This window comes from Spinacia oleracea, chromosome 3 (assembly GCF_020520425.1).
Source record: "Spinacia oleracea cultivar Varoflay chromosome 3, BTI_SOV_V1, whole genome shotgun sequence".
Taxonomy (NCBI): domain Eukaryota; kingdom Viridiplantae; phylum Streptophyta; class Magnoliopsida; order Caryophyllales; family Amaranthaceae; genus Spinacia; species Spinacia oleracea.
In genome coordinates, this window is record NC_079489.1 from 135,078,822 (window position 1) to 135,223,000 (window position 144,179).

General features: G+C 36.6%; 3 protein-coding genes, 2 long non-coding RNA genes, 1 other non-coding gene and 1 pseudogene across 11 annotated transcripts; 5 read left to right on the forward strand and 2 right to left on the reverse strand.

The window, feature by feature from the left end:
* Positions 1-5,659: 5,659 nt before the first annotated feature.
* Positions 5,660-6,663, reverse strand: LOC130469416 (uncharacterized). Its single transcript, XR_008929950.1, has 2 exons — positions 6,094-6,663; positions 5,660-5,994 (listed from the first exon to the last, which is right to left on the reverse strand). It is a non-coding gene; the product is annotated as an uncharacterized lncRNA (long non-coding RNA).
* Positions 6,664-27,974: 21,311 nt separating this feature from the next.
* On the forward strand, positions 27,975-30,042 carry LOC110800089 (transcription factor MYB53). Its single transcript, XM_022005378.2, has 3 exons — positions 27,975-28,145; positions 28,297-28,426; positions 29,055-30,042. The coding sequence occupies exons 1-3, from the start codon at positions 28,013-28,015 to the stop codon at positions 29,764-29,766; spliced, it is 975 nt and encodes a 324-aa protein (XP_021861070.2). The 5' UTR covers positions 27,975-28,012; the 3' UTR covers positions 29,767-30,042.
* Positions 30,043-32,697: 2,655 nt separating this feature from the next.
* LOC110800090 (uridine 5'-monophosphate synthase) lies at positions 32,698-39,541 on the forward strand. 4 transcript variants are annotated; one of them, XR_008931119.1, is made up of 8 exons: positions 32,698-33,415; positions 35,183-35,522; positions 35,680-35,763; positions 36,068-36,150; positions 36,239-36,326; positions 36,414-36,668; positions 36,884-37,110; positions 37,303-39,541. XR_008931119.1 is itself a non-coding variant. In XM_022005379.2 (8 exons), the coding sequence occupies exons 1-7, from the start codon at positions 32,946-32,948 to the stop codon at positions 37,010-37,012; spliced, it is 1,449 nt and encodes a 482-aa protein (XP_021861071.1). In that variant the 5' UTR covers positions 32,698-32,945; the 3' UTR covers positions 37,013-37,032; positions 37,303-39,541. The 4 variants fall into 4 exon arrangements, 2 of the variants coding, with proteins under 2 accessions (XP_021861071.1, XP_021861072.1); XR_002536540.2 differs by having other exon boundaries at positions 37,351-39,541; XM_022005379.2 differs by having other exon boundaries at positions 36,884-37,032.
* On the forward strand, positions 38,439-39,335 carry LOC110800087 (protein SENSITIVE TO PROTON RHIZOTOXICITY 2). Its single transcript, XM_022005376.2, has one exon. The coding sequence runs from the start codon at positions 38,439-38,441 to the stop codon at positions 39,333-39,335; it is 897 nt and encodes a 298-aa protein (XP_021861068.1).
* A 20,065-nt stretch (positions 39,542-59,606) lies between the features above and the next one.
* On the forward strand, positions 59,607-102,791 carry LOC110800091 (probable carbohydrate esterase At4g34215; annotated as a pseudogene).
* Positions 102,792-114,246: 11,455 nt separating this feature from the next.
* Positions 114,247-118,016, forward strand: LOC110800086 (uncharacterized). Of its 3 annotated transcripts, none has more exons than XR_008929952.1 (5): positions 114,247-114,578; positions 115,438-115,588; positions 116,412-116,516; positions 116,613-116,783; positions 117,720-118,016. It is a non-coding gene; the product is annotated as an uncharacterized lncRNA (long non-coding RNA). The 3 variants fall into 3 exon arrangements; XR_008929951.1 differs by having other exon boundaries at positions 116,613-116,778; XR_008929953.1 differs by lacking the exon at positions 116,412-116,516 and having other exon boundaries at positions 114,251-114,578; positions 116,613-116,778; positions 117,720-118,014.
* A 16,150-nt stretch (positions 118,017-134,166) lies between these two features.
* LOC130471093 (small nucleolar RNA R71) lies at positions 134,167-134,272 on the reverse strand. The gene has a single exon (XR_008931772.1). It is a non-coding gene; the product is annotated as a small nucleolar RNA R71 (small nucleolar RNA).
* Positions 134,273-144,179: the final 9,907 nt, after the last annotated feature.

Genomic DNA, 144,179 nt, shown 5'->3' on the forward strand with positions numbered 1-144,179 from the left:
ACCTATTGCTAGTAATCTCCAAATTACTCTTGGTTAATAAATTAATGCCATAATTTATCCCATTGCCACAACTTAATGCCATTGTTGTTTGAGTTGTAACCACAATCAACGTGCTCCTTTAGGACGCCTTACCACCTAAGTCAACTAAAATAGCACCTCGCTTTAGCGTAAACCTACTACCTTAGATCCCTAGATTTTTGTAAGTGTTGATTTGGAAGGCAATTTTTAAACTCAATATTACTTGGACCTAGTTGTTTCTATGTTGGTTCGATTATTTAGTGAACTTAGAACTAATCGATTCATAGGAAACAACCTGTTCATGCAAAGCATACATACATTCATACATTCACGCATACGATATATATTAAATTGCATAAATAAATGGTGATCTAGTATGGCCCAAAACATCTTGTCTTGAAGCATCCAATCTTCATCACCTCCTTGTTAGCTTGGCATCGTCTTGAATCTTCGTTCAAATGCTAACTTAAAGTTCTAAACTTAGAAATACTTGAAAATAATAAATTACATCAAAATTTCCATGGTACGCAGACCATATTTAAAACTTTACATTCAAAGATAGAACGGTACGCAGACCGTATTTAACTATCCTAAATTGGCCATACTAGTCACTTGGAGTACCTGCATTACATAAAATATATATTCTATGCATTCACCCATTCGTATGCTAAAACGAATGGCCCATATTAATATGCAAGTATTTACGTGAATTAATTAAAATTCACGTTCACATAAACGCGTCCTAAAAGATTAATCAATTTCTAAATTATTAATCCTTAGACTTTATTCTAATTAAAATCGAATTTAATTAAAATAATGCGACCTACGAAAATAATTAAAAATAATTATTTCATTTTAATTTCATTTAGTGGCTCCCACTCAAACCAATAATTATTCCGGATAATTAATTATGAAATATTAAATTAAAACTCGCGGCCCGGCCCAAGCAAATAAAATATTAAATTAAATATCCCGTTAGCCCAAATTAATGCAAATAAGTCAAGCCCAACAAAAAAAAAAATTGTCATGTGCTTACTTGGGCTAGGCTTGCGCCCAGCCCATTAGCATTGCGTGGCCTACGAGGCACACGAGCATAGCCCGCAACCATCGCAGCCGTCGCATGGCCTACGAGGCATGCGAGCATAGCCCGCACCCATCGCATGCCAATGCACGCGTACCGGCAGCATCGCTGCTGCCCTACGTGCCTTGCTCGACTCGTCGTAGCGCATCGCTGCACCATCGCAAGGGCTTGCGCCCTGCAATGCGCGCAACACACGCCCTTGACCTCTAGCCCAGCGTGCGCGGCACGCAGCGTGCATGCTGCTGCCCGCGTCGCTGCGACTCGATTGCGCACGGTAGCTCGCATGGCTCGTCGAGCCACAAGCCCACCACACACATGTGTTCGTGCCTTTGGTTCGTGATACGGACCAACTTAATTAAAATTAAATTTAATTTCACGAACTTGCATTAATTTTATTTTTCAAAAAGTTACGATTTTTATTTTCGAAAAACAACGATTTTTAACGATTCAATAAACTTTAACGACATTCCAATTTCGTAAATTATTAAATCAAGGGCTAACAATATTCAAACTTTTAAGAACGAACGAATCAAAATTTAAAGTTTGAACTTTTAATTAATAAAATCCGAAGCTTTAAATCGTTCATAAACAATTAAATTTCAGATTTTAATAATTTGGTTTAAGTGCGATTAAAATTAACGAAACCATTCAAAATTTTAATCCAATAATTTTTAAAATTAGCCACTGACCCATGATATTATATCCCCTTTCCCAATTAACCGAATTATTAAACCAAAATTAATTAAAATTCAATTAGGGTTTCAAATTTTACGAATTGGGGAAAGGAAAAATTAGGGGTTATACTTATCGATTTACCATATATCAAGAATGTACCCAGAAACATTGTGTAAAAATTTCAAGCAATTCCGAGTAGTTTAGGACGACCTTTTAATTGAATTACTGTCCGACACTTTTAATTTTTAATGAAAAATTAACAAAAACGCCCAAAAAACGATACTTCGAGGCCTGTTTTCGCAATTCTATTCCCATGAGTTGATTTTAGAAAATCGTTTTCCATCAGATTAAGGTTTTAAAACTCGAAAAAACGAACATTTTTTATTTCGGACCTGATTATTACGCAATTCATCCAATAATTCGTAAAAATTCCGAAAAATCAACAAAAATTCCAAATTTTTCGACAGATGCAAAACCAATAATAATCATGCTAATTCATGCTTTGAATACATAAGGCTCATGATACCACTGTAGGGGAATACAGTTAAACATAATAACATGTGCGGAATAATCCCCAAAGCCAGGAAACATGTATAAAGCACAGATTAAGCAAACTTACATTCGAAGCGTGTTTTCCACAATAATATGTCAACGAACACGAACAAAGAACTCCACTTGTCGTTCCTCTACTTGGTTCACCGACACGTTCAGATCCGTCTTGATTATCGTAGCTTAGACAATTGATCAAGATACTTTGCCTTTTGGGATGAACACACTATGGAGGCACAGAGAGAATTAGGGTTTTCTGTTTTCTCCTAGGGTTGTGTGTAATCTGAATTGTGATTGTGTTAAGTTGGGAATTAGGTTGTAAGGTTATTTACATAACCTTACTAACCGACCAAGCCAAGAGGCAAGGCCGGCTAGCAAGCTTGCACGCTAAGTCACACGAACACGCACAACGAAGGGTCGTGGGCCGCGCTGCTGCTTGTGTCGTGGTCTCGGCCCGCTTGCACGCGCACAGCCCTCGCCTCTTGGGCCTCGCTGCTGCCGCGCTTTGCTTGCTCGCCTATGCGCGCGCCCATGGGCCTCGAGTGCTTCGTGCACTCGGCTCGTGGGCCGCTCCTCGTATTCACGATTAAATATATTTCAGATATATTTATTTATCGTTTCGTATACGACGAATCACCGTCGTACGATACGATTTATTCGTCTCGCCTAGCTTACGAATATTCGCGATACCATATACGATTCCGATGCAAGGTCGTATCGTATAATACGTTTCCAACTTAAATCCCGAAAAGCTATTAAATGAATTTCCGATTCATTTAATCCGGTGATCTGTTACGTGTCATTGGTGTGACCTTGTAGGTTCAGTCAAGAGTAAGTTGTGAGTTCAATATCCATTAGAACTCACTGATCGGAAGCATTGCTCCAGCTAGCTGTTCCGATCAATTGATCTCACTGAATTAATTGTTCGCAATTAATTTGAACCTTGATATTAGACTTAATGCACCTTAGGTGAAGGACATATTTCCTTCATGTTTATGTGTTTTAAAACGCATTATACGTACACCGTCTTTAGATTTGACTTTGCACTTAAAATGGTTGGTAACAACGTAACACACGAAAATTTGATATACTCCGTATATATACACGGACGTTGGAATGCATGTACTGACCTTAATTAAAGATCCATCGTATTAAGCTCTAGGTACATCATTAGTCGATTTATAGCCAACACACGACCCTGTGCATTTGTCTTTCGTGCGTTTTGTCGTGCGTGTGGGCAAGGGTATAAGACATACTAACTTCGTTTCACAAACATTTTTACAATTATTATTTACACAAATATTACGGAGTAAGATATAATTGAAAAAATTGGTTTAATATAATAAAATATGAAAAGTAAAAGAAACAATAAAAAAGTGGGTGAGAGTAAAAAAAATGATTAAAATAAGAGAAAGTGAGTAGATAATTGTAAATATTCTAGGTAAGAAGGGTAAGCTAGTAAAGTTTCATGTCCAAATATAGAACAAAGCAAAGTGTAAAAGAATATTATGAAAAGAACTAAAACCTAAAGTGTAAATACCATTTTGAAAAATGGAGGTGGTACATTGTAGTCTTTCTATCTCAAGGCCGGATTTATTACGTACTAGTCATTAGGCCGGACTCAAATAAATGATACATCTTGTACAAGACTACAAGCGGATCAGATCTAGAGAAGGAAGTCATCTATTACATTATAATAAAACAGACACCAGGAATGACACATGTCACTTCCCGGTAAAAAAAAATCCTACCTAAAACCCCTTCCTAAAAGAACATTTTGGTCAAATAAACTATTTACTTTATTGTGATCGACTTTTTCTCTTTTTGTATGAACTACTTACGTATGAAAAATAAATACACGATTATGGGATATGATACTATTAAACGATTTTGGTAACATCTTAGTCAAATTGTTGTATTAATAACAGAAATATACTTACTCAATATTTTGGTCAAATTAATTAACATATTAAACATATCAAATATTTTGGTCAAATAATCAAATTGAACCTATAAAATATAATGTGGAGTGGGGAGCTAGGAAATTGCATATTACTACGTATGATAAAATGAGTATATTCAAAATTTCTTAATTACGCATAAAATTTAAAGGATAAAAATTTCAATTAATATTTTATAAAATACAGTCAGATAATAATTTCGAATATCCGTAAATGTACGAGACCTAATCTCTAGTTGAAATTAAGTTGAGGTGTGTATATAATTGGAGGATGATAGATTAGATGTAGGTAGTGACGTGGTATCAGGTAGAAACCCAAAGGAGCAAGCCAGTCAGTTGTTAAGCTGACTCTTAACAATCACAATGAACTTTCTAATTAATTATAATTACATTTATTTAGAATAAAATAGCAACCCATCTTTTTTGGAAGTGAGGCCGGGCAGGTCCATCCGACAAAGAACCTCACTTGAACAAGTCATCTCCGACTACTTATTCCTCTGTCTGTCTATCTCATCATATCTCACTTGTCTTAATATGGAATTTAATTTGTTCGACTACTAGGTTAGTGCCCGTGCAATGCACGATTTTTAAGTTTTTAAAGATATTCGTAACTATTCGATTCTTTAAATGAAGAAGAAAATTATATTGCAACAAATTGACAATGCATAATACACTTTACAATTATTTACAAAAGTGGGGCAATCCCATTAGATTTGCTATTTTATACAACTTGAAGCCAAACTTACTACCAGTTAAAACATCAACCCAGCTTTGATAAAATCTCACAATTATGGACTTGAATTGAATAAGGACCTCAACCCCGTGCATATGTCCAAATGTCCAATAGCACTATAAAAACATATTCCTTCCCTAGTTTTGCTCCACACAATAAGTTAGGTTATTCGTCAAAGTATCAATAAATATAGTAGAGTACTCAAAAATCTTCTCATTACTAAGCAAGAACTTGTTTACCCGTAGACATCAGACTATTAGTATGATGTTCTTCAAATGCTTACCTTAGAAAAAATAGGAAACACAATGGGATCAAAATTTTGATATACATATAGGCCAATATTCTCCAAAGAAGAGTAAACAAATATATCAAAGGGAGTAGAATATAGCTCCAGTGCATTTTATGGTGGTTAGGATCTAATCTAGAATATCTGACTACCATAGGAAAATTACAAACAAAAAGGGGTACTTAAACCATTGAAGGAGATAAAAGGACTCTGAAATCCAACAAATTAAAATTATGGAGGGGAGACAAATGAGACATAGAAGAATTACCCAAGAGAAGGAAGTCAAGAAAATCTCCATACATCTGAAGACGACAACCATAAATCTGGAGAAGTATAGAAAACAAATACTCCAGCCTATCTTCATTAAGCATAGATGTATTAAATAATTAAATGGAACGACATAAGTGTATAATAATCTCAAGTTTCATACATCTTCAAAACAAAATATTAAATATGTATTCCGTCCAAACCCACTTCAAACTATATTGATAAATCCAATCAAAATTCCTCCAATTACTGCAAACTACTGAGTATATTGATAAATCCAATCAAAACTCAAATTTATTCCGGAAACACCGTTACAGACGACATGGACACACCTTGCTACCGCCGACTTAGCCGCCCTCGTCGTTATTCCTATTCAGAACGTCGTCCTCATATCTTTGCCAGAATCTTCTGCTATTCATCTTCACCTACAATGTTTTCAATCAAAAAAATTCAGATCGAAGGAATATTACAAAAATTAAAATTAAAATTGCTTATAATTTAAGATTACCAATTAAAAAACTTACCCATGTCAAAATAGAAAGAACTTTTATCCCATCCTCCAATTCACTCTCAAAAACAAAAAAGATTTCAAATGAAAAAAAAGTTAAAACATAAATCAGAATTCAAATAGATTCAAAATAGTACAGTTTCCATAGTGGTAGAACGTGATTACCCACATTCGAGAAATAAACTTGGAGTTCTAATTACCCAAAGCTGCCATTGGAGTTGTTCAAGAGCTGCAACAATCCGAAGTTTAAGCTACCCGAAAATCAAAAATACATAATCAATCATAGCAATTTGTTCGAGAAACAGGAAAAACTAATAAGAATTTGAGCAAAAAAATTACAAGTATTGGAGTAAATTGAATCAGTAACTTCTCGGTTTCCTTCCATGGTTTTTCCATAAAAAACTTTTAAAGCAAGGGAAATTGAAACAGTAGATCTAAAAATCCTAGGAAATAGCAATGGTCACAGCCATAAATTGGTAACTGGCCAGCGTGATTTTAAAAAAATATTGGAAAGCGTAAACGAAGAATAGAAATGACGCAAAAGAGAAGTGAGGGATGTAGGCAGTTTGGGCGGGAAAATATTGGAGGAGAGAGTGACATGTGTATAGTTTGGAGGAAAAGATGATGTCAGCGGTATTTCTTTTAGTAATAGTTATAGATACTTTTTATTTAGGAAAATTTGGTAATATTAATCCAACCTTTTGCCGATTTTTTTTTATTAAGCCCACTTACGACATATTTTTTAATAATCCCACCTTTACCACCCAACGTCTTTTATTGGGCCCAACACGTCATAAACCTATTTTTATTTATTTGTATAAATATTCTAATCTAAGATTCTATGGATGTTAGTGAATTGAAGGTGCTTATTAGTTTCCCTCTTTTTATATATAATATATATTTTTATTCATTAAGTGGTATAACAAGACTCTTACCACTTGTGCATGTAGACGATTGTAGATTGAGTAGTATTACCTCCGTCTCAAAATGATACGGAGTACGAAGTATATCTTTAAACATTCTGTTATAGTTTGTTTCCTAATATATATATATATATATATATATATATATATATATATATATATATATATATATATATATATATATATATATATATATATATATATTGTGTTTTATACTCCCTCCGTATTTATTTAAGAGATACACTTGGTTGGGCACGAGTATTAAGAAAAAGAATTGAATGAAATAAAGTAATAAAACAAGTGGGGTTGGGTAGATATTTTAATAAGTAAAACAAGTGGAGACCATGTCATTTTAGGAGATGGGGGGTGGGGAATGGGGTGTAGATAGATTATTTAATTAGATGGTGGAGTTGATAAGTTACTAAAAATGGCAAGTGTATCTCTTAAATAAATACGGCCGGAAAAGGAAAGTGCATCCCTTAAATATATACAGAGAGAGTATAAAATATATTTCAAGGCAAATCTAACAAGATATATAATAATTTTTTATAGATATAATAAAATGAGAATTTATGATCAAAGTTTTGACTATTGGACATATTTTTCAAAGCGTAAAGAATTTAATGAAATCGAGGTATTGGTACATACTATGTTTTTTTTGGTGCAAATGAGCAACAAGACTGAGGATGAAAATCGATCACAGGATCATCTGAAATCGGGATGGAAGTTCTACCCAATTGAGCTATTCATCACTATCACTGCTCTATAATATAAGAGCGCTTGCAATGATGTATTGCGCCCGAAATACGGATTGTTATATTTCAATTAATTAATTAATTAATTCAGTTCCTTCTTTTTTTTGTCAAATCAAGAATTGTTTCGGTATATGTTTTCACAATTTTATCAAACAACCTTTTACGCAAATAAACTATTGCGGTCGTTAGTATAATACGGTAAGTAATTGATCAAATTTTAAGTACGAAGGGTTAAAGAATTCATCATCATTGAATTAATTTGTTATATTTCACTAGCTTGTTCTTTGACTTTCAGTGACTTAATTATTTATGGCCAATAAACAATGACCTCGTTCTTGTTCCTTTGACTTTCAGAGACTTACTGTTGTAACTTGTAAGGTAAGTTAGCCATGATCTTAATTAGGTTAGAAAATAAGTAGTAGAAAAAGCATGTATCTTACAGAAATAGATACTAGACAACAAGTTTCTTGCTTTAATTGTATTAAATATAAGTATATTGACAATTTGACATCACTTGTCATGTTTTTCTTTTGGTTATAAGACTAAAAATGTCACAAGTACTTACTCCCTCCGTCCCTTAATACTCGCACCGCTTTCCTTTTCGGGTCGTCCCTTAATACTTGCACCGTTTCTATAAATGAAATTTTTTATTAATATTATATTATTTCTCACACTTACCTACTACCCCACCTATATCCCTATTATTTATAAGAAAATATTTAAAAATTCACATCCTCCACTCACCACTCCCCACCTCTTACACATTTTCCACTAACAATATTTAAAAAATACCCCACTATCGACTAACACTATTAAATTAATAAGTCAATTCAAATGTCTTAAACTCCGCACCGGTCAAACCGGTGCGAGTATTAAGGGACAGAGGGAGTAATTACTTATTGTCCTCGCCTAGTTTCAAAGATCTTTGGATATTTTTTTTTTAATCTCTATTCAATCACATTTCTTCAGTTTACAGAGGTAAGATTAGGATAATTTAGGTACTTAAATATATTGTTTGATAAAAGTATGTTGAACAAATTAACACTACAAGTATTTGTATCTTTAATGACAACTTAATAACGACGGGTCAAAAATTTCGTTGCAAAAGTCTTTTGCGACGGGGCTAACAACCAAACAAAGACGGGAACACACATTGCAAATGTCTTTTACGACGGGTTAACGACGAAATTTTTCATTAATGACAGCCCCCTTTTATGACGGATTTTCCGTCATTAATCAACAATTATTGGCCTTTAACGACAATATTTCCCGCCGTTAATGGTACAAATTTATTTCTTGTAGTGTGATTAATTGATAAATAGGAAATTGTCAAATTAAGCATAACATTTTGGGACACCAAAATGGACAACATACACTATATTATGGAGGGAAAGAATATTAAACTGTACTTTAGCTAGATTTAGGAGGGGGTGAAATCTGATGCAATCTTGGATCTTTATTCCCATGAAGATCAAGACAAAGGAGACGATGACAAGCTAAGGCCGTTGACGAATTAGCAATTGTTATAGTCTTTACTCTTTAGGTGAAAATAACAACGGCCTTACAACCACACGTGGACTAGCTTAACTAGCTTTTAATTAAAACAAGCTAAATAAAAATGAAATTTAGTTAAATTATAGGAGCGATTTTCTTCAATATTGTTTAAAGAACGTCAAATTTTCAAAATGCGCCACTTTTTAATTTAATTCCCACCATATCGTCCACGTCAGCATTAAAACCGGTCTCTTTTTTCTTTAACGAAGCGGCATTAAACCGCTATCTCAGGTAGCGGTTGACTTAATAGCGGTTTATAATCACTATTTATAAATGGTAAAAAAAAAAATATAACTGCATCAGGTAGGGGTCGAACCCACGACCTTTTGCTTAGGAAATAAACACTCTATCCATTGAGCTACAGACACTAATGTTGATAAGTTAAATTTGGAAATGTTTATAATTAATATTAAGAAATGGTTAAAAAGAAATAAACACATCAGGTAGGGTTCGAACCCACGACCTCCTGCTTAGAAAGCACACACACTCTATCCACTGAGCTACAGATGCAATTGAGATCAAAAGAGGTTACTTCTAAATTATATTTCTATTTAAACTGTAATTCATGTTAAAAATAATTTACAATTTAGTAAACCGCCATCTGAGATAGCGGTTTTGTTTTGATGCAAACCGCTATCTGAGATAGCGGTTTATAACATTGAACCGCCATCTGAGATGGCGGTTTTCTTTAAAACGAAACCGCTATCTCATATGGCGGTTCAATGCTGAACCGGAAAAAAAAAATTACTTCTCTTTCTTCTTTGCTTACGTGGACGGTATGGTGGGAAATAACTTAGAAAGTAACGTATTTAGGGAATTATTGGATCTTTATGCAATATTGAAGGAAATCGCTCAATTATCGCTTGGTATTAGCCAATTATTTAGTTTGCCTTTATTAGGTGGAATACAACATTATAGGTGCAATTGTTAAATTAATGCAACAAATCTTAATTAGCAAAAAATATACTCCTATCAGTCTGGAACATCATCAACATCATCATGCATGTTCATTTAATTTGCTTCTTTCGTTCAATTGATTGCATGAATTCCTCCTTTAATTTGACGCCTCACCTAAGTTCTTGGGATGTAGCTTTTGGATTAAACCTAGATTTCCTAGTTTAATCCCCACTAGTTTGGATGATTAATTAGTTGTTCATAATATTTTTAATTTTAAAGAGGATTTAATACACTGATACGTATCAAATGATGCCGCCTGTCAACTTTCTAGCTTTAGTTGGTTCTTAAATAATGTGTATCGCTATTCGACGTCCTCATTCGCCAAAAAACGCCCGCGTATTTCATGTGGAAGTACGGTTGTGTTCTTATAAAACTATACCACAAATAAATACTTCAGAATCATTTCAACATTTTCAACAACAATTACAAAATAATTTCAATTATTTAATTGAAACAGAAAAACTAATTTTCATAATTATATATATATATATATATATATATATATATATATATATATATATATATATATATATATATATATATATATATATATGAAAATTCACAAAATACAAATTAACTCGTAATTTTAAAAAAGAAACAAATATCACAAAATCAATAAGATCTAATTTCCATGATTTTTATAAACCTTTTCAAAAATAATACGAAATTTCACAAAATTTTAAATATTTAAGTTATAGAAAATTCTCAAAATTCCCAAATTATTTTACGAATTAACGAAATAATTGTTTTTTAATAACAAATCTCAAGAATGGCATGCAGTTGCAAATTTTTAAATTTCAATTTCAATTTTTTTTTAAATGAGGGTGCCGCCCAAAATTTGCGTCCCTGACCCGGGTTGGGCCGCCCAGTAAAAGCGGCGGCGACCATGGTTCAGCCGCCCAAGATCTGCGGTTGGACCATGGTCGCCGCCGCTTTTACTGGGCGGCACAAACAAGGTCAGGGCCGCCAATTCTAGGCGGGACCCCTGCGCAACCATAATAAATAAATAAAAAATGAAATAACCTTACGCAGGGGCACCACAGGTGGCCACGGTGGATATCTTCGGCGACTTCTCCTCTCTGTTTTTCTGGCGTCGCATCAGGTACTCTTCTCCTCCTCTTGCATATTTGTTATCCGGTGGTATGCTACTCCTCTTGCGTCCTCTCCTCCTCCTCTGCTCTGCTACACCGAATCGGCGGGGGTTTCTGGGACAATCAGGTAGTGCGGCGGGCCTTTTGAGCAGCGATGGAGCTGGGCCGGGACACGGCAGCGCGACGGGTTGTGGGTTTTCTGAGCAGCGATTGGGTTGGGCCCGGGACACAACGGCGATGGTAAAGCTTAGCAGGAGGGAGCAGGGAGTGGTTTATGGAAGGGTGAAGGGGAGAGGGGTAATGGGGGTAGTGAAAGAAATAATTCCCTTGGTCCAAGTTTGCATTAAATGTTAAGTCTAATATATGCGGTTCAGTGTTAATTAACAAGTTAATAAATTCAGTGAGATCAAATGAACTGAATGCCTAGCTAGAGGCCGCTTCAGTTCAAGTGGAATTAATAATATTATTCCACAACTTGCTCTTGATTGAACCCGTAGGGTCACACAAATAGTACGTGAACGGATCAAGTATTTAAGTGAATATATTATTCATTAAGTACTCCATTTATGAATATTCAGAAATGACGGATCTCGGTTCTTGTGGGAGCTGAAATCGTCAAAAGGCAAAATAAAGAATACTCCGGAAATGATGATATTGCCAGAAACAGAAATATGGTTCATAACGGAAATATAAATGTTATCCAAGTTGTAGATGTTTCCGAAAACGGAAACATGGTTCATCGGAAATATAAATATTGCCGGAATCGGAAATATTGCCGGAAACGGAAATATTACCGGAATAGGAAATATTACCGGAAACGGAAATATTACCGGAATAGGAAATATTACCGGAATCGGAAATATTGTCGGAAAAGGAAATTATTTTCAGAATCGGAAATATTAACGGAAACGTAAATATTTGTTCGAAACGGAAATGAATTCCGGAATCGGAAAACGAATCGGAAGCTCGACGAGCGACAAGCCGACAAGCGAGCCGGCCATCGCTCGACAAGCAAGGCAGCACCATGGGTCGCGCCCTGCGAGCAAGGCAGCAGCGCCATGGGTCGCGCCAAGCTGCAAGCAAGGAAGCAGCCCATGGGCCGCGCCAAGCTGCGAGCAAGGCAGCAGCCATGGGCCGCGCCAAGCCTACGGCAAGGCAGCAACTCATGGGCCGCGCCCAGCCAGCAAGCACGACTGCAGGCCTGTCGAGGCGAGGGCCACAGCGCACTGGGCCGAGGCAGCACGCACACCAACATGGCCCGTTGTGGCTGCGTTGGGTTGTTTCGTCTTGGGCTCCAAGAAAGGTCTGATTGCTTAATTCCCAAGTAACCTTGGATTAAGTATTCCTAGTCCTACTGGAATTCAATTAATTAAGAGTTTAATTAATGTTGCAATTCTAATTGAATAAGAATTTAAATCCTAGTAGGGTTGGTAATTCTATTCCTAATTAGACTCAAATTCCTTATCCCTATAAATATGAGGCTAGGCCCTCATAATCATACACATCAATTAAATTGAAATCATATTCTTTATTCCCATTGTGTTCAAGGGAGAACATAATACAAGCCTAGCTGAATACATAAAACCTTAAGTAAAATCCTAGTTGGTTAAGCTAGGGAAGGCACGCATCACATTATATGTCACCTAATTATGCTAATTGATCATGTGACAATTAATTTGGATTCTGGCTTTATGGTTTTTCCGCATGAATTATATTGTTGTATTATTCATACCTAACATGTAAGGGGTTTTTTTTTTAAAAAGGGCAATATCGTCTTTTCAATATAAATACGCGGGCGTTTTTAGCGAACGAGGACGTCGAATAAAAACCCCCTAAATAATCCATTGTAAAATTGAGTATTGTACTACACTATAAAAAATACGGGCTATTTAGTACTCCCTCCCTCCCAAAATACTCGAAACGCTTTCCTTATAAGGTCGTCCCGGATTACTTGCAATGTTTTTAAAAATGGAAACTTTTGTTAATATTATATCAATTTCTCATTTACCCAATGACCCACCTACATCCCTACTCCCTAAAAAAAACATTAAAAAGTTCCATTACCTCCACTCCCACCCCCTACCCCTTTAAAAGTTTGACACACATCCCACTATATTAAATAAATACCCACCGCCAACTACCATCTAATTAAATAATAAGACAGTTACAATGCATTAAACTCTGTGCCGGTCAAACCGTTTCGAGTATTCTGGGACAAAGGGAGTAGTAACTACTGAAATTTACCACCATTGATATTTACCACCAGTATACCTATTGACTATTACCGACTATTTTTCGATGATCACCGACCATTTATATTTTGTTTAGTAGGTAAAAAACGTCATTTCTTGTTGTGCTACATACTACTGCGTGCCACGTACGTACTTCACATTACCTTGATCCCTTTCTAAATGATCATTACGATTTTCGTTTTAGTCCGTTTCATAATCCTATTACATCGTGCTTTATACTATTTTTTACATGATAATATAGGTTTCCTTATCTCCCACAACGTACATATATTTACAAATTTCCACTTAATTTCTACGTAGTATTACTTAATTCATTTTTTTTTTCTTACACCTACCCACTTTTTATTACAACTTTTTTTTACTTCATCCATATTTTATTATATTCAACCACCTTTTACACAATCTTTGTCTTTTGCCTTAATATTTGTGCAAATAATAACTGTAAGTTTGTAAAAATTATTCTGAAACGGATGCAATATTAGACATTTTAGGTAATGTTAAAGCGGAAATACTTTGACATTTTATAACACCAAACAACACGTAAACTTTTGTGGTGGGTGTGTATCATGAAGGAAATAATGCCCTTGGTCCAAGTATGCATTCAATGTTAAGTCTAATAAATGCGGTTCAATATTAATTAACAAGTTAATAATTCAGTGAGATCAAGTGAGCTGAATGCCTAGCTAGAGGCCGCTTCAGTTCAAGTGGAATTAATGATATTAATCCACAGCTTACTCTTGACTGAACCCGTAGGGTCACACAAATAGTACGTAAACGGATCAAGTATTTAATGGCATTAAATACTCCATCTATGGATATTCGGAATCGACGGATCTTGGTTTCAGTGGGAGCTGAGATCGTCACAGGCAAGAAATGAATACTCCGGAAACGATGATATTGCCGGAAACGGAAATATGGATCGTATCGGAAATATAAATATTATCCAAGTCGTAGATGTTGCCGGAAACGGAAACATGGTACGTATCGGAAAATATTATCGGAAATGGAAATATTGCCGGAATCGGAAATATTGCCGGAAACGGAAATATTGTCAGAATCGGAAATATTATCGGAATCGGAAAATAATTCCGGAAACGGAAATATTAAATATTTGTTCGAAACGGAAATTAATTCCGGAATCGGAAATATTAAATATTGTTCGTATCGGAAATGAATTCCGGAATCGAGAATTTAATCGGAAGCGTATCGTACGAATTAGCATCGGACGAGGCCTGCCAGACGAAGGCCCAGCACGAAGCCGGGCCATCGCCCAGCAAGCCAAGCGCAACAACCACACGCCAAGCATGCGACCAGGCCCAGCGCAAAAGCCAGGCCCAGCAGAAGCTTGGGCGCGAGCGCGGGGCTGCGATGAGTGGGTTGGCGCTGTGCGTGGGCCGCAAGGCCTGCGTGCGGTGCTAGCGTATTACTCGTGTGGGCTACTCGAATCCCAAGGCTACCGGGATTCGTAATATGATTAAATCTAATCCTAATTGATAAAGTTTATTTAATTAGAGTCCTAGTAGGATTATATTTAAATAAATTAGTATCCTAATAGGATTCCAAATCCTTTTCCATAACTCTATAAATAGGTGCCTAGGGTCACATATTTACAACGAGTTTTCAAGTATTCAAAGTGAGTTTTTGAGAGAAAAATTCAGTCACACATTTGCCTAGAAGTGCCGAAAATAATAGTACCTTAAGGGCGATTCTAGTTGGTCAATCTTAAGGCGGATCCGGACGTGCTGTGGACTATCTACGGAGGGACGACACTTGGAGTCCTAAAGACTTGTTCTTGCTCGGTTCGGGCGCAGCTAGGGAAGGCACGCAACAAAGAGTATGCATCTAAACTATGCTAAATGATTATGTGTAAATAATATGTATTCCTGGCTTTATGGTGTTTCCGCATGATTTATGAATTGTCATATGTATCATAACCTAACAGTGGTATCACGAGCCTCTTATTATTTTCATAATCTAAATTGCATGAACATGGTTAAATATTACAAATTTGCAAGAATTAAAAGGGGTGATTAATTTTCGTAATTGTTAATTAATTGCAAATTGCGTTTATTTAATTATACGTACGCAGTTTTTCGGCAGTTTCTTCGTTACTCAACCAAATCGAGTGATTTTTGTGTCAATTCTGCATGTAAAAGGCATTCTAAAATTTTGACAAATTCGAACCCAGAATTCTCAAATTCGAAGCCTAACTATGACTTTTCGGAGGTTTTAGTTTTTCGAATGCAAAATTTCGTAAATTTAAGATGTTAAATTAAATATTTGCGATTCTTGTTGATAAATCTTGAATTTTTGATTGACCTACTGTATATGTTTAACAAGTTTGAATGCGTAGCCTTTTTAATTATGCAATCTAATTTGTAATTATGATTAATTTGTTGAAAATTAGAATAATTTAGAATTAATTTGATTTTCATAATTAATTATAATTTAATTAGATACCTATGATTAAAAACCACCATAAAAATTGTAAATTTATGATAAATTTTAAATTTTTATGACCTAGGCTTGAATCCATGTTAATCGGAAATCAATTGAATAATAAATTTTCGATTTTTCGCCCTAAAATTATGAAATTAATATTATTTATTAATTTGTCATTAATTTTAAATATAAAATTTTTAAATTTTATGCGATTCGCTCATATAACTTGCACGCACAAAGCAATGGACGCTACGTGTTACCCTTAAGGGGTGTTGTATAGTGCGGGCATGTGACGACGAGCAAGGGAGCTCGTCGCCCATGCGGCACGAATGCAATGAGCAAGGCCATGGTGCACGAGCACAAGGCAGCAATGGACGAATGGGCATGGGCGAAGGCAAGGCACGGCAGTCGCGTGTGGGCAGCAAGCGAGCTGCGCCACAGCGCGCACTGCCTCGCGCAAAGCGTGCGTAGCCTCGCGCGCAGCAAGCGCAAGCTCGCGTGCCACGAGTGCTCCGCCCAGCGTCGATGCCTCGCATAGCGAGCGATGGCTCGCAGCATCGAGCGCTGGCAAGCGCGCGCAGCAAGCGCTGGCGAGCGCGCACAGCGAGCGTTGGCTCGCATGCAGCGAGCGCGCACATCGAGCGCTTGGATATCCTTTACATCAATCTAGTAATAGTTTTCGCTCAGCGAGGTGTTACTTATTGGTCCTAAAGGGGCAAGGTACACAAATAATTGTGAGTACATGTTAGTTTTGGTGAAACTCAACGATATAAGTAAGGAGTCCTTTTATGTCGTGGCAAAATCGATAGGTTTACCTAATAAGTTCTTAGACGTACCTATCAACCAAGAATAGTTTCTAGACTATTAGCAAAAGGCTTTTGCTTACCTAAGATGTTTTAGGATTAAGTCGACAAACTGTGCTTAGTTCTTCAATGATTTTAGGGTCTTGGAATCATTTTATTCACACTTGCCGGAACACATAATTCGAATAAAATGCTAATGACTTGTTTAAATTGCATGATTGCTTTAATTTTCAAGTTATTATTCATGATAAATGTTTAGACTTTGCATGCTTCAATGTATGTTTTAATTATTGTTTATAATTGAATATCTTGCACTGCAATAAATCCTTTTAGAAAGGTAGCAGTAAATTTCCTCGATTGGTAGTGAATCCAAGAACGATTCACGGAAATGAGAGAAAGTGAGCAATTTAAAATGTACGTTTCTTATAGCGACTTTTATGGTTGTTTTCGAACATCAAAGTCGAATGGCAAACCAATTGGTGCTTGTGAATTCAAAATACAATGTAGTTTTGAGATCATAAAGCATTGAGTTTAAACACTCAGCTTTACCAATGGTTAACAACCTAATATCTTTGTCCATTTAATTCTCGAATGAGTCTAGTCCCTAGACATTCGAATAGATTGATGCTTAGAGAACTTTAGAAGCTTCTGGTAAGATCATCTAGTTGAAACAGAATATTCAACATAAATAAAATGGTAAGAACTCTGTTGGAATGACATCGGACATGTCTAACAAAGTATAAAAGTCAACACTATAGAATTCAATTCTTAAGACTATAAGAAAGGGTACAAGAAATAGGAAAACAAGGAACAAATGAAAGGAATTTACGATTCCGTTTCTACCTATAAGTTTATGTTTAAAGAGAAGTGACCTAGCAATCAAACTTCCTTGGTATCATATACCGCTTGAGGTTCTTACTTCGGTAATAAATCAAACAATGGAAGCTAGGCTACACTAATGACCTACAAGTGGGAAATGAATCATGGCAATGCTACATTAGTTGTAGGGTCATCTAGTTTGTTTTAAGTCCTTTCAAGTCTGGAACTTAATGGCTATTTTGTTCCATAATCAGCATACCTAAATTTCTGCTTCAAACACAGAAAGACTCACATTCAGAAGAACAAAAACAATGCTTGTTTGTTTGTTTATTTGAATAAAATGGTCATTTACGGGTTGAGTCAATATGCTTGATTAAAACAAACAACTCTTTAAAGAACTTTACTAGGTTCAAATCAACCCCTTGATTTGAGTTCCACTAATCTTTGGCACTGTTGCTTAGACCATATCAACAAGTTAACATTCATAAGCTCTATTTTGATGGACTTTTGAAAGTTGATTGATTTCTAGATCATTTTAAGACAACTAGTCTTACTTGTTGAAAGTAACAAAAGATATGAACTATTGTTAGAACGCCTAGACAATAGAGTTCAAAGCTAAAGAAAGATTTTATGACTTTATTATTTCACATGGATTTGAGTGAATATAGGTTTATTTACTCAAATATGATATAAGTTGAATCTGTTTGGCTAGTTCAAAGATTCAGAAGTATAAAATCCACTTGGCAAGAAATCATAAAGATCTAGGTTAGATCATGTTGATGATTACTTGAGACCAAATATGATCATCAATGATTGTGTGTTGTAATTTCACAATCTAGGTCCATAAGATATGGCATATCTTAGTTGGAATAATCGAAGTCAATTAGTACTTGATTCGATCAATGATGGATCATAAAGACTTTTCCTATAATTTCTAAAACAAAATGCTCAACTACCACCAAACTAAACCAAATTCGTCAAAGCTATTGAAAAGTAATTTCAGAATAACTTTTCATAAAATATATCTAGAGAGTTGCAAAACTCAGTAGGAGCTTAGTGTTTGTCATTCGACAAACTAAGGCTCAAGTATAGATATATGTTTCATTGTGATTATTCAAATGAGACACAAGGGTATTGTTTCTACCACGAATTTTTGAGAACATAATGTTTGTTTGCTCGAAATGATGTCCTTTTGGAGATTCGTTTCCAAAATGACAAGTGGGAGAAAATAGACCTCGAAAGTCTTCGAGGCGAACAACAAACATAGACCGACATTCCGGAGGATTTTCGAAGTTCTTTAGAAAATCCGAACACGTATTCTTTAAGGACTTTAGAAGTGGATTTAAAGAATAGACATCTCTTAGAAGACTTTACAAGTGCTTCAAGGAGAACAGAATATTCAAAGGACTTTCAAGTGGCTATTGATATTCTATTGTTTGATGTTCTATACCCAAGTAGGCATAGAGTTCAGGTCACTGAATCTATGCGATTCTTCTATTAGATAGTGAAGAAACCTACAACTTGCAGTCAAACTATTATCATGTAGATTAATGAGTTTGTGACTTGTAAGAAAGCTATGACGAAACCTAGATTCCCTAAAATGGTTAGAGGCCATATATAGACTCAAATGTTTTAAATGGTTAGAGGCCATAAAACATACTCAATGTTTGATGACAAAATTGAAATTTTGTTGATTTGCAAGAATAGTTTCACACCTATTGGTTGCAAAGTTTGTTTTAAGGATAAAAATCATCAAACATGAAATTGTGTTCACACACAAAGCTAGATTAGTTGCTAAAGGTTACAAGCAAATTCACGATGTGGATTGTGTTGAAACCTCATGCAAAATCGTAATGCTTAAGTCTATAATTCAAGCAATGATTGCATATTGGTACATATGGCAATTGGATGACAAAACATCTTCCTCAGTCAAATGTTGGAAGAAACTATGTACATGGTATGTCATAGGATTTGTGGATCCAAATAAATGCTTGAAAAGAAAAGCTAGTTTATAAAATCTAAGTACAGATTTAAGCAAGCAATTGGGAATTAGAAATGTATTTTAGTGAAGCTAATAAGTATTTTAGTTTCATAAAATATACATGATTCTTATAGATATATAAGAAGTTTAGTGGGAGTACATAAAAACTTAATTGGTCCTATGTGTATCACACACATATCTCTCTATTGTAAAATAACATTCAAATGCTAATGACTTAGATTTGAGATTATTCATCAATGATGGACCATGGCAAAACTTAGTACATACTGGGTATTAAGATCTATTTACAAAGATCTTATGATATTGTTTTGGATTAAGTAATGGCATTTACTAAATCAAACACGAAAGTCTCCATTGGAGATATTCGACCCATGTGAATAAATCTAAGTAAAAGAATGTTTGAACTATGTATAAGCATTTGCTAAGTTAAAACATCAAAGGATCTAAGTGAGATTCTTAACCTATATTATATGTCAAAGAATTTAGCTGGATTCAGTATCTACTGAAATTGAATGAGCTAAAGTTACATGAATAGAATTCAATTGGGAATTATTCTGCAAAAGAATTTATCATGTATGATATAATATGAGGATCGCCAAAAATGTATCGTATGCCTTTAGGCATGACGAACATATACCAATCTCTATTGATCTAAGTGAAGATCAACTAGATTGAGAACAAGAACACTTATGGTACTTGAAAAGGTACATAGGAATAGTTCTTGATTCAAGGAAATAAAGATATGCTAAATATTGATGCTACACGCATAAACACTGGCAAAGGATCAAGCAAGACCCTTTGGAGTTAACCATTGACAAGGACGAGCTAAAGAGCATCGTGTTTTGAAATGGCAACATGGATTGGAGACCATGAGTTGTTGCGTGGGAAATTAAAATATTAATTTCTATGTTCTAAGATACAGCTGGAAAGTCTTCCACATATCTGTGAACTACTTGGATAAGTAAATCCAATCAAAGCATCACTAGCAACCTATACAATTGAAGTAAAAGTACTTATTGCCTAAGAAGCAATTAAACAGGGTTGTTTATGTTAAAGAGTTCTTCATTGAACTTGGGTAGATCACATGTCTGTTGACTTAATAGTTCTTCATTGCAAAATGCGTAGAACCACTATTGTAGCAAGAAAGACTAGATCACAAAATAAACAAACTCAAAAGATCTTATCATCTATCTCGAACAACATTCGATGAAAAGGATATTAAGATTGGCAAAGCATGATAACTAAACCTATGCAACAAGTGAGAAACAACACTCACATTGTGGCACCGGAAATCAAGCATAGCTTTGAATTCCATGAATTGTTTTAAAGATGGGTTTGAGCCCCATGGTTGTAAAACAATGGGGTTGAACATTTATCATATATGAAATGTATTTTCATATTCCATTTAATCTTGGTTTAGTATTAAATGATGAGTCCCTTCAATTTGACGATATATTCAAGATAGACTGTCAGGACCAGTCCTGTGACTAAGAAATTTCTATCAAGTGAACTTGAATGTCAAAGGTTGAAAATGGTCCCTAGTCGGAGTTTTCTATAAAATTGGACGAATAGAAAACGTTAGACGACTAGAATGCAAGATGACTAGTAGTTCTGTTTTTTGAACTATGAGGACATGGCAATGTCATAATCATTTGCATAGATACTTACTTTGGGAAGACTAGTATCGGACAAGACCTATGAAACTTTACTGTAAGAGATGAAAATCTGTCATAAGTAAATTTCATTAAAATTATTAGACACTAAATCCTCAATACCTGAGTGATTTGAGATTACTTGTTTGAGAACTGGTTGCTTTGACGTTGACCAACCGTCGCACCGTAAAAGGAGGCTATAAAGGCAACGCTCAGGTAATCACCTATCAAACGAAGTCTAATCTCAAGATCGCAAGATTGGGATTGTCCTCCCATAAATCGGGATGAGATGCTTAAAAGTTGTACAAGGCCACTCGGAGAGCTAGAAACTGTGAAATGCATGGCCATGCTCGGATGAATCATAGGCTATGATTATCTGTTTATTTGATCAGTTGAACTCTGAAACCGAGGAACACCTCTGGACATAATAAGGATGACAAATCTTACCTTATGTTCAAGAGCAAGCATCGAGCGACAAAGGAATTAGGAAATGCACACTTGTCCCTAAGGACAAGTGGGAGACTGAAGGAAATAATGCCCTTGGTCCAAGTATGCATTCAATGTTAAGTCTAATAAATGCGGTTCAGTATTAATTAACAAGTTAATAATTCAGTGAGATCAAGTGAGCTGAATGCCTAGCTAGAGGCCGCTTCAGTTCAAGTGGAATTAATGATATTAATCCACAGCTTACTCTTGACTGAACCCGTAGGGTCACACAAATAGTACGTAAACGGATCAAGTATTTAATGGCATTAAATACTCCATCTATGGATATTCGGAATCGACGGATCTTGGTTTCAGTGGGAGCTGAGATCGTCACAGGCAAGAAATGAATACTCCGGAAACGATGATATTGCCGGAAACGGAAATATGGATCGTATCGGAAATATAAATATTATCCAAGTCGTAGATGTTGCCGGAAACGGAAACATGGTACGTATCGAAAAATATTATCGGAAATGGAAATATTGCCGGAATCGGAAATATTGCCGGAAACGGAAATATTGTCAGAATCGGAAATATTATCAGAATCGGAAAATAATTCCGGAAACGGAAATATTAAATATTTGTTCGAAACGGAAATTAATTCCGGAATCGGAAATATTAAATATTGTTCGTATCGGAAATGAATTCCGGAATCGAGAATTTAATCGGAAGCGTATCGTACGAATTAGCATCGGACGAGGCCTGCCAGACGAAGGCCCAGCACGAAGTCGAGCCATCGCCCAGCAAGCCAAGCGCAACAACCACACGCCAAGCATGCGACCAGGCCCAGCGCAAAAGCCAGGCCCAGCCGAAGCTTGGGCGCGCGCGCGGGGCTGCGATGAGTGGGCTGGCGCTGTGCGTGGGCCGCAAGGCCTGCGTGCGGTGCTAGCGTATTACTCGTGTGTGCTACTCGAATCCTAAGGCTACCGGGATTCGTAATATGATTAAATCTAATCCTAATTGATAAAGTTTATTTAATTAGAGTCCTAGTAGGATTATAATTAAATAAATTAGTATCCTAATAGGATTCCAAATCCTTTTCCATAACTCTATAAATAGGTGCCTAGGGTCACATATTTACAACGAGTTTTCAAGTATTCAAAGTGAGTTTTTGAGAGAAAAATTCAGTCACACATTTGCCTAAAAGTGCCGAAAATAATAGTACCTTAAGGGCGATTCTAGTTGGTCAATCTTAAGGCGGATCCGGACGTGCTGTGGACTATCTACGGAGGGACGACACTTGGAGTCCTAAAGACTTGTTCTTGCTCGGTTCGGGCGCAGCTAGGGAAGGCACGCAACAAAGAGTATGCATCTAAACTATGCTAAATGATTATGTGTAAATAATATGTATTCCTGGCTTTATGGTTTTTCCGCATGATTTATGAATTGTCATATGTATCATAACCTAACATATCACGCGCCACAATAATAAACAACCTTAAGAAGAGCTTTCGTCTCATTTGCCATCTTTGTCTGTCTTCAAAAAATTGCCCTGTTACTAAAGATAAACACATGATCACAATTTAACTCTTACATAAAACATATTTGACCCACCATTTTTATCTATTTTAATTTCACTCAAGTACTCAACTAGTCAATTAATTTTTTAATAAAACACTTATAACGTATGGGGCAAACTATAAGGGATGAGGTTTTTCATGGTAATTTTTGACCATATTTTCTAGTTTTCTACACAAGATCCTTACTTAAACTCAAAAATTTATTGACAACCTTTTTACTAAAACATAGAAATATACTTTGTGTATAATAATTAGAGAAAACACATGAGATTTATAATAATAATAATAATAAAAAATCATATCTTGTATTTCGTAGTAATTTAGATTATATAATATAATCTATCAAACATATTATACATTGGTTCAAATCTAAACTCAAAAATATATACGAAATACAACAATGATGAATTTATATAGAATTCAATGTATAACACAAGTTCTAATTTAGACCCAACTTATATTTTAATACAACATAAGTTCTAATTAAAGATACACCAATTTACCTAACTCGGTCTCAAAATTTAAATATCTAAGAAAAGACTAGAAGTTTAGAAAAAAAAAACATAACCTCTAAATTTTAGGGGAATTAGGTAGCTCTTATGTTTCTTAAGTTTAACTTACTTCAAACATAATTTTTCTTCAATTTTCACCGAAAAGAGTTAAAATATGTTGAAAACAATTAAATCTAGATTTTTATTGTACGTAAATAGTATAACATAATGCTTAATTGACCACATTGAACAAAATGTGTTTTACACAAATTCAAAATCACAATACGTTGTTATTTTTAATTTGTATCTTATATTTTTTCAATAACACATAACAAATCTAAATAAATTTTATTTTATTACAAATATTTTATTTTTTTTATAAATAATTAATTTTTTCAATCACACATAACAGATACAAATAAATTTATTTTAATAAAAATATTTTCTATTTATAAATAATTGTTTACGAGTAATTAATAATACCCGTAAATAAATATCTTCAAGATTATTTTGATAGGGACAATGATCTTGTCATGAATGAAACCCATAGTTGTTAATCCGACATCCATCACAGTTTTTGCAAACTAAACACAACTCTGTAAAACCTGATCAAATATATTACCCGAATAACAACAAATTTTCAAAATGAAAATCAAAAATCAAACTTACGCACTATAACTTCTCAAAATCAAATCATTTTCAGAAGGAGTTGGATAATCACCGAACTAATCAATAGCAACAATAGATGACTTCTTATTCTTCAATATTATTTTTATACGGGGTATGTAATATGATTTTCTCATATAGAGAAAGTGCATGATAAGATGAGAGTGAGAGTAAGAGTGAGGGTGGGGTGAGGGTCATTGAGATGAACTTCTGTATTTATGTAACAAACTTTGACTCGTTTAACTTTTTCACCTTCTAAATACTTCGTATTACTTCGTATTACTTCGAATTTTTTTAACCTTTTTTACATTTTTCAAGTACTTCGTATTACTTACTTGTCTTAACCCTGTACAAAATCGTTTTCACTTTTGTTTTTTCTTTTTTTTTTCTTTTGTAATTGGTTGAATATTCTTTTGCGGTCGAGTTTATAAGAAATCTATTTTAAACCTAGGCTATTATCACTTTGATATTTAATTATACTTTCTTTGTTTAAATATATTTCCTTCATTTTGTAATTCTTGCAACTTTTGAACTTTTAACACTTTCACATATTTTACTTAATTTGACTTTTATTGGTGATCTATATTATATAGTGAAGAGCTAAGGGCAATAACGTAATCTCACTTTTGGTGTCTCCTTTCTAAAATATTAAAATACCCTTACTAACTCACATTAATACTTATTTCAAAATACAATAAAAAAAGTAAAATCAATCAATTACGTTAACTAACTAATAAAAAGTAAAAATGTAAATGATTCTGTTGGTTATAGCTAACTAATTACGTTAAATGTGTTAATTAATTATGCATATTTTGACTAATATACAATAAATTATAATCATGAGAATAATTATAATCAAGAGAATATATTAACATATATTCTAACAATATTATCCTTAAATTATGACAAAAATAACCGCTAGAAAAAAGTCCAAGATACAAAAAGGAATAATAATTAAAATATAAGATGAGCAATAAAATCGTAAATTTACTTACTCCAATTCAAAAACTTAAATTTTGCTATTAGATGGGAAATAAAATCGTAAATTTTCTTCCACCATTATTGTCGGTCACGCTTTCCCTACCTTCTCTTTTCACTTCACTTCAATTCTTATTAAATTGTGAATTCATTTCTCTTTTTAGCACCAACACCAGTACGTCCATCTCCATAATAAAACCCCAATATACTTCATATTAAGCATACCCTATTGCACATAGGCTCATCGGAAGGAAAACAAACAATATCTCCATTAAATTTCCCCCGCAAGAGAAAAAATTATTGATACATTAAGAATTTAGGATAACAACGTTATACAAAACACCACAAATTCACACTTCAAAATGACGTAATAGAACGAACCCATTAAATGTTAACAAACAGGGATGAGAGATCGAGAGATAGGTGGTGATTATGGTTGCCAATTTTGCGATATTCCCTTCAATGATGTTGGTGTACATTATCGTTGTTATCGACAAAAGATGAGAGATAGTCGAAGAACTGAGAGAAAGAGAGAAGAGTGTGGAATGTGGACGTGTTAGAATATTTAGTTTGAAAATATATTCTCTTATGCTAGTTATTTACTTTGACTTACGTATAGTTCGTACACATATATTCTCTTATGTTATTTACTTTGACTAACGTATTGTAATATTTTATAACTAAGAGAATATATTCTAAAAGAATAATTGTTTTTAAAGGTAACAAGATAATTTTTTGATAAGAGCGTCAATGATCTTTTAGTGCTCTTCGAAACTTAGGTACCTTAAATTAGTTTTGGGTCTTGACTAAAGAGAGTTGTCGAATCAGATAACGTGGGTACGATCATATCATATTTTAGAATAGATACTTTTAGTAAGGAAATTTTGGTTATGTAATTTCATGAAATAATATTAGTTATAATAATATCAATTTTTTTTAAATAATATGATTGATACAAAAATATGTGTAGCTTTATATTTTGAAATGGACGAAAATAATGTTAATTATGTTCTACAAATCCATTGGACAGAGGAGTACACGCATGTTGTTACGCAAATATTGTGAGCAGAATAAAAAGTAAAACACACTGTTTTATATGTTCATTTTCTTCATCATGTAAGACCATGAGTCCATCCTTTCACTATTTAGATGTTTTAAATAGAGACGGTGTATTAATTTTCTTTAAATTAACTTTGTGAACAACTTTTCTCGCCTTTTATTTGTTGTAATGAGTTGTGATAACGCAGTTTTTAGTTTTTATAGAAATGCACGCATCGCGTGCATATAAGATTAGTTTATATGTAAGATAAGACGCAGTCATGTGGATTTGGTTAGATTCGTCTCATTGTTTATTTTCAAAATATAAAATTTTTATAAGTCTTTTTAAAGATAATTAAAGAACATTAATGATCAAAGTTGTGAATTGACATTAGTGAAAGTGACCAACCTTGCGAGTAACAACGAACGAAGGAAGTATATACTCATCTTTCGATTACCCCATGTTTTCCAAAGGTGCATCTTTGCACAAGAATTATATTATCTCCGTATTTAATTAAAAGATACACTTTATATAATCGGCCGTATTTAATTAAACGATACACTCTCCTTTTTTGGCATGTCACGATCCCCACTTCCAATTATATTAATATTTTTCTCCTTCTTGTGAACTTATCGCTTAATCATTTTTACTACAATAAATAATTCACCCACAATCCCACTTTCATCTTATATTTTAATAAATTCAACGCACTCTCCTAAAACTACGTGTCGACCAAAGTGTATATTTTAATTAAATACAGAGGGAGTACTAGCTTATTTTACCTATTCTAACTTACGGGGTATTATTGAAACTTACTGTAGTTATAAATTGAGCATATTTTCTTTTGAAAAGAACGAATGATGCATTTTCCTCTCTAATCTCTCGCTTATTGGTGATTTATATGTAAGATAAAACATAATCATGTGGATCTTGCTAGATTCATCTCAATGTATATTTTCGAAATATTAACTTTTTATAATTTTTATTTGAAGAGAATTAAAGAATATTAATAATCAAAGTTGTGCATTGACATTTGTGAAAGTGACCGACGTTGTAAGTAAAAACGAACGTAGGAATTGGTTCAACGCTTAACTAATTGGTTTGGTTGCATAACTAATTGGTTTCGTTGCTTAACTAATTGAATTTCAGACTTAAGTAATTGATTTCAGTGGTTAACTAATTAGTTAAAGTGAATAAGTAATTGGTTCCAGTGCAAAGGTAGTCTAACCGTTAGGCAATCTTTCCTTAAAGATTGTATATAAAATAAAATAAATAATAAAAAAAAAAACTAGTGAGAGGAGTGTCTTGTATCAGCAATGAGTATGTGTTGTGTTACTTTACTTGTGTATATAAACAGTGAAGCATAGTTGTTGGTAGGACTCCAAAGAGGCAGGCAGGCAGGCAGCCAAATCCTTTAAAATTATAGGAGAACCAATTAAGACTAATTATTATTCACAAATTAACTATATCAATTAATTACTATTAATAATAATCATATTATTATTATGGGAAGATCTCCATGTTGTGATGAAATTGGGCTGAAGAAAGGGCCATGGACCCCAGAAGAAGATCAGAAGCTTATCAATTACATCCACAAACATGGCCATGGCAGTTGGAGAGCTCTTCCTAAACTTGCAGGTAACTATCCCTTAATTATCTTTAGCCGGATACTTAATTATCCCTTAATTATCTTAGCCGGATACTTAACTACGATCCCTTAATCTTTTGGATAATTAACTATCCCTTGAGTGTTCGATCATATTGTTAAATTTTGTTTGGAACATTTCAGGTTTGAACAGATGTGGGAAAAGCTGTAGGTTAAGGTGGACAAATTATCTAAGGCCGGATATCAAAAGAGGCAAATTTACGCCCGAGGAAGAACAAACAATTCTTAACCTCCATGCTATCCTTGGTAACAAGTAAGCATACTCTTTATCTTGATTTACATAACGATACTAAAGCTTTGAAAAATGTGTCTGAAATTTGAAAACTTTGACGGTAAAATTCCGTTATTCATATATTAAAATATATCATGTGAGATCTTGCTAGAGTCGTATTAATATGGCCTGGTTTGGCAATTAGCGGTTAGGTGTAACATATCGGATTAATAGTTTTGTCTAACTGATTGAATTAGCAGTTTTGACTAGCTGATGAAAGTGTTTGGTAAATACGGAGGGTCTGTTAGGTGTTTGAGCATGTAAATGACAAATAAGCGAGATGAATTGAAATATTATACTGCTTAATTTTAAATTACTAATTATTAAAATGATAGATATATATTTAATTTGTTCCCATCCTCTAATTTCTTCCCAATCCTGAACAACCAAATGCGCACAGACTATGTATTTCAAGATATTAACATTTTTTTTAATTTTTTCTCATACGAAACTAGAATATTAACGTGTAAAAAACTTAATAAAACGTACTGTAGGTAGTATACTTTATAAATGAATTATAGGGAGTCTGATCCTAGCTATTCTTTTTTTAAATTTTTTTTTCTTTGCCTATCCATTAATTAATTACTAATTAACATAATAATATGAGCAGGTGGTCAGCAATTGCAAACCATCTACCAGGAAGAACAGACAATGAAATCAAGAATTTCTGGAACACACACTTGAAGAAGAAGCTAATTCAAATGGGTTTTGACCCGATGACCCACCGCCCTCGAACCGACATATTTTCAAGCTTGCCTCACCTCATAGCCTTAGCAAACCTCAAGGATTTAGTGGACAACAACAACAACTCTTGCTGGGAAGAACAACAATCAATTAGACTTCAAACTGAGGTTGCTAAACTTCAATACTTACAATATCTTCTTCAACCACCTAATAATTATCCCATGCCTAACCTAGACATGGACACCCTTAATCTTTTGAACTCCCTCCCCTCTGCATTTTCCACCAAGGATTATGGTGATTTGGATAGTCCAAACCCGTTCGATGGTATCCGTGATCACTTGCCGGGTCTAAAAACCCTAGAAACACCAGCTAATAATTTCGTAACAAGTGATAATCAAGTTCAAGATCAAGTTTGTGAATATACAGTTTTAAGCCATGGGGAGAATTCATCAACTTCTCCTTGGCTTCCTTCTTCTCCGTCACCACCGCCACCTCCGGTTACCACCATCGCTACCGCCACCGCCACCTCGGCCCAACAACTAGTAGATTGTTGCACCACCCCTACTACTACTTGTACTAGTGGCTTCTGGCCTGATCATCTCCTCCTTGACGACTCCTTGTTTAACGATATTCCATAGTACGTAATTATTATTTAATTTGGTAAATTTTATAGAGTATTTATTTTTCATACATATATATGCTGAGTACTGTGAAAAATTAAGGGTTTGTACTATATTTGCACCGTACCCTTATACGTACACTTTTGAACTATTATGATCACCATATTGATGATGTCATCATGCTACCGTATACATGCTTGGTAATATGGATTATGGAAATACTTCTGTTTTATTTTTATCGTTTAATGGATTATGGTGTAACGTCGTAGTACGTATTACTTACAGTTTAGAGTCAAATTTAGCACATGATAAATTATTAGTTATAATAAGAACTCCCTAGTCGGCTGGTCCGTAACGTATATGATATCGTTTTCGTTAGATATGGACCTGATTAGCATTCTCCAATCTCCATACATTGATACTAGTAGGATGGGAAATTGGGAACAGTACGTTACGTTAGTGAAAATTTCCTGATTTGGTTCCGAAAATTAGTTACCAACCCAAGATGTTTCTTCATTTGCTTACCTGCCGGATTGCTGGTAAGACCAAAAGCCTGCAAATATGCATCGCTTTCTCCAATTCTGATGACGGTTAATACGCAATGAATTTTAGGCACTTTTTCTTCTACGTACTCACTGGAAAAAATAACATCATCAATATTTAGCCATACGATATCTACGTAGATAAAATAGATATATAAATCACAATTTTAAAGAAAAGTGATGTAAAAGGATCCTCTAATGATGAGCAGATGAGTATAGGTATCAGAACCTGTTGAAGCACCCAATATATCCTCCGTGAACCCATGGAGTGTGTAGGAGACTGGCCAAACCAACCCCAAAAGGTACAAATTTGCCAAAATACACCACTTTATTTGATGCTAACAAATGGGTTTTTATGATTGCAAACTTCTTTATATGACCATAGAAAACATTACCCAAAATTTTAGTAGCTTTCGAGACCGCCACCGGAACCTACAAGTTCGATCGGTAAAAAACGGTGCACGTGTTTAGCCTTTAATTTTGGAAAATTTAGACATGTTTAAAACCCAAAAAGGTTTGGGGTCCGGATGCTTCCTACATACCCCATTGGTCTCCATGGGACATATTGGGTGCTTAGAACCATCAACTTGGACTCTAGCCAATTTTCGTAAAAACACATGTTGTCGAATCAAGTCCATCTTGGGGCTTTTTCAAATTTCATTAGAGCATCTCCAACGGTAAGCTAATTTATAAATTAGTTTGTCATGTCACATAATATTTCAAGCTACTTCCCTTTCTAGCTAGTTAGTACTTTAGTGGTTATCTACTAGCTTGATATTTATTGTAGTCATATTTGTCAATCAATATTTAAATTAAATTAAATTTAATATTATTTCATTGGCGAAGTTTTTTCAAGCAAATTAGCTTAGATAAGCTAATTTGCATGGCTTTGCTTGACCAATTTAATTTGCTCGGCCAAGCTAATTTATATATATCATTTAAGCTCTAATGGTAAAGCAAGTATCTTAAAATTACTAAAAGTTGCAAGCAAGTCCCTAGTATTGGAGATGGTCTCCGTTTCGAAATAATGTGGATAGTTACATTTTCACGATTGCCAATGTAAATCTTTGGACATTAATATATCAAATTTTGTATTCGTAAAAATAATAAAAAGTTGTTATTGCGAAAGTACGTATTGAGAAGAATCAAACAAGACTTCACATGACCATATTTTTCCTTAATTACCTATAACTTACAAATGATAGTCGATCAAATAGAAATTTGTGAATAGTGTCAAAAGTCAAAGTGTCCCTATTATTTCGAATCGGAAGAAGTATGACCATAGGAAACATTCCCAAAATTTTATAAGATTCCGAGTCCATGCACCGCAACCTCCAAATTTGGTTAAAAACGATATAGCTTTCAATCTTGGAAAATCTGGACATTTTAGAAACCCGAAAAGGTTAGAGATACGGACGCACCCACATACCAATAGGTCCTCGATGGCATATTGGGTGCTTAAAACCATCTAATTGGCTTCTTAAATGACATTTGGCCGATTTACTCAAAAACACGTGTTGTCATATATATCAAGGTTATTCTGAGGCTTTAAATGACAAACACGTGGGTTTTTATGATTCTAAATTTACTTATATGACCATTGCAAAAAAATTCCAGAATTTTACTTGCATTTTGCAAGAATGGGCCCGGGAACCATCAAATTCTGTAAAAAAAAATGGTGTATTATATGGACGTTTTTGGAATCCGGAAAGGTTAGAGGTTCAGACAGTTCTCACATATCCCATGGATCCTAGGTCTTAGAACCATCTTCTTGGTTTCTTAAATGATATTTTAGGCGATTTTCTTAAAAACACATGTTGTCGAATCAAGGCCATTACGAGGCTTGACCAAGTGAGTTTTTATGATTCCAAACTTTATTATAAGACTATAGAAAACATTTCCCAAAATTTTAGAACTTTTCAGAGTTTCCGAGCCCGAGCCTCGAAAACCACAAATTTGGTCAAAACGTTGTATTATTGTAGCTTTCAATTTTGGCAAATTTGAACATTTTTGGAACCCAAAAAGGTTAGAGGACCGGACGTTTCACGCATACCCATGGTCATATTGGGTGCTTAGAACCATCTCCTCCGCTTCTTAAATGACATTTTAGCCGATTTTCTTAAGAACGCATGTTTTCAAATCATGACCATTCCAGAGTTTCAAGTTACCAAAAAGTGGATTCTTACAGTTCCAAACTATATGCCCCCTTGCCCATTGTGATTCTTTCTGTTGCCGTTTGACTTTGCAATTTGGATTATACAGCTGGGTGCACAATGAATATTATGTACCCTAATAATTCAACGAGCATCTAATGAATATGTAAATTGATTTTATTATATATGTACAAGCGGCATATTTAAAATATGAAGTATGCTATTTGGATTTGAACTATACGCTCATTTACCATTTGTTCTTTGTTGTTGAATTATATTTTCATTTAAAAATAGGGCCATATTTTGGTTTGACTTGCTACTTGCTACTGTACATCAAAGTTTTGTAGATTGCCGATTCGTAGAATCGTAGCCCATATCCAAGTTTCAAATCCTAAGGCCCAAACATACACATCAGAAGAAAAGGAAACGTAGCAGATCAACCGGATCCGATAAACACTGTGAATTGTGGCCGTCAATTTCCCCGGCGCCACCGTTATCAACAATGGCGGCCACCTCCTCATCATTGGAGTCCTTAATCCTTCAACTCCACGACATTTCTGCCGTTAAATTCGGCAATTTCAAGCTGAAATCCGGCATAGCTTCCCCAGTGTACATAGACCTCCGCCTCATCGTATCCTACCCTAAACTCCTCTCTCAAATCTCCCAAACCCTAATTTCCGCCGTTGACTCCGCCTCTCCTCCCGCCACTTACGACGTCATCTGCGGAGTCCCTTACACCGCCCTTCCCATCGCCACCGGAGTCTCAGTGGCGAACAACATTCCGATGCTGATGCGCCGTAAAGAGGTTAAGTCGTACGGAACTGGTAAAGCTATTGAAGGTGTTTATCAACCTTCCCAAACTTGCCTAATTATTGAAGACCTTGTTACTAGTGGCGCCTCTGTTCTTGAGACGGCTGGTCCTTTGAGAGATTTTGGCCTTAAGGTTAATGACGCTGTTGTTTTGATTGACAGGTCAGCTCTTTTTTATGAAATGGCATTTTGTCTTTTTGTTTTTTTTTTTGGGGTTGATCCGGATTCGTTTTTTCGCATATCTGATATGTTTGGAAACACACATATTAACTAAAAAAACAAATAGCTAAAAGACAAAAAAGGAAGTACCTACGATTCTGTAAAATGAAAAGTACCATTTGTGTTCAGAAAAGTACCATTTAATTATTATTTTTGTCCTTTTTCCTATTTTGTCTTATGTTCTAATATATATTTCCCCATACATATCTGATATGTATTTGTACTTCCTCGGTTGATCCGTAGTCCGTACTATTATTTATTTGACCGAATTTTGATGCAGAAAATAAAATATAGGTACGTGACATTTTTAATATTTGAAAATATGAATTTTTATTATTTATTCTTTTACTTAATTAAAGGTACTAGTCTGTTCTCGTGCTACTGCACGAAAGTTCTATAAAATTAAAAAGCTAATAAAACCGATGGTTAGATTATACGGAGTATAAAAACTATTATGCTTGTTGAGAATAATTAAAGTATAAATTTGGAGTAGCTATAAATTTATAAATCAACTTATATACGTTTAAATTACTGATAATTAACATTTTAAATGATGATAGATAAATAAAATGTTGGTATGTATATTTAGCTTGGTACTCCCTCCGTATTTATTTAAGGGATACACTTGCCTTTTCCGGCCGTATTTATTTAAGAGATACACTTGCCATTTTTAGTAACTTATCAACCCCACCATCTAATTAAATAATACATCTAATATACCCTATCACCCACCATCCTATTAAACAAATAATTTCATAAACCCACTCCACCCTCCACCCACCAAAATGACATGGTACCCACATGTTTAATTATTAAAATATCTATCCAACCCCACTTGCTTTATTATTTTATTTCATTCAATTATTCTTCTTAATACCCGTGCCCGGCCAAGTGTATCTCTTAAAAAAATACGGAGGGAGTATATTTCATTTCAAATCTCACTCGAAATGCACTTATCGGAATTATTATGTTAATTGGTTTTGTATGATTACTCGGGTGTAGTTGATTTATTTTCTATTTCTTTTTTTGTCAATGGTTATTTTCCATTTATTGGTAGTTTGAATTATCCTTAATTTTTTTCTTACTTGATTGGTGCATAATTGAAGTTGTGAATTGATTGTTTTCCTTTTAAATGAGTATGATGTGGCATAGATGAAAAAATAGTATTAGGGGTTTGTTCACCTCTCATTAACCACCACTCTACTTTAATTATATAAATTTTAATGCCTATCGATAAAAAAATATTTATGATAATAAACATACATTGACAAACATGACCAAAAAATGTGTCAACTTAAGAAGGCGAACGGAGGAAGTATTATTTTAAGGATATTTTGGGATTATGAGTGCTTCTATTTGTGTATCTTTATTCATTGTGGGTTTCTCATGAAGATTCTATTGTGTTTGTAAAGTGTTAACTACAAATGTGATGTCTTTGGCAGGACAAGTTTCATTTTTAATGGGAGGTTCAGTTGAAAATCATTTGGCATTGTGTTACATGAATTTCATTTTCCTCTTGTAGGAGAAATTTCACCTTAAAGATTAAAATGTTTTCAGTTAGGACTTTTTGCATGGTTTTTTTCCTAGTTAATTTCATCTCTTTAATCAGCAATAGCATTGTAGCCATTGTTGTCAACAAATAAGAAACTCTCTGATTAGTTGTGCTAATTTTTTGTTTATGGGTGATGTATATGGATATTGTCATTTTAGGGAACAGGGGGGAAGAGAAAATTTGGCCAAAAACGGGATAAGATTGCATTCCTTGTTGAAGCTGACTGAGATGGTTGAAGTTTTAAGGAGGTTGGGTAAGGTGGAGAAAGAAACAGAGAACATCGTGTTGAAGTTCTTGAAGGAAAGTAAGGTCTCTACTGTGCCAAATGTGGTAAAAGAGAGGGTTGGGAAATCAAATATGGGTTTTGGGGAGAGAGCTAAGTTGGCTAAAAATGAAACTGGGAGGAGATTGTTTGAGATAATGGCCAAAAAGAAGACAAATTTGTGCTTGGCTGCTGATGTTGGTACAGCTGCTGAGTTACTTGACTTGGCTAATAAGGTGACTCTTTCTTGCTTTTACTCTCATGTTAGTTTTCAGCATGTTGATAGTTAAGAATTTGTAATTAGCATTGTCTAAGGCCATGATCATAAGTCATAACCATTTTTCTTTAGCTACATTTTGGTTGATTTTAACATGTTTGCTCATTATGTTGCAGGTTGGACCAGAAATCTGTTTACTGAAAACTCACGTTGATATATTACCTGATTTCACCCCAGAATTTGGTTCAAAACTTCGCTCGGTATGTTATGATCTTATCTTCATCAGCTATCATAGTTCTCTGTCATTTTGTCCCCCAGGTTTGTTGCCATATACCATCGCTCAGTAACCTTTGGTATCACCCAACCACGTGACTGCACCTGTATTAACAACATTTAGTTGGACATCATGAGATGCACAAAGTGCACTTCTGAATTTAGTCCGAACTTATTGAAGCTCAAGAAGATTGTCTTTTGCTGGTTTCGACATTTTGGTGCTTGAATTCTTGTTGTTGCTTTTCTGTTTCTAATGCAACTTCTTTGTCACTTTGATAATGAACTTTACAGATTGCATACAAGCACAATTTCCTTATTTTTGAGGATCGTAAATTTGCTGATATTGGCAATACCGTAAGTATGCAGTATGAAGGGTAAGAGATCATAATTTTCCTGTATTTCAGTTTTAATGTTTTCTTCTTTCACTTGCCTCCTCTGAACTTAACACTTTGCTTGTTTCAGAGGTATTTACCGCATTTTGGATTGGGCTGACATAACCAATGCTCACATTATATCAGGGCCTGGGATTGTGGATGGGCTGAAGATGAAGGTATGATTTCTAGAATATGATCGACTCTCTAAACTGGTGGGATTTTCAGTTTTAATCAGAAATCATTGGTTTCCTTCTGAATTTCAGGGCCTGCCTCGAGGTAGGGGTCTTCTTCTGTTGGCTGAAATGAGTTCTGCTGCTAACCTAGCAACAGGAGATTACACTGCAGCAGCGGTAAAGATAGCTGAGGATCACTCGGATTTTGTCATTGGTTTCATCTCGGTTAATCCAGCATCTTGGAAATGCGGACCCGTCAATCCAGCCCTTATTCATGCTACACCTGGAGTCCAAATGGTAAACGGTGGTGATTCCCTTGGCCAGCAATACAACACACCATACTCTGTATGCTTCTTTCTATTTACACCTTATTTTCTTATACAGACTTCAAAGCAACTGAATTGTTAAGGAGTTTTAGCTTCTAAAACAGAATTAGTAGTACTTCCAAATTCAGATTAGTGAAGCACTGAAGCTGTACTGTTGTGTCAAATGAATTGTTATGCATTATTATCCCATCCGCTTTATTTGTGAGACCACTTAAACTGGTTATATTGATGCAGGTTATCCATGACAGAGGCAGTGACATAATAATTGTTGGTCGTGGAATCATTAAAGCAGCGAATCCTGAAGAGGCTGCTCATGAATACCGGCTTCAAGGGTGGAATGCATATTTGGCCAAATGCAAATGAGTCTGTTTGGAGTTTCTCAGGTTTGCATTATGGTGGGCTGCTTTTTTCCAATAACCTGTAACTATGTTACTTGAACACAGGTGCTCATGTTAGAATAGGTATGTCACGTATGTGTGTTGGACTATAACGATTTTTAACAAAAAAATTATTAATATGATTGTAGAACAAAATGAAGTATTCAATGTCCCAATGAAAAGAATGCGAAAGTATGTAATAACTTACACTCTGCAGTTATATATTTATATGGAGTATGTCTCAACTGATAGGTTGATTTCTGTGATGAATTATAGAGTACGCAACTGGAAAAATCAAGGCGATAATCGCTCCATATTTTGCAGATTGGATGTTATTCTTCTAGCAGTGCCTGTACCATGGAGCTCCTGTTATACAGTTGCAGCAACTCCGTAGTATTTTTGTGCTGCAATCAGTTTAGTTACTGCAACTCGTCGAATTCACGGAGTTGGATGTAAAACTGGATATGTTAAAGGCCTTGATTGATCATTACGTGTATGAACACGAATAATTTGTAAGTGGAGAAAATGTTATATGAAATCAAATTGGATCAGGTGACTCAACATTCTTTTAATGGCTTTTATTTTAAAACAAAATGACAAATAAAGTTTAATGGTCCAATGTCTCCTCAAGAACAGTCAATTTCCCTACCCACTAACACTCTTTAGATTAGCTTTTCCAGTGGACATCCTATCATTACTGTATTTGTACACTACTTGTAAGTGAGAATAAAAGATAGTGATCTAATAGCCTGTGTCCGATATGTTTTAGGTTTGAATTCTCCGTCTCAAAATTTGTATTAGGTTACCTAGCGATCAACTTACACGTATCAATTACTCCACAGTTCTTTGTTAAGATGGTAAGAGCTTACTCAATAGCTAATTGTATAGATTGGGGTAATATATGGGAGGATTATTTAGGAAAATATGAGATATATTACCTAATTTCTTCTTAAAAGGTCAAGGCCCGTTCGGTATCGTTTTTTATTTTTATTTTTATTTTTATAATACTAAAAGCAAAAATATGAAACCACGGGATTTTTTTTTCATAATTTTCATTTATTTTGTTGTCAATTTTCATGATCAATATAATTATTAAACATACGTAGTATTTTAAGTTCATTGACTCTAAATCTGTGGAGTATGACTTTAAAAACATTAAAATCAAAAACTAAAAACTGACCCTAGTACATAAGCAACCCTAGAAATTAGGGGATATGTGGGCTTATTTTTATTAAATATTTTTTGAAAGCAATGTTGGCAAAATTCCATTTGCTACCAAGTCTACCACACATTCGTTCAGTATACGAAATACTCCGTATAAATTTACTTTAATGGAAATAGAGTTTTCACATAAAACAAGTTCTGAAGTTCATGTTATCAATTTTTTTTTACAGCAACTAAACAATTAGAGTATGTCAGATTCCAACAACACTCTTCATCTTCCATTGCCGGAATACTCCACCACCGGTGACCCACTAACCAACCTCTCAGCGATCCAACACCGAGTCGACTCATTGAGTCGCATCCTATCCAACTCGGTCAACCGCAACACCCCTCTGTCAAAGAACGACTCCAACACGATCACCGCCGAGTTAACCTCCGCCATCCACCACGTCGTAATCAACGGCGCAGCCCTCCTTTCCTCGTCTCATGTAGCCCACCACAGCCCACAAATGGACAGTGAGAATCCCGAGATAGTTGAACTAGACGCGATGGAGCTCACAGCTGAATACACCCACACCTGCCAAGTTTGTGGGAAGGGATTCAAACGAGATGCCAACCTACGGATGCATATGCGGGCACACGGAGACAGATTCAAAACCCTCGATTCCCTCATGAAGCCGGGCAATCTTAAAAAATCCGAGGGTTTTGGTCGGGAAACGAGGTTTTCGTGTCCGTATGTCGGTTGCAATAGGAACAAGAAGCACAATGAATTCCGGGCATTGAAATCAGTGGTTTGTGTGAAGAATCATTTTAAAAGGAGCCACTGTCCAAAGAGGTTTCCGTGTAACCGGTGTAAGAAGAAGCGTTTCTCGGTGTTGTCGGATTTGAAGAGTCATATGAAGCACTGTACGGTGGTGGCGGTGGCGGTGGTGGACGAAAATACGTGTTCGTGTTCGTGTGGGAGAATGTTTTCAAACAAGGAAGAATTGTTTGAGCATATGTCATTGTTTGAAGGACATATGCCAGCTAATGTTGTAGTTGAAGAAGTTGAGAAATGCAGGTCGGGATTGGTTGAGGTTGAGGTTGAGGTTGAGGATGATCAAATGGGTTTGTGGTCTTCAATTGAGGAGTTGATTCAATTCTGAATTCTGATCATTCATTGCCTTGTTTGTTTAATATTTACTCTCCATTCTCTGCTTTGTTCTGTTTTTATGGTAATTCAAATTTAATTACTGTAAAATAATTTTGCCTCCTCTTCCCCTCCCCTTGTCTGGTACAGTTGTACCGATCGTACTAACTAGTTGTAATGGGTTGCAAAACAATTCATAATACAACATTTATATTGATGTTCTTTTTTTTTTTTTTTAAATTTTTTTTAAATTTTTACTTAAGAATGAGTGTATAATAAATGTCATGTACTGCTATGTACTAGAAGTGTTATGTACTGGCTAATTAATTAATTGCCATATATAATTACTTAATGGAATTAAAAGTGTTAACCTACACTTTAATATATATATAAAAAAATAAAAAAATAACCTCCTCCTTTTTCTCTCCTTTATCACGTTAATATCTCTTTCCTTCCCCAACCTTTCTCTTCTAGTCTGTCTCTTTTTCTTCATTGTTAATCTCCATATTTAAATTTTAAGTTTGTCCAAATTAATTATTTGAAGATTTCTCTTCATATTATGGCCTAAATTAAATTACTAAGCATTTTTTTCTTCACTGATTTTCTTCTCTTCATTGTTTAAAGAACTTTGTCCATTAGAGCTTGATGATGGAGAACACACAAACAACAGTAGAAGCAACAATGAAAGGAAAAAAATGAAAAGCGAGGACAATGTTGTCCGTGAGAAAAGAAAGAGAAAATATAAGGTTTTATTTCCTTTACAAAAGGGGAGAAAATTTAGGATTTCCTTATTAGTCAACTTTTTTATGAATTAAATAATGTTTAGACTATCATTTTATTACACTAGTTCAGAGCAATCTTGAAGCTCTTCCAGCCTACGTATGCTCCTCTTTCGTCCTTCTGAAAAAAATTTGCAACCATCTAGACGCTACCCATAGGAACTTCTTTTGGAAACAAACAGACAAATCCAACTCAACGCCCCTCATTTCATGGGACACTATCTGCAAACCAAAATCCCAGGGAGGCCTGGGTCTACGTAAACTCAGACCCCTCAACAGAGCATTTTTGGCAAAATTAGGATGGAAAATAATGACAATCCCTCCAACCTTTCGGTTTCTATTATGACTAAAAAGTATCTTAATAACACGACCTTTTTTCAATGCAATCCGAAATAAAAAGACTCACAGATCTGGAAACAGATTCTCTGTCAACGTAAAATTCTCCGAAAAGGAATCCATTGGAAAATCGAAAATGGGACCTCTGTCCTTTTCTGGTTGGATAATTGGATTTCTCAAGAAAATTTGTTATCCCTTACAAACTCAAATCAAGAACCTATTGATAAAGACCTTCGGGTTTCAAATTTCATTCTACCGGGTCAACAATGAAATCTCCCTCTTTTAGCGACTCTCCTACCTGAGCACATAGTTTTGAAAATCAAAGGCCTCCTCCTCTCACTAATCCCAACAGATGACAGGCCAATTTGGGGACCCACCACTTCGGGGGACTTCTCTATCAAATCAACAACTTGGCTCGCCCATAATATACCACAGAACTCTAGCAAATGGGAATTCAACTGGCTCTGGAAATTAGATATTCCACCGAAAATCAAAATTTTTCTATGGGAAATAGGTCATAAAAGCATCGCAGTCCGGCACATTCTTTTCTCCCGTCACATCTTAAACACAGATATTTTCCCTCTGTGCGACACTTACGTCGAAACAATCGATCATCTCTTTCTTCAGTGTTCAATTGTCAAAAATGAAGGAAATAATGCCCTTGGTCCAAGTATGCATTCTATGATAAGTCTAATAAATGCGGTTCAGTATTAATTAACAAGTTAATAATTCAGTGAGATCAAGTGAGCTGAATGCCTAGCTAGAGGCCGCTTCAGTTCAAGTGGAATTAATGATATTAATCCACAGCTTACTCTTGACTGAACCCGTAGGGTCACACAAATAGTACGTAAACGGATCAAGTATTTAATGGCATTAAATACTCCATCTATGGATATTCGGAATCGACGGATCTTGGTTTCAGTGGGAGCTGAGATCGTCACAGGCAAGAAATGAATACTCCGGAAACGATGATATTGCCGGAAACGGAAATATGGATCGTATCGGAAATATAAATATTATCCAAGTCGTAGATGTTGCCGGAAACGAAAACATGGTACGTATTGGAAAATATTATCGGAAATGGAAATATTGCCGGAATCGGAAATATTGCCGAAAACGGAAATATTGTCAGAATCGGAAATATTATCGGAATCGGAAAATAATTCCGGAAACGGAAATATTAAATATTTGTTCGAAACGGAAATTAATTTCGGAATCGGAAATATTAAATGTTGTTCGTATCGGAAATGAATTCCGGAATCAGGAATTTAATCGGAAGCGTATCGTACGAATTAGCATCGGACGAGGCCCGCTAGACGAAGGCCCAGCACGAAGCCAGGCCATCGCCCAGCGAGCCGCACGCAGCAACGCACGCCTCGACCAGGCCCAGCGTAAGGCCAGGCCCAGTAAGGGCGCGCGCGCACGCAGCACCGCACATGGGCTGTGCGCTTGTCGTGGGCCGCAAGCCCTGCGCGGGTGCACGGCTTGTACGATGCGTGTGCGGGAAATCCTAATTCTATTAGGATTCATGCGAAGATTAAAATCCTAATCTTATTAGAATTGCTTTGTTATTTAGAGTCCTAATAAAGTTCTAATTAACAAATCCACATCCCAGTAGGATTACAATTCCTTTTCCATACCTCTATAAATAAGGGCCTAGGGTCATTATTTATATACAAGTTTTCAAGTATTCAAAGCTAGGATTTTTAAGCAGAAAAATCAGCCATAACTCTTGCCCATTTAGCCGAAAATAAGTAGTACCTTAAGGGCGATTCTAGTTGGTCAATCTTAAGGCGGATCCGGACGTGCTGTGGACTATCTACGGAGGGACGACACTTGGAGTCCTAAAGACTTGTTCTTGTTCGGTTCGGGCGCAGCTAGGGAAGGCACGCAACAAAGTATATGCATCTAAACTATGCTAAATGATTATGTGTAAATAATATGCTTTCCTGGCTTTATGGTTTTTTCCGCATGATTTATGAATTGTCATATGTATCATAACCTAACAGTGGTATCAGAAGCCTCTTATTATTTTCATAATCTAAATTGCATGAACATGGTTAAACATTACAAATTTGCAAGAATTAAAAGGGGTGATTAATTTTCGTAATTGTTAATTAATTGCAAATTGCGTTTATTTAATTATACGTACGCAGTTTTTCGGCAGTTTCTTCGTTACTCATCCAAATCGAGTGATTTTTGTGTCAATTCTGCATGTAAAAGGCATTCTAAAATTTTGACAAATATAGTCTTTTTCGGCCGAACCCAGAATTCTCAAATTCGAAGCCTAACTATGACCTTTCGGAGGTTTTAGTTTTTCGAATCCAAAATTTCGTAAATTTAAGATGTTAAATTAAATATTTGCGATTCTTGTTGATAAATCTTGAATTTTTGATTGACCTACTGTATATGTTTAACAAGTTTGAATGCCTAACCTTGTTAATTATGCAATCTAATTTGTAATTATGATTAATTTGTTGAAAATTGGAATAATTTAGAATTAATTTGATTTTCATAATTAGTTATAATTTAATTAGATACCTATGATTAAAAACCAACATAAAAATTGTAAATTTATGTTAAATTTTAAATTTTTATGACCTAGACTTGAATCCATGTTAATCGAAAATCAATTGAATAATAAATTTTCGATTTTTCGCCCTAAAATTATGAAATTAATATTTTTTATTAATTTGTCATTAATTTTGAATATAAATTTTAAATTTTTATGCGATTCGCTCATATAACTTGCACGCACAAAGCAATGGACGCTACGTGTTACCCTTAAGGGGTGTTGTATAGTGCGGGCATGTGACGACGAGCAAGGGAGCTCGTCGCCCATGCGGCACGAATGCAATGAGCAAGGCCATGGTGCACGAGCACAAGGCAGCAGCCCTGCCTTGTGTCGTGGGCTATGTGCGATGAGCTAATGGGCGAGGGCGAGGGCAAGGCACGAGCAGTCGCGTGTGGGCAGCAAGCGAGCTGCGCCACAGCGCGCACTGCCTCGCACAAGCGTGCGGAGCCTCGCGCGCAGCGAGCGCAAGCTCGCGTGCCACGAGTGCTGCGCCAAGCATCGATCGCTCGCGCGCAACGAGCGCTGTTGTGCGTGCAACGAGCGCTGCGCCCAGCGATGGCGTGCGAGTGCTTGTTGCGACATGCGACGAGCGCTGCGCCCAGCGATGGCGTGCCAGTGCTTGTTGTGCGTGCGACGAGCGCTGCGCCCAGAGATGGCGTGCGAGTGCTTGTTGCGACGTGCGACGAGCGCTGCGCCCAGCGATGGCAAGCAGCTCGCTATTGCGACGTGCGACGAGCGCTGCGCCCAGCGATGGGCTGCGGCAGCATGCTCGTGCGTCGAACGCTGGCGCGCGCAGCGAGCATCAGCTCGCGTGATGCCTTGCGATGGTGAGCAGCAGCGATGCGAGGCAGCGCATGGGCTGCGCGCACATGGCCAGCGATGGCAGTGTGCGTGTGGCCCATGGGCGTGCGATGCGTGGAATTGTTGCGTTGTGATTAGATCGTTTTAAAATTTTAATTTGAAATTTTTCAGTTTACGTAATTTTAATTAACTTTAAAATTAATGATTTACATTATTTTCTTGGATTTTAATTTTGAATATTGTAATTATAATAAATTTTATTTATTCTAATTATTTTACTAAAATTAAAATCATGAATTAATTTAAATACGACTGAAATTAAATTAACTTTTTGGATTCAATTATAAATTTATATGAGCTTTAAATTTTAATTAAATTTGTATGTTTCCGGTTAGACTAGAAATACATTTTTATGTTTAAAATTAGTAAAGCATATGAATTTATTGGTTTAAGTGGGAGCCCTTTTTAGTCATAAACTCTTGATTAGGTCTACAAATCCTTAAGGTTAAAACAACTTGATTAGAATTAATAAGGACTGAATAATTTGTAGATTATTGGTGCCCTTGATTAATTGCTGCAATTGTTTACGTGATGCATGATGTGTTTTACTAACCAGCTATGTGGGCCATTCATGATAATGAATGGGTGAATGGTATATATTGTATATGTACTGTTTTGCAGGTTATGAAGTGACTAGTATGGCCCAAATAGGATTGAAAATATGGTCTGCGTACCATTAATTTGAATGTAATTGGTCTAAAGTACCAAAGTCGTTTTTCAATTCAAATATGGTCTGCGTACCATCAAATAGTTGTAATTAGTTTTAATTATAGCTTATCCTATTTGAAGAAAATGGTGCCTCCCACGGAGATTTTCAAGACGGACTTTGAAGTTAAAGCTTCAAGATGAAGTCGGGCCATACTAGATCACATTTATCTTATGCATGTTTTAAGTTATTTATTGCTTTTAAATATGTCTTAAAATGCATGATATCAAAAGCTTGATTATGTTGCATGATTAAGGATTTTAGTTCACTTAAAATCTAACCAACATAGTAAGAGCCTTAAGTTCCAAACTTAAAAATTGAGTTAAAAGGTGCCATGCCAAAATATACACTTGCTTGGATATCCTTTACATCAATCTAGTAATAGTTTTCGCTCAGCGAGGTGTTACTTATTGGTCCTAAAGGGGCAAGGTACACAAATAATTGTGAGTACATGTTAGTTTTGGTGAAACTCAACGATATAAGTAAGGAGTCCTTTTATGTCGTGGCAAAATCGATAGGTTTACCTAATAAGTTCTTAGACGTACCTATCAACCAAGAATAGTTTCTAGACTATTAGCAAAAGGCTTTTGCTTACCTAAGATGTTTAAGGATTAAGTCGACAAACTGTGCTTAGTTCTTCAATGATTTTAGGATCTTGGAATCATTTTATTCACACCTGCAGGAACACATAACTTGAATAAAATGCTTAATGAACATTGAATTATGCATGAATGCTAGAATTTAAGTTTATTAAGAGAAACTGTGAATGGTTATTTATTTGTTTATTCTTTTCAATTGTAGTTTTAAATATGGCAAACAACAATCAAAACATCATCATAGGTTCTGAGCTTATGGTCAAGCTGAACCTGGCAAATTTTCTTGAATGGGAAGCTAAGCTAGTTGAAATAGTCAAACTTAATGGACTTGAGTATGTACTGTCACATCCCATGCCAAGCTACTATGCCAGAGACATGACCCCTGAGAGATTTTACGCCTGGGATGCGGATCTCAAAAAGGTTATGAGTCTCATGCTGAACAATATCCATGATGATTGGGCTAGAAGGTTTGTAGCCTATGAACCTTTTACGCTCATCAAGAATCTGAGGGATATCTGTCGTGGAAGCACGGAGGACAGGGACCTGAACGTCCATGAGTTGATTGAATCAATGTCTGGTCTAAAGGTTAGTTCTCCCAACAGGTGTTATAGGATGGAAGTCCAAGAAACACATGTTCATCTCCTTCGCACTAAACAGAGGGTAGGCGTCCCACTGAGGTTCCATGTGGATCTTATGCGTTCATACTTTGATCGCCTAAGTCTACTAGGAACACCAATAAGCGAAAGGATGGCAGTCTCTATCTTGCTCAATTCACTACACAGTGGGTTTGGTCGCTTCAAGCAACTATACCTAAGTGAACCAAGAGAAGAAACAGTTGCAGAATTTGTTCACCTTGTCAGAAAGGCTGAAATAATACTGGACTGTGAAGCCAAAGATTTACTCAAGGCTAGAAGGAGACCGTTCAAGAAAAGTGGAAAGTCCAAGGGTGATGCTAAATCAAAGCAGGACAAGTCCACATCAAGCTGTCTTTATTGTGATGGAATAGGCCATTACAAAAGAGAATGTCCAAAGCTAAAGGAAGATCAGAAGAACGGAACAGTCGTTCCATCTTCGGGTATTTTCAGTATAGACTGTATACTTGCTAATTCAACTTCTTGGGTATTAGATACAGGTTGTGGCTCACACTTATGTTCCAATCCACAGGGACTAAGAAGAAGTAGAAAGTTAAGCAAGGGTGAAGTCGACCTACGAGTGGGAAATGGAGCACGGATTGCTGCATTAGCTGTAGGAACTTACTATTTGTCGTTGCCCTCCGGGCTAGTTTTGGAACTGGAAGAATGTTTCCATGTTCCAAGTCTTACTAAAAACATCATTTCAGTTTCTTGCTTAGATGCTAAGGGATTTTCCTTTTTAATAAAAGACAATAGTTGTTCGTTTTATTTTAAAGAGATGTTTTATGGATCTGCTAGATTAGTCAATGGACTTTATTTATTAGATCACGACAAACAAGTATATAACATAAATACCAAAAAGGCCAAAAAGGATGATTCAGATCTCACCTATCTGTGGCATTGTCGATTAGGCCATATAAACTTGAAACGCTTAGAAAGACTTCAAAAGGAAGGAATTCTAGAACCATTTGACTTAGAGGATTATGGTAAATGCGAATCATGTTTACTTGGCAAAATGACAAAGCAACCTTTCTCTAAAGTTGGAGAAAGAGCAAATTAACTATTGGGTTTAATCCATACAGATGTATGTGGACCAATGAGTACAAATGCTAGAGGTGGTTTCAGCTACTTTATCACTTTCACTGATGACTTCAGTAGATATGGTTATGTCTACCTAATGAAGCATAAGTCTGAATCCTTTGAAAAATTCAAGGAATTTCAGAGTGAAGTAGAGAATCAATTAGGCAAGAAGATTAAGGCACTGCGGTCTGACAGAGGCGGTGAATATCTGAGCTATGAATTTGATGACCATCTGAAAGAATGTGGAATTCTATCAGAATTGACTCCTCCTGGAACACCACAATGGAACGGTGTGTCGGAACGGAGGAACAGAACCTTGCTAGACATGGTCAGGTCAATGATGGGTCAGGCCAAACTTCCATTAGAATTTTGGGGACATGCACTAAATACAGCTGCACTCACTATAAATAGAGCTCCGTCTAAAGCTGTCGAAAAGACTCCATATGAATTATGGTTTGGAAAGCCTCCAAATGTGTCTTTTCTGAAGATTTGGGGATGTGAAGTATACGTCAAACGACTAATTTCAGACAAACTTCATCCAAAATCTGACAAATGTATCCTTGTGGGCTATCCAAAGGAAACAAAGGGGTATTACTTCTACAATACATCTGAGAACAAGGTGTTTGTTGCTCGAGATGGTGTCTTTTTGGAGAAAGATCACATTTCAAAAATGACAAGTGGGAGAAAAGTATACCTCGAAGAAATTCGAGTCGAACAACAAAATCTAGAGAATGCTCAAGATGACATTCAGGATGAAACTCAGAGATCTTTAGAAGAATCTGGTGAGAATCATGGTCAATCTAGAAATGTTACCCCGCGTAGATCGCAAAGATATAGATCTCAACCGGAAAGGTACTTAGGTATTTTGACGAACGAGAGCTATGACGTTCTATTACTTGAAAGTGATGAACCTGCGACTTACAAACAAGCTATGACGAGCCCTAGCTCCAAGCAATGGCAGGAAGCCATGCAATCTGAATTAGACTCCATGTCTGAAAACCAAGTATGGGATTTGGTCGATTTGCCAGATGGTTACCAAGCCATTGGAAGCAAATGGGTTTTCAAACTGAAAAAGGACAAGGATGGGAAACTTGAAGTTTTCAAAGCTAGATTGGTTGCAAAAGGTTACAGGCAAGTCCACAGTGTGGATTACGATAAAACCTTTTCACCAGTTGCAATGCTAAAGTCTATTCGGATAATGTTAGCAATCGCTGCATATTACGATTACGAAATATGGCAGATGGATGTCAAAACTGCTTTCTTAAACGGCGTTTTAACAGAAACTGTGTTTATGACACAGCCTGAAGGTTTTGAGGATCCAAAGAATGCTAAAAAGGTATGCAAGCTAAAGAAGTCAATCTACGGATTGAAGCAGGCATCCAGGAGCTGGAATATACGTTTTGATGAAGCAGTCAGTGACTTTGGTTTCATCAAGAACGCAGACGAATCTTGTGTATACAAGAAGGTCAGTGGGAGCAAAATTGCTTTCCTAGTATTATATGTCGACGACATATTACTTATCGGAAATGACATTCCTATGTTGAACTCTGTCAAGATTTGGCTTGGGAAATGTTTTTCGATGAAAGATCTAGGAGAAGCACAGTACATATTGGGCATCAAGATTTACAGAGATAGATCTAAAAGGATGATTGGACTTAGTCAAAGCACTTATATCAATAAGGTGCTTGATAGGTTCAAGATGGCGGACTCCAAGCGAGGCTACCTACCCATGTCTCATGGAATAACTCTAAGCAAGAATCAGTGCCCAAAAACACTTGATGAGCGTAGACGAATGAATGGGATTCCATATGCATCATTGATTGGTTCAATAATGTATGCTATGATATGTACACGCCCGGATGTTGCGTACGCACTCAGTGCTACGAGCAGATACCAGTCAGACCCAGGAGAGGCGCATTGGACTTCTGCCAAGAATATTCTGAAGTACCTGAAAAGGCACAAAGATGACTTCCTGGTCTATGGTGGAGATGATGAATTAATTGTTAAAGGCTATACGGACGCAAGTTTCCAAACCGACAAAGATGATTTCAGATCACAGTCTGGGTTTGTCTTCTGCCTCAACGGAGATGCAGTAAGCTGGAAAAGTGCTAAGCAAAGCACCATTGCGGATTCTACAACTGAAGCGGAGTACATTGCTGCACATGAAGCAGCAAAGGAAGCTATATGGCTAAGGAAGTTCATAGGTGAACTTGGTGTAGTCCCCTCCATTAAAGGACCAATAGCCCTATATTGTGATAATAACGGAGCTATTGCACAGGCAAAGGAGCCTAGACACCACCAGAGAGTCAAGCATGTACTTCGTAGATTTCACCTTCTACGAGAGTTCGTTGAAAGAAAAGAAGTCGAGATAAACAAGATTGGAACTGATGACAACATATCAGATCCATTAACTAAACCTCTGCCGCAGGCGAAACACAACTCGCACACTGCAGCTATGGGAATCAAGCATATTGGAGAATGGCTTTGATGTCCCTGTTTAATGTTTTAAAGTTTTAGAGTTTTAATCTTTGTAAAACATTATTGGTTAATCATTCACAACAAATGAAAAGAATTCATTTTTCCATTTAATTAGTGGTTTATTAAATGATGAGTCCCTTCAATTTGACGATATATTCAAGATAGACTGTCAGGACCAGTCCTGTGACTAAGAAATGTCTATCAAGTGAACTTGAATGTCAAAGGTTGAAAATGGTCCCTAGTCGGAGTTTTCTATAAAATTGGACGCATAAAAAACGTTAGACGATTAGAATGCAAGATGACTAGTAGTTCTGTTTCTTGAACTATGTGGACATGGCAATGTCATAATCATTTGCATAGATACTTACTTTGGGAAGACTAGTATCGGACAAGACCTATGAAACTTTACTGTAAGAGATGAAAATCTGTCATAAGTAAATTTCATTAAAATTATTAGACACTAAATCCTCAATACCTGAGTGATTTGAGATTACTTGTTTGAGAACTGGTTGCTTTGACGTTGACCAACCGTCGCACCGTAAAAGAAGGCTATAAAGGCAACGCTCAGGTAATCACCTATCAAACGAAGTCTAATCTCAAGATCGCAAGATTGGGATTGTCCTCCCATAAATCGGGATGAGATTCTTAAAAGTTGTACAAGGCCACTCGGAGAGCTAGAAACTGTGAAATGCATGGCCGTGCTCGGATGAATCATAGGCTATGATTATCTGTTTATTTGATCAGTTGAACTCTGAAACCGAGGAACACCTCTGGACATAATAAGGATGACAACTCTTACCTTATGTTCAAGAGCAAGCATCAAGCGACAAAGGAAATAGGAAATGCACACTTGTCCCTAAGGACAAGTGGGGGACTGAAGGAAATAATGCCCTTGGTCCAAGTATGCATTCTATGTTAAGTCTAATAAATGCGGTTTAGTATTAATTAACAAGTTAATAATTCAGTGAGATCAAGTGAGCTGAATGCCTAGCTAGAGGCCGCTTCAGTTCAAGTGGAATTAATGATATTAATTCACAGATTACTCTTGACTGAACCCGTAGGGTCACACAAATAGTACGTAAACGGATCAAGTATTTAATGGCATTAAATACTCCATCTATGGATATTCAGAATCGACGGATCTTGGTTTCAGTGGGAGCTGAGATCGTCACAGGCAAGAAATGAATACTCCGGAAACGATGATATTGCCGGAAACGGAAATATGGATCGTATCGGAAATATAAATATTATCCAAGTCGTAGATGTTGCCGGAAACGGAAACATGGTACGTATCGGAAATGGAAATATTGCCGGAATCGGAAATATTGCCGGAAACGGAAATATTGTCAGAATCGGAAATATTATCGGAATCGGAAAATAATTCCGGAAACGGAAATATTAAATATTTGTTCGAAACGGAAATTAATTCCGGAATCGGAAATATTAAATGTTGTTCGTATCGGAAATGAATTCCGGAATCAGGAATTTAATCGGAAGCGTATCGTACGAATTAGCATCGGACGAGGCCCGCTAGACGAAGGCCCAGCACGAAGCCAGGCCATCGCCCAGCGAGCCGCACACAGCAACGCACGCCTCGACCAGGCCCAACGCAAGGCCAGGCCCAACGCAAGGCCAGGCCCAGCCAAGGGCGCGCGCGCACGCAGCACCGCACATGGGCTGTGCGCTTGTCGTGTTCCGCAAGGCCTGCGCGGGTGCACGGCTTGTACGATGCGTGTGCGGGAAATCCTAATTCTATTAGGATTCATGCGAAGATTAAAATCCTAATCTTATTAGAATTGCTTTGTTATTTAGAGTCCTAATAAAGTTCTAATTAACAAATCCACATCCTAGTAGGATTACAATTCCTTTTCCATACCTCTATAAATAAGGGCCTAGGGTCATTATTTATATACAAGTTTTCAAGTATTCAAAGCTAGGATTTTTAAGCAGAAAAATCAGCCATAACTCTTGCCCATTTAGCCGAAAATAAGTAGTACCTTAAGGGCGATTCTAGTTGGTCAATCTTAAGGCGGATCCGGACGTGCTGTGGACTATCTACGGAGGGACGACACTTGGAGTCCTAAAGACTTGTTCTTGTTCGGTTCGGGCGCAGCTAGGGAAGGCACGCAACAAAGTGTATGCATCTAAACTATGCTAAATGATTATGTGTAAATAATATGCTTTCCTGGCTTTATGATTTTTTCCGCATGATTTATGAATTGTCATATGTATCATAACCTAACAAAAAACGCCTGGAACTATCCACTTGTAAAAAGGTGGCTTGACTTCTCCTTTCAGTTTCAACCTATTATGGAGCTCCTAAGCTCTCTGCGAAAATTTCCCGAAACTCAAATTAAGGTTGTTTTTCTGAATTGGGCAATCTGGAAAGAAAGAAATAAATGCGTCTTCAAAAATAGATCGTTTAACCCAATCAAAATCTACTTTGCAGCCATTTCTGCTCACTCGGAATGGATTGCCAGAAACAAACTGGACTCTGCCCTTGAAACAGGTCTTCTTTCAGGTTCCTCACTATCTACATCAGCCACCTCCAACAACATTCCTGTCCGCTGGCATCCACCACCTCCAAACCATTTCAAACTCAACTTTGATGGATCACACAAAAACTCCTCTGCTGCAGCAGGCTCCATCATCAGAGACCATATATGCCATCACTTAAGTGCCGCGACTTCCAACATTGGCAACTCTCAAGTCTACATGGCTGAAGCACTCGCCCTCCATAAAGGCATTCAAGAAGCTATTCATCTACAAATCAAGAATTTATGCATAGAAGGAGACAATCTATTAGTCATAAACACCGTGAAGGGAATATGGGCAACACCATGGAAACTTGACACCATCATCACGGATATCAAAAAGCTTCTTTCTCAACACTTTGACTTCGGGGAGATCTCGCACATCTAGAGGGAAGCTAATCAGGCGGCAGATTGTATTGCAAACGTTGGTCATCTGATTCCAAGTACTATGTATGTTGATCCGGGGATTAGCCCTATGTTGTCTTTTATTATCTCAAACGATTACTTAGGAGTTACCCACGTGCGGAGGGCCTCCTAATGTACTTTCTTCTTACCTCAAAAAAAAACTTAAAGATATAAACATTCCAATCATGCAAGGACAACCAGAATATATAGCAACCGATATCCGAAGCTTAATTAATAAACAATCAACACGACTTTTTTTCATTTCTTGTTCATGTCATTTCAGTTCCTGTTAACATGAACAACATAACCATTCCAAGAAAAGTATACCAGTACGTACCTAATCGAACAAACCAACAAAATCACTCCAAATTAAATTAATCTAATTTTCACAATTCAAACTAATTACCAACAAAACTCTAATTACCAACCTTTCTTACACAAAACTAAATTAAATTCAAGAAACAAAAAATAAATTAAAAGAGAGAGAAATTACCTTGCGAACCAAGTGGAGAAGCTCAGCACCAGCTTTTGAATCACAAAAATCTTGTTGTTGGAAAAAATAAAAATAAAAATAAAAAAAGAAACGGAGGGAGTAAAAATTAACTCATTGCTTTTAAAGGTTGTAAAATTTGTGAAATTAATTTTCATGAATTTTCTAAATTTTACATAAATTCAGTAAAATATTTCAAGTATTAAAGAAATGAATTTTCAAATTTCAGGAATTATTTATTAAAATTACAACCAAAAACAAAAAGAAAAAGAAATCATATTTTTGTTGTGGCTGAAAATGGTCAATTTCGGTGGACTGAAGCATTTTCGTACAAAATTACATCAATTAAAGTGTTACCACACCATCAAAATCTGTAAAGTATCTGTAAAATACCTAGGAAACTCAAACAGAAATTGTAGGTAGTAATTATTGCAAGCAAATAAACATTGGATTTGTTTCCTAAGTCTTTTATGAAAACGATTATGATATATTAGGTATTTGTAAGGCCAAAAAGGTGTTAAAAAATTGAGTAGAGAAGATGACGATAAGCATGGTAATGATGATGGTTTTGTTTTTGATTAAAGCGGCAGACAACAATGGTGAGGTGCCTGGGGACATATTTTGAAGGAAATAATGCCCTTGGTCCAAGTATGCATTCTATGTTAAGTCTAATAAATGCGGTTCAGTATTAATTAACAAGTTAATAATTCAATGAGATCAAGTGAGCTGAATGCCTATCTAGAGGCCGCTTCAGTTCAAGTGGAATTAATGATATTAATCCACAGCTTACTCTTGACTGAACCCGTAGGGTCACACAAATAGTACGTAAACGGATCAAGTATTTAATGGCATTAAATACTCCATCTTTGGATATTCGGAATCGACGGATCTTGGTTTCAGTGGGAGCTGAGATCGTCACAGGCAAGAAAAGAATGCTCCGGAAACGATGATATTACCGGAAACGGAAATATGGATCGTATCGGAAATGTAAATATTATCCAAGTCGTAGATGTTGCCGGAAACGGAAACATGGTACGTATCGGAAAATATTATCGGAAATGGAAATATTGCCAGAATCGGAAATATTGTCGGAAACGGAAATATTGTCAGAATCGGAAATATTATCGGAATCGAAAAATAATTCCGGAAACGGAAATATTAAATATTTGTTCGAAACGGAAATCAATTCCGGAATCGGAAATATTAAATATTGTTCATATCGGAAATAAATTCCGGAATCGGGAATTTAATCGGAAGCGCGTCGTACGAATTAGCATCGGACGAGACTGACAAAGGAACATGCAAATAGTTCTTATGCAGGAAAGAGGCGATGCCCGAAGCCACAGGCGACGGGGTCACTCAGGCAGCCCTCAATCGTTGGATTGATGCCAACAAGGATGTGAAATGTCTAATGCTCGCCACCATGAGTGCAGATCTTCAAAAAACGTTCATCAACTCAGATGCTTTCACAATCATCAGTGAGTTGAAGAACATGTTCAAAGATCTGGCTCAAGTCGAAAGATTCGAGACTCATAGGCAAATTCTTGAGACCAAGCTTAAGAAAGGCGAGCCCGTAAGTCCACATGTTCTCAAAATGATTGGACTCATTGAGGATATGAGTCTGCTGGATCAGCAATTTTCTCAGGAAATGGCTATAGACACCATCCTCCATTCTCTTCATAGCGGGTATGATCAGTTCAAACTGAACTACAGTATGAATAGTCTGGACAAAACGCTCACTGAGCTTCACGGTATGCTGAAGACCGCTGAAAAGTCGCTCAAAAGTGATAAGCAGGATGTGCTTATGGTGCGTGGGGGCAAGTTCAAGAAATCTGGAAAGAAGAGGAATGCTAAGAAAGGTGGCAACAAGGCCAACCCAACTAAGCAAACTGGCGCCAAATCTGTAAAGAGGAAGGTCACTCAACCCACTTCTGAATCCGAATGCTTCTATTGCAAGAAGAAGGGGCATTGGAAGAGAGATTGCTTGAAGCTAAAGGAAGATCAGAAGAACGGAACAGTCGTTCCATCTTCAGGTATTTTCGTTATAGACTGTATACTTGCTAATTCAACTTCTTGGGTATTAGATACAGGTTGTGGCTCACACTTATGTTCCAATCCACAGGGACTAAGAAGAAGTAGAAAGTTAAGCAAGGGTGAAGTCGACCTACGAGTGGCAAATGGAGCACGGATTGCTGCATTAGCTGTAGGAACTTATTATTTGTCGTTTCCCTCCGGGCTAGTTTTGGAACTGGAAGAATGTTTCCATGTTCCAAGTCTTACTAAAAACATCATTTCAGTTTCTTGCTTAGATTCTAAGGGATTTTTCTTTTTAATAAAAGACAATAGTTGTTCGTTTTATTTTAAAGAGATGATTTATGGATCTGCTAGATTAGTCAATGGACTTTATTTATTAGATCACGACAAACAAGTATATAACGTAAATACCAAAAAGGCCAAAAAGGATGATTCAGATCTCACCTATCTGTGGCATTGTCGATTAGGCCATATAAACTTGAAACGCTTAGAAAGACTTCAAAAGGAAGGAATTCTAGAACCATTTGACTTAGAGGATTATGGTAAATGCAAATCATGTTTACTTGGCAAAATGACAAAGCAACCTTTCTCTAAAGTTGGAGAAAGAGCAAATGAACTATTGGGTTTAATCCATACAGATGTATGTGGACCAATGAGTATAAATGCTAGAGGTGGTTTCAGCTACTTTATCACTTTCACTGATGACTTCAGTAGATATGGTTATGTCTACCTAATGAAGCATAAGTCTGAATCCTTTGATAAATTCAAGGAATTTCAGAGTGAAGTAGAGAATCAATTAGGCAAGAAGATTAAGGCACTGCGGTCTGATAGAGGCGGTGAATATCTGAGCTATGAATTTGATGACCATCTGAAAGAATGTGGAATTCTATCAGAATTGACTCCTCCTGGAACACCACAATGGAACGGTGTGTCGGAATGGAGGAACAGAACCTTGCTAGACATGGTCAGGTCAATGATGGGTCAGGCCAAACTTCCATTAGAATTTTGGGGACATGCACTAAATACAGCTGCACTCACTATAAATAGAGCTCCGTCTAAAGCTGTCGAAAAGACTCCATATGATTTATGGTTTGGAAAGCCTCCAAATGTGTCTTTTATGAAGATTTGGGGATGTGAAGTATACGTCAAACGATTAATTTCAGACAAACTTCATCCAAAATCTGACAAATGTATCCTTGTGGGCTATCCAAAGGAGACAAAGGGGTATTACTTCTACAATAAATCTGAGAACAAGGTGTTTGTTGCTCGAGATGGTGTCTTTTTGGAGAGAGATCACATTTCCAAAATGACAAGTGGGAGAAAAGTAGACCTCGAAGAAATTCGAGTCGAACAACAAACTCTAGAGAATGCTCAAGATGACATTCAGGATGAAACTCAGAGATCTTTAGAAGAATCTGGTGAGAATCATGGTCAATCTAGAAATGTTACCCCGCGTAGATCGCAAAGATATAGATCTCAACCGGAAAGGTACTTAGGTATTTTGACGAACGAGAGCTATGACGTTCTATTACTTGAAAGTGATGAACCTGCGACTTACAAACAAGCTATGACGAGCCCTAGCTCCAAGCAATGGCAAGAAGCCATGCAATCTGAATTAGACTCCATGTCTGAAAACCAAGTATGGGATTTGGTCGATTTGCCAGATGGCTACCAAGCGATTGGAAGCAAATGGGTTTTCAAACTGAAAAAGGACAAGGATGGGAAACTTGAAGTTTTCAAAGCTAGATTGGTTGCAAAAGGTTACAGGCAAGTCCACGGTGTGGATTACGATGAAACTTTTTCACCAGTTGCAATGCTAAAGTCTATTCGGATAATGTTAGCAATCGCTGCATATTACGATTACGAAATATGGCAGATGGATGTCAAAACTGCTTTCTTAAACGGCGTTTTAACAGAAACTGTGTTTATGACACAGCCTGAAGGTTTTGAGGATCCAAAGAATGCTAAAAAGGTATGCAAGCTAAAGAAGTCAATCTACGGATTGAAGCAGGCATCCAGGAGCTGGAATATACGTTTTGATGAAGCAGTCAGTGACTTTGGTTTCATCAAGAACGCAGACGAATCTTGTGTATACAAGAAGGTCAGTGGGAGCAAGATTGCTTTCCTAGTATTATATGTCGACGACATATTACTTATCGGAAATGACATTCCTATGTTGAACTCTGTCAAGATTTGGCTTGGGAAATGTTTTTCGATGAAAGATCTAGGAGAAGCACAGTACATATTAGGCATCATGATTTACAGAGATAGATCTAAAAGGATGATTGGACTTAGTCAAAGCACTTATATCAATAAGGTGCTTGATAGGTTCAAGATGGCGGACTCCAAGCGAGGCTACCTACCCATGTCTCATGGAATAACTCTAAGCAAGACTCAGTGCCCAAAAACACTTGATGAGCGTAGACGAATGAATGGGATTCCATATGCATCATTGATTGGTTCAATAATGTATGCTATGATATGTACACGCCCGGATGTTGCGTACGCACTCAGTGCTACGAGCAGATACCAGTCAGACCCAGGAGAGGCGCATTGGACTGCTGCCAAGAATATTCTGAAGTACCTGAAAAGGCACAAAGATGACTTCCTGGTCTATGGTGGAGATGATGAATTAATTGTTAAAGGCTATACGGACGCAAGTTTCCAAACCGACAAAGATGATTTCAGATCACAGTCTGGGTTTGTCTTCTGCCTCAACGGAGGTGCAGTAAGCTGGAAAAGTGCTAAGCAAAGCACCATTGCGGATTCTACAACTGAAGCGGAGTACATTGCTGCACATGAAGCAGCAAAGGAAGCTATATGGCTAAGGAAGTTCATAGGTGAACTTGGTGTAGTCCCCTCCATTAAAGGACCAATAGCCCTGTATTGTGATAATAACGGAGCTATTGCACAGGCAAAGGAGCCTAGACACCACCAGAGAGTCAAGCATGTACTTCGTAGATTTCACCTTCTACGAGAGTTCGTTGAAAGAAAAGAAGTCGAGATAAACAAGATTGGAACTGATGACAACATATCAGATCCATTAACTAAACCTCTGCCGCAGGCGAAGCACAACTCGCACACTGCAGCTATGGGAATCAAGCATATTGGAGAATGGCTTTGATATCCCTGTTTAATGTTTTAAAGTTTTAGAGTTTAAATCTTTGTAAAACATTATTGGTTAATCATTCACAATAAATGAAGAGAATTCATTTTTCCATTTAATTTGTGGTTTATTAAATGATGAGTCCCTTCAATTTGACGATGTATTCAAGATAGACTGTCAGGACCAGTCCTGTGACTAAGAAATGTCTATCAAGTGAAATTAAATGTCAAAGGTTGAAAATGGTCCCTAGTCGGAGTTTTCTATAAAATTGGACGCATAGAAAAACGTTAGACGACTAGAATGCAAGATGACTAGTAGTTCTGTTTCTTGAACTATGTGGACATGGCAATGTCATAATCATTTGCATAGATACTTACTTTGGGAAGACTAGTATCGGACAAGACCTATGAAACTTTACTGTAAGAGATGAAAATCTGTCATAAGTAAATTTCATTAAAATTATTAGACACTAAATCCTCAATACCTGAGTGATTTGAGATTACTTGTTTGAGAACTGGTTGCTTTGACGTTGACCAACCGTCGCACCTTAAAAGGAGGCTATAAAGGCAACGCTCAGGTAATCACCTATCAAACGAAGTCTAATCTCAAGATCGCAAGATTGGGATTGTCCTCCCATAAATCGGGATGAGATGCTTAAAAGTTGTACAAGGCCACTCGGAGAGCTAGAAACTGTGAAATGCATGGCCGTGCTCGGATGAATCATAGGCTATGATTATCTGTTTATTTGATCAGTTGAACTCTGAAACCGAGGAACACCTCTGGACATAATAAGGATGACAACTCTTACCTTATGTTCAAGAGCAAGCATCGAGCGACAAAGGAATTAGGAAATGCACACTTGTCCCTAAGGACAAGTGGGAGACTGAAGGAAATAATGCCCTTGGTCCAAGTATGCATTCTATGTTAAGTCTAATAAATGCGGTTCAGTATTAATTAACAAGTTAATAATTCAGTGAGATCAAGTGAGCTGAATGCCTTGATCGGTTAGGATTCGTATAAGATTGATTCCCTAAGTCTACTAGATAAATTAAGTGATTGAATTTTAGATTAATTCAGATTCACTAAATCGTTTCCTAGTAGGATTCTAATATCAGATTCACCTATTTATAGAGCTATAGTAGGATTCTAATAAGCGTATCACTCGAAGTGTGTTACTCGAATCCTAAGGCTACCGGGATTTGTCATATGATTAAATCTAATCCTAAAAGATTTAGTTTGTTTAATTAGAGTCCTAGTAGGATTATAATTAAATAAATTAGTATCCTAATAGGATTCCAAATCCTTTACCATAGCTCTATAAATAGGTGCCTAGGGTCACATATTTACATAGAGTATTCAAGTATTCAAAGTGATTTTTGAGAGCAAAAATTCAGTCATACAATTGCCTAATAAGTGCCGAAAATTCTAAGTACCTTAAGGGCGATCCTAGTTGGTCAAGCTTAAGGCGGATCCGGACGTGCTGTGGACTGGAGGGACGACACTTGGAGTCCTAAAGACTTGTTCTTGTTCGGTTCGGGCGCAGCTAGGGAAGGCACGCAACAAAGAGTATGCATCTAAACTATGCTAAATGATTATGTGTAAATAATATGCTTTCCTGGCTTTATGGTTTTTCCGCATGATTTATGAATTGTCATATGTATCATAACCTAACATATTTGTCCTAGCGGGACAAAGCAACATGGTCGGTAAAGGCGGAGTGATGAACGGAAGATGGGACGGGTTCCAACATCCTTTGGTTTGACGCCCAACAGAGATGGGTGGTTGCTCATGAACCACTACATATCGACATCGATGTGAATAAAACTTGTGGGGTTGCCCCTGGCATGGCCTTTGTCAACAGTCTCCTTTCGTTTGGCAATTTTTCGAAATCTGATGTTGTCGGCTTGGTCCCGTGTGCAGTTGGCGGGACAAAGATTATTCAATGGGGTAAAGGAAGTGACTTGTATAATCGGTTGGTAACACGGGCGAAAGCGGCCGTTCAAGGTGGTGGAAGAATTCGAGGCGTATTGTGGTACCAAGGGGAGAGTGATACAACTAACATTCAGGATGCTAATGCTTATAGAGGAAGGATGGAGACCTTAATTGCCAATTTGCGTTCTGATCTAGGAAAACCTTCTCTATTAATAATACAGGTACATTTGCTTTGCTTTATTCATCAAAATAAATTCATACACTTGAAGGAAATAATGCCCTTGGTCCAAGTATGCATTCAATGTTAAGTCTAATAAATGCGGTTCAGTATTAATTAACAAGTTAATAATTCAGTGAGATCAAGTGAGCTGAATGCCTGACTAGAGGCCGCTTCAGTTCAAGTGGAATTAATTATATTAATCCACAGCTTACTCTTGACTGAACCCGTAGGGTCACACAAATAGTACGTAAACGGATCAAGTATTTAATGGCATTAAATACTCCATCTATGGATATTCGGAATCGACGGATCTTGGTTTCAGTGGGAGCTGAGATCGTCACAGGCAAGAAATGAATACTCCGGAAACGATGATATTACCGGAAACGGAAATATGGATCGTATCGGAAATATAAATATTATCCAAGTCGTAGATGTTGCCGGAAACGGAAACATGGTACGTATCGGAAAATATTATCGGAAATGGAAATATTGCCGGAATCGGAAATATTGCCGGAAACGGAAATATTGTCAGAATCGGAAATATTATCGGAATCAGAAAATAATTCCGGAAACGGAAATATTAGATATTTGTTCGAAACGGAAATTGATTCCGGAATTGGAAATATTAAATATTGTTCGTATCGGAAATGAATTCCGGAACCGGGAATTTAATCGGAAGCGTATCGTACGAATAAACATCGGACGAGCTTGCTAGACGCAAAGCCTAGCACGAAGCTAGGCCCAACGCCTAGCAAAGCCCGCGCGCGACCAAAGCAAGCAAAGCCCAAAGGCGAGAGCAAGGCCAGCAGGCGCGCGCCCCTCGTGGGCTGCGAGCACTTGCTGGGCCTGGGCTCAGCGCGCGCGCGCACGGCGCCCCTCGTGGGCTGCTGCGCCTGCGTGAGTGTTTGTGCTTGCGTACGAAACCTTGATCGGTTAGGATTCGTATAAGATTGATTCCCTAAGTCTACTAGATAAATTAAGTGATTGAATTTTAGATTAATTCAGATTCACTAAATCGTTTCCTAGTAGGATTCTAATATCCGATACCCATGCCCTATAAATAGGTGATCAATGCTCACAATTTATATCGAGTATTCAAGTATTCAAAGTGATTTTTGAGAGCAAAAATTCAGTCATACAATTGCCTATACTAGCCGAAAATTCTAAGTACCTTAAGGGCGATCCTAGTTGGTCAAGCTTAAGGCGGATCCGGACGTGCTGTGGACTATCTACGGAGGGACGACACTTGAAGTCCTAAAGACTTGTTCTTGTTCGGTTCGGGCGCAGCTAGGGAAGGCACGCAACAAAGTGTATGCATCTAAACTATGCTAAATGATTATGTGTAAATAATATGCTTTCCTGCCTTTATGGTTTTTCCGCATGATTTATGAATTGTCATATGTATCATAACCTAACAGTGGTATCACGAGCCTCTTATTATTTTCATAATCTAAATTGCATGAACATGGTTAAATATTACAAATTTGCAAGAATTAAAAGGGGTGATTAATTTTCGTAATTGTTAATTAATTGCAAATTGCGTTTATTTAATTATACGTACGCAGGTTTTCGGCAGTTTCTTCGTTACTCATCCAAATCGAGTGATTTTTGTGTCAATTCCGCATGTAAAAGCCATTCTAAAATTTTGACAAAAATAAAATTTTCGGCCGAACCCAGAATTCTCAAATTCGAAGCCTAACTATGACTTTTCGGAGGTTTTAGTTTTTCGAATGCAAAATTTCGTAAATTTAAGATGTTAAATTAAATATTTGCGATTCTTGTTGATAAATCTTGAATTTTTGATTGACCTACTGTATATGTTTAACAAGTTTGAATGCCTAGCCTTGTTAATTATGCAATCTAATTTGTAATTATGATTAATTTGTTGAAAATTGGAATAATTTAGAATTAATTTGATTTTCATAATTAGTTATAATTTAATTAGATACCTATGATTAAAAACCACCATAAAAATTGTATATTTATGTTAAATTATAAATTTTTATGACCTAGACTTGAATCCATGTTAATCGGAAATCAATTAAATAATAAATTTTCGATTTTTCGCCCTAAAATTATGAAATTAATATTATTTATTAATTTGTCATTAATTTTGAATATAAATTTTTAATTTTTTATGCGATTCGCTCATATAACTTGGACGCACAAAGCAATGGACGCTACGTGTTACCCTTAAGAGGTGTTGTATAGTGCGGGCATGCGACGACGAGCAAGGGAGCTCGTCGCCCATGCGGTACGAATGCAGCGAGCAAGGGCATGGTGCACGAGCACAAGGCAGCAGCCCTGCCTTGTGTCGTGGGCTGTGTGCGATGGGCGAATGGGCGAGGGCGAGAGCAAGGCACGAGCAGTCGCGTGTGGGCAGCAAGCGAGCTGCGCCACAGCGCGCACTACCTCGCGCAAGTGTGCGGAGCCTCGCGCGCAGCGAGCCCAAGCTCGCGTGCCACGAGTGCTACTCCCCAGCATGGATCGCTCGCGCGCAGCGAGCGCTATTGTGCGTGCGACAAGCGCTGCGCCCAGCGATGGCGTGCAGCGTGCTTGTTGCGACGTGCGACGAGCGCTGCGCCCAGCGATGGCAAGCAGCTTGCTTGTTGCGACGTGCGACGAGCGCTGCGCCCAGCGATGGGCTGCGGCAGCATGCTCGTGCGTCGAGCGCTGGCGCGCGCAGCGAGCACTAGCTCGCGTGATGCCTTGCGATGGTGAGCAGCAGCAATGCGACGCAGCGCATGGGCTGCGCGCACATGGCCAGCGATGGCTGTGTGCGTGTGGCCCATGGGCGTGTATTGCGTGGGGTTGTTGCGTTGCGATTAGATCGTTTTTAAATTTAAATTTGAGATTTTCAGTTTACGTAATTTTAATTAATTTTAAAATTGTTAATTTAAATTATTTTCTTGGATTTTAATTTTGAATATTGTAATTATAATAAATTTTATTTATTCTAATTATTTTACTAAAATTAAAATCATGAATTAATTTAAATACGACTGAAATTAAATAAAACTTTTGGATTCAATTATAAATTTATATGAGCTTTAAATTTTAATTAAATTTGTATGTTTCCGGTTAGACTAGAAATACATTTTTATGTTTAAAATTAGTAAAGCATATGAATTTATTGGTTTAAGTGGGAGCCCCTTTTAGTCATAAACTCTTGATTAGGTCTACAAATCCTTAAGGCTAAAACAACTTGATTAGAATTAATAAGGACTGAATAATTTGTAGATTATTGGTGCCCTTGATTAATTGCTGCAAATATTTATGTGATGCATAATGTGTTTTACTAACCAGCTATGTGGGCCATTCATGATAATGAATGGGTGAATGGTATATATAGTATATGTACTGTTTTGCAGGTTATGAAGTGACTAGTATGGCCCAAATAGGATAGAAAATATGGTCTGCGTACCCTTAATTTGAATGTAATTGGTCTAAAGTACCAAAGTTGTTTTTGAATTCAAATATGGTCTGCGTACCATCAAATAGTTGTAATTAGTTTTAATTATAGCTTATCCTATTTGAAGAAAATGGTGCCTCCCACGGAGATTTTCAAGACGGACTTTGAAGTTAAAGTTTCAAGATGAAGTCGGGCCATACTAGATCACATTTATCTTATGCATGTTTTAAGTTATTTATTGCTTTTAAATATGTCTTAAAATGCATGAGATCAAAAGCTTGATTATGTTGCATGATTAAGGATTTTAGTTCACTTAAAATCTAACCAACATAGTAAGAGCCTTAAGTTCCAAACTTAAAAATTGAGTTAAAAGGTGCCATGCCAAAATATACACTTGCTTGGATATCCTTTACATCAATCTAGTAATAGTTTTCGCTCAGCAAGGTGTTACTTATTGGTCCTAAAGGGGCAAGGTACACAAATAATTGTGAGTACATGTTAGTTTTGGTGAAACTCAACGATATAAGTAAGGAGTCCTTTTATGTCGTGGCAAAATCGATAGGTTTACCTAATAAGTTCTTAGACGTGCCTATCAACCAAGAATAGTTTCTAGACTATTAGCAAAAGGTTTTCGCTTACCTAAGATGTTTTAGAATTAAGTCGACAAACTGTGCTTAATTCTTCAATGATTTTAGGATCTTGGAATCATTTTATTCACACCTGCCGGAACACATAATTCGAATAAAATGCTAATGACTTGTTTAAATTGCATGATTGCTTTCATTTTCAAGTTATTATTCATGATAAATGTTTAGACTTTGCATGCTTCAATGAATGTTTTAATTATTGTTTATAATTAAATATCTTGCAATGCGGTTAATCCTTTTAGAAAGGTAACAGTAAATTTCCTCGATTGGTAGTGAATCCAAGAACGATTCACGGAAATGAGAGAAAATGAGCAATTTAAAATGTACGTTTCTTTTCGCGACTTTTATGGTTGTTTTCGAATATCAAAATCGAATGGCAAACCAATTGGTGCTTGTGAATTCAAAATACAATGTAGTTTTGAGATCATAAAGCATTGAGTTTAAACGCTCAGCTTTACCAATGGTTAACAACCTAAAATCTTTTTTCCATTTAATTCTCGAATGAGTCTAGTCCCTAGACATTCGAATAGATCGATGCTTAGAGAACTTTAGAAGCTTCTGGTAAGATCATCTAGTTGAAACAAAATATTCAACATAAATGGTAAAGAACCTTGTTGGTGACATTGGACATGTCCAACAAAGTATAAAAGTCAACACTAAAGAATTCAATTATTAAGACTATAAGAAAGGGTACAAGAAATAGGAAAACAAGGAACAAATGAAAGGAGTTTACGATTCCGTTTCTACCTATAAGTTTATGTTTAAAGAAAAGTGACCTAGCAATCAAACTTCCTTGGTATCATATACCGCTTGAAGTTCTTCTTCGGTAATAACTCAAACAAAGGAAGCTAGGCTACACTAATGACCTACAAGTGGGAAATGAAGCATGGCAATGCTACATTAGTTGCAGGGTCATCTAGTTTGTTTTAAGTCCTTTCAAGGTTGGAACTAAATGGCTATTTTGTTCCATAATCAGCATACCTAAATTTCTGCTTCAAACACAGAAAGACTCACATTCAGAAGAACAAAAACACTGTTTGTTTGTTTGTTTATTTGAATGAAATGATCATTTACGGGATGAGTCAATATGCTTGATTAAAACAAACAACACTTTAACAATAAAAACTTTACTAGGTTCCACTAATCTTTGGCACTGTTGCTTAGACCATATCAACAAGTCAACATTCAAAAGCTCTATTTTAACAGACTTTTGAAAGTTGATTAATTTCTAGATCAATTTAAGACAGCTAGTCTTACTTGTTGAAAGTAACAAAAGATATGAACTATTGTTAGAACGCCTAGACGATAGAGTTCAAAGTTAAAGAAAGGTTTTATGACTTTATTATTTCACACAGATTTGAGTGAATATAGGTTTATTTACTCAATGTGATATAAGTTTGAATCTGTTTGACTAGTTCAAAGATTCAGAAGTATAAATCCCACTTGGCAAGAAATCATAAAGATCTAGGTTAGATCATGTTGATGATTACTTGAGACCAAATATGATCATCAATGATTGTGTGTTGTAATTTCACAATCTAGGTCCATAAGATATGGCATATCTTAGTTGGAATAATCGAGGTCAATTAGTACTTGATTCGATTAATGAAGAATCATAAAGACTTTTCCTATAATTTCTAAAACAAATGCTCAACTACCACCAAACTAAACCAAATTCGTCAAAGCTATTGAAAAGTAATTTCAGAATAACTTTTCATAAAATATATCTGGAGAGTTGCAAAACTCAGTGGGAGCTTAGTGTTTGTCATTCGACAAACTAAGGCCCAAGTATAGATATATGTTTCATTGTGATTTATTCAAATGAGACACAAGGGTATTGTTTCTACCACGAATTTTTGAGAACATAATGTTTGTTTGCTCGAAATAATGTCCTTTTGGAGATTCGTTTCCAAAATGACAAGTGGGAGAAAATAGACCTCGAAAGTTTTCGAGGCGAACAACAAACATAAACGGACATTCCGGAGGCTTTTCGAAGTGCTTCAGAAAAACCGAACTTATTCTTTAAGGACTTTAGAAGTGGCTTTAAAGAATAGACATCTCTTAGAAGACTTTACAAGTGCTTCAAAGAGAACAGAATATTCAAAGGACTTTCAAGTGGCTATTGATATTCTATTGTTTGATGTTCTATACCCAAGTAGGCATAGAATTCAAGTCACTGAAACCATGAGATTCTTCTATTAGATAGTGAAGAAACATAGAGATCAGGTCAATGAAACTATGAGATTCTTCTATTAAATAGTGAAGAAACCTACAACTTGCAGTCAAACTATTATCATATAGATTAATGAGTTTGTGACTTATAAGAAAGCTATGACGAAATATAGATTCCCTAAAATGGTTAGAGGCCATATATAGACTATATGTTTAATTGGTTAAAGGCCATAAAACATACTCAATGTTTTGATGACAAAATTGAAATTTTGTTGATTTGCAAGAATAGTTTCACACCTATTGGTTGCAAGTTTGTTTTAAGGATAAAAACCATCAAACATGGAATTGTGTTCACACACAAAGCTAAATTAGTTGCTAAAGGTTACAAGCAAATTCATGGTATGGATTGTGTTGAAACCTCATGCATAATCGTAATGCTCAAGTCTATAATTCAAGCAATGATTGCATATTGGTACATATGACAACTGGATGACAAAACGTATTCCTCAGTCAAATGTTGGAAGAAACTATGTACATGGTATGTCATAGGATTTGTGGATCCAAATAATGCTTGAAATGAAAGCTAGCTTATGAAATCTAAGTACAGATTTAAGCAAGCAATTGGGAATTGGAACTGTATTTTAGTGAAACTAATAAGTATTTTAGTTTCATAAAACGTACATAATTCTTATAGATATATAAGAAGTTTAGTGGGAGTACGTAAAACTTAATTGGTCCTGTGTGTATCAAACACATATCTCTCTATTGTGAAATAACATTCAAATGCTAATGACTTAGGTTTGAAATTATTCATCAATGATGGACCAAGGCGAAACTTAGTACCTACTGGGTATTAAGATCTATTTACAAAGATTTTATATTATTGTTTTGGATTAAGTAATGGCATTTACTAAAATCAAACACGAAATACTCCATTGGAGATATTCGACCCATGTGAATAAATCTAAGTAAAGAATGTTTGAACTATGTATAAGAATTTACTAAGTTAAACATCAAAGGATCTGAGTAAGATTCATAACCTATATTATATGTCAAAGAATTTAGCTGGATTTAGTATCTACTGAAACTAGATGAGCTAAAGTTACATGAATAGAATTCAATTGGGAATTATTCTGCAAAAGAATTTATCATGTATGATATAATATGAGGATCGCCAAAAACGTATCGTATGACTTTAGGCATGACGAACATATACCAATCTCTATTGATCTAAGTGAAGACCAATTAGATTGAGATCAAGAAAAACTTATGGTACTTGAAAAGGTACATAGGATTACTTCTTGATTCAAGGAAATAAAGATATGCTAAATATTGATGCTACACGCATAAACACTGGTAAGGATCAAGAAAGATCCCTTTGGAGTTAACCATTGGCAAGGACGAGCTATAGAGCATCGTGTTTTAAAATGGCAACATGGATTGGAGACCATGAATTGTTGCGTGGGAAATTAAAATATTAATTTCTATGTTCAAAGATACAGCTGGAAAGTCTTCCACATATCTGTGAACTGCTTGGATAAGTAAATCCAAACAAAGCATCACTAGCAACCTAAACAGTTGAAGTAGAAGTACTTATTGCCTAAGAAGCAATAAAACAGAGTTGTTTGTATTAATGAGTTCTTCATTGAACTTAGGTAGATCACATGTCTGCTGACTTGATGATTCTTCATTGAAAAATGCGTAGAACCACTCTTGTAGCTGGACAGACTAGATCACAAAATACACATACTCAGAAGATCTTATCATCCTATCTCAAAGAACATTCGATGAAAAGGATATTAAGATTGGCAAAGCATGATAACTAAACCTATGCAACAAGTGAGAAGCAACACTCACATTGTAGCACTGGAAATCAAGCATAGCTTTGAATTCCATGAAATGTTTTAAAGATGGGTTAGAGGCCCATGCTTGTAAAACGTTGGGGTTGAACATTTATCATATATGAAATGTATTTTTCATATTCCATTTAATCTTGGTTTTGTATTAAATGATGAGTCCCTTCAATTTGACGATATATTCAAGATAGACTGTCAGGACCAGTCCTGTGACTAAGAAATGTCTATCAAGTGAACTTGAATGTCAAAGGTTAAAAATGGTCCCTAGTCGGAGTTTTCTATAAAATTGGACGCATAGAAAACGTTAGACGACTAGAATGCAAGATGACTAGTAGTTCTGTTTCTTGAACTATGTGGACATGGCAATGTCATAATCATTTGCATAGATACTTACTTTGGGAAGACTAGTATCGGACAAGACCTATGAAACTTTACTGTAAGAGATGAAAATCTGTCATAAGTAAATTTCATTAAAATTATTAGACACTAAATCCTCAATACCTGAGTGATTTGAGATTACTTGTTTGAGAACTGGTTGCTTTGACGTTGACCAACCGTCGCACCGTAAAAGGAGGCTATAAAGGCAACGCTCAGGTAATCACCTATCAAACGAAGTCTAATCTCAAGATCGCAAGATTGGGATTGTCCTCCCATAAATCGGGATGAGATGCTTAAAAGTTGTACAAGGCCACTCAGAGAGCTAGAAACTGTGAAATGCATGGCCGTGCTCGGATGAATCATAGGCTATGATTATCTGTTTATTTGATCAGTTGAACTCTGAAACCGAGGAACACCTCTGGACATAATAAGGATGACAACTCTTACCTTATGTTCAAGAGCAAGCATCGAGCGACAAAGGAATTAGGAAATGCACACTTGTCCCTAAGGACAAGTGGGAGACTGAAGGAAATAATGCCCTTGGTCCAAGTATGCATTCAATTTGAAGTCTAATAAATGCGGTTCAGTATTAATTAACAAGTTAATAATTCAGTGAGATCAAGTGAGCTGAATGCCTGACTAGAGGCCGCTTCAGTTCAAGTGGAATTAATTATATTAATCCACAGCTTACTCTTGACTGAACCCGTAGGGTCACACAAATAGTACGTAAACGGATCAAGTATTTAATGGCATTAAATACTCCATCTATGGATATTCAGAATCGACGGATCTTGGTTTCAGTGGGAGCTGAGATCGTCACAGGCAAGAAATGAATACTCCGGAAACGATGATATTACCGGAAACGGAAATATTGATCGTATCGGAAATATAATATTATCCAAGTCGTAGATGTTGCCGGAAACGGAAACATGGTACGTATCGGAAAATATTATCGGAAATGGAAATATTGCCGGAATCGGAAATATTGCCGGAAACGGAAATATTGTCAGAATCGGAAATATTATCGGAATCAGAAAATAATTCCCGAAACGGAAATATTAGATATTTGTTCGAAACGGAAATTGATTCCGGAATCGGAAATATTAAATATTGTTCGTATCGGAAATGAATTCCGGAACCGGGAATTTAATCGGAAGCGTATCGTACGAATAAACATCGGACGAGCTTGCTAGACGCAAGGCCTAGCACGAAGCTAGGCCCAACGCCTAGCAAAGCCCGCGCGCGACCTAAGCAAGCAAAGCCCAAACGCGAGAGCAAGGCCAGCAGGCGCGCGCCCCTCATGGGCTGCGAGCACTTGCTGGGCTTGGGCTCAGGGCGCGCGCGCGCACGGCGCCCCTCGTGGGCTGCTGCGCCTGCGTGAGTGTTTGTGCTTGCGTACGAAACCTTGATCGGTTAGGATTCGTATAAGATTGATTCCCTAAGTCTACTAGATAAATTAAGTGATTGAATTTTAGATTAATTCAGATTCACTAAATCGTTTCCTAGTAGGATTCTAATATCAGATTCACCTATTTATAGAGCTATAGTAGGATTCTAATAAGCGTATCACTCGAAGTGTGTTACTCGAATCCTAAGGCTACCGGGATTTGTCATATGATTAAATCTAATCCTAAAAGATTTAGTTTGTTTAATTAGAGTCCTAGTAGGATTATAATTAAATAAATTAGTATCCTAATAGGATTCCAAATCCTTTACCATAGCTCTATAAATAGGTGCCTAGGGTCACATATTTACATAGAGTATTCAAGTATTCAAAGTGATTTTTGAAAGCAAAAATTCAGTCATACAATTGCCTAATAAGTGCCGAAAATTCTAAGTACCTTAAGGGCGATCCTAGTTGGTCAAGCTTAAGGCGGATCCGGACGTGCTGTGGACTGGAGGGACGACACTTGGAGTCCTAAAGACTTGTTCTTGTTCGGTTCGGGCGCAGCTAGGGAAGGCACGCAACAAAGAGTATGCATCTAAACTATGCTAAATGATTATGTGTAAATAATATGCTTTCCTGGCTTTATGGTTTTTCCGCATGATTTATGAATTGTCATATGTATCATAACCTAACATATTTGTCCTAGCGGGACAAAGCAACATGGTCGGTAAAGGCGGAGTGATGAACGGAAGATGGGACGGGTTCCAACATCCTTCGGTTTGACGCCCAACAGAGATGGGTGGTTGCTCATGAACCACTACATATCGACATCGATGTGAATAAAACTTGTGGGGTTGCCCCTGGCATGGCCTTTGTCAACAGTCTCCTTTCGTTTGGCAATTTTTCGAAATCTGATGTTGTCGGCTTGGTCCCGTGTGCAGTTGGCGGGACAAAGATTATTCAATGGGGTAAAGGAAGTGACTTGTATAATCGGTTGGTAACACGGGCGAAAGCGGCCGTTCAAGGTGGTGGAAGAATTCGAGGCGTATTGTGGTACCAAGGGGAGAGTGATACAACTAACATTCAGGATGCTAATGCTTATAGAGGAAGGATGGAGACCTTAATTGCCAATTTGCGTTCTGATCTAGGAAAACCTTCTCTATTAATAATACAGGTACATTTGCTTTGCTTTATTCATCAAAATAAATTCATACACTTGAAGGAAATAATGCCCTTGGTCCAAGTATGCATTCAATGTTAAGTCTAATAAATGCGGTTCAGTATTAATTAACAAGTTAATAATTCAGTGAGATCAAGTGAGCTGAATGCCTGACTAGAGGCCGCTTCAGTTCAAGTGGAATTAATTATATTAATCCACAGCTTACTCTTGACTGAACCCGTAGGGTCACACAAATAGTACGTAAACGGATCAAGTATTTAATGGCATTAAATACTCCATCTATGGATATTCGGAATCGACGGATCTTGGTTTCAGTGGGAGCTGAGATCGTCACAGGCAAGAAATGAATACTACGGAAACGATGATATTACCGGAAACGGAAATATGGATCGTATCGGAAATATAAATATTATCCAAGTCGTAGATGTTGCCGGAAACGGAAACATGGTACGTATCGGAAAATATTATCGGAAATGGAAATATTGCCGGAATCGGAAATATTGCCGGAAACGGAAATATTGTCAGAATCGGAAATATTATCGGAATCAGAAAATAATTCCGGAAACGGAAATATTAGATATTTGTTCGAAACGGAAATTGATTCCGGAATTGGAAATATTAAATATTGTTCGTATCGGAAATGAATTCCGGAACCGGGAATTTAATCGGAAGCGTATCGTACGAATAAACATCGGACGAGCTTACTAGACGCAAAGCCTAGCACGAAGCTAGGCCCAACGCCTAGCAAAGCCCGCGCGCGACCAAAGCAAGCAAAGCCCAAAGGCGAGAGCAAGGCCAGCAGGCGCGCGCCCCTCGTGGGCTGCGAGCACTTGCTGGGCCTGGGCTCAGCGCGCGCGCGCACGGCGCCCCTCGTGGGCTGCTGCGCCTGCGTGAGTGTTTGTGCTTGCGTACGAAACCTTGATCGGTTAGGATTCGTATAAGATTGATTCCCTAAGTCTACTAGATAAATTAAGTGATTGAATTTTAGATTAATTCAGATTCACTAAATCGTTTCCTAGTAGGATTCTAATATCCGATACCCATGCCCTATAAATAGGTGATCAATGCTCACAATTTATATCGAGTATTCAAGTATTCAAAGTGATTTTTGAGAGCAAAAATTCAGTCATACAATTGCCTATACTAGCCGAAAATTCTAAGTACCTTAAGGGCGATCCTAGTTGGTCAAGCTTAAGGCGGATCCGGACGTGCTGTGGACTATCTACGGAGGGACGACACTTGAAGTCCTAAAGACTTGTTCTTGTTCGGTTCGGGCGCAGGTAGGGAAGGCACGCAACAAAGTGTATGCATCTAAACTATGCTAAATGATTATGTGTAAATAATATGCTTTCCTGCCTTTATGGTTTTTCCGCATGATTTATGAATTGTCATATGTATCATAACCTAACAGTGGTATCACGAGCCTCTTATTATTTTCATAATCTAAATTGCATGAACATGGTTAAATATTACAAATTTGCAAGAATTAAAAGGGGTGATTAATTTTCGTAATTGTTAATTAATTGCAAATTGCGTTTATTTAATTATACGTACGCAGGTTTTCGGCAGTTTCTTCGTTACTCATCCAAATCGAGTGATTTTTGTGTCAATTCCGCATGTAAAAGCCATTCTAAAATTTTGACAAAAATAAAATTTTCGGCCGAACCCAGAATTCTCAAATTCGAAGCCTAACTATGACTTTTCGGAGGTTTTAGTTTTTCGAATGCAAAATTTCGTAAATTTAAGATGTTAAATTAAATATTTGCGATTCTTGTTGATAAATCTTGAATTTTTGATTGACCTACTGTATATGTTTAACAAGTTTGAATGCCTAGCCTTGTTAATTATGCAATCTAATTTGTAATTATGATTAATTTGTTGAAAATTGGAATAATTTAGAATTAATTTGATTTTCATAATTAGTTATAATTTAATTAGATACCTATGATTAAAAACCACCATAAAAATTGTATATTTATGTTAAATTATAAATTTTTATGACCTAGACTTGAATCCATGTTAATCGGAAATCAATTAAATAATAAATTTTCGATTTTTCGCCCTAAAATTATGAAATTAATATTATTTATTAATTTGTCATTAATTTTGAATATAAATTTTTAATTTTTTATGCGATTCGCTCATATAACTTGGACGCACAAAGCAATGGACGCTACGTGTTACCCTTAAGAGGTGTTGTATAGTGCGGGCATGCGACGACGAGCAAGGGAGCTCGTCGCCCATGCGGTACGAATGCAGCGAGCAAGGGCATGGTGCACGAGCACAAGGCAGCAGCCCTGCCTTGTGTCGTGGGCTGTGTGCGATGGGCGAATGGGCGAGGGCGAGAGCAAGGCACGAGCAGTCGCGTGTGGGCAGCAAGCGAGCTGCGCCACAGCGCGCACTACCTCGCGCAAGTGTGCGGAGCCTCGCGCGCAGCGAGCGCAAGCTCGCGTGCCACGAGTGCTACTCCCCAGCATGGATCGCTCGCGCGCAGCGAGCGCTATTGTGCGTGCGACAAGCGCTGCGCCCAGCGATGGCGTGCAGCGTGCTTGTTGCGACGTGCGACGAGCGCTGCGCCCAGCGATGGCAAGCAGCTTGCTTGTTGCGACGTGCGACGAGCGCTGCGCCCAGCGATGGGCTGCGGCAGCATGCTCGTGCGTCGAGCGCTGGCGCGCGCAGCGAGCACTAGCTCGCGTGATGCCTTGCGATGGTGAGCAGCAGCAATGCGACGCAGCGCATGGGCTGCGCGCACATGGCCAGCGATGGCTGTGTGCGTGTGGCCCATGGGCGTGTATTGCGTGGGGTTGTTGCGTTGCGATTAGATCGTTTTTAAATTTAAATTTGAGATTTTCAGTTTACATAATTTTAATTAATTTTAAAATTGATAATTTAAATTATTTTCTTGGATTTTAATTTTGAATATTGTAATTATAATAAATTTTATTTATTCTAATTATTTTACTAAAATTAAAATCATGAATTAATTTAAATACGACTGAAATTAAATTAAACTTTTGGATTCAATTATAAATTTATATGAGCTTTAAATTTTAATTAAATTTGTATGTTTCCGGTTAGACTAGAAATACATTTTTATGTTTAAAATTAGTAAAGCATATGAATTTATTGGTTTAAGTGGGAGCCCCTTTTAGTCATAAACTCTTGATTAGGTCTACAAATCCTTAAGGCTAAAACAACTTGATTAGAATTAATAAGGACTGAATAATTTGTAGATTATTGGTGCCCTTGATTAATTGCTGCAAATATTTATGTGATGCATAATGTGTTTTACTAACCAGCTATGTGGGCCATTCATGATAATGAATGGGTGAATGGTATATATAGTATATGTACTGTTTTGCAGGTTATGAAGTGACTAGTATGGCCCAAATAGGATAGAAAATATGGTCTGCGTACCATTAATTTGAATGTAATTGGTCTAAAGTACCAAAGTTGTTTTTGAATTCAAATATGGTCTGCGTACCATCAAATAGTTGTAATTAGTTTTAATTATAGCTTATCCTATTTGAAGAAAATGGTGCCTCCCACGGAGATTTTCAAGACGGACTTTGAAGTTAAAGTTTCAAGATGAAGTCGGGCCATACTAGATCACATTTATCTTATGCATGTTTTAAGTTATTTATTGCTTTTAAATATGTCTTAAAATGCATGAGATCAAAAGCTTGATTATGTTGCATGATTAAGGATTTTAGTTCACTTAAAATCTAACCAACATAGTAAGAGCCTTAAGTTCCAAACTTAAAAATTGAGTTAAAAGGTGCCATGCCAAAATATACACTTGCTTGGATATCCTTTACATCAATCTAGTAATAGTTTTCGCTCAGCGAGGTGTTACTTATTGGTCCTAAAGGGGCAAGGTACACAAATAATTGTGAGTACATGTTAGTTTTGGTGAAACTCAACGATATAAGTAAGGAGTCCTTTTATGTCGTGGGAAAATCGATAGGTTTACCTAATAAGTTCTTAGACGTGCCTATCAACCAAGAATAGTTTCTAGACTATTAGCAAAAGGTTTTCGCTTACCTAAGATGTTTTAGAATTAAGTCGACAAACTGTGCTTAATTCTTCAATGATTTTAGGATCTTGGAATCATTTTATTCACACCTGCCGGAACACATAATTCGAATAAAATGCTAATGACTTGTTTAAATTGCATGATTGCTTTCATTTTCAAGTTATTATTCATGATAAATGTTTAGACTTTGCATGCTTCAATGAATGTTTTAATTATTGTTTATAATTAAATATCTTGCAATGCGGTTAATCCTTTTAGAAAGGTAACAGTAAATTTCCTCGATTGGTAGTGAATCCAAGAACGATTCACGGAAATGAGAGAAAATGAGCAATTTAAAATGTACGTTTCTTTTCGCGACTTTTATGGTTGTTTTCGAATATCAAAATCGAATGGCAAACCAATTGGTGCTTGTGAATTCAAAATACAATGTAGTTTTGAGATCATAAAGCATTGAGTTTAAACGCTCATCTTTACCAATGGTTAACAACCTAAAATCTTTTTTCCATTTAATTCTCGAATGAGTCTAGTCCCTAGACATTCGAATAGATCGATGCTTAGAGAACTTTAGAAGCTTCTGGTAAGATCATCTAGTTGAAACAAAATATTCAACATAAATGGTAAAGAACCTTGTTGGTGACATTGGACATGTCCAACAAAGTATAAAAGTCAACACTAAAGAATTCAATTCTTAAGACTATAAGAAAGGGTACAAGAAATAGGAAAACAAGGAACAAATGAAAGGAGTTTACGATTCCGTTTCTACCTATAAGTTTATGTTTAAAGAAAAGTGACCTAGCAATCAAACTTCATTGGTATCATATACCGCTTGAAGTTCTTACTTCGGTAATAACTCAAACAAAGGAAGCTAGGCTACACTAATGACCTACAAGTGGGAAATGAAGCATGGCAATGCTACATTAGTTGTAGGGTCATCTAGTTTGTTTTAAGTCCTTTCAAGGTTGGAACTAAATGGCAATTTTGTTCCATAATCAGCATACCTAAATTTCTGCTTCAAACACAGAAAGACTCACATTCAGAAGAACAAAAACAATGTTTGTTTGTTTGTTTATTTGAATGAAATGATCATTTACGGGATGAGTCAATATGCTTGATTAAAACAAACAACACTTTAACAATAAAAACTTTACTAGGTTCCACTAATCTTTGGCACTGTTGCTTAGACCATATCAACAAGTCAACATTCAAAAGCTCTATTTTAACAGACTTTTGAAAGTTGATTAGTTTCTAGATCAATTTAAGACAGCTAGTCTTACTTGTTGAAAGTAACAAAAGATATGAACTATTGTTAGAACGCCTAGACGATAGAGTTCAAAGCTAAAGAAAGGTTTTATGACTTTATTATTTCACACAGATTTGAGTGAATATAGGTTTGTTTACTCAATGTGATATAAGTTTGAATCTGTTTGACTAGTTCAAAGATTCAGAAGTATAAATCCCACTTGGCAAGAAATCATAAAGATCTAGGTTAGATCATGTTGATGATTACTTGAGACCAAATATGATCATCAATGATTGTGTGTTGTAATTTCACAATCTAGGTCCATAAGATATGGCATATCTTAGTTGGAATAATCGAGGTCAATTAGTACTTGATTCGATTAATGAAGAATCATAAAGACTTTTCCTATAATTTCTAAAACAAATGCTCAACTACCACCAAACTAAACCAAATTCGTCAAAGCTATTGAAAAGTAATTTCAGAATAACTTTTCATAAAATATATCTGGAGAGTTGCAAAACTCAGTGGGAGCTTAGTGTTTGTCATTCGACAAACTAAGGCCCAAGTATAGATATATGTTTCATTGTGATTTATTCAAATGAGACACAAGGGTATTGTTTCTACCACGAATTTTTGAGAACATAATGTTTGTTTGCTCGAAATAATGTCCTTTTGGAGATTCGTTTCCAAAATGACAAGTGGGAGAAAATAGACCTCGAAAGTTTTCGAGGCGAACAACAAACATAAACGGACATTCCGGAGGCTTTTCGAAGTGCTTCAGAAAAACCGAACTTATTCTTTAAGGACTTTAGAAGTGGCTTTAAAGAATAGACATCTCTTAGAAGACTTTACAAGTGCTTCAAAGAGAACAGAATATTCAAAGGACTTTCAAGTGGCTATTGATATTCTATTGTTTGATGTTCTATACCCAAGTAGGCATAGAATTCAAGTCACTGAAACCATGAGATTCTTCTATTAGATAGTGAAGAAACATAGAGATCAGGTCAATGAAACTATGAGATTCTTCTATTAAATAGTGAAGAAACCTACAACTTGCAGTCAAACTATTATCATATAGATTAATGAGTTTGTGACTTATAAGAAAGCTATGACGAAATATAGATTCCCTAAAATGGTTAGAGGCCATATATAGACTATATGTTTAATTGGTTAAAGGCCATAAAACATACTCAATGTTTTGATGACAAAATTGAAATTTTGTTGATTTGCAAGAATAGTTTCACACCTATTGGTTGCAAGTTTATTTTAAGGATAAAAACCATCAAACATGGAATTGTGTTCACACACAAAGCTAAATTAGTTGCTAAAGGTTACAAGCAAATTCATGGTATGGATTGTGTTGAAACCTCATGCATAATCGTAATGCTCAAGTCTATAATTCAAGCAATGATTGCATATTGGTACATATGACAACTGGATGACAAAACGTATTCCTCAGTCAAATGTTGGAAGAAACTATGTACATGGTATGTCATAGGATTTGTGGATCCAAATAATGCTTGAAATGAAAGCTAGCTTATGAAATCTAAGTACAGATTTAAGCAAGCAATTGGGAATTGGAACTGTATTTTAGTGAAACTAATAAGTATTTTAGTTTCATAAAACGTACATAATTCTTATAGATATATAAGAAGTTTAGTGGGAGTACGTAAAACTTAATTGGTCCTGTGTGTATCAAACACATATCTCTCTATTGTGAAATAACATTCAAATGCTAATGACTTAGGTTTGAAATTATTCATCAATGATGGACCAAGGCGAAACTTAGTACCTACTGGGTATTAAGATCTATTTACAAAGATTTTATATTATTGTTTTGGATTAAGTAATGGCATTTACTAAAATCAAACACGAAATACTCCATTGGAGATATTCGACCCATGTGAATAAATCTAAGTAAAGAATGTTTGAACTATGTATAAGAATTTACTAAGTTAAACATCAAAGGATCTGAGTAAGATTCTTAACCTATATTATATGTCAAAGAATTTAGCTGGATTTAGTATCTACTGAAACTAGATGAGCTAAAGTTACATGAATAGAATTCAATTGGGAATTATTCTGCAAAAGAATTTATCATGTATGATATAATATGAGGATCGCCAAAAACGTATCGTATGACTTTAGGCATGACGAACATATACCAATCTCTATTGATCTAAGTGAAGACCAATTAGATTGAGATCAAGAAAAACTTATGGTACTTGAAAAGGTACATAGGATTACTTCTTGATTCAAGGAAATAAAGATATGCTAAATATTGATGCTACACGCATAAACACTAGTAAAGGATCAAGAAAGATCCCTTTGGAGTTAACCATTGGCAAGGACGAGCTATAGAGGCATCGTGTTTTAAAATGGCAACATGGATTGGAGACCATGAATTGTTGCGTGGGAAATTAAAATATTAATTTCTATGTTCAAAGATACAGCTGGAAAGTCTTCCACATATCTGTGAACTGCTTGGATAAGTAAATCCAAACAAAGCATCACTAGCAACCTAAACAGTTGAAGTAGAAGTACTTATTTCCTAAGAAGCAATAAAACAGAGTTGTTTGTATTAATGAGTTCTTCATTGAACTTAGGTAGATCACATGTCTGCTGACTTGATGATTCTTCATTGAAAAATGCGTAGAACCACTCTTGTAGCTGGACAGACTAGATCACAAAATACACATACTCAGAAGATCTTATCATCCTATCTCAAAGAACATTCGATGAAAAGGATATTAAGATTGGCAAAGCATGATAACTAAACCTATGCAACAAGTGAGAAGCAACACTCACATTGTAGCACTGGAAATCAAGCATAGCTTTGAATTCCATGAAATGTTTTAAAGATGGGTTAGAGGCCCATGCTTGTAAAACGTTGGGGTTGAACATTTATCATATATGAAATGTATTTTTCATATTCCATTTAATCTTGGTTTTGTATTAAATGATGAGTCCCTTCAATTTGACGATATATTCAAGATAGACTGTCAGGACCAGTCCTGTGACTAAGAAATGTCTATCAAGTGAACTTGAATGTCAAAGGTTAAAAATGGTCCCTAGTCGGAGTTTTCTATAAAATTGGACGCATAGAAAACGTTAGACGACTAGAATGCAAGATGACTAGTAGTTCTGTTTCTTGAACTATGTGGACATGGCAATGTCATAATCATTTGCATAGATACTTACTTTGGGAAGACTAGTATCGGACAAGACCTATGAAACTTTACTGTAAGAGATGAAAATCTGTCATAAGTAAATTTCATTAAAATTATTAGACACTAAATCCTCAATACCTGAGTGATTTGAGATTACTTGTTTGAGAACTGGTTGCTTTGACGTTGACCAACCGTCGCACCGTAAAAGGAGGCTATAAAGGCAACGCTCAGGTAATCACCTATCAAACGAAGTCTAATCTCAAGATCGCAAGATTGGGATTGTCCTCCCATAAATCGGGATGAGATGCTTAAAAGTTGTACAAGGCCACTCAGAGAGCTAGAAACTGTGAAATGCATGGCCGTGCTCGGATGAATCATAGGCTATGATTATCTGTTTATTTGATCAGTTGAACTCTGAAACCGAGGAACACCTCTGGACATAATAAGGATGACAACTCTTACCTTATGTTCAAGAGCAAGCATCGAGCGACAAAGGAATTAGGAAATGCACACTTGCCCTAAGGACAAGTGGGAGACTGAAGGAAATAATGCCCTTGGTCCAAGTATGCATTCAATTTGAAGTCTAATAAATGCGGTTCAGTATTAATTAACAAGTTAATAATTCAGTGAGATCAAGTGAGCTGAATGCCTGACTAGAGGCCGCTTCAGTTCAAGTGGAATTAATTATATTAATCCACAGCTTACTCTTGACTGAACCCGTAGGGTCACACAAATAGTACGTAAACGGATCAAGTATTTAATGGCATTAAATACTCCATCTATGGATATTCAGAATCGACGGATCTTGGTTTCAGTGGGAGCTGAGATCGTCACAGGCAAGAAATGAATACTCCGGAAACGATGATATTACCGGAAACGGAAATATGGATCGTATCGGAAATATAAATATTATCCAAGTCGTAGATGTTGCCGGAACCGGAAACATGGTACGTATCGGAAAATATTATCGGAAATGGAAATATTGCCGGAATCGGAAATATTGCCGGAAACGGAAATATTGTCAGAATCGGAAATATAATCGGAATCAGAAAATAATTCCCGAAACGGAAATATTAGATATTTGTTCGAAACGGAAATTGATTTCGGAATCGGAAATATTAAATATTGTTCGTATCGGAAATGAATTCCGGAACCGGGAATTTAATCGGAAGCGTATCGTACGAATAAACATCGGACGAGCTTGCTAGACGCAAGGGCTAGCACGAAGCTAGGCCCAACGCCTAGCAAAGCCCGCGCGCGACCTAAGCAAGCAAAGCCCAAACGCGAGAGCAAGGCCAGCAGGCGCGCGCCCCTCGTGGGCTGCGAGCACTTGCTGGGCCTGGGCTCAGGGCGCGCGCGCGCACGGCGCCCCTCGTGGGCTGCTGCGCCTGCGTGAGTGTTTGTGCTTGCGTACGAAACCTTGATCGGTTAGGATTCGTATAAGATTGATTCCCTAAGTCTACTAGATAAATTAAGTGATTGAATTTTAGATTAATTCAGATTCACTAAATCGTTTCCTAGTAGGATTCTAATATCAGATTCACCTATTTATAGAGCTATAGTAGGATTCTAATAAGCGTATCACTCGAAGTGTGTTACTCGAATCCTAAGGCTACCGGGATTTGTCATATGATTAAATCTAATCCTAAAAGATTTAGTTTGTTTAATTAGAGTCCTAGTAGGATTATAATTAAATAAATTAGTATCCTAATAGGATTCCAAATCCTTTACCATAGCTCTATAAATAGGTGCCTAGGGTCATATATTTACATAGAGTATTCAAGTATTCAAAGTGATTTTTGAGAGCAAAAATTCAGTCATACAATTGCCTAATAAGTGCCGAAAATTCTAAGTACCTTAAGGGCGATCCTAGTTGGTCAAGCTTAAGGCGGATCCGGACGTGTTGTGGACTATCTACGGAGGAACGACACTTGGAGTCCTAAAGACTTGTTCTTGTTCGGTTCGGGCGCAGCTAGGGAAGGCACGCAACAAAGTGTATGCATCTAAACTATGCTAAATGATTATGTGTAAATAATATGCTTTCCTGGCTTTATGGTTTTTCCGCATGATTTATGAATTGTCATATGTATCATAATTTAACAGTGGTATCACGAGCCTCTTATTATTTTCATAATCTAAATTGCATGAACATGGTTAAATATTACAAATTTGCAAGAATTAAAAGGGGTGATTAATTTTCGTAATTGTTAATTAATTGCAAATTGCGTTTATTTAATTATACGTACGCAGTTTTTCGGCAGTTTCTTCGTTACTCATCCAAATCGAGTGATTTATGTGTCAATTCCGCATGTAAAAGGCATTCTAAAATTTTGACAAAAATAATAATTTTCGGCCGAACCCAGAATTCTCAAATTCGAAGCCTAACTATGACTTTTCGGAGGTTTTAGTTTTTCGAATGCAAAATTTCGTAAATTTAAGATGTTAAATTAAATATTTGCGATTCTTGTTGATAAATCTTGAATTTTTGATTGACCTACTGTATATGTTTAACAAGTTTGAATGCCTAGCCTTGTTAATTATGCAATCTAATTTGTAATTATGATTAATTTGTTGAAAATTGGAATAATTTAGAATTAATTTGATTTTCATAATTAGTTATAATTTAATTAGATACCTATGATTAAAAACCACCATAAAAATTGTAAATTTATGTTAAATTTTAAATTTTTATGACCTAGACTTGAATCAATGTTAATCGGAAATCAATTGAATAATAAATTTTTGATTTTTCGCCCTAAAATTATGAAATTAATATTATTTATTAATTTGTCATTAATTTTGAATATAAATTTCAAATTTTTATGCGATTCGCTCATATAACTTGGACGCACAAAGCAATGGACGCTACGTGTTACCCTTAAGGGGTGTTGTATAGTGCGGGCATGTGACGACGAGCAAGGGAGCTCGTCGCCCATGCGGTAGTACTACCAATTTTTTCACAGAATAAAATGATTTCATGAGAAAAAAAATACTTTCTACTTAGAATATGTCTTCCACCTATTTAGAATTTGAAAGAACTTTCTAATTTATGCCAATATGTATACTATGTAGCACGGAAACGGGTACGGGGACAAATACCGGGACGGGTACGGAAACGGGAAACGGCAAAATCAAATTTTCAAGAAACGGGTACGGCAAGGATACGGCAAAAAATCCAAAAAGAAAAATTAATACATCCTCATCCGTACATGAACCTTGCCGCAAATGTGTATACACTAGCTATTAAGAGAGAGAGTTTTAGCTACTGAAAACTATTTATCAAGACAAAAGGTAAAATAATTCCTAATTACATTTCAATAATAAGAAAAAGTAAATTAAAAAAAAAACAGCCTTGGACGTTGTAATTAGGATACAGCTGCTGTCTTATTCCCTCAGAAAAAATGATACAGCTATTTCACGTTCCCCTTTCCTTCTTCCTTCTTCCTCATCCTCTTCACCTTTTTCTTTCTTTCTCTGTCCTTCATTTTCACATAGACTGCAGAAATTCACCCTCATCCTTTCCCCCTCCTCTATTTTCACGCAAAAATGCAATTACCTCCCTCTTTTCTTTCCCCCTCTTCAATTTTCACGAACAAGATCACGATTCTAACACCAATAATTGATGGCTTTACCTAAATTTTTTGCATTTTTTGTGCGGGTACTTCTATTTGAGGCCCAAAGCTAGGTATCCGAAACGTACCCAATAATGGTGTTGACCGTACCCATTTAATTTGACCGTACCCAATTTTTGGATACGAATCCGGTACGTATCCATGAGATACCCGTACCGTACCCGTACCCGTACCCGAGAGGTATCCGGTACGGATACCTCACTAAACTGCCGTACCCGTGCTTTCTAGTATGTATATAAAGAAAAATATAATTACGCAGGATCTTGTTTGATTTTTAAGTGCTTTAAATGTATCAAAATTTTATAAATTTTACCAACAGAAAATTATGAATATTAATGTCGAAAACGTACATTTATTTATTATACACCTTCAAAACAAGAAAACAAATAAGAAAAGGCATGGAGTACTAATTGTGCTAGGTTATCTTTCGATTAGTTTGAGAAGATTATACTCCATTATTTTTAGAAACGTGATCAAAACTGGAACCTTTAATGTGCATTATTATAAATTTCTAATCACGCCAGTCTTGATGAATTAAGATATTTTCTACGTATACATCAATATCATTTTTTTTGTTAATGGCGTGGGAAATAGTAGCGGATAACGGTTATTTGGTAAAGTAGTGGATAACTAGTATACGTGTTCGGTAGATTAGCGGTTGATATGGTAAATTACAATAAAAACTATTTATTTCCTCCGTTCTTAAATATTAGTCCGTCTTGAAACTTAAGACAATCCAATATAATTACAATTGTCACATAATTCTAACCCATGTGGATAGGAAAAAGAAAGTTAAAGGGTTTAATGGGGATAAAAGTTTATTTGAGAGAAAACATGTGGATTGTCTAGATGTTTATGATGGTATAATGGAAATAAATGTTGAACAAATAAAGAAAGATTATAAAACGGCCTAATAAAAAAAAAAACCCAATATGGAAAGAAGACTAACATTCAAAGAGGGAGTATATTGTTTAAAACTTTACTACTACTACGTATAAATTTATTAAACGTTTTCCGCTACCCTTAAACGCCATTAATTTTGACGTTTGACAAAAATTACCCGACCATTACCTATACCGCTAACCGTTATCTAAAATGCTACTTTACCAAACATTTACAACTTTTACAAGTAACATCTTAACTAAATCAAAACTGATAAAAATATTATTTGGAAAATACAATGTTGTGTAAGTTGTGTTTTTTGTTCTTCATTATTCGTGGGCATATACCTCTATTTATAATACAAAATAGATCTCCTACTCTTCGTAGGTTTCCTAATTCATATAGACTTCTATCTTATACTGCCTCCGTTTCAAAACGATATATCTTTACACTTACTATTTGCACGGACTCCGGTGCAATGTTTGACCGTTAATATATCTAATTTTGTATGACACAAAATTATAAAAAGTTGATATTCATAAAATACATTTTGAGACAAATCTAACAAGATATCTCATGATAATTTTTAATATATATAATAGTGAGAACTTATAGTCAAAGTTTTGATTGTTGGACACATTTTTCAAAGCGTAAAGAATTTAATGAAACGGAGGTAGTATCATATAACTCAGTTATAACATAGCTCTACTACATACGATTTTATCATATAGGATAACTTAGTTATCCTTAATACCCTCCCGCAATCGAAACGGCAGTTTCACGAACGTTGCGATTTGAGAAATAGAAAAAGAATGTTATATGCCTATCTTGTCGTGTCAAGGACTCTTGTCGTTACTGTCGTTTCGTACAAGAAAAAAATGTTATATGCATGTCTTGTCGTGTCAAGAAGTCCTGTCGTTTCAAAGAGTCATGTCGTTTCGTACAAGAAAAAAATGTTATATGCCTGTCTTGTCGTGTCAAGTAGTCTTGTCGTTACTGTCGTTTCAGGGAGTCCTGTCGTTTCGTACAAGAAAAAAATGTTATATGTCTATTTTGTCGTGTCAAGGAGTCTTGTCGTTTCAAGGAGTCTTGTCGTTCCGTACAAGAAAAAATGTTATATGTATGTCTTGTCGATTCAAGGAGTCAAGTCGTTTCGTACAAGGAAAAAACATTATATGTTTGTCTTGTCGTGTCAAGCAGTCACTACAACTAAAACAACCCCTAGTGGCATTTATTTTAGGCTAAGGCGGCATATATGTAAGCCACTAGAACCTGTAGTGGCATTTAATAAAATATCGTGCAAACCAATGTCGCCCAAAAATATAGCGGCATTTGATGGAAATTCTGGTAAAGAACCAAATAAATGTCGCCTAAAGTCTTTTGGTATATTGAACCCCATTGCTCTACTTTCTAGCATATATAATTTGAAATCCTCATTTATTTACCGATAATTACAACAATTAATAGTGATCCAACGTAAAATAATAATAAAGATTTACATTCAGCCCAAAATATCAAACTTCATTTAAGCTCAATTTACACTGGAGCAATTTAGAACACAACCTTTAATCATTTTCGCCATGACACAAGAAAATCTTGCATTAATCTCTAAACATTCCTTTGCCATTTACCTAGACATGATCATCCCAACCTGCAAAACATTTTAACACTGCCCCCACCAAGACAGGTTCAGAGAACAAAGTCAGGGAATACGAGTACACACTGTCCAACCTTAAATACATTTGATAGGTGGCTCAAATAGTTTTTTTGTTTGTGTTTCATTTTATTTTGGAAAGCACTTCACTTGTTCAAATCAAGTTACTTAGACAACACTGTTTGATAAACGCATCAAAATTCCTTTGAAATTCGGTTCACGATTTCACGAACCTATTACCATTGAAATAATAGTTTAAAATACAAAATGTCCACATATCATATCTCCTCACATAACTTCCAATTTCACAATACATCAAAAGTTAGTCTCATGACTTATGACTCATCTAATGATTTTCATATTCTTGATCATTTCCAATCACACTTCATCTGACACTTACTCATAACGACAACCCATATATTTCTCCAATTGTAACCTTTTTCAAACCATGAAATATACAACAAGTAAAACTCATAATATATATACATTGTTAACTCAACGTAACACTCATTGCCACAACATTGCCAAGTTTCGCTTCGTAATATTCTTACAGACATAATTCAAATACATATCACATATTCATGAGAAATCAATTATTCCATGCGAAAGCCATCGCATCAATATTTCAAGTTCATAAATTTTTCGTTAAGATATTCTCATAAACACAATTCAAAATAAGTATTCTTGATGTTTCAAAGCTATATACATATTCATTTGGGGGAAGAGAACATGGATAGGGCTGGTTACCGTAACCTTGATCCCTATCTTAGCGGGGTCGTCACCCTCTTTCGCAAATATGCTTGCAAGACTTAACCAGGACATGTCCTTATATACAGAGCGCCATGCTCTAAACATACAGAGCACCATGCTCTAATTATACCGAGCGCCATGCTCTCATCATACCGAGCACCATGCTCTAATAATAACACATATATGTTCATCACGGATGTATGTGAGTGTCGTACTCAACGCATACACAACTTCTTTCCCCTTAACTCTGGTAACATAGTTATGATAGTTTATTAAATATTTATTGGCAATTTACCTTAATGTTATTCTAAGACACATTTCATTTAGCCTTCCCATGAATATTGTTTTTACCAATTTCATAAGTACGTCTTGAACCATTAGTTTGACACAAACACATGCGTTGAGGTTTCTCCATACATCATAATTCAACATAGTTCTTTAACCTGATTAATCATCATCCTCAAGACTTTACTGATAACTTGCTTTACAGTACTCCAACCTTATTGATCTAGTGGAGACATAGACACTCTTCCTAAGTATTCCCAGATTAGCTTCTTAGAAGCAATTCACTTACCATTGGTAGCAATATCAACTAGACTCGTGCTATGCTCTCGTTATATTCTCCTCACCTAGAATCACCCTTATTCTCGATTATACTCATAGACCATTGACTAGTAATTGGTCGCAGTGAGTGACATTCATTTAAGAACCTAAAGTTATTAATAGCTTATACTTTCCTTAAATCTGAGTTTATTCTTTTATAACTTAGCGTGCCTGAAATGTATTTTATAAAACATTTAAACAATCCTTAATATTGAAAATAGTCTTTATTTAATAAGGACTAATTATCAGTCTCTATTAGATTTACTAATTTCAAAACACTATAGCTTAGTTGCCAATTCAAACTCATTTTATCATTCCTTGAAAGCACTTTTACCATTCTTCATAAAAATTTCATTTTTGGGAAACTTTATTTGAAGAATTAATTTTCCTTGTAAAAATATCGTTGTCTTTTAGGAAAACATGTTCATAACAAAATATATTTCAATTACGGTAGTACTCATAACAAGTAACTTTAGTTATTGAAAACTAGCTTCATCACAAAATTTACAATTTAATAAAAGAAAACATTCGATTTTAAGAAATTCAAAGGGAATATAACTCAGTAAGATTGAAATATAAACCTTCCTTGAAAATAACTCTTTTAAAATCTACCTCTTATATAATTTATCGTTAGAACTTAATTTCTTAAGAACTCGAGTGAAAATGCTTCTACTGTCAATACGACCTTGCTTAACCATCAATGTACCCACTTTGAGATTAACTCTTGTCCGGGACACTTCTTTATTCTTTTAGATTCATCACATACTTCATAATCAACCATGTCATTGTTTTATTCACAAACTCAAATTGGAGTATTCTCGACGGTTTTTATTCCCATAGCGCACAATTTTATCTCACTCACAACTCACAAGCATTTACAATATCAAAACCGTTTCATTTCATTGACCAAGAATCAAATCAATAAATCATTTCATTTAAACAAACAAACAATCAAATTCATTTGTAAAGCGCAAATTCAATTACCAAAGCACAATTTAACTTGTAATGCACAATTTAAAATCAATATATATACATATACATATTACTTAAAACACAAAATACATTTTCAAACATCGAAGATGGTTGGACAATGTGTACCTTCAATCCGAATGCATAAACTCCAAGCCAAACATTCAATCATTATTCCCCTCCCTTAACTCCATGATACGATTCTCCGTATTTGTTCTCCAATTTATTTTACCTCAGCACATAAGGACATAAATTAATTAAATACTCACTATCATCCTATTGGAAACCTAATCGAACTCTCTAAGAAGTCCTTTTCAATAAACTTATGAAATTTGTTTTAAGATTAGCCATAAAAATTGTTTTGCTTTTAATAAAATCGAATTGAATTTATAAATGTTGTTAGTGACTAAAATGGTAACTATAATCTTTGTTTAATTCATACAATCAATATAAAAATTCTTAATCGTATTCTTATTTAGAAAACCTTTTTAAGAAAAAGGTGTTAACTTGAATTCCTTAATTATGATATAAAATAGCTTAAATTAATAAATTTAAATCTTCATAAATCCCTAAATAATACTAAAATCAATTCCTTGAAATTATTACAGTTGAATAGCTAAACTAAAAATAGGTGAAATAAAATTAGGGGGGTTTGAACGATACCCTTAAGGAAACAATGAAGCAGGAAGGAAATCAATGACAACAAGAATCAACAATAACCATAATAGTAATAGCTCCAACAAAGCTACGGAGCTCCAACGAACAAAGAGGAAGCAGTGGATGCAGGGGAGGCGGAGGAGAAATAAACAGCAACAACAAGGCAACCACCCGATGGTCATTGGTGATGGTGGCGAGCCAACAGAGGCGGCGACAGCCTCTCGATGGAGGAGAGAGAGAAAATCAAAGAAATAGGAAGTTAGGGTTTGTGATTTTCCAATTCAATGAAATTCAAATCATTTGACAATAGATTAGAGAGATTACCCAATTGAGTGGTGGAAGATCAATGACGGCAAGAAGGGCCACCAATGGTGGCGACAGCGGCGGCGACACAATCACAAGGAGAGAGTGCAAAGGTGGGATGAGAACCGAGCCTCGACATTACCAACGAACCACGAGGGTGTCGAGCTGACGGGGGGAAAGAAAGAGATGGGGACGAAGAACGGCGGCGACGTTGGTGGCACGGCGGAGCAGGACCGAGAGAGAGAAAGAAAGAAAGAGAGAGAGTGTCGGTGAGACAAGAGGGAGAGGGAGAGGAAGTGCCAGAGAGTTCCAGAAATGGAAGAAAAAAAATAAAAGAATTGAGTTATTTTTGCAGTATTTTGACTCTTCACTTCCTTGGTCAACATCTAGAAGAGAAAAGAATTATACAATCAAGAATGCAAATCGATTTATTTTATTTACTTTATTTCATGTATAAATCTATAATTAACTTTAAAATAAATATTTATAAACTAGTTTCTTCTTTTTAGAAATTATTCATTTAATATAATTAATTTGCTAAAATAATTCCTTGCTGCTAATTCATTTAATAAATAAATAAAAATTTGATGAACTTATGTTTTAAAGTTAAATTTTGACTTTACGAATCGTTTAAGTGGAAACTCTTAATTACTACCATGGTAAATTATTAAGGTTTGAAATATACCATTCTAAGATAATTTGATTATATATATCAAAATAATTTTGCTATTTCCTTTAGTAAAATATGAACCGGAAGTTTTAAAGCTTCTACATCAAGGGAAATAATAAAAGAAAAATAATATAAATTTTAGTATAACAAAATATTTAATCTTAAACCTATACTTGAATGGGTTTCAGAAATTTCAGCTCAATGTAATAATTTACGAATTAATCTTCAAGCAAGTTTAATAGTGTAAGGGGGTCGAAAAAGCATGAGGCTAATGCGTGACCTCGTCCCTCGTGGGCGTGACGTTGTCGGATCAAGTGTAATTAGATTTCCTGTGAGTTTACACGCAATCGACTAGTAATATAGGAGTCGCCATTCAGTTTTTAACGACAATGAGAAAAACTGACAAAACCCGGTTATTGTGACATAAAGGGAGTGCAATTATGTTCGACCACGACGACCATAGGTTCCCTTGTGATCCCTGGTGTGGGGATCGCTCAACGTACACCCACAGGGCAGAGATTGAGAGTTCGGGGGACTGTAACTACCGAGAGGAGTGCTCATCGATAACTCCAGAGGCAGGTTATCCTTACTAGCTCAACACAAATAATTGAAGGGACATGCATTAAACTGTTAAACTATTCTGAATTGATTTTAGCAATATGCAACACATAATATTAAATCGATCGTGATTATCTTATTTAGATTGATTTAAGGTACCTAGCATGATAATTCAATTGTCCAAGGTATTATCTTATTAGGCGTGATAGATCAATCAAGTTAATAGTTTGACAATTTTATAAAAGGGTGATGAAAGCGATTAAATCATATGAGGGACACATTACAACGCACCCTTGAGAGGTGCGTAACAGTTCTCAGAAAACTAACCACTTGGCTTTGCTATTTCTCCTTTTATTTAACGAATCTCGGGTTTCTAAGCAGTGTTCCAGTATTTACGCTTAAATCATCAGCTACAAGGGGCAGGACGCGTTCTGTTTGACTTTTGGGTCGATTGCGACAGAACGCCGGATCAATTTCGCAGCGTGAGGCTAGGCTTAAGGCTAGAGTCAATACTCAGGTTATGGAATTGTGTGTTCTCTTCACGTCGGTTTTAAGGCTGTATTGATAGGAAAAGAGTTGTGGAAAGATAGATTTTCAAGATACGGATCCAAAAAGAATCCGGAGACGACACGGCCCCAGGTATTTTCAGCGCCCAGACCCAGGCGTTGAAAATAGGATCTAAGCTGAGCCTTTTGTCAGATTTGGACTCTTAAACACGGAGCTTTTGAGACTTATCCGAGTCTTTTAGTGCGTATTAACTTATGACGGAATGCGTCTGGGCCCGTTACGAACTCTAGGTTTGTTAGGATTTTAATTAATACGTAACTCTTATTTTCGAATTATAGCAGGAATATAATTCCTTTTGCTAATTCTATCTCTTTTAGGACTTATGTTGGAGTGCAACACCTAATTCTGACAGATTTCTATCTTTTATGACTTTGCTACTTTTAACAACTACTTCTTACGACAGTTACTATTCTTAGCAGGTTTCTATAAATAGCAGTTTTGGCTGAAATGAAAAGGTGATTGAGATTCGTTATTTTATAGGAGATGCGTTGCCAAGTGGAGATTTATATTCTCATCATCGAACCTTCCCTTTCGGGAATGGGGACAAAAGTAAGTGCCTACAGTTAGCCCCCACTTTGACTGAGTCTTGGAGTAAGACGATGGTCAAAGTATTAGACGGAGTGCATCATACAAGCCATGGTGTATGTGACCTGTTTTGCGAGGGTCTCACGAACCCCCGAGTGATAACATTTGACTTAAGGGTCATCACTTGAAGTGTTAACACATTCCTCACGTGTTATTGGAATTTGTTAAGTATAGAAACTCCCTCACTTTGTCATTGGAAGTACCTACAGATGTATAGAAACTCCCTCACTTTGTCATTGGAAGTATCTACAGATGTTTTCGAAATCAAAGCTATAAAGTGTAACCAGGCCTGGCCAAGCCCAATCACGAGGTTAAAATGTTTTTAAAGATTCTCATTTTCAGGTTTAGCTAAACGAGAAAACCCCCTTGTTTTTATAGGACGTAAAACGAAGGAAAATCCAGCACATCGTTTTTTTGGGAAAACGGAAAACCAATTTTTTTTTGATTTTCGAAAAAAGAAACTATCCTTTGATTTTTGGAAAAAAGAAACTATCCTTTGATTTTTGGGAAAGGGAAACCATCCTTTTATTTTTGGAAAAGGGAAACCATCCTTTGATTTTTGGAAAAGGGAAACCATCCTTTGATTTTTGGAAAAGGGAAACCATCTTTTGATTTGTGGAAAAAGATAAACCATCTTTTGATTTTTGGAAAAAAGAAACCATCTTTTGATTTTTGGAAAAAGATAAACCATCTTTTGATTTTTGGAAAAAGATAAACCATTTTTTGATTTTGGAAAAAGATAAACCAGGAAAAGTTATCACTGCAGCGGCTAAGGACCTGCGCGGTTAGTGACGCAGACCCCGCCCGCTGAAGGTGGGCGAGCCTGTTTTTTTTTTGTTTTTGAAGAATTTATTTTCTTTCGAGGGATGCCCGGATTTAGTTGCAACCTGAATGTGGGTTGACAACGTACTTAGACGGACCATTGTCTCGTGGTTATCATCTTTCATGGTTTTGAGCTAGTCTTTACGGCTTAATTTTTCCACTACTTGGGTCCTTGATTAGGGGACTATGTATAAGTATCAACGGCGACCTTTGTCTTGAGGTCGTAATCCGATTTTTATCTTTTGAGATTATCCAAACACGGGACTTCGTACAACGTAGTCTGGGAATATTGTTTTAACTTTGCATACTCTCTTTTGAAATATATATTTTCTTTCGAGCCCTCAAGCACTCGTTCTTGACGGTCATTTCTTGTCAAAGAGGTTCCTTGGGGATACGCATTTTTTAATGTCCTTGATCGTGTTTGGAATCGTGCTCGTAAGTGCGAGCGATATTTGTAGTGGTGTGCTACTCTTAACAAAGCCGTGAGGTGCAAAATGAGTTGAGCTGATTTTCAGCGCCCAGAGCTGGGCGTCGGAATATCTGGCGCCTGGTCCTGGGCGTTGAAAGTGCGTCCCAGGCAGGACTTTCTCGTGATGATTTCTCGAGAAGCCGTAGCCGATTGGTGGACTACGGTGTTTGTCGCTTTGGGGCGATTATTTAAAGGAACTGTTGCGCTTAAGGCGTACAATTATTGCAATAGTCGGGCGAGTCTATATGGCCCGAGGAACATACCTTGAGGCGTAAGACTTTGATCGCTCTTGTTGTTATTTTGAACGTATATTTTTTTCTTTTGAACGTGTTCGTGAACGTTCGATACTTAGAATGTATGTGTGAACAAGCGTTCATAGAATGGCCGTTGCGTGCGGTCCATTAATCAGTTCGCTTGAATCAATTTTTTTTTTGAGCAATGACTGATGTTGAATAGTTTGCTTAGAAGCTTGATAGGGTTCATGCCTATTCATGAAGTGGGCTCAAGCATCGTGCCCTTTCGATTGTTCAAACATTTTCTTTGAGATTTTTTTATTTTGCTGCGGTCGTTTCGTAGCTTGGAGCCCCCAAGTATTTATGTTGGGATGCTTCCTTTTGGCGTACGATTTTTGTAGGTTCTTTCGAGAAAGTTGCCTTGGGGTTCCGCTCGTGTAGGTGCGAGCTATCCCTTCCGAGGTAGGTAATGTAAAAGTCGTGTGGCTTGCATTTTGAGTTTGGGCGATAAGTAGTCTTTGCCTCTTTTACACATGCTCTTGGTCGTGCCCGCATTAGTGCAACATGCCTTACTCTCCTTTTTTAGACTTGTACCGTTGGATGGTTGAACTTATGTTGTGACGTAGGCTTGTGTGGCCTAACAGCGTGTCTAATTAGAACATTCCTCCGGGTGTTGGGATATATCATCATTATTTTTTTTTGCCTTGGAGTATTTCATCACGCCTCGTTCAGGTGTTAGAACAAGTGTAGCACCTTCTGCGCGGGTGTGCACGGCTTATTACTTCGTTCGATGCGAGGATTCAATAGATGTTTCTTTCTTGTTTTTATCCTTGATTTTTCTTTCGCTTTTGCTTTGGAACAACGTAGATTGTGTAACGGGCGCTTGTAGGGCGAGCGTTATGTGCAGTAGTTTGATCGGAGTTTTTGGTGACTCGCGATTTTCAGTTACCCTTGTTAGTGGGGTGACTTTATATATTCTAAGTAGTGCTTAGAACTTGGGAGAGGTTGTAGCCATTCTAAGGTTCGTTTTACACGATTAAACCTTAGGATTGTGCCCCTATGACGTGTGTATAGCATTAGCGTCGAGAATTTGCGATAAAATCGTCATTTCGAGCATTTTTAGAGTGTTTTTCTCAAGCCCCAAATTGTAGCTACGGGATTGGCTTGGTGCTATAATGCTTGGCACACGTTTTCATGCATTCATGGTGACATGGATCATGAATAGTTTGAATCAGACTCGTTTAGTGCGAGGTACGTTCGAGTAGTGATTTGCTACTTCTCTTGTAAATGTCGTATTGTGCGACATTGCCATGGTCAAGGTAGTCACATGTTGAAGTGTGCCTTGACCAAAAGCTAGGTGCCTTTCCATGACCATATTTAGAAATCTTTTTGACTCACTTGCAACATCGAGATCAACACATACTTAGCTTAAACCAATGACACTTTATTATGTTTGAAGAAGTCTTTGAAAATTATTTGAAATCCGAGTCCTACTGTATACAATCCGAGGTGTCCTAAGTAAGTTGACTTATAGAAGGGTTCGTACAGGATTACATGAGTGAATCGAAATACTGTTACGATTTTCGGAATGCTGTCTAAGGATTTGCTGGAAGCCAGGGTGCAGGCGTCAAGATATTACTTGTGCCCGTGTGGCACATGCTTTAGGCTTTTAGGGCCATCTTTTCCAGAATTGCGGGAATATAAACCGTTTTCAAATTGACTTAGATTTACTTGGTGTATGTCTGTACAAAAGGTCAAGGTATACTTAGTTCTTTCCCTAGCTCTTTCATTTTAATTTTTAGCCACCAGTTGCTATTATGTCTTCTCATTAATGATGCTTTCATATTTCGATTTTAGATGCCCGTGTCATATGTCTGAGTAGGGCGAGCCTTTGTTAAGTGCCAAGTCCTATTGACAATATCTGATTTTTTTCAAAGGGGATTCGCAAGCATTTGAATTACCATGAACGGGTGCCCTGAGTTCGAAGGAACGATGGGGCGATGCCGTAGAACAATCCTCTTTATTGCAAGCTTACTGCCTTTACTACCTGTTGGCGATTATGACTGTGTCTAGTGGTGAAAGAAGGTCTTTAAGTGAGTTAGTTTGCTTTAGGGAGGGTAAAGTCGACTACTTTAGAGGTCATGGACGTTCGCGCTAGCCCCCATTCAATTGAGGCAAAGCGATCTTTTGAGTATTGGCTAAGTGCCTAGGAGTGTGAGTGCTCCTTCTGGCAAGGGTACGTGCCCTTATTATTTTCGATGTGTGCTTATTTTGGCATCTTGATGACTTGAATTCTTCCTTTGACTTAAATTTTTCTTTCGATTTGGATTGCAAGTAATTAAATTTCAATAAGGGACTCTATTTTTTATTCTTGTTATTCTATAGGCTTTAATATTTTTGCAAATTGGTTGGACGGAATCATGGATTGCCTACGTATCCGCCTTAAATAGGTTTAATTTGGAATCAGGTCTTGCGTAGTTCTTAGCCAGAAAATGGTTTCTTAGAATGCTGATTTTAAACAAGTACGTTCGGGTGGAATCGTAATGTTTGAAATAGGGTGAAATAAGTGTACGAAAATTTTGGAGCGCGCGTATTTTGCGTATTTTATATGATCTTCTACCCCCAAGTGTTCGTTATTCTTCCGCATGTATATAGGGAAATATACGAACACTTTTAGGAATTTGGAGTTTAAAAGTGATAAGCAAGAACGGCGCCCAGGGCTGGGCGTTATTATTTTAGGCGCCCAGGCCTGGGCGTTGAAAACGTGTTCTGGGCTGCCTTTTTGCGCTGCTCCTTTTCGTTTTGTGCCAAATATTTGCGAATCTTTTTTGTGTGCTAAATGCTTCTTTTTCTTTTTAGACGAACTTTAAAGGCATTTTGCAAAGTTTCTTTTTTATTATTTATTTTTACGTTAAGCGTAGAATGTACTTTTCATTTGTCTTTTTTTTTTATTCGTGACTCAAGACGGCTTGAAAGATGGGTTGAATGAGATAGGATAATTTATATAGGTATTAGTCAAGCATGAGGATTGGAAAGGGTAGAAGATCGTAGAACTTTATGTAATTTTTGTGGTATGATTTCCTTTGTTTACTTTGGTAAATTTTGCACTTTGGGCGGTACGGGCTAAGTATTTCATGGCTCGCTCTTTTCGCTCTCCCTTTTCTCTTTCTCTTTTTTCTTTTTGCTTGGGATTTCTCCCCAATTTTATTTGGGCTAAAAGGTAGATGGTTGTGGTCTTTGAGTCACGAGGCGAGACTGAGTGAGCCTCGTTTGGTAGGCCTATAGTGGACCTTTAATTTTAGTAGGCCTAGGGTGGACCCTTAAATTGTCTTACTTTGCAAGCGTATTTATTCATTTCTTAAAATGTGCAAATAGCATAGATTCAAAATATTGTTTTTACTTTATTGAAATTTAACGAAAGAATTACATCGAAAATAATTTTTTTTGCTTCTCTTCAGATTCCAGCTTCTGGGATTTAATTGGAAGTTGTGATTTAGACTCGAACTTTCATTAATTTTTCTGATTATAGCCCGTGTATGAATACAAGGAGGTGGCCTAGACTCAAAATAATGACGTGCCGTAAGCCTATAATACTTGACCAAGCGACTCTCAGACTTAGGCTAATTGGACCATAACTTTTGTTGGTTGACACTTTAGATTTTAACCCTTGGGTGTTCATTTGTCATGCGCCATTTTGCTTAAGGTAGTTGGTTGGGGAGATCGAATTTTCATTTTTGCAAGACTAGAATCATTAGTGCGGCTTCCCTCTTAGTGTGTATTGCTATACCCCAATGGTAGCCTTATGGCATGCCGATTTGGGTATTTTCATGGTTCGTCATGTTGCATTCATGGAAAATCTTTTAGTCCGTACTTAGGAGTACTTCAAGGAGCGAGCGGCTCGAGAGGACTATGATAGTCGTGACCCAATGTGATCATAAGCCTTGAGGCCATTAATTTTTTTTTGCCAATGGTATTGACACCTTAGGCTCACTTTGGGGGTTGTGCGACTACGGAGGGATGATTTTCAGAATGTGACTGTTTCCATTTTGCAAATACTTGAATTACATAATATAATTTTTTTATCGGTGAGAGAGAGTATTGAGGCCGTAGATTCTTAGCAAGGGATGAAAATTACATATGGGTGCTTATTGATTTAAATGTTAGGAAGGGAGACTCAATATGGTTTAACCTTTTAACTTGCAGTACGACACCAAGCATTAGGACCGATTCTATGTATAAGACAACTAAGGCTTAGGATTTAGATTGTACTTTGGCATAGCCTAGTCTAGACTCGGATTTATTTATTTTTTATTCAAAAATTATTTTTCTTTGAAGACTTTATTCGAACATCATTTTTTGAATACTTTTCCCATGTGACATTCAAGGTCATTTAATTAGCAAGCTCGGTTTTGGTGCCGAACATTGTCGTCATAGGAGGCCTAATGACGACACAAGGAGTTGTTTGTTTTATAAGTCGTTCTTAGAATCGAGTGCCTTTTTCATACGTCCTCGTAGCAAATTTGTTACGAATTTTTTATTGCTACGTATATTTTGTGCGCGGGCACCGAGGCTGCTGTGCCTGACCAAAGGCCAGGCAGCAACTTCAGCGCCCAGCAGGGGCGTTGAAATAATTGGCGCCCAGCCAGGGGCGCTGAAAATGCGTCCCTGACTGGTACTCGTATTCTGTTTGTCTGATTTTTTTTCGTACATACGACTTAATTTTGCGTGCTTTCCCAATAACGTCCTTTGCGCGTTATGCAGCGTCGTGGGATCCTTTACAGGCCGTCCTGGGCGTCGCTTATTTTTGTGGCGATCGCCCTGGATTGCGGGACAGGTATTTAGGTATAACTCTTTGGCCAATTGGTGTTGATGAATGTTTGGGCAATTTTTGGGGTCGTTGGTTTTCTAGCGTTATTTGTCACACACAATCACAACACAATCACGTAATTCGCTACACATAACTAACATTACAACATGAAGCAAAAATAATATGTCACGTAGTTTATGATAGGCTTCTATGGGTAATATTTGCGCCGGCTTGGTACCGCTTCTATCGTAGATCCAACACATGCCCCGGTCGAGGTAGTGCATTCAACAGACGAATTTCGTCCCAAGAGGCCAATCACGATGTAAGCCAAGGGGGCATGCACCAATGAGAGGGACCTTAGTGGGCGAGCGATTGGGTTTGGGACGGGTGTACTACTAGGGAAAAGTGCCGAGTGGACAACATTCGAAGCGTATGCACCCCCTGGTTGGCGATGGGTATCCTTAGTCCCAACTCCCGAGATGAAACATGCCAAGGGAGCCAAGATTCGTTATGCGGTTCTGTCCGTTCACATTAATATGCTGATTTTCAGGTCGTCCCAACTTGATAAGGAAATAAACGCGGAGTAGGATCGTTTCACCCTTCGGCTATTTTGATTACCTACGAGCACGAGTATTTCGTTAACGTTCCCCAGCGGAGTCGCCACTGTGAGGGGGTTGAAAAAGCACGAGGCTAATGCGTGACCTAGTCCCTCGTGGGCGTGACGTTGTCAGATCAAGTGTAATTAGATTTCCTGTGAGTTTACACCCAATCGACTAGTAATATAAGAGTCGCCATTCAGTTTTTAACGACAATGAGAAAAACTGACAAAACCCGGTTATTGTGACATAAAGGGAGTGCAATTATGTTCGACCACGACGGCCATAGGTTCCCTTGTGATCCCTGGTGTGGGGATCGCTCAACGTACACCCGTAGGGCAGAGATTGAGAGTTCGGGGGACTTTAACTACCGAGAGGAGTGCTGATCGATAAATCCAGAGGCAGGTTATCCTTACTAGCTCAGCACAAATAATTGAAGGGACATGCGTTAAACTGTTAAACTATTCTGAATTGATTTTAGCAATATGCAACACATAATACTAAATCGATCGTGATTATCTTATTTAGATTAATTTAAGGTACCTAGCATGATAATTCAATTGTCCAAGGTATTATCTTATTAGGCGTGATAGATCAATCAAGTTAATAGTTTGACAATTTTATAAAAGGGTGATGAACGCGATTAAATCATATGAGGGACACATTACAACGCACCCTTGAGAGGTGCGTCACGGTTCTCAGAAAACTAACCACTTGGCTTTGCTATTTCTCCTTTTATTTAACGAATCTCGGGTTTCGAAGCAGTGTTCCAGTATTTAGGCTTAAATCATCAGCTACAAGGGGCAGGACGCGTTCTGTTCGACTTTTGGGTCGATTGCGACAGAACTCCGGATCAATTTCGCAGCGTGAGGCTAGGCTTAAGGCTAGAGTCAATACTCAGGTTATGGAATTGTGTGTTCTCTTCACGTCGGTTTTGAGGCTGTATTTATAGGAAAAGAATTGTGGAAAGAAAGATTTTCAAGATACGGATCCAAAAAGAATCCGGAGACGACACAGCCCCAGGTATTTTCAGCGCCCAGGGCTGGGCGCCGAAGATTTCGGCGCCCAGACCCAGGCGTTGAAAATAGGATCTGAGCCAAGCCTTTTGTCAGATTTGGACTCTTAAACACGGAGTTTTTGAGACTTATCCAAGTCTTTTAGTGCGTATTAACTTATGACGGAATGCGTCTGGGCCCGTTACGAACTCTAGGTTCGTTAGGATTTTAATTAATACGTAACTCTTATTTTCGAATTATAGCAGGAATAGAATTCCTTTTGCCAATTCTATCTCTTTTAGGACTTATGTTGGAGTGAAACACCTAATTCTGACAGATTTCTATCTTTTATGACTTTGCCACTTTTAACAACTACTTCTTACGGCAGTTACTATTCTTAGCAGGTTTCTATAAATAGCAGTTTTGGCTGAAATGAAAAGGTGATTTAGATTCGTTATTTTATAGGAGATGCGTTGCCAGGTGGAGATTTATGTTCTCATCATCGAACCTTCCCTTTCGGGAATGGGGACAAAAGTAGGTGTCTACAAATAGGTAATAATTAACTTAAATCCAATCGTTAGTAAAATCTTAATTTATAGACTCGAATTCGTTTCAAAATAATTTTCAAGAGTGAGAATAAGACAATGCTTATACTTTACCGCAAGCCCCGAGCTGCTAAAAATATGGGCTATTACACTCTCCCTTCCTTAAGAAGTTTCGTCCACGAAACTTCAATTAAACTTTGTTTGAACAAGGTCTAACATTTAAAATTTACAAGGATTAAATCAAGATAAGGCACTCATTCTTTAGATTGGAAGATCCCAAGAACATCTAATCTAAACCAAGAGATGGATTGTTCGAACGACAAAATTTTGGATATTGATATGAATTCTCACTGACAAATAAGAGAGAAGGAAACCTCATAAGACTCATCTAAACTGGAGATACAGAGAGTTGTACGGGTTTTAAATAAGAACTAGACTTGGACTAATCAATGAATAGAATGATCTTATTGATGTCGAAATCGTAGTGACCTTATACGGACATGATAGTTGGAGGTAGACTTATAAAGGACACACAACTACTAGGAATGCCCCGAATGGAAGTGGAATCATTTTAAGAGTGGGATCATGAGAAAAACAAACAAAACTTGAAAAGTACTTATTAAAACGATTTCTAAAGATTAGATACCTTTTATTATCAAAAATTTCGTTCTAAAAGATTCAAATAGAAACCTTGAAGCTATTTTTCAAATAATACAAAGTACAAAATAGTGATTAGGCATACGTATTCATTAACAAATACAACCAACACTACTTCTCATTCTCAATACTCACTTTTATATCTCTAGGATTTTATCATCATAACTCGATTTACTCCTCAATAGTTGACTTTTGATCCTAATAGATAGATAGCTAAACCTAAAACACACCAGCACATAGCAAACAAGTAAGCGAGCAAGAGAATAATCGAATAAGAAATTTTTTACTAAAGTCCTCGACTTATGTCACCTGGCTTATAACAAATAATCCAATTTCAGTCTCAATACTTCCTATCATCATGCCAAATAGGATTATGAAGACTCCCAATTTACAAATTTCACTCCCAAGCTTCGAATTTCAATTAATCAACCACATTGAATTAAAACCATTATTCCAACACTCGTACCCAGGTTCCCAAATCTCTAGTAGCTATACTGAATCTAGAAATCCTCGAGTTCTATAGCCTTAATGGAGTGCCTTTATTTTCGAACAACTAAGACCCTTTAGATTGAGCTCTATGTACAAGGCTCTCCATAATTCAAGAAATCTTCGAACCATATATATATTTCAATTTATTTCTTAAATCTTGGCGCATTATATTTCAGTTTCAATGTTCTCAGCTTGAACTTCCGCTTTTAGTACTTTACAATAACACCTTATTCCGAACTTGATTTATTACATCGAATCACCAAGATAATCATTTCACTCTCACATTCCAAAAAAAATTCAAGACTCCACAATCCTAATTTACAAACTTTAACCTTAATTAACCAATCAAGGAATTTCAAAATTTCCAATATCCTCCACTCACAATTCTTATCACCCATTCCGATTTCCTCAACTACCAGCATAAATTCCCATGTATTGTTTTGTAATACTCCACATTTGTAACTAAATTAAACCAAAGTAGATCGACACTAATTCCTATTACCAAAATTCAAAATCAATTCCTAAGCTTTTTAATTCAAAGCACCAACAACATAACTTCCACAACACATCAAGCTCAAATCAATTCTCACTTCTTCATAAGCAAGCACATGCCCTTAACATTTTCTTACCTCAAAACAACTTGTACTACTTTCTTAAATCACAACTCAAACTTCAAATCTGAACTCGTTATAAAAAGGTTCATAGTCGTGATTCCCTTTTCACATGCCATGATATGAAGATCATGGCGAACCCAAAATAAACCTTAGCTCTGATACCATCAACATATATACATATACATATTACTTAAAATACAAAATACATTTTCAAACATCGAAGATGGTTGGACAATTATAAAACCTGAGCAATTCACATTACTTATAATTTTACCAAAACAATACTCTATTGAATTTCATAAACGTAAGAGTGTTAATTACATCAAATATCCAAAGCTCTTACATATTCCAAAGTTGAACTTGGAAGGTATTTGGAGTACCATATACAAAAGACATTGCAATTCGATCACAATTAAAAGAAATTACATGTATATCCTGGCAACGTTAAACCTTAAAACAACCTAATTAGATAAAGTTCTCAAAATACAACATTAAATAACCCTGGTTATGAAAGACTTGCCATGCTCATTGAAATATATCATCATCATTTGCGTCCGAGTAACATGAGGGGAAAAACATGGACACAATTAAAATTAACAAATAGAAAAACACAAGTTAATTAGTTACCTCCTCTATTTTTTATATGAAACTAAGCGGTAACAAGTGATAAAAATTCTTACTTTTGGATAAAGACTTATAAATCTCGCCAGTGGGTCTAATTTCCCTACCAACTGGTAGGGAAAAACTTTTGTAGATAATCCCAAGATCTCAACTTGCTCTTGATACCATGATAAAAATATTATTTGGAAAACATAATGTTGTGTTGTGGTTTTTGTTTTTCATTATTCGTGGGCATACACCTCTATTTATAATACAAAATAGATCTCCACTATCTTTTAACTCAAAACTACTGCCGAACACGCTTGTATCAAAGGCAATAAACTTATAAATCCAATATTAATTATTTTGGGATATCAGGTAGCATTGGCATCAGGAGAAGGCATGTATGTGGAAACAGTAAGGGAAGCACAGCTTGGGATTCAATTGCCAAATGTAAAATGCGTGGACGCAAAGGGGCTACAATTAAACCCAGATAACTTGCACCTCACAACTATGGCACAAGTCCATCTTGGCCTCATGTTGGCTCTTTCTTTTTTGGATACTAGTGGTTGAACGCGCGCGGTATGCTTAGGAATAATTAATTTGGTATCAACTTTGTTTTAATGCTCTATATATATATTTGTACTATTACTAATGATATGTAGAGTGGCGAGTTGTACCGACTTTGATTTAATTCTTATTGCACAATATATGCTATGACGTTTGTTAGGTTATTAATTTTTTTGGGAGAAAAAAAGGTGTAGAAATTGGATTTGGTTATTTATTTAGTTAAAATAGAACAATGCTAGATTAGTCTTTGTTACAATACAAAGAGTTTACTTTAACATACAATAAAGAATATTTGTATTCCATGGTTTGTGTAGAAAGAACAAATATCAGTTTCAAACTCTTTAACTTGAAAATAAATAAGTAAATAAGCTTTTAAAGCATTTTCTTGTCAAAGGTTGTTTATATACAAATTACGGAATATGTGGATAAAATCGAGAGTTACTTCACAACAATTAATACATTGATTCAACATCACTGAGTAAATAGATTCCCTTTACACCCCTTCAACACAAACCAACACCTATTTTTGAAATCCATATAGAGCTAGATCTATTAATTTCTCTATCTTTCACCATGCCTCTTAAATAGTGAGCAATTGACACTCATTCAATATCGAATCAATAATAAAAACTACCGCTTTATAGGACATTAACAAAGTTGTAACACTTTAATCTTCACCCTCATGACCCAAAATGGGGATATATAACTATATATACTCCTAATTATGACATAAAACAAAGAAATTAAAATGAAAAATAATTAAAACAAAACGAAAAATGAAATAAAAAAGAGGAGAGAATAAAAGGAAAAAGAAAACTAAAACCACTCAATCTCACACCCCGTACTCCATTTTGCTCCTTGTTTTCCTTCGATGCACCCCTCATTGGGTTTCAATCCCGTGCTTTGCATATGCTCCCTCTATCTCCTCCGTTCACCATCAACGATCATCTGCCGTCAATAATCACCAATCCATCATTATCTTAAGAAAATCAAACGCTCAAATTCATCGCGCCACATAATCGTTTATCAAATGAATCGCAACCGCTTGATTTCATTTAATCTGTATAGAAACTCACGCTCAAAGGTTCGACCATACTGCTCTGTTTTTGCTCTGTATTTGGTTGTTCTTGGCTATGGTTTTAGGCGTAAGTTAGGGTCGTTGTCGCGTTGGATGGAGTTATTAGTACCGGTGAAGGAATCGCTGTGTGGTGTACGGTGGCTGGTCCAGGGATGAGGTGTTAGTGTTGTTGTTGTCGTTGGTGAGGCAAGGCAGGGAAGGTATGATGTTGTGGTGATGGACTAATGGGTCATAGAAGACTGAAGAGTACTCACACGTGGGAGATGACACATGCGGCTACTGTTCATAAGCTACAGTATTTTATCTCCCACTTTTATAGGTTAAAGATTCAACGGAGTATCTCGTTTCCCGTCAAAAAAATTATATCTCTTTTGCTGATTAATGAAAATAGTCTTAAACTCTATAAAAGAAATAAAAAACTGAAAATTATATTCAATGAAAAATTAAGCAAACAACAACTCCGTCCGTAATGAGTAAAGAAAGCAGTCATAAACTCTAAAAAAAAAAAAAAAAAAAACTGAAACATCAATGAAAAATGAAACAAATTAAACAACTAGAGAAAAAATAAGAATAATGTTGGGTGTTAGAATTTCATCCTAAAACCTCTAAATAAATTTACAAAGTACAAAATCAACTTGGCTAACCTTCAACATTAATTTAAAAGGTTTTAAAAATCTAATTAAATAATTAATTGAATTTAATTAATAGTGGTACAAAGCGGTACACGTCGTTTATTAAATTAGAGGTAAATATCGGTACATGACGTTTATTGTAGAATTTTCGTTTACTTAAAATTAAAAGAAGTAAACTACGGAAAATTAATAAAAGACAAAAGTAAAGTAGATGTCATCGTCGCCAGCTCGTGCGCATGTTGGAGTCGATTTCAATCCACCTTGTTGTTGCAATACCAGATAAAGGTTTTCCAATCTTCCTAATTTCATCAATTGTCCAAGTGAGTGGAGTGTTTGTAACAACATTTGATCTTAATAATTTGACCAGTTATTGGGAGTATGAAAGAATTGTAATTCTTTCAAACCCAACATGTGACGCCCAATGCAAGCTAGGAAGACAAACCATAACCTTCTGTATGAAAGGCGAAATTCGCAAAACCTGCTTGTGTTCCTTCTAAGATTCTAGGACTGGGAATATGTTGGTTATCCAGAAACCAACCCGTCAAGGTTATCAAAATCATGATTTTACTTTGAATCGGAAGTGACTCTTAGAATCGAATCGTAAGATTCTACGAACAGATATAATCAAGATTTTATTCTCAAATTTCATTTAAAGTGCTTAAATTATAGAAAAAACTTAATAACTAAAATAAATAGTTGTTTAATAGTTATATAAGCAATAATTAACAACATTTTTCTATTAATTACTTTATCTACATGATTCAAATTTAAGAGGTTTTCGCTAGTCGAGAAAAAAGTGTAGAATCGTGTAGAATCGTAAGGCATATTTGAATCGTAGAATCGTAAGATTCTATGATTTGAATCGCGATTTTAATAACCATGCAACCCGTACCCGCATTCATAGTGTTTTTGTGCCAAGATCCATCAATTACATTCGTGATGGCAGGTCCTTGCTCTTCGTCTCCAGCCACGATTACCCTGAAAAACCCACGTGGAAAGACATGATCCATTTCTAGAGGATGGAGAAACCTTAAAAAAGGCATACGTTGTTGTAAAATTCCATGCCGATCAAACCTAGCTTAATGAAAACGTGAACCATAGAAGTAGTAGTAGCCTCATCTCTAAAAATGCGGTTATTTTTAACCAACCAAAGTGTACTTATAAAGTAAATACCTCTCGAGCTGTCTTACCATCCTGACGTTGAAATAGTTGGATATAAAACATAAACCATTCTTTGAAATACATGACCTCTTTATATTCTGAATGGATAGCTTGTTAGGTTATGATACATATAATATAAATCATGCAGAAAAACCATAAAGCCAGGAATCCAAATTAATTGCCACATAACAATTAGCATGCTCGGATCCGCCTTAGATTTAATTAACTAGAATTGCACTTAAGGTTCTATGTAATTTTCGGATTTTATAGCAAATAAAAATCTGAGTTTTAAGCCTAAAACTTATATGAATACTTGAATTAGATCGTCCATAAATTGTGAATATTATCACCTATTTATAGGGTAGGGAAATCGGATTCTAGAATCCTACTAGGAATCAATTTAGCTAATCTGAATTTAACTTAAATTCAATCACCTAATTTCTAGTAGATTTAGGAATTTAATCTAAACAAATCCTAATCGATCAAGGCTTCGTACACAAACACAAACACACACGCACAACCCACGAAGGGCGCTGTGCGCGCGCTGAGCTCGGCCCAGCAGCTGATCGCAGCCCACGAAGGGCGCGCCAGCTTACTGGCCTTACTCGCGGGCCTGGGCTTGCTTCTCGCTTGGCTGGGCTTGCTTGCTTGGTCGCAGCGGGCTGCGTCTATGTGCTTGTGCGCGCGGGCTTCGCTAGGCATTGGGCCTAGCTTCATGCTGGGCCTTGCGTCTAGCAAGCTCGTTCGATGTTTATTTCGTACGTCGCGCTTCCGATTAATTTTCCGATTCCGGAATTCATTTACGATACGAACAATATTTAATATTTCTGATTCCGGAATAAATTTCCGTTTCGAACAAATATTTAATATTTCCGTTTCCGGAATTGTTTTTCGATTCTGATAATATTTCCGATTCCGACAATATTTCCGTTTCTGGCAATATTTCAGATTCTGGCAATATTTCCATTCCCGATAATATTTTCCGATACGTACCATGTTTCCGTTTCCGGCAACATCTACGACTTGGATGATATTTATATTTCCGATACGATCCATATTTCCGTTTCCGACAATATCATCGTTTCCGGAGTATTCATAATTTCCCTTTGACGATCTCAGCTCCCACTGGAACCAAGATCCGTCGATTCCGAATATCCATAGATGGAGTAATTATTTCCATTAAATACTTGATCCGTTCACGTACTATTTGTGTGACCCTACGGGTTCAGTCAAGAGTAAGTTGTGGATTAATATTATTAATTCCACTTGAACTGAAGCGGCCTCCAGCTAGGCATACAGTTCACTTGATCTCACCGAATTATTAACTTGTATAATTAATACTGAACCACATTTATTAGACTTAACATTAAATGCATACTTGGACCAAGGGCATTATTTCCTTCAGTCTTCCACTTGTCCTTAGGGACAAGTGTGCATTTCCTAATTCCTTTGTCGCTTGATGCTTGCTCTTGAACATAAGGTAATAGTTGTCATCCTTATTATATCCAGAGGTGTTTCTCGGTTTCAGGGTTCAACTGATCAAATAAACAGATAATCATAGCCTATAATTCATCTGAGCACGACCATGCATTTTACAGTTTCTAGCTCTCCGAATGGCCTTGTACAACTTTCAGCATCTCATCCCGATTTATGGGAGGACAATCCCAATCTTGCGATCTTGAGATTAGACTTCGTTTGATAGGTGATTACCCGAGCGTTGCCTTTATAGCCTCCTTTTACGGTGCGACGGTTGACAACGTCAAAGTAACCAGTTCTCAAACAAGTAGTCTCAAATCACTCAGGTATTAAGGATTAGTGTCTAATAATTTTAATGAAATTTACTTATGACAGATTTTTATCTCTTACAGTAAAGTTTCATAGGTCTGTCCGATACTAGTCTTCCCAAAGTAAGTATCTATGCAAATGATTGTGACATTGCCATGTCCACATAGTTCAAGAAACAGAACTACTAGTCATCTAACGTTTTCTATGCGCCCATCTTTATGAAAACTCCGACCAGGGACCATTTTCAACTTTTGACATTCAAGTTCACTTGATAGACATTTCTTAGTCACAGGACTGGTCCTGACAGTCTATCTTGAATATATCGTCAAATTGAAGGGACCCATCATTTAATACTAAACCAAGATTAAATGGAGTATGAAAAATACATTTCATATATGATAAATGTTCAACCCTAATGTTTTACAACCATGGGCCTCTAACCCATCTTTAAAAACAGTTCATGGAATTCAAAGATATGCTTGATTTCCATCGCTACAATGTGACTGTTGCTTCTCACTTGTTGCATAGGTTTAGTTATCATGCTTTGCCAATCTTAATATCCTTTTCATCGAATGTTCTTCGAGATAGGATGATAATATCTTTTGAGTATGTTTATTTTGTGATCTAGTCTTTCTTGCTACAATAGTGGTTCTACGCATTTTCCAATGAAAAACCATTAAGCTAGCAGACATGTGATCCACCCAAGTTCAGAGAAGAACTCTTTAACGTAAACAACCCTGTTTTATTGCTTCTTAGGCAATAAGTACTTTTACTTCAACTGTATAGGTTGCTAGTGATGTTTTGTTTAAATTTGCTTATCCAAGCAGTTCATGGATATGTGGAAGACTTTCCAGCTGTATCTTAGAACATAGAAATTAATATTTAATTTCCCACGCAACAACTCATGGTGTTCAATCCATGTTGCCATTTCAAAACACGATGCTCTTTAGCTCGTCTTTGCCAATGGTAAACTCCAAACGGATCTTGCTTGATCCTTTTCCATTGTTTATGCGTATAGCATCAATATTTAGCATATCTTAATTTCCTTGAATCAAGAACTATTTCTATGTATCTTTTCAAGTACCATAAGTTTTTCTTGATCTCAATCTACTTGATCTTTACTTAGATCAATAGAGATTGGTATATGTTCGTTATGCCTTAAGGCATATGATACATTTTTGGCGACCCTCATATTATATCATACATGATAAATTCTTTTGCAGAATAATTCTCAATTGAATTCTATTCATGTAACTTTATCTCATCTAGTTTCAGTAGATACTAAATCCAGCTAAATTCTTTGACATATAATATAGGTTAAGAATCTCACTTAGATCCTTTGATGTTTAACTTAGTAAATGCTTATACAGTTCAAACATTCATTACTTAGATTTATTTATATGGGCCGACTGTCTCCAATGGCGTCTTTCGTGTTTGATTTAGTAAATGCCATTACTTAATCCAAAACAATATTATAAGATCTTTTTAAATAGATCTTAATACCCAGTATGTACTAAGTTTTGCCTTGGTCCATCATTGATGAATAATTTCAAATCTATGTCATTAGCATTTGAATGTTATTTCACAATAGAGAGATATGTGTGTGATACACATAGGACCAATTAAGTTTTACGTACTCCCACTAAACTTCTTATACATTTATAAGAATCATGTACATTTTATGAAACTAAAATACTTATTAGCTTCACTAAAATACAATTCCAATTCCCAATTTCTTGCTTAAATCTGTACTTAGATTTCATAAGCCAACTTTCCTTTTTCAAGCATTTATTTGGATCCACAAATCATATGACATGCCATGTACATAGTTTCTTCCAACATTTGATTGAGGAAGATGTTTTGTCATCCAATTTCCATATGTACCAATATGCAATCATTGCTTGATTTATAGACTTGAGCATTAAGATTATGTATGAGGCTTCAACACAATCCATGCCATGAATTTGCTTGTAACCTTTAGCGACTAATCTAGCTTTGTGTGTGAACACAATTCCATGTTTGATGGTTTTCATCCTTAAAACCAATAGGTGTTTTATGGCCTTTAACCATCCAAAACATTTGAGTCTATATATGGCCTCTAACCATTTTAGGGAATTTGGGTTTCGTCATAGCTTTCTTACAAGTCACCAACTCATTAATCTACGTGATAATAGTTTGACTCCAAGTTGTAGGTTTGTTCACTATCTAATAGAAGAATCTCATAGTTTCATTGACCTGAACTCTATGTTTCTTCACTATCTAATAGAAGAATCTCATAGTTTCAGTGACTTGAACTCTATGCCTACTTGGGTATAGAACATCAAACAATAGAATATCAATAGGCACTTTGAGATTCCTTTGAATATTCTGTTCTCCTTGAAGCACTTGTAAAGTCTTCTAAGAGATGTCTATTATTTAAAGCCACTTCTAAATTCCTTAAAGAATACGTGTTCAGATTTTCTAAAGAACTTCGAAAAGCCTCCGGAATGTCCGTTTATGTTTGTTGTTCGCCTCGAATACTTTCGAGGTCTATTTTCTCCCACTTGTCATTTTGGAAACGAATCTCCAAAAGGACATTATTTCGAGCAAACAAACATTATGTTCTCAAAAATTCGTGGTAGAAACAATACCTTTGTGTCCCATTTGAATAAATCACAATGAAACATATATCTATATTTGGACCTTAGTTTGTCGAATAACAAACACTAAGCTCCCACTGAGTTTAGCAACTCCTTAGATATATATTATAAAAAGATATTTTGAAATTACTTTTCAATAGCTTTGACGAATTTGGTTTAGTTTGGTGGTAGTTGAGCATTTTGTTTTAGAAATTATAGGAAAAGTCTTTATGATTCAACAATGATCAAATCAAGTACTAATTGACTTCGATCATTCCAATGTAGATACGCCATATCTTATGGAGCTAGATCGTGAAATTACAACACACAATCATTGATGATCATTCTTGACTTAAGTAATCATCAACATGATCTAACCTAGATCTTTATGATTTCTTGCCAAGTGGATTTTATTTATACTTTTCTATGAATCTTTGATCTAGCCAAACAGATTCAAACTTATATCACATTTGAGTAAATAAACCTATATTCACTCAAATCCATGTGAAATAATAAAGTCATAAAATCTTTCTTTATCTTTGAACTCTATTGTTTAGGCGTTCTAACAATAGTTCATATCCTTTGTTACTTTCAATAAGTAAGACTAGCTTGTCTTGAATTGATCTAGAAATCAACCAACTTTCAAAAGTCCATAAGAATAGAGCTTTAGAACGTTTACTTGTTGAGCAACAATGCTAAAGGTTACTGGAACTCAAATCAAGGGATTGATTTGAACCTAGTAAAGTTCTTCTTGTTAAAGAGTTGTTTGTTTTAATCAAGCATATTGACTCAACCCGTAAATAAACATTTCATTCAAAAAAACAAAAAAACATTGTTTTTGCTTTTCTTGAATGTGAGTCTTTCTGTGTTTGAAACAGAAATTTAGGTATGCTGATTATGGAACAAAATAGCCATTAAGTTCCAGCCTTGAAAGGACTTAAAACAAACTAGATGACCCGACAATTAATGTAGCATTGCCATGCTTCATTTCCCACTTGTAGGCCATTTGTGTAGCCTAGCTTCCATTGTTTGAGTTATTACCGAAGTAAGAACCTCAAGCGGTATATGATACCAAGGAAGTTTGATTGCTAGGTCACTTTTCTTTAAACATAAAATTTTAGGTAGAAACAGAATTGTAAATTCCTTTCATTTGTTCCTTGTTTTCCTATTTCTTGCACCCTTTCTTTTAGTCTTAAGAATTGACTTCTAGTGTTGACTTTTATACTTTGTTTAGACATGTCCAATGTCACTTAGACAAAGTTCTTACCATTTTATTTATGTTGAATGTTTTTTTTCAACTAGATGATCTTACCAGAAGCTTCTAAAGTTCTCTAAGAATCTATCTATTCGAATGTCTAGGGACTAGACTCATTCGAGAATTAAATGGACAAAGATTTTACGTTGTTAACCATTGGTAAATCCGAGCGTTTAAAATCAATGCTTTATGATCTCAAAACTACATTGTATTTTGAATTCACAAGCACCAATTGGTTTTCCATTCGGCTTTGATACTCGAAAACAACCATAAAAGTCGATATAAGAAACGTACATTTAAATTGCTCATTTTCTCTCATTTCCGTGAATCGTTCTTGGATTCATTACCAATTGAGGAAATTTACTGTTACCTTTCTAAAAGGATTTACTGCAGTGCAAGATATTTAATTATAAACAATAATTAAAACATATATTGAAGCATGCAAAGTCTAAACATTTATCATGAGTAATAACTTGAAAATTAAAGCAATCATGCAAGTTAAACAAGTTATTAGCATTTTATTCGAATTTATTGTTCCGGCAGGTGTAAGTAAAATGATTCCAAGATCCTTAAATCATTGAATAATTAAGCACATAATGTATTTACACTCAATTCTAAAATATTTTAGGTAAGCAATGCCTTTGCTAATAGTCTAGAAACTACTCTTGGTTGATAGGTACATCTAAGAACTTATTAGGTAAACCTATCTCATTTGCCACGACATAAAAGGACTCCTTACTTATATCATTGAGTTTCACCAAAACTAACATGTACTCACAATTATTTGTGTACCTTACCCCTTTAGGATCAATAAGTAACACCTCGCTATGGCGGAAAACTATTACTAAGATCGATGTAAAAGTTATCCAAGTAAGTGTTATTTTGGCATGGCCCTTTTAACTCAATTTTTAAAGTTTGGAACTTAAGGCTCTTACTATGTTGGTTAGATTTTATGTGAACTAAAATCCTTAATCATGCAACATAATCAAGCCATAATCTCATGCATAATTAAGACATATTTAAAGCAATAAATAACTTAAAGCATGCATAAGATATAAATGTGATCTAGTATGGCCCGACTTCATCTTGAAGCTTCAACTTCAAACTCCGTCTTGAAAATGGATTGGAAACTTTGTCTTGAATTTCACCATGGGAGGTGCCATTTTCTTCAAATAGGATAAGCTATAATTTAAACTAAATACAACTATTTGATGGTACGCAGACCATATTTGAATTAAAAACTTTGGTGCATTAGACCAATTTTACATTTAAATTAATGGTACGTAGACCATATTTTCTATCCTATTTGGGCAATACTAGTCGCATTCCATAACCTGCAAAACAGTACATATACAATATATACTATTCACCCATTCATTTATCAATGAATGGCCCACATAGCTGGTTAGTTGAACATATTATGCATCACATAAATATTTGCAGCAATTAATCAAGGCTTCCAATAATCTACCAATTATTAAATCCTTATTAATTCTAATCAAGTTGTTTTAACCTTAAAGGATTGTATACCTAATCAAGAGTTTATGACTAAAAGGCTCCCACTTAAACCAATAAATTTACATGCTTTACTAATTTTAAACATAAAATTGTATTTCCTAGTCTAACCGGAAACATACAAATTTAATTAAAATTTAAAGCTCATATAAATTAATAATTGAATCCTTTAATTTATTTTCAGTTGAATTAAATAAATAAATTTAAATTTATTCAAGGTTTTAATTTCAGTAAAATAATTAGTATAAATTAAAATTTATAATAAATAGATTATTCAAAGTTAAATTCCGAGAAAAAAATATTTAAATTATAAATTTTAAAGTTAATTAAAATCGTTTCCGAACTGAAAATTCAAAATTAAATTTAAAGCGCATCAATCGGATCAAGACGAGGCCATGGGCTTGCGCCCATGCCCCATCGAGTGCACGAGGCATCAGCGCCCCTCGACTGATCGCATAGAAATGCACGAGCAGGACACACGCATACGCAGCCAGCCCAGCCACGCATGCGCGCAACCCGCTTGCTCGACGCGTTCTGGTCTGCTCGCTGGGCGAGGCAGTGCGCGCTGTGGCGCATTATCCATCGCTGCCCACACGCGTCTGCTCGCTCGGCTTGTGCCTTGCCCCCATCGCCCATCGCCCATGCGCGCAGCACACACGCCCAGACATCACTGCCTTGCGCGCGCGCCACGCTCGTTGCTCGCTGCATTCGTACCGCATGGGCGACGGGCTCCCTTGCTCGTCGTCGCATGCCCGCACTATACAATACCCCTTAAGGGTAACACATAGCTTCCATTGCTTTGTGCGTGCAAAATTCATGAGCGAATTATATAAAAAATTAAAACTTTTAATTCAAATTTATTGACAAATTAATAAATTATATTAATTTCATAAATTTATGGCGAAAAATCGAAAATTTATTAATCAATTAATTTCCGATTATCATGGATTCAAATCTAGGTCATAAAAATTTAAAATCTATCAAAACTTAACAATTTTTATGGTGGTTTTTAATCATGGATACCTAATTAAATTGTCAATTAATTATGAAAATGAAATCAAATTCTACATTATTCGAATTTCAACAAATTAATTACAATTACAAATTAGGTTGTATAATTAAAAATCTTAGGCATATGAATTTGTTAAACATATACAGTAGGTCACTACTACAAAAATGGGCAAAGAGACCCTTATGAAAAGACCCACTGTACAAGATAACGGGTCTCTTCAATATAAGAGATCCAATATCAATGATAAGGGGTCTCTAATGTATATTGGAACCCACATATCATAATAGAGGGAGACCCCTTAGATAATCCAACGAGTCTCTACATTGCGTTGGGCCCCGCAAAAAACTTGCTTGAAAAAAGAGAGGAGAGGAAGATAAAGACCCACTAATAAGAATTCGAGTCTCTTTCCCGTATTCATTAAAAAATAAATAAACGTTAATGCTTTTATTCTTCACTGTGCACTATCTCTCCCCTAAAATTACATTTTTGCTTGGCTTGCTCCCCAGTTCCCACCTCACTCTCCTTCACCCTCTATCAACCATGTTGTCGACTACGCCCCCTACTCCGCGGCCGCAGCTCAGACTTCCACCAATTCCGAAGGGTCTGGCGGCTTTAAGTCACCTATGAATCCACCAGAAAAGGCGTAGTTGGAAAGGTCTGGCAGTGGATCGGTGCGGTCGTCGTCTCGTCAATGTTCGATTTGAATATGGTCAATCGTTTTGAACACCGATACTGTAAGAACCTATGATTGTTATTTTTTTTTGATTTCGTCCATTTTTTTTTATGATTCTAATTGATTTTGAATACACGAGTATTTTTAGAGTTTTGTTGATTTGCATTTTACATCTGCTTTTTGTGGATCGTTGGATCTGGATTTTTTGTGCTTTTGATTCTGATTGATTTTTCGGTAGTCCAATTAGAGATTATTCATTTCATTATTGTTTTTCTTATTGTCTCTGGATTTCGCAAAGTTTAGGGTTTTTCTTGGTAATTAATTTACGGTTTTTTTGGTAATTAATTTAGGTTTTTTTTTAATTTATGGTTATGTGTTGTGAGGTTAGGGTTTTGAGGGATCGATCTTCGGTAGAATTTGGGCTAAATTAGAATTTCAGATTGGTTTAAATTTTTTGGGGTGTTAAGGTTATCGAGGAACTAATCGAAAAATGACTGAATTGCGGTTAGTTTGTGTGTTTTGTCTGCAAATTAAGTATTGTGTGAATGCTTGTTGTAATGCGATTAGTCATGCTTGATTTTGTGAGTTTCCTCGTTTGATTTAATTTCATTTGTAGGTTTCATTGTAAAGTTGAATCATTTTCAATGGTTCAAGATGCAGAGTCTACCGAATACCAATTTGATTCAGTAAAATTTTGAGTTAGGAGGTTATACTTGGTGAGTTTCATATAAATTCAGTCGTTCATCTTAGTGTAATTTAGCTAGTACCATTCTCTTTATGTGGCAGTGGTTGATAAACTCAGCTTTGGAAGCTTCGTCAGTGTTTCATTTTTTCATTTATGATCAGACTCGAGAAAACTATTTGACTGTCTTAGGTTTAGATTTTGTCACTTTATCGGTGTGATGTATGTTTATGATCAGGTTCGAGATAACTTTGATTCACTTCACACATAAGGGAGCAGCAGTTTCATGCTTTCAAGAAGCTTTTGGTGCATATGCAATCCAAAGAAGAAAATAATCGAGAAATTGAAGAACCGCAATCGACACCTTCTTTCCACGCTTTTAATCCAAGGTATTCCTCGCCATTCACAAATTGAACTTCAGATATCACTGTAATTTCCCTTTATCTTCAAAGTTTCCTAATTTTTTTGTAGTTCTGTCGTAATTAAAGGTTGTATGGTTTAAATTGGATGGTGATATTTGCCTAAGGTGTAGGTTTTTCAATTAGGGTAACAATTTGTTCAGTGTTTTAGCATATGTAGTGAAATTGTGACTATTGCAGGTATTGTTAGCTATGATGTTATATTTGTTGGTGATAGATTTAGGTTTTATCAATTAATTCATCAATTTAATTGATCTAGTTTTTAGAAATTAGGGTTTCAATTGCGTTCAAATTGAATTGATTTTTTTGGCTCTAGAGACAGTTTTCATTCCATTTTCTGTATCTAGTTTCTAATTGATGTAGTCGTTGTGATAAATTTTAGCATTCTCTTATTAATTGATGTATCGTGTAAAATTATTATGATACCAAATTGGGGGCAAGGATTTGTGTGGCATATTTTCATACCACCAACGATTTAACTACAAAGTCACGGTTTTTAGTCTTTATGTATCACTCTCTCCTTCTCTTGAATTTCTTTTTTCGAACTTATGAATTGCTCAAAGGATTAGAATTTCGATTAAGTTAGGTTTTCTAATTACGACGAATTAGTATTTTTTGTTTATTGTGTAGCGATTTATTGAATGTTGTTAATTTCCCGGATTTTATTGATTGTAGATGAATTTTTTGATTAGTATTGAGTAGTGGAAGTTATATTATTTGAGTTGCACACTAAGTGTTTGATAAAATGCCCGAATGATTTGTTGACTTGTGATTTATTTGTATATACCCTAAGGTTGGTCTCGTTGCTTTCTGCCGACTTCCCTCTTTGCCCCACCAACAACAATCAATCGCTTTCGTTTACCCACAAATCACTCTACAAATATTGGTGTCTCACTCTGTATGTCTCTCCCATGGCTGAAGGGTTTCCGATTGAATTGTTTGAGTTGTTAACTCTATGTTTCTGAATTCAATTTCTCGAATTTTGAATTTTTAGGTATAGGACAGATAAGTTGAAAAGGATTGCGGCAGAAGAACGAGTTGTCCTTAGGATTCAAAGTCGGATTGCTGAACATATTAGAAGTCTTGAGGAATAGGGAATTCTTCAGGTTGAAGAGCTTGTCAGAATGAGAATGGTTTATGAATTGTCGAATTTGCACAAGGTAAGGTAATGATTTAACTCAAGCTTTGTAATTTTATTGAAGGGTTTTACCGGTGTATATACTTGGTTGAGTTAATTAAGATTCACTATTAACTAATTCAGTGAATTTTAGAAACACAACTATTCAGTTTAGTAATTATCTGTAGGAAAATTTGGTAATATTAATCCAACCTTTGGCCGGTTTTCTTTTATTAATCTCACCTACGACATATTTTTTAATAATTCCACCTTTACTACCCAACGACTTTTATTGGGCTTAAGTGACCGATAACCGGTGAAAAAATCATCGAGATGGTGATGAATTGATGATGATGACTGAATATATCGAGAGAGAGTACTTCCACGTAGGGACATATTATCGCCTACAATAGGTTTATGACGTGTTGGGCCCAATAAAAGTCGTTGGGTGGTAAAGGTGGGATTATTAAAAAATATGTCGTAGGTGGGCTTAATAAAAGAAAATCGGCCAAAGGTTGGATTAATATTACCAAATTTTCCTTATCTGTATAGTTGTATCAAATGTCTATTAGCAAGGGATATACAATCAGGGATTATCTAAACCTACTTTTTAGCAGCTTTTATATTTAAAATATATATTATTTTTCATCTCGTCTTTCAGTAGATTCCTTTTCTTATATGATAATATATATAGTTAGTTGTGATTACATAAGTTAAAAGATGTGATAGAGCTATTTAGTCACTCTAAGTGGTCTCTTGACACCTTATAGGCAAGCCTCTCTACCTTTAAATGTTGGGATCAATGTTCTGTTCGTATTGACATCTATATCATTTTGGTTGCAATGGAATTGAAACTATGCAAGCACCAATAATGCATGAAAAGACTCAAAAGAATGGATCTCTTTGTACTCAAATATATGAATTGTTTTTATTAATGAAAAGTACTTGAGTTTCTTTCATGAACTTATTTTAGTTTGTTTACAGAGAGATGCAACGTGAAGTCTTGAGGATACAAAACAAAAGCCAAATTCCATGGGAGTATCATCCTCTGCCATATTTTTCTGTAATTGCGAGGAGAGTTGATCCTAACATTCATAGGAAAAATTTGTAGATACATAATCACTGGTAAGAGCTACATATTTCTTCTTGTCACCTCCAATGTATTTCAGATCATTCATTCGCATTTTCCTCCGTCTATTTATTTTTAATTGATTTCTTCCCTCGTGAAACTTTAAATGCAAATTAAGTTAATGATTCAACTTAAGTTTCGTAATTGATTGAATGGGTTTTACCAGTTTTTATATACTTGGTTGAGTTAATTTATAATTTTAGATACATTTTGAACTAAATTTTGGTGAAATAAATTTATACCAATATTTTAGTAACTATATGCCTTCTATAATTTCGAATAGAGTAGGGAAGAAAGAACTAATTAATCAGGGAAAGAACTCTTATTCGAATTTAGGCTTTTATTTCGGGAAACTTATAAATAGATTTTTCGTTTATTTTTTGATAGTCTAATAGGAACACGCACAAGGGGGGGGGGGGGGGTTGGGTGGGGGTGAATTGTATTTGGAACTTGAGTGAGTTTCTTTCGAACTTTAAAGCAATATATGGAACTGAAAAAGACAGAAACAAATGTTACTCAATTTGAGGAAACTTCTTGACACTAATCAAGAAGAGAAAACCTCAAAACTCTTTTATATTAAAATAATTCCTCAATTACAATAATATAACAACTTGAGTTCCTCTCAAACTCAAGTATCTCACAGTAATCAACTCTGATTACTCTCTCTTCTGTTTCTCTCTTTCTCGACTTTAACTCAAAGCCTTTACAAGATTACTCAATCTCCTCTCACTCAGATTACAATTTGTTTTGAAAACTCTAGATAATAATAAAGCTTTTCTGATATTTGTGGAACTTAGGAACTTGAATATTGCTAGGACACAAATCGTTTTTATAAACTCTTTTGAAAGAGTTTTATAGATAAGAAAGCTTGTGGAATATTTGTGTGTTTTTACCAGAAGAAAACCAACCCTTTTTATAGAGAAGATCCTTAGGGTTAGTTCCCTTCAAATCTCAACTGCCCACACACACCTACACTACTTGGTCTCCACGATCCATAACTTGTGGATCAAGGTAAGACCACTTCCCCTTAAAACTGTTTTCAGAGAAAATCGTGGTTTTGGACTTTGTCAACCACTAAGATTTGTGAAAAATATTTAGTAAAATAAAATCAGATTTTAAGAGAAGTTTTAGGAGCAGTAAAACTGTTTTGGTTTAAAAGATAAAATCAGATTTTATTTAAGGAAATAAAACGACAATGTATTTATGTAATATTTCCTTTAAAACTTGCTGCTAAATAATTTGATAGAATCTTAATAAATATTTAATCAAGCATCCTAGTTCCACAACGTATCTTATAGCTGTTAGTATTTTACACAGAAATCTAAGAGAATTTAACTACCTAGCTTCGTGTTTACTCTTTTACTGGAGCTACAACTCAGCAGTTGCAATGGTTCCTACTCTGGAACATGTGAGTTCCTCAAAAGAGACAGAGGAACTCATCAAAAGGAAACTTCACTCTTCTTTGTATTGTTGTTCCTCTGATGTGTGTCAGCTTGTAGTTCCCAGCTTTGCGCATTCCACCTCAGGAACATTAGCAGCCATCTCAGGAACTTTTACTTGTAGACACAACAGAAACATAATCAGGAAGTTTGTTATTTGTCATCAACCAAAATTAGGGTCAACAATATTCCCCCTTTTTGGTGATGGTAACATACACAAACTTTTTACTATAAGAAATGAAAACACATACACAAATTTGGTGAAGTTTAGACTGTGAGTAAAAAAAATTGTTACCCTTTACCCTTAAGGTTGGAACACAAGGAATCCGAGTCTCAAACCAAGTTTGATCGCCTTAGAAAGTATGCTCAAGTGATTTTCCCCTTGTTGACATTAACAAAAAGAACAATGCAAATACATATATTCCAAACACAGTGCCCTACGATCAATGTTTGGCAAGTCAAGCTAGCCTCAAAGTATGGTACCTGCTTACACAACATAATAATCCGAGAAGCAACAACCATATAAACCAGCAATATGTAGATTGTCAACCAAGCAAGTTTAAAAAAGTTAAATCAAAAAGGGAAGATTCCCATTGTTTAGTTATACAAAACCAAAAAAAAATTGTTCCAGAAACAGAGCAGTAATAAAAGAGATTGGAAGGGTTGTTTAGTCTTGGGTAGGAGAATCTGAGGCAGCTGTTTCTTTCACCACTACTTCCTCAAAGGATTCAAGGTTGTTGATTTTCTGCAGAATTTCAATGCGAGTGTCGTTGGCTTGATCAGCATATTGTTGCAGATTGGATTGGAGTGTTTGAACAGCATTGACCAAGGCATTCATTTGAGTCTGCATTTGTTGAACTCGAAGGTTTGAACCTTCCTGCAGTGCCATTAGGCGAGTCAACGAACCCTGGAGTTCCTGAAAATTTTCAGCAGTAACTGGTGGTGTTCCAAACCCAGAGGAACCAGTGAAACCAGCAAAACCACCCAGAGATCCTGGAGCCTTAGCAAAAACAGCTTGAGGAACAGGAACGGTTCCAGTTCCTTTGGTAAAAGAAACAGACGCAGGTTTCTTAGGAACTGGTGATTTGGTCCTAAGAGCCTTTGTCAGTTCCTGTTTTTCCTGTGGAACTGGCTTAGTTCCTGTGTCCTCTTCCTCCTCTTCTTCTTCACATGTAATATCCATATAAACAGGAGGAGCTGGAACTTTGCAAGGTCTGGTGGAAATTCTCATACTTTTCCTATGACCCCTCTTAGGAACACTCTTTGCCTTTAATGACACAGTTTCTTCCAAAATAGGAACTTCAGGTTCTACCTCCTTTTTACCAGATAAACTTAACACCTTATCCACCACAACCAACTTCAGATTTCTTAGGAATTTTTCTTGAATAATTTGAGAAGGGGTTAGGGGTTGGGATTCATAGGAACTCAGGTCAACTGCGAAGTTGTTGAATATGGCAGTGAGTAAGGAACCATACCCAATTTTGTATTTACCAGAAATGCAATGGGCTAGGTGTTTGATCATGATGGCTGGAAAATTTATTGGAACATCAAACTCAAGGCAGTAGATTAAGCATGCATCATAGAAACTGACATCATCCCTCTTTTGAGTCCTAGGAACTACCCCCCTCCAAACAAAGTTGAAAAGCAATTTGTGGAGTGGTGAAAGAAGATTGTGGTTAGCGATGGATGATTCTTTGAGATTTCCCCCTATGTTTGCCACAATTTGATTACTATCAATTTTATTTATATATGGTTTTCTTTTTCACATATTCCTCAAAACCCTCATTGGGTACACCAAACAAATTGGACAGATAAGTTGCATCAAAAGAAATTGGAGTTCCATTAACAATGCTGGAAACTACCCCATCTTTACACTCGAAATTGTCACAAAATTCATTGACAGCTAAGGGATAGATTGGTAGTCTTGCATGTGTATAAAAAAAGGCTTACCATTGTTGGTGATCGAGAATTCCAACGAGCTGGTCCAATTTTTCCGATTTGCACCACACATAGTTGATCGCAAATCCACCAGTGAGACCCTTAGCCAGTTCCTCTAGCTTCTCTGTTTCCCCCTGAGTTTCAGCTTCCTGTTCCTCAGTCTTGTCGATTTTTTGTCTTTTGGTTCTTGAAGAAGATCGACGGCCAGGTGGAGGAGTGGGACTTTGGGTTTCCATTGGTTGGTCGGTCCACTCGCCGTAGGTGAGAGCGAGTACAGGGGGTGGTTGGATTTGGAGTGGTGATGGTGATTTGATTGGTGATTGAGCGGGTGAGGTTTCCATCGGAATCGGAGAGTTAGGGTTTCGTTTTCTTTTGAGTTGGAGAAGTTTGATGGTGTGATTTGAGGTACTCATGGTTGTAGGCGTTTTATAGGTGTAGGGAATTTATGAGGTTAAGTGGGAAAAACCGTGTGGGAGGTGAAGAAATTGAGAAAGGGGGATGGATGGAAGGTGAAGAGTTTCTTTTATATTACTGATTTATTTTGGAACGAAAAAATAGGATTTGTTTTTGAAAAAAAATTTAAAATCGTAACAACTTTTCATTTTTGTTTTAAAAAAAAATAAAAAAAAAATAAAAATTGCTTGATTAATTTTATAATATTTACTGATTTATTAGGAAGGTGCTTACCTGGCTTAAATGTTGAGTGAGTCGATCTTTTATGATGGTAAGCTTCAACTGTGTTTGCACACGAAAATTGTGTTTGAAATAATCAGTATCATGCTGTAGGGGAATACAGTTAAACATAATAACATGTGCGGAACAATCCCCAAAGCCAGGAAACATGTATAAAGCACAGATTAAGCATACTTACATTCGAAGCGTGTTTTCCACAATAATCCGTCAACGAACACGAACAAAGAACTCCAATTGTCGTTCCTCTACTTGGTTCACCGATACGATCAGATCCGTCTTGATAATCGTAGCTTAGACAATTGATCAAGATACTTTGCTTTTTGGGAAGAACTCACTTTGGAGGCATAGAGAGAATTAGGGTTCTCTGTGTCTCTAGGGTTTTGAGTAATCTGAATTGTGATTGCAGTAGTTGGAAATTAGGTCATAAGGTTATTTACATAACCTTAATGAACCGACCAAGCCCGTAGGCAAGGCAAGCCAGCAAGCGTGCGTGAGACAAGTCACAGCGCGCTGGGCCATGGGCCTCGCTGCTGTGGCTGTGTCGCTGCACAGGCCCGCGCGCACACGCACAGCCATGCTCGGCCATGGGCCTAGCGCTGCCGTGTTGCCTTGGCCTTTGCTTGCTCGCCTAGCGCGCGCCCATGGGCCTCGAGTGCTTCGTGTACTCGGCTCGTGGGCCGCTCTTCGTATTCGCGTTTAATATATTTCCGATATATTATTTATCGTTTCGTATACGACGAATCACCGTCGTACGATACGATTTATTCGTTTCGCCTAGCTTACGAATATTCGCGATACGATATACGATTCCGATGCAAGGTCGTATCGTATAATAAGTTTCCAACTTAAATCCCGAAAAGCTATTAAATGAATTTCCGATTCATTTAATCTGGTGATCTGTTACGTGTCATTGGTGTGACCTTGTAGGTTCAGTCAAGAGTAAGTTGTGAGTTCAATATCCATTAGAACTCACTGATCGGAAGCATTGCTCCAGCTAGCTGTTCCGATCACTTGATCTCACTGAATTAATTGTTCGCAATTAATCTTAACCTTGGTATTAGACTTAATGCACCTTGGGTGAAGGACATATTTCCACTTTAAAACATAACTTTGCTTCATTTCCCACTTGTAGGTCAATTACCAGACTTAGCTCTCGGAATTTTGAGTTCTTAACAAGAGTTTAGAACCTCAAGCGGTAATCTAATACCATAGGAGTTTATTTGCTAAGTCGTTTCTCTTTAACACAAACTTTTAGGTAGAAATTGAATATTGAATTCATTTCTTTTGTTCCCCTTTCCTATCCTTTCCAGCACGTTTACTTATAGTCCTAAAGATTTTACTCTTTGCTTGATCTTCTTACTTTGTTATGCGTACAAAGTCCCTTTCTTTTATTCACTTTGAATGACCACATCCAATGAGTCTAGTTCATTATCGAATCAAAAGAAGATTGGTTGTTAACCATTGGTTATACATGAGTCTTTAACTCAATACTTCATTATTTCAAAACTACCCAATATTTTGAATATATGAGGTCCAATTGGTCTACCAATCAAATTTTTAGTTTGAAAACAACCATGAAGATCACTATAAGAAAATAGCATTCAAGATACGCTCTCACTCTCCTTTTCTTTGAGAATCGCTCTCAAAATAGTTACCAATCGATCGAGGAAATATCGCAGTTCTATCGTCCGAACGCAATAAAGTTGAAGATTTACGATTCTACAAAATGAACTAGCAAAGAAAAACATTTATCATACTTTAATAACTTAAAATAAAAGCATTCACGCAATCATCAAACATTTCATTCATGCAAAAAGCAAAAACAGGGTCCAAAATGAATGAAACGATTCCAAGACCCCAAAAGTCCTAAATCCTTAAGCAGCTTTAGCATGTCTTAAGTATTTTAAGATTTTAGGTAAGCAAAACCTATTGCTAGTAATCTCCAAATTACTCTTGGTTAATAAATTAATGCCATAATTTATCCCATTGCCACAACATAATGCCATTGTTGTTTGAGTTGAAACCACAATCAACGTGCTCCTTTAGGACGCCTTACCACCTAAGTCAACTAAAATAGCACCTCGCTTTAGAGTAAACCTACTATCTTAGATCCCTAGATTTTTGTAAGTGTTGATTTGGAAGGAAATTTTTTTAAAACTCAATATTACTTGGACCTAGTTGTTTCTATGTTGGTTCGATTATTTAGTGAACTTAAAACTAATCGATTCATTGGAAACAACCTGTTCATGCAAAGCATACATACATTCATACATTCATGCATAATATATATATATATATATTAAATTGCATAAATAATTGGTGATCTAGTATGGCCCAAAACTTCTTGTCTTGAAGCATCCAATCTTCATCACCTCCTTGTTAGCTTGGCATCGTCTTGAATCTTCGTTCAAATGCTAACTTAAAGTTCTAAACTTAGAAATACTTGAAAATAATAAATTACATCAAAATTTCCATGGTACGCATACCATATTTAAAACTTTACATTCAAAGATAGAACGGTGCGCAAACCGTATTTAACTATCCTAAATTTGGCCATACTAGTCACTTGGAGTACCTGCATTGCATAAAATATATATTCTATGCATTCACCCATTCGTATGCTAAAACGAATGGCCCATGTTAATATGCAAGTCTTTACGTGAATTAATTAAAATTCACGTTCACATAAACGCGTCCTAAAAGATTAATCAATTTCCAAATTATTAATCCTTAGACTTTATTCTAATTAAAATTGAATTTAATTAAAATAATGCGACCTACGAAATAATTAAAATAATTATTTCATTTTAATTTCATTTAGTGGCTCCCACTCAAACCAATAATTATTCCGGATAATTAATTATGAAATATTAAATTAAAACTCGCGGCCCGGCCCAAGAAAATAAAATATTAAATTAAAAATCCCGTTAGCCCAAATTAATGCAAATACACGAAGCACAACTAATTAAATGATTTAAAAAAAAAATTAATCAAACGGCCTAGGCTTGCGCCCAGCCCGTCGTGCGGGAGGCCCAAGAGCACACGAGCATTGCCCGCGCGCGCCCAGCCCATCGCACCGCATAGCATGCCATCGCTCGCCCGTCGCTCGCGCGCCATGCCTTGCGCAGCGCATCGCGTACCCGCAGCCTAGCTGCCGTGCGTTGCGTGTGTGTTGTGCATCGTGGGCGCTCGACGTCGCAAGCATCGCGCTTTGCTTCGTCACAGCCCCGCAGGCATCGCCCGCCCCTACCTTGCCTAGCGCGCACGAGGCACGCAGCTCGTGCTGCTTGCTGCCCGTGTCGCATGGCACGGCTCGCATAACAGCCTCGTATGGCTCGACGAGTCATACTTCCATCATGCCCATGTTCGTGTTTTTGGTTCGTAAAACGGACCAACCTAATTAAAATTAAATTTTAATTCACGAACTTGCATTAATTTTATTTTTCAAAAAAGTTACGATTTAATTTTTGAAAAACAACAATTTTTAACGATTTAATAAACTTAAACGACAATCCAATTTCGTAAAATTAATAAATCAAGGGCTAACAATATTCAAACTTTTAAGAACGATCGAATCAACTTTAAAGTTTGAACTTTTAATTAATAAAATCCGAAACTTTATATCGTTCATAAACAATTAAATTTCAGATTATTAATAATTTGGTTTAAGTGCGATTAAAATTAACGAAACCATTCAAAATTTTAATCCAATAATTTTTAAAATTAGCCACTGACCCATGAAATTATACCCCCTTCCCCAATTAACCGAATTATTAATCCAAAATTAATTAAAATTCAATTAGGGTTGTAAATTTAACGAATTGGGGAAAGGCAAAATTAGGGTTTATACTTATCGGAAAAATCTGAAATTTTTACCAAAGATCAAGAATATACCCAGAAACATTGTGTCAAAATTTCAAGAAATTCCGAGTAGTTTATGTCGACCTTTTAATTGAATTACTGTCCGACACATTTAATTTTTAATGAAAAATTAACAAAAACGCCCAAAAACTGATGCTTCGAGGCCTGTTTTCGCAATTCTATTCTCATGAGTTGATCTTAGAAAATCGTTTTCCATCAGATTAGGGTTTTAAAAATCGAAAAAACGAATATTTTTGATTTCGGAACTGCCAATTTCGCAATTAATCCCATAATTCGAAAAAATTTCGAAAAATCAACAAAAATTCCAAAAAATTCGACAATGCAAAAACAATAATAATCATGCTAATTCATGCTTTGAATACATAAGTCTCATGATACCACTGTAGGGGAATACAGTTAGACATAATAACATGTGCGGAACAATCCCCAAAGCCAGGAAACATGTATAAAGCACAGATTAAGCATACTTACATTCGAAGCGTGTTTTCCACAATAATCCGTCAACGAACACGAACAAATAACTCCAATTGTCGTTCCTCTACTTGGTTCACCGACACGATCAGATCCGTCTTGATAATCGTAGCTTAGACAATTGATCAAGATACTTTGCTTTTTGGGAAAAACTCACTTTGGAGGTACAGAGAGAATTAGGGTTCTCTGTGTCTCTATGGTTTTGAGTAATCTGAATTGTGATTGCAGTAGTTGGAAATTAGGTCATAAGGTTATTTACATAACCTTAATGAACCGACCAAGCCCGTAGGCAAGGCCGGGCAGCAAGCCGTGCGTGAGACAAGTCACAGCGCGCTGGGCCATGGGCCTCGCTGCTGTGGCTGTGTCGCTGCACAGGCCCGCGCGCACAAGCACAGTCATGCTCGGCCATGGGCCTAGCGCTGCCGTGTTGCCTTGGCCTTTGCTTGCTCGCCTAGCGCGCACCCATGGGCCTCGAGTGCTTCGTGCACTCGGCTCGTGGGCCGCTCTTCGTATTCGCGTTTAATATATTTCTGATATATTATTTATCGTTTCGTTTACGACGAATCACCGTCGTACGATACGATTTATTCGTTTCGCCTAGCTTACGAATATTCGCGATACGATATACGATTCCGATGCAAGGTGGTATCGTATAATACGTTTCCAACTTAAATCCAGAAAAGCTATTAAATGAATTTCCGATTCATTTAATCCGGTGATCTGTTACGTGTCATTGGTGTGACCTTGTAGGTTCAGTCAAGAGTAAGTTGTGAGTTCAATATCCATTAGAACTCATTGATCGGAAGCATTGCTCCAGCTAGCTATTTCGATCACTTGATCTCACTGAATTAATTGTTCGCAATTAATCTGAACCTTGGTATTAGACTTAATGCACCTTGGGTGAAGGACATATTTCCTTCACATGAACCGTTGTTGTAGTCTTTGTCTTCATAGGAACTTCACTTTTGCATTTATCTTATTTTGATCATCCCGAGTTCCATCCTCATTTTCTCATGTTTCTCCCTGTTTAAGGGCTTAGTCAAAATGTCAGCAATTTGATGATCAGTTTGGCAAAAATCTAATTTAATCAAACCTTTCTCAACATTATCTTTAAGGAAGTGGTGTCTAATGTGAATGTGTTTGACCCGGGAATGATGAACCGGATCTTTTGAAATACAGATAGCACTAGTGTTATCACAATATATAGGAACACAATCATAGATAATACCAAAATCTCTTAACTGTTGTTTTATCCATAGAATTTGTGAGAAACAAGCTGCAGCAGCTACATACTCAGCTTCAGCTGTGGATAGAGCAACAGTATTCTGTTTCTTGGAACCCCAAGAAACCATGCATGGACCTAGGAACTGTACCATACCTGATGTGCTTTTTCTATTTACTAGGTCACCTGCATAATCAGCATCAGCATATCCTTTTGGCTCAAATGATCCACTTCTTGGATAGAATAGGCATAGGTCATCAGTTCCTTTGAGATATCTAAGTATTCTTTTTACAGCAGTTAAGTGAGACTCCTTTGGATTGGATTAGAATCTTGCACATAGTCCTACACTGAAAGAAATGTCAGGTCTACTAGCAGTTAAATATAGGAGTGATCCAATCATACCTCTATACTTCGTTTGATTTACACTTTTCCCATTGGGATCTGTGTCTAATCTGGTGGCTGTTCCCATGGGAGTGTGGTTCACTTTAGCAGAATCCAGCTCATATTTCTTTAGGAGTTCCTTCACATATTTTTGCTAGTGGATCATGATTCCATCCTCTGTTTGTTTGATTTGTAGACCAAGAAAAAAGTTGAGTTCCCCCATCATGCTAATTTCAAATTCACTGCTCATTAGGTTTGCAAATTCCTTGCACAGATTTTCATTAGTTGCCCCAAATAATATATCATCTACATAAATTTGAACAACTAATAAGTCAGTTCCTTTTTATTTTAGAAACAAAGTTTTATCTATTCTACCTCTTTCAAAATCATTTTGTAAAAGGAACTTTGAAAGTCTTTCATACCAAGACCTGGGGGCTTGTTTTAGTCCATAGAGTGCTTTGTCTAACTTGTATATGTGGTTTGGAAATTTAGGATTTTCAAAGCCAGGAGGTTGTTCCACATATACATCTTCTTCTAGGAACCCATTTAAAAAGGCACACTTAACATCCATTTGATAAAGTTTAAAACCCATAAATGCAGCAAAGGCAATTAAAATTCTAATGGCTTCTAGTCTAGCAACAGGAGCAAAGGTTTCTTTGAAGTCAATACCTTCTTGTTGATTATACCCTTTAACAACTAACCTTGCCTTGTTCCTTATGATTGTTGCATGTTCACCTTTCTTGTTCCGGAACACCCATTTCAGTCCTATCACTTTTTGATGTTTTGGCTTGGGTTCCATGTGCCATACCTTGTTCCTTTTGAATTCATTCAGCTCTTCTTGCATGGCAATTATCCAGTCAGCATCTTCCAAGGCCTCATTGTGGTTCCTTGGTTCAATCATGGAGAGGAATGCATGAGTTGCACAGAAGTTCCTCAGTTGAGATCTCGTCTGAGTTCCTTTTCGAATATCACTCATAATGAGTTCTATTGGATGGGAACTCTGGTGCTTCCAAGGTTTGGGTTGGAATTGTGCAACTGGTGTTGTAACAGCTCTCTCTGTTCCTTCTGTGACCTCAGTTCCATGTTGTATGCCATGGAGTTCCTCGGGTTCAGATGCTATTTCTGGTTCCTCTGGAACTAGACCTTCTGGTTGTTCTTCTTGAGTTGGAACTTGTTGGTTCTCTTGGACTGTTCCTTTAGCTGTTTGTCTGATTGGGTGAATCTCTTCATCATTATCTGAAACACGGGACAAACCAATTTCGAAACTTTCTTGTTCCTGTGCTGCATCAAATTTGTTAGACTCATCAAAAATTATGTGTACACTTTCTTCTACACACATTGACCTTTTGTTATATACTCTGTAGGCTTTGCTATTTAAGGCATAACCTAGGAACACTGCCTCATCACTTCTTTCATCAAACTTTCCTAAGTTTCTTTTGCCATTATTGTGGACAAAGCATTTATAACCAAAATCTCTAAAGTAGGAAATGTTTGGTTTTATACCTTTTAGTAGTTCATAGGGAGTTTTGTTTATGATTGCTCGGATCATAACTCTATTGACAACGTAGCAAGCTGTGTTGACTGCCTCAGCCCAGAAGTTCCTAGGTAAGGAACTTGCGATTAACATGTTTCTGGCCATATCTTCCAAGGTTCTGTTTTTCCTCTCTACGACTCCATTTTGTTGAGGAGTCCTAGGTGCTGAGAAATTATGATCCATACCTTGTTCCTTGCAGTACTCGTCGAATTTGTAGTTCTCAAATTCTGTTCCATGATCGTATCTGATGTGAATCAACTGATGACCTGTGGTTTTCTGGATTTTCTTTGAAAATGCAACAAACTCATCAAGTGTTTCATCTTTGCTTGTTAGAAATATGACCCAAGTAAATCTAGAATAGTCATCAACAATAACTAAAACATATTTTTTCCCACTTCTGCTTTGAATTCTCGTTGGACCACACAAATCCATATGGATTAGTTCCAATGGTTTTGATGTACTTACTGCTTTCTTTGGCTTAAAGGAACTTCGGACATGCTTGCCTTTTGCACATGCATCACAAACTTTATCATTGAGAAAATTGATTGAGGGGAGTCCTCGAACCAGTTCCTTTGATCTTAGTGTGTCGAGTAATGAGAAACTAGCATGTCCAAACCTCCTGTGCCATAGGAGAGTGTCTTCTTCAATGGCACTGAGACAGGTCAAGTTGTTCCTTGGAACTGTATTGAGATCCACAGAATATGTGTTCCCTTTACGAGTTCCTTCCAAAATAACCTTCCCAGTGTTGTTGTTAATAATTTGACAGTTTTCAGAAGTAAAACTTACCGAGTTCCCTTTGTCGCAAAATTGAGAAATACTTAGTAGACTGTGCATTAAACCCTCGACTAAAAATACATTTTCAATGGCATAGGAACTTGACCTTCCAACCTTTCCAATTCCAACAATTTCTCCTTTCATGTTGTCTCCAAAGGTCACGATTCCTCCACTGTAGGCTTCTAGTGAGAGGAATTTAGATTTGTCTCCTGTCATGTGTTTGGAACACCCGCTGTCGAGATACCACGAGCTGTTCCCCTTCACTAGAACCTGTAAAGAAATCAAAGGTTAGTTACAGGAACTCGGGTTTCCTCGAGTTCCTTTTCAACTACAATATTTGACTTCTTAACCCACTTTTTCTTTACATAATCTATGTTTCTTTGATCTAGTTCCTTCATCTTGGATCATTCAGTGCTTACATGATTTCCACTGCCACATGAGAAACAGACTGTTACCCTTGGGAGTTCCACATACTTTTTCTTGTGACTGGTTTTGTGATTGTAACCTAAACCTTATGTTCTCTTGGATTGAGCATTCTCAATCCACTTGGGAGGAACTTTAGGTGGTTGTTTCTATGCCCTAGCCATGGCTAGTTCCCTCTCTAGTTTCTCTTTCTGTTCCTTTGTGGTGATCAGATCTTTGTTCAATCTTTCTAAGTCGATGTTAAAAACTCCCATGTTAATCTCCAAGGATTTTATAGGATCTAAACTTAGATTAAACATCTTATATTGACTGAGTTGCACTTGTAGAAGGATGTTCTCATTTCTAATTTTCTCAAAAGACTCATTAATAGTGGTATTTCTATCTAGCAATTCAAAGAACCTGCCTTGAACATCTGATCTAATGTTGTTCAGATAATTTATGTGGTCTTTACTGAGTTCCAAGGCTCTATCGCTTTGTGCTTTTAACATGCTTAGCTTTTTATAATCATCTAAAGTTTCTAGCAATAGTTCTATTAGTTTTGACTTTGAGAGACACTGAAGAGTGGAGGAACTTACTTCTTCTGATGGAACTGGTTCAGTTCCTTCTGTTCTTGCCATAAGGCAAAGATTTGCAGTTTCTTCATTTGGTTGTTCCTCATCATCTTCTGAATCAGTTGCTTCGCCCCATGCAGCTATCATAGCCTTTTTAAAGTTAGGCTTGTTGAAGGTGGACTTATTGTAGCGTTCCCTGACCTGTTCCTTTCCTTTTCCTTTGCCTTTGTCGTTTTCCCACTGAGGGCACTCACGAATTTGATGACCAGTTTCTCCACATTTGAAGCAACCTTGCTCAGTTTTGGAACTGACAGTTTTCCTTGCAAAGTTCATTCCTTTCTGATTGCCTGGTTTGAAGTTCCTGTGGAGCTTTCTCATCCTTCTGACCAGCATAGCATCCTCTTCTTCATCCGGTTCAGACTCATCGAGTTCCTCAGCTTTTAGAGCAAGCCCTCGGTTTGTGGAGCTCTCAGGAACAGCAGCTCCAAGGTGTAGTTCATGTGTCATCAAAGAACCAGCAAGTTGTTCAATGTTGAATTTTGTAAAATCCTTGGTTTCAAACAGTGTTGTGACCTTTGTTCTCCAACGATCATCTTGAGGCATGCTCCTTAGTATTTTTCTTACCTGTTCATCTGTGGGAATGATTCTACCAAGAGAAACTAATTCATTTGTTATGTTAGTAAATCGAGTAAACATCTCTTGAATAGTTTCTTTTGGAAGCATTTCAAATCTCTCATATTTAGACATTAACAGATCAATTTTGGAACGTTTAACTTCATTAGTTCCTTCGTGGGTTACTTGTAGTAATTCCCAGATTTGTTTTGCATTCTTGCATCCCATGACCCTATTGTGTTCATGGGGTCCAAGTCCACAATGCAAGATTTTAACTGCCATAGCATTCATCTCATATTTATCAAAGTCTTCTTTAGAGAATTCAGACATTGGTTTAGGAACTACCTCATTTTCTGCGTTGGTCTTTGTTACCTCAAAGTCTCCAACTTCAATCACACGCTAAACTTGGTAGTTTTCCGCTTTGATGAATATCTCCATTCTGTTCTTCCAGTATGAGTAGAATTTGCCATTGAACATAGGTGGCCTTTGCGTGGAGTAGCCTTCTTCCAGTTTCTCTTGTGTGTTTATACTATCAGGAACTAGACTCAAACAGGGTTTCCTGTGTTTTTAGTGAGTACTGGCTCTGATACCAATTGATAGTCTAATAGGAACACGCACAAGAGGGGGGGGGGGTGAATTGTATTTGGAACTTGAGTGAGTTTCTTTCGAACTTTAAAGCAATCTATGGAACTGAAAAAGACAGAAACAAATGTTACTCAAGTTGAGGAAACTTCTTGACACTAATCAAGAAGAGAAAACCTCAAAACTCTTTTATATTAAAATAATTCCTCAATTACAATAATATAACAACTTGAGTTCCTCTCAAACTCAAGTATCTCACAGTAATCAACTCTGATTACTCTCTCTTCTGTTTCTCTCTTTCTCGACTTTCACTCAAAGCCTTTACAAGATTACTCAATCTCCTCTCACTCAGATTACAATTTGTTTTGAAAACTCTAGATGATAATAAAGCTTTTCTGATATTTGTGGAACTTAGGAACTTGAATATTGCTAGGACACAAATCGTTTTTATAAACTCTTTTGAAAGCGTTTTATAGATAAGAAAGCTTGTGGAACATTTGTGTGTTTTTACCAGAAGAAAACCAAACCCTTTTTATAGAGAAGATCCTTAGGGTTAGTTCCCTTCAAATCTCAACTTCCCACACACACCTACACTACTTGGTCTCCACGATCCATAACTTGTGGATCAAGGGAAGACCACTTCCCCTTAAAACTGTTTTCAGAGAAAATCGTGGTTTTGGACTTTGTCAACCACTAAGATTTGTGAAAAATATTTAGTAAAATAAAATCAGATTTTAAGAGAAGTTTTAGGAGCAGTAAAACTGTTTTGGTTTAAAAGATAAAATCAGATTTTATTTAAGGAAATAAAACGACAATTTATTTATGTAATTTTTCCTTTAAAACTTGCTGCTAAATAATTTGATAGAATCTTAATAAATATTTAATCAAGCATCTTAGTTCCACAACGTATCTTATAGCTGTTATTATTTTACACAGAATCTAAGAGAATTTAACTACCTAGCTTCGTGTTTACTCTTTTACTGGAGCTACAACTCAGCAGTTGCAATGGTTCCTACTCTGGAACATGTGAGTTCCTCTAAAGAGACAGACGAACTCATCAAAAGGAAACTTCACTCTTCTTTGTATTGTTGTTCCTCTGATGTGTGTCAGCTTGTAGTTCCCAGATTTGCGCATTCCACCTCAGGAACATCAGCAGCCATCTCAGGAACTTTTACTTGTAGACACAACAGAAACATAATCAGGAAGTTTGTTATTTGTCATCAACCAAAATTAGGGTCAACATTTTTGTTAAGGGTAGAATTTTAGTTGACAATTTTAGATTCTCAAATTTTAGTTGACCCTCCATCCTCTTGACCTCGAATTGGAGAGGACATTTAGGAGACTAAGGCGTGTACGGTCTAGCTCATCAAGCCATAACAGATTCGAATCGTTGAGTATTAATGAGGAACAACAAGAGAGGGAGCAAGTTTTTGAGAATATGGCGCTCCCGGTTAAGAACTTGGTAATACCGGGCTACATGCGATATTCAAGCCCCCACAACAAATGCCAACAACTTTGAGATCAAGCTCGCCTTGATCAATTTGGTCCAAAGCCACCCCTTTTGTGGGAAGAGCAATGAATCACCTCACGAACATCTCAAACAATTCGAGCACTATTGTGACACAATCAAGCACAATGGTGTCACATCGGATTACGTGAGTTTGACATTGTTTCGGTTCTCTTTACTTGGGCGAGCAACTGACTGGCTTGACAAGGAGGTCAAGCCCAACTCACTTCGCACTTGGACCGAGGTGACGAGTGCATTCTTAAACAAATTCTATTCGCATGGGAAGACGGCGGAGTGTCGCCACAAGATTCAATCCTTTGAGCAAAGGCGAGATGAGTCACTCTTCGAAGCTTGGGATCGTTTTAAGGAGTACCAAAGGGAATGCCCTCACCACGGGATCCTTAAATGGTTGTTGCTTCAAACATTCTACTTGGGGTTGAGTCTAAGTTCAAAGAAAAGTCTTGATGTGGGCGCGGGAGGCCCCATCATGAACAAAACCGAGGACCAAACAGAGGGAATCATTGAGGATGTAGTTCAAAACTACCAATATTGGCATGTAGGCACAAGGAATTATGATGGCAAAGGTAGAAGTGATGATGGTAAGGGTTCGGTATACGCCATGGAGCAAGCACGGATGATAGAGAAGCTTAGCTCGCGATTGGAGAAGCTCGAAAACACACCAAGCCAACCGCCATCACCATCTACAATTCCACCTCCTTCGGCCACTCTTCTCACTAAGGGGAAGAGTATGGTTAGTTCTTATGACTCAATGCCTCCGGGCACCTCATTTTGCGAAAATTGCCAAGACTTTAGTCACTCCCCCAATGCATGCCCCTTAGTTCATAACTTGTCTTTTGTGGATTATGGCCCTTCGTATGAAGGCGATTTTGATGTAGAGTATGCTAATGCTTAAATGAGAGGTCTAGGAATGATAACCCTAACAATCAAAATTTTGCTAGGCAACCTAGAGGGCCCTCTATGTATGGTTCCCACCAAGGCTATGGCCAAGGAAGTGGGTATGATAGCCATAATCGAGGTGGCTATATATAGAGCACAAGGCTATCAAAGCCAAGCACCCTATGGTCAATCTCAAGGTTTTGGCAATCAAGGACAATACAACCAAGGGAGTTATAATCCCAACCATCAAGGTGGAGGGGGTTATAACTACTCTTATTGGAAATTTAGGGGTGCCTCAAGTGGGAGTTATCCTTTGAACTCGGGAGGTTCTTATGGTGCATCTCAATTGCCACCTCCCGGATTCAATGGACCGAGGACCTTTGGCAACCAATATCAATCAAACCTTAGTGGTTATGGCATTGCACCTCCACCACTCCCGCCTCTCAAGTCTAATCTTGAGGCTCTCATGGAGTCGTTTGTGGGGGCGCAAGCCAAGAAGAATGTCGAGTTTGAGGATGGATTCAAGCAATCAACCACTCAATTGAAGATGCTTGAAAACCAATTAGCTCAACTTTCTAATACCATTAAGGAACATCGTGCGCATGGTAGTCTCCCACCCCAAAGTCATGCTCTGAAGCAAATGAATGCCATAGTGACAAGGAGTGGGAGGATTTTAGATGATGTTCCTAGAGCTAATAAGGTTTCTAAACCCAATGGGAAGGATCAAGAGGGAGTCATTGAGTCTAGTGACAATGATGTGGTAGAAAAGGAGCCTCCCATCAATGATGAAGGTGAAACTCTTATACCCAAGGAGGCAACTCTCCTACCTCTCCCCACTCCTAAACTTCCCTATCCCGAAAGATTCATAAGGCACAAGTTAGATGTGCAATTCTCAAAATTCCTTGATGTTCTTCGAAAGTTTCACATCACTCTCCCCTTTACGGACGCATTGAAACAAATGCCTACCTACTCAAGGTTTCTCAAAGAAATCTTGAGTGGGAAGCGGGATTGCGACGTAAAGGAGACGGTGAACCTCACCGAGAATTGTAGTGCTATCATTCTTAACCAAATGCCACCCAAACTCAAAGACCCGGGTAGTTTTTCTATCCCTTGTGCTATTAAGGAGCTTAAAATAAGCAATCCATTGTGTGATTTGGGTGCTAGCGTTAGTCTTATGCCTTATTCGGTGTTCGCCAAGCTTGAAGTTGGGTCAAGTACCCTATTGGCAAGGTTGAGGATGTACCCTTGAGAGTTGGTGGATTAGTGATCCCCATCGATTTTGTAGTCCTAGACATAGATGAGGACGTGCATGTCCCTATTATTCTAGGCCGCCCATTCTTGGCTACGGCGGGGGCCATTATTGATGTCAAGCAAGAGAACATTACTTTGAAAGTTGGAAAGGATAGTTTGTTTTTTTTACTTGAATAAGGCCATGCGTTATCCTAGTTCCACTAATGAGAAATGTTTCTTGGTAGACTCTTTTAATCCCATAGTGAATGACATGCATGAGCACTTGCTCACCACTAATGATCCACTTGAGCTTGTTCTTTTGAATAGACATGGCTTAGGTACTTTAGGGATCGAAGTGGCTAACTACGAGGAGCTCTTGGATGCCCCACCACCTTGCGCTCAACCCGAGCAATGCATGCTTGTGTTGGATGGGAAAGAAGCTTTGGATGAAGCCCGAATTGGTAAGGAAGCTCCCAAGGTAGAGCTAAAACCTCTACCTTCGAGCTTGAGGTACGCATTTCTCGGTCCAAACTCTTCTTACCCCGTGATTATCAATTCCTCTTTAGATGACGAGCAATTGCTCAAGCTCACTCATGTCTTGAAACGTCATCAAAGGGCTTTGGGATACACTATTGGTGATTTGAAAGGTGTTAGCCCAACCCTTTGCATGCGTCATATAGAGCTTGAGGACAATGCCGTCCCACATCGTGAGAGGCAAAGAAAACTTAATCCACCTATGGGAGAGGTGGCTAAGAAGGAAATAATGAAGCTTTTGGCGGCCGGGATTATCTATCCTATTTCTAATAGTCGATGGGTATCCCCGGTCCATGTGGTTCCAAAAAAGGGTGGGATGACGGTAGTCAAGAATTCACATGGAGAGCTCATTTCCACCCGGACGGTAACCGGGTGGCGCATGTGTATTGACTATCGCCAACTCAATATTTCCACTAAGAAAGACCAGTTTCCTCTACCATTTATTGATCAAATGCTTGATCGTCTAACCAAACACAAGTATTTTAGCTTTCTTGATGGTTATTCCGGGTTCTTTCAAATCCCCATAAACCTGGAAGACCAAGAGAAAACTACATTTACTTGCTCTTGTGGGACTTTTGCCTATAGGAGGATGCCATTCGGGCTTTGCAATGCCCCCGGGACGTTCCAAAGGTGTATGATGAGTATCTCCGGTGATATGCTCGAAGAAGAAATGGAGGTGTTCATGGATGACTTTTCGGTGGGAGGATCCACCTATGATGAATGCCTCATCAATCTTGGGAAGTGCCTTGCGAGGTGTGAAAAAGTCAACTTGGTGCTCAATTGGGAAAAATGCCACTTCATGGTGGAGGAAGGAATTGTTCTAGGGCACAAGGTCTCTCACCATGGGATTGAGGTAGATAGCGCGAAAATCGAAGTCATAGAGAAGTTGCCTCCCCCGGTGAATGTTAAGGGGATCCGGTTCTTGGGCATGCCGAATTCTATAAGCAATTCATTAAAGACTTATCCTCGATTGCTCGACCTCTCACTAACCTCCTCCAAAAGGAGTGTGACTTTCACTTTGATTCTGCATGTCTCAAGGCCTTTAACATAATCAAGAGTGACCTTATTTCTACTCCTATAATTCAAGCTCCGCATTGGTGTCTACCTTTCGAGTTGATGTGCGACGCAAGTGATTTCTCGGTTGTGGGAGTTCTTGGTCAACGAAAGGACAAAAATCTCCATGTGATCTATTATATGTCAAAGACTCTTAATCAAGCTCAAGCCAATTACACCACGACCGAGAAAGAATTTCTCGCCATTGTGCATGCATTTGAAAAGTTTAGGACCTATTTGGTAGGGTCAAAGACAATTGTGTACACGGATCATGCGACTATTCGCTATCTTATGGAAAAAAAGGAGGCCAAACCGAGACTCATTCGTTGGGTGCTACTCCTTCAAGAATTCGACATCGAGATTAGAGATAAGAAAGGAGCCGAGAATGTGGTGGTCGACCACCTATCTAGGCTAGAACTTGGGAGTGTGGCTCCGGATGATGTCCCAATTGAGGATGCTTTGAGAGATGATACCTTGTACATGGTTGGAAGTTCCCAACTCCCTTGGTTTGTTGACATAGTGAATTACTTGGCTTGTGGGGCGATCCCCGAAGATCTCACCACTCAAGAGCGCCGCAAGTTGAAGTATTATTCTAGGTGCTATATTTGGGATGAGCCCACATTGTTGAGACGGTGCCCGGATGGCCTTTTAAGGAGTTGTGTTCCGGATGAGGAGTTCCCTAGTGTTCTTCGTATGTTCCACTCCTCCCCTTGTGGTGGGCATATGGGAGGTGATAGAACCGCTTCCAAGATTCTTCAAAGCATGTTGTGGTGGCCTACCCTTTTTCGGGATGCTTGGGCATTTGTCAAGTCTAGTGATCGTTGTCAACGAACGGGTAATATTTCCAAGAGACATGAATGAAGGAAATAGTGCCCTTGGTCCAAGTATGCATATAATATTAAGTCTAATAAATGCGGTTCAGTATTAATTAACAAGTTAATAATTCAGTGAGATCAAGTGAGCTGAATGCCTAGCTAGAGGCCGCTTCAGTTCAAGTGGAATTAATGATATTAATCCACAGCTTACTCTTGACTGAACCCGTAGGGTCACACAAATAGTACGTAAACGGATCAAGTATTTAATGGCATTAAATACTCTATCTATGGATATTCGGAATCGACGGATCTTGGTTTCAGTGGGAGCTGAGATCGTCACAAGCAAGTGAATACTCCGGAAACGATGATATTGCCGGAAACGGAAATATGGATCGTATCGGAAAAATAAATATTATCCAAGTCGTAGATGTTCCCGGAAACGGAAACATGGTACGTATCGGAAATGGAAATATTGCCGGAATCGGAAATATTGCCGGAAACGGAAATATTGTCAGAATCGGAAATATTATCGGAATCGGAAAATAATTCCGGAAATGGAAATATTAAATATTTGTTCGAAACGGAAATATTAAATATTGTTCGTATCGGAAATGAATTCCGGAACCGGGAATTTAATCGGAAGCGCATCGTACGAATTAGCAGGACGAGGCTTGCTAGACGAAGGCCCAGCACGAAGCCAGGCCCGCGCCCAGCAAGCCGAGCGCCCAAACACGGAGCTGCCATAGCCTCGCCAGGCCCAACGCAAGGCCAGGCCCAGCAAGGCCATTGGCGCGCGCGCGCGCTGAGCGCGCTCGTGGGCTTCGAGCAGCGCCCGCTCGTGTGGGCCGCAAGGCCTGCGCGGGTGGACGTTCCTCGTGGGCATACAACGCTTGTGTTTGTAACGAATCCTAATCCCATCGGAATTCGTGCAAAGATTAAATCCTAATCCTAATAGATTGATTTTTTTATTTAGAGTCCTAGTAGGATTCTAATTAATAAATCCACATCCTAGTAGGATTACAACTCCTTTTCCATAACTCTATAAATAGGTGCCTAGGGTCACATATTTAAATCGAGGATTGAAGTATTCTAAAGGTAAGATTTTGAAGCCAAAAATCAGCCATACACTTGCAACCCATATAGCCGAAATTCCTAGGAACCTTAAGGGCGATTCTAGTTGGTCAATCTTAAGGCGGCTCCGGACGTGCTGTGGACTATCTACGGAGGGACGACACTTGGAGTCCTAAAGACTTGTTCTTGTTCGGTTCGGGCGCAGCTAGGGAGGGCACGCTACAAAGTGTATGCGTCTAAATCTATGCTAAATGATTATGTGCAAATAATATGTTTCCTGGCCTTATGGTTTTTCCGCATGATTTATGTATTGTCATATGTATCACAACCTAACAGTGGTATCACGAGCCTCTTATTATTAACATAATCTAAATTACATAACATGGTTAAATTTCACAAATTTGCAAGGAATTAAAAGGGGTGATTAATTTTCGTAATTGTTAATTAATTGCAAATTGCGTTTTTTTAATTATATGTACGCAGTTTTTCGGCAGTTTCTTCGTTACTCATCCAAATCGAGTGATTTTTGTGTCAATTCCGCATGTAAAAGGCATTCTAAAATTTTGACAAAAATAGAAATTTTCGCCGAAACCCAGAATTCCCAAATTCGAAGCCTAACTATGACTTTTCGGAGAACGCAAAAGTTTGTAAATTTAAGATGTTAAATTAAATATTTGCGATTCTTGTTGATAAATCTTGAATTTTTGATTGACCTACTGTATGTATATGTTTAACAAGTTTGAATGCCTAGCCTTGTTAATTATGCAATCTAATTTGTAATTATGATTAATTTGTTGAAATTCGAATAATTTAGAATTGATTTGATTTTCATAATTAATTAATAATTTAATTAGATACCTATGATTAAAAACCACCATAAAAATTGTAAATTTGTGTTAAATTTTAAATTTTTATGACCTAGACTTGAATCCATGATAATCGGAAATCAATTAATTAATTTTGAAAATAATTTTTTTAATTTTTATGCAATTCGCTCATATAACTTGCACGCACAAAGCAATGGACGCTACGTGTTACCCTTAAGGGGTGTTGTATAGTGCTGGCATGCGACGACGAGCAAGGGAGCTCGTCGCCCATGCGGTACGAATGCAATGAGCAAGGCTATGGTGCACGAGCACAAGGCAGTAGCCCTGCCTTGTGTCGTGTGCTATGTGCGATGGGCGAGTGGGCAAGGGCGAGGAACAAGGCAGCGAGCAGTCGCGTGCAACGCGCACTGCCTCGCGCAGCGATCGAAGCCTCGCGCGCAGCGAGCGCTGGCTCGCGTGCGACGAGCGCTACGCCTGCTTTGAAGCCTCGCGCGCAGCGAGCGCTGGCTCGCGTGCAACGAGCGCTGGCGCGCGCCCAACGATGGTGAGCAGCGAGCGTGCTTCGATGATGCCTTGCGATGGTGAGCAGCAGCAGACGCGACGCAGCACATAGGCTGCGCGCATCGTGGCCAGCGATGGCTGCGTGCGTGTGGCCTATGGCTGTGCGTTACGTGGTGATGTGCGTACCTTGTGTTACGATTAAATCGTTTTAAAATTTTAATTTGAAATTTTCAGTTCATGTAATTTTAATTAATTTTCAAATTAATAATTTAAATTGTTTTCTTGGATTTTAATTTTGAATATTATAATTATAATAAATTTTATTTATTCTAATTATTTTACTAAAATAAAAAATCTTGAATTAATTTAAATTCGACTGAAAATAAATTAAATGAGTGGATTCAATTATAAATTTATATGAGCTTTAAATTTTAATTAAATTTGTATGTTTCCGGTTAGACTAGAAATACATTTTTATGTTTAAAATTAGTAAAGCATATGAATTTATTGGTTTAAGTGGGAGCCCTTTTAGTCATAAAATCTTGATTAGGTCTACAAATCCTTTAAGGTTAAAACAACTTGATTAGAATTAATAAGGACTGAATAATTAGTAGATTATTGGTGCCCTTGATTAATTGCTGCAAATATTTATGTGATGCATACAATGTGTTTTAACTAACCAATTATGTGGGCCATTCATCATAATGAATGGGTGAATGGTATATATTGTATATGTACTGTTTTGCAGGTTATGAAGTGACTAGTATGGCCCAAATAGGATAGAAAATTTGGTCTGCGTACCATTAATTTGAATGTAATTGGTCTAATGCACCAAATTTATTTTTCAATTTAAATATGGTATGCGTACCATCAAATAGTTGTAATTAGTTTTAATTATAGCTTATCCTATTTGGAGAAAATGGCGCCTCCCACGGTGAAATTCAAGACGAAGTTTCCATTTTCGAGAAGGACTTTGAAGTTGAAACTTCAAGATGAAGTCGGGCCATACTAGATCACATTTATCTTATGCATGCTTTAAGTTATTTATTGCTTTAAATATGTCTTAATTATGCATGAGATTGTGGCTTGATTATGTTGCATGATTAAGGATTTTAGTTCACTTAAAATCTAACCAACATAGTAAGAGCCTTAAGTTCCAAACTTAAAAATTGAGTTAAAAGGTGCCATGCCAAAATATACACTTGCTTGGATATCCTTTACATCAATCTAGTAATAGTTTTCGCTCAGCGAGGTGTTACTTATTGGTCCTAAAGGGGCAAGGTACACAAATCATTGTGAGTACATGTTAGTTTTGGTGAAACTCAACGATATAAGTAAGGAGTCCTTTTATGTCGTGGCAAAATCGATAGGTTTACCTAATAAGTTCTTAGACGTACCTATCAACCAAGAGTAGTTTCTAGACTATTAGCAAAAGGTTTTTGCTTACCTAAAATGTTTTAGGATTGAGTCAACAAAATGTGCTTAATTCTTCAATGGTTTTAGGGTCTTGGAATCATTTTATTCACACCTGCCGGAACAATAAAATCGAATAAAATGCTAATAACTTGTTTGAATTGCATGAGTGCTTTAATTTTCAAGTTATTATTCATGATAAATGTTTAGACTTTGCATGCTTCAATGTATGTTTTAATTAGTGGGTATAATTAAATATCTTGCACTGCAATAAATCCTTTTAGAAAGGTAACAGTAAATATCCTCGATTGGTAGTGAATCCAAGAACGATTCACGGAAATGAGAGAAAGTGAGCAATTTAAAATGTACGTTTCTTTTAGCGACTTTTATGGTTGTTTTCGATATCAAGTCGAATGGCAAACCGATTGGTGCTTGTGAACTCAAAGTACAATGTAGTTTTGAGATCATAAAGCATTGAGTTCAAAAGCTCAGCTTTACCAATGGTTAACAACCTAACATCTTTGTCCATTTAATTCTCGAATGAGTCTAGTCCCTAGACATTCGAATAGATCGATGCTTAGAGAACTTTAGAAGCTTCTGGTAAGATCATCTAGTTGAAATAGAATATTCAACATAAATTAAATGGTAAGAACTTTGTTGGAGTGACATTGGACATGTCTAAACAAAGTATAAAATTCAACACTAGAGGATTCAATTCTTAAGGCTATAAGAAAGGGTACAAGAAATAGGAAAACAAGGAACAAGTGAAAGGAATTTACAATTTCGTTTCTACCTAAAAGTTAATGTTTAAAGAGAAGTGACCTAGCAATCAAACTTCCTTGGTATCATATACCGCTTGAGGTTCTTACTTCGGTAATAACTCAAACAATGGAAGCTAGGCTACACTAATGGCCTACAAGTGAAAAATGAAGCATGGCAATGCTACATTAGTTGTAGGGTCATCTAGTTTGTTTTAAGTCCTTCAAGGCTGGAACTTAATGGCTATTTTGTTCCATAATCAGCATACCTAAATTTATGTTTTCAAAAACAGAAAGACTCACATTCAAGAAAAACAAAAACAATGTTTGTTTGTTTATTTGAATGAAATGGTCATATACGGGTTGAGTCAATATGCTTGATTAAAACAAACAACACTTTAACAATAGAACTTTACTAGGTTCAAATCAACCCCTTGATTTGAGTTCCAATAATCTTTGGCATTGTTTCTTAGACCATATCAACAAGTTAACATTCAAAAGCTCTATTTTGATGGACTTTTGAAAGTTGATTGATTTCTAGATCAATTCAAGACAAGCTAGTCTTACTTCTTGAAAGTAACAAAAGATATGAACTATTGTTCGAACGCCTAGACAATAGAGTTCAAAGCTAAAGAAAGATTTTATGACTTTATTATTTCACCTGAATTAGAGTGAATATAGGTTTATTTACTCAATGTGATATAAGTTTGAATCTGTTTGGCTAGTTCAAAGATTCAGAAGTATAAAATCCACTTGGTAAGAAATCATAAAGATCTAGGTTAGATCATGTTGATGATTGCTTAAGTCAAGAATGATCATCAATGATTGTGTGTTGTAATTTCACGATCTAGCTCCATAAGATATGGCATATCTACGTTGGAATAATTGAAGTCAATTGGTACTTGATTCGATCAATGATGAATCATAAAGACTTTTCCTATAATTTCTATAAACAAAATGCTCAACTACCACCAAACTAAACCAAATTCGTCAAAGCTATTGAAAAGTAATTTCAGAATATCTTTTCATAATATATCTAAAGAGTTCCTAAACTCAGTGGGAGCTTAGCGTTTGTTATTCAACAAACTAAGGCCCAGAATATGATATATGTTTCATTGTGATTTATTCAAATGAGACACAAGGGTATTGTTTCTACCACGAATTTTTGAGAACATAATGTTTGTTTGCTCGAAATAATGTCCTTTTG

Coding starts and splice junctions, on each gene's coding strand:
- LOC110800089 (XM_022005378.2), top strand. CDS start 28,013: ATGGGAAGATCTCCATGTTGTGATGAAATTGGGCTGAAGAAAGGGCCA. Junction 28,146..28,296: donor AGCTCTTCCTAAACTTGCAG/GTAACTATCCCT, acceptor GGAACATTTCAG/GTTTGAACAGATGTGGGAAA. Junction 28,427..29,054: donor CATGCTATCCTTGGTAACAA/GTAAGCATACTC, acceptor TAATATGAGCAG/GTGGTCAGCAATTGCAAACC.
- LOC110800090 (XM_022005379.2), top strand. CDS start 32,946: ATGGCGGCCACCTCCTCATCATTGGAGTCCTTAATCCTTCAACTCCAC. Junction 35,523..35,679: donor TACTTGACTTGGCTAATAAG/GTGACTCTTTCT, acceptor ATTATGTTGCAG/GTTGGACCAGAAATCTGTTT. Junction 36,327..36,413: donor TGGATGGGCTGAAGATGAAG/GTATGATTTCTA, acceptor TCTGAATTTCAG/GGCCTGCCTCGAGGTAGGGG.
- LOC110800087 (XM_022005376.2), top strand. CDS start 38,439: ATGTCAGATTCCAACAACACTCTTCATCTTCCATTGCCGGAATACTCC.